This window comes from Trifolium pratense, linkage group LG2 (assembly GCF_020283565.1).
Source record: "Trifolium pratense cultivar HEN17-A07 linkage group LG2, ARS_RC_1.1, whole genome shotgun sequence".
Taxonomy (NCBI): domain Eukaryota; kingdom Viridiplantae; phylum Streptophyta; class Magnoliopsida; order Fabales; family Fabaceae; genus Trifolium; species Trifolium pratense.
The window spans coordinates 42,625,938-42,746,780 of record NC_060060.1 but is presented as its reverse complement, the minus strand read 5'-3'; the positions used below and the strand labels follow the sequence as shown (position 1 = coordinate 42,746,780).

Below are 120,843 nucleotides of genomic sequence, written 5' to 3'. Positions count from 1 at the left end.
TAATATGTGTCTCTGAGACACTAAATATTCATCTAAAATATTTTTAATTTTAGACCTTCAATTTTTTTAACTCTTAATTCGATTAATTCAACCAGTTGAACTACTTATCGCATTCTGCATTCTGATGATCACACATTTAAAATACTTATAGGTTCCAACTATGTGACTCTATATATAATCTAATGGTGTATAAAATTTAATAAAATCATTGTAATAATTTTTTATTTATGTTTACTTAAATAGGTTGGTTACTTTTTAAATGACATAAAATTTAATATTTTTAGTTAAATAGACTTCTAAAAAACAATAACATGATATCTATTTAAAAAAAAGTAAAATATGATAAGTATATTAAGTTATAGAGAGTTAGAGACGGTTCAATCTATTTTCACTTGTATTTATTTTTTTACTCAATTTTCACCTTCATTAAGTAACATATTAATATTTTTTAATATACAAATTTCAAATAAAATTAATTAGAAAATTTCACAAACTTTGTCTCTTAGCTTTAGGATTATATATGTCAATGAAAATGTCAATCCAAATATTCCTGTATTTGATGATATACATATTGAATCCAAGAACGTTGGTTCCGCTTAGATACCACTAATGAAAGATGGTATATCTTGTAGGTTGTCAATACCCAAATATGGAAGACAATATTACATGAAGACTTTGCATGTCCCAAATCGTGGGTCCATTTTTCTTTTTTTGCTTTAATTTATAAGATATATGCAATGACATATGTGGCCCAAATCTCTTTAGTCTTTCATTCAATTCTCTCCTTTACGAGTATATTTGGACTATTTAGGGCAAATAAATTCTATTAAATACCCACTTTTTATTCTTCCTCGTTGCCTCAAATCATTCCAAAGACCTACACTTAACGACGCATAAACGTAAACATATTTTTATTTTATTTTATTTTATAATAATCTTATAAAAAATAAGCCTAACCATGTTCTTAAATTCCTACAAAAAGGAAAAGTAGTACTAGTATATTTTGCATCATCACCAACACTATTCTCCGTTGGTAAGCAAAGAATAGATCATATAATTACACTATTCATGGACCAATGCTCGACTTTTTATAAGATTATTATACTAATATTTTTGCATACTAAATAATAAAAATTATCTTTTTTTTTTTTGGTAAAAAAGAGGGCTAAAGTCCAAAAAAATTAATAGTTTGTGTTTTTCTGGTATGAAAGAAGTCTCGCTCGAATTAATTTTATCACCAAAGTATTTGCAGTTACAACCCTATATCACTCAAAAAAAAAATCTACTTAATTATTAAGAGTTTCACATTGAGTAAATAGAAGTGTTTAATATGATAATATTTAACTATGAACCTCTCTCATCAAGTTATTAGACTAATTTTTTAGGTTTGACTCTCCTTATTTGTTTAAATTCTAACTTTATCACCCGCCTTCATCAACTCCAACTTTCTATCTAGATTACCCTCTCCATTACATAGTATAAGCAAAATTCTGAAATGGAAAATTCTGAAATGGATTAGATGCAGTTAAGTTTGGTACAGTTAGTGTGCAGTTAGATCTACTGTACCCTCCAATCAAGATCGGATGATTGGTGCAGTTTTTTTCTCTATTTAATATAAAATTATGAGAAAAAATCTAGACCCGTCTGATCTCAATCAGACGGTCACAAATTATTAACTGCATGACTGCATACTCCTCTGAATCCGTGTAATTCAAATCCATCAATAATATATAGACTAGATATATATCAATTATTCAATAACCTTAAAAAAGAATTTTGAAACAATTTTATGCAAAGAGAATATCATGTTATATATGGTAATGCAACAAAAAAAAAATTTCAACATCAGTATCCGGCCTATTAGATCGTTTAATCTAATTCGATTGTCAATTTTGACATCAAGTTGTTGAAGACACTTCTGATCACATTTTGGTGCTAATGCAACAATTTTATGTAAGGAGAATATCATGTTATGCTAATAAGATAACATTGATTCGAGCACAAAATATTGAAGTCAACTCATTACTCGTGTCTTTGAAAATTTCACAAAGGCAAATGGGGTTCTAATTAATTGACCACGCCCATTTTTGTGCTTTAATCTTACTTGTTTATTTCAACCATGCATGTTGCTTTTATATGCATTTATTTCATCTTCCACAATACTCCATCCGTCTCAAAATATAAGAACTAGTTTGATTAATACATATATGCCGACGCACAATTTTGATTATTAATATCTTTAATTCTTTATTAGTAAAAATTATAAAAACTTGATATTTTAAAAATATTCATTAAATAAGATCTTATATGTCAATATTTATATCTATATATTATTAAATAAATATAGTCAAAGCAAGATAAATGAATAGTATCATTTAGTCAAAATAATTCTTATAAAATGGAATGAAAAAAATATATTTCCATTGATTTGATTAGACTCATTATTTATTTTGTCCTTTTCCTACCACAATCACTGTTCTTACATCATTTGCTAAAATTATGACATTTTCAAATTCAAAGGTTGTTATAAACTCAGTTAAACCTTTGACTTCACCTAGTGTTTCAGTTTCAGGCCTCACACTGTACGTACCTATAGCTAGTTCATTTTTTATGTGAGTTAACTTATCATTGTTTGTACTATGACACAACACACAACATAATGTGTTAGAAAAAGCCTCAATATTCTCCATTTGGTATAGTGTTAGAAAGGCTCCAATATTCCCAAACAAGACACTAATTAGTGGAATACCTTTATTTTTTTTTTCTAGTATTTTCAATATTAGTATATGATTCCAATTGCAATATTGCGCCGTAATTAAATGTATTTATATGTCACTCAATCATATTAAAAATAGTTTTGATATTACTTGAGACCCAACAAACAATCATTAGGAAAACACAAAACCCAATTTCAATTGACAATTAAGAACAAAATCCCTTGATGAATTAGTCAAGTTATTGTGGTCAAATGGGGGATTTCAAAGTTCAAAGTTGCTAATTAACCAAAGCCAAAAGTTCATTTTGTTTTACTTTTGGAATATATATACTAGTAGTTCATTAATGGAGATGCATGAGTTTTGGAATGCTCGAGGAATTCAATTCAAAGATGTATGACTATGAACGCCGCATGAGACTAATGAAATATTTTCTATTAGGGTCTTGCTAACTTTAGGGCACATGTTAAAAATATAAAAGTAGAAACATTCACTTCAATTTTGTGTAATTAATAATTTGTAAAGTAAATGCTTTTATTATGATAAAATATTTTATTTTTTGAATCACTAACATGTATATTTAGGGCACATTTTAGCTTTTTCCTTTCTATTAATGGAATGAAACCCCCGCTCCTAATCCTAATGCAGACAATTAACAAAAGATTATTAACCCAAAAGAAATTTTAGCAAAAAGACAATACTTGATCCATATAAAATAATATAATGTGTATTTTTTTGTCGTGAATTTAAAAATTTTGATGCCAAATCAAACATAAGCAAAGTATATGTTTGGTTTCACGTTAGAATCTTCTAAAATCATTTTTAGTTTGTTAGGTGTAATTTGCCACAAATTTATTATGTTTGGTTCCCAACCTCAAATTTTATTCTAGTTCAAAATTGATCAATTCTACTTAAAAGCTAAGTGAATGTTCGGTTTCGCGCTTCAAAACAACGTCGAACTCAAAATTGGATCCCAATGTCTTAATTTTTTCATGAATTGGAGAAGCCAGCATTCCTAGCTTCTTGTAGCTAGGCACGCGAATGGCAAGAGCTTGGCGTGGTTCCAAATATGATTAAATTGTTTAGCTTCTGAGGTGACACATGTAACCAATTATGAAACTTAATGGGTTTGGATTTAGCGAAAATCCCGGTGTGAATACTCTAGGAAAAACAATAATAAACTCGATGTAGATTTAAATATAGGTTAAAAGTAATTGTGATCAAGACTATTCAAACATAGCTAATAAAAATCAAATTTTTTTAATGTAACTACATATAAATTATTTTACATACAATTCATTTTTAATAAAAATCAATTTATGAAATTAATTTAATCATATCAAAATTAATTTTTACTAACGCAAGACCAAACACACACTAAATCATCGGACAAAAAACTAGATCTATGAGTTAAAAGCATTGAATATAGTGATTGAAGTCCCAACACACAAATTTGGGTAAGTAGCCTTAATTTGTTTTCCAAAGACAGTGAGAGTAGGTAAAATAGTAAGTACCAAAAAGTCCTTGTAGTTGATTGGCAAAACACACCCTAAAATCTGTAACATGCATGCATCAATCTATGGAACCAATCATCACATTATTGCTCCCTAAAATGTGCAATAATACCAATTGAAGATGACAAATATTTACATATCCCAAAAGACAGTTTTTGAAGGGATTCATTCACATATATCCCAATTAGGACACAACAATTTTTTTCATTGCTTTTTTTCCAAAGTCATAACCATTATAGAACATGTATACTTGTGTTCTAAACATTCCTTATCCAATGAAAGAAGAAACAAAAATAAAGAAATATACATAAAGATATGTGTTAAAAAAATATTATATGTCTACAACAAGTATGAAGTAACCCTTTATCTTTTTTCCTTGTTTAAGTGCTTTTTGCTTTGATTGGAAGACAAAAACTGGAAGAAAAATACACCTATTGGATACCATTGTATAGTGTATAGTATAGTACTATACTGTATCTTTACTCACTTTGCTGACTATAGGGGCAGCCTTTGTTTACCTGACCTAAACGTTTTATGTTCAGAGATGTTAAAGTTAAACAAACCTGCCCGTTGCCCCCTTCATGTTTTGCCTTTGCCTTGTCTTGATCTGAGGTTGCCTTTTCTTTTCAATACTAATTTTACAAATTAATTAATTGAAAGGATTAAAAAATAAATAAATTTATCACATTAATTAATATCACAATTTAATTTAATTTTTCCTTTTTTCCTTTTTACTCATTGCCTAAAAAATAATTATTTGGGCTTGTGTCTGTATGGTCACAAATTCACAACTCTGCATTTTCAAGATCCTTTGTAAAGACGTCTGGGTGGATAGATGAGTCACGGTGTTGATGATAAACTAACTCTAACGTCAACTTTCAAACTAACCCCCAATTAAGACTTGAGACTAAATTAAAGAGTTTGTCACTTCTTAGATCTATATTAACGTTCCGACCTTAAATTCGCAACATCTTGTTTTTAAGATTTTGTCTTCATTAAATTTAGTAGAAAGTCTCACAGTTTGGTGGAAAGATGAATGTGACCTTATAAACCACCATTAAACTCTATTTCTAAGTAATCTTGGACTTTTGGTATAACAAAACAATTTCGATAATAAGTTATTTTTTTATTGTACATTATATATCGAAATAGCCACCTTATATTTAGTGCATATTTGTATTGACACGAGTTAAGTGAAATTACGATGATGCGACATAGTATAACAAAACAATTTTTATAATGGATTATTTTTTTCATTATCAAACATCAAAATAGCCACATATACAAGGCCGACCCAACACTGAACGAGGTCCAAAGCAAATTTCAAGTGAAGGTTGTGAAGCAAACAACAGTTGCTTAATTTTTGAAGAGTTGCAAAATTATTGTATCATTTTTATAATTTATTTTTTCAGAAGTTTTTATGTTTTTCTTCGAGCCTTTTTTTACCATAAACTAATGACTTACAAGGGGCCTATTTTTGTTTGTAAATTTTACTTTTAAAGCCCTTATTTAAGATACCTTACCCTTAAACCTGCTCTAACCATATATTTAGTGCATATTTAGATTAACATAAGTTTCATAAATTCACAATCCATCATAATTTTAACATACTAAGTTGCATTTTACTAGTAGATTTGGGGCTTTGGCTAACATGGAAGACTTCACTAAGTCTTCCATGGTGCACAAGTTTCGAATATTATTACAACGAATACGAATTTTATAAAATCTACCGTTGGATTGAAAGTTTATATCATATAGATCATCCATAAATTTTTTAAAAAAAATTAAAAATTATTTGACATGTTATTGAGACTCATCAAGATTAACGGTATTCAATTAAATCTATAAACCGTTAATTTTGATGTGTCAAAATAACATATCAAATGATTTTCGATTTCTTTAAAAAAAATTATGGACGATCTATATGATATAAACTTTCAATCCAACGATGAATTTTATAAAATCCGTATTCGTTATAATAGTATGAGCAACTTGTGCATGATGCACAATTTGGGCTACTTGCGCACATTAGAAGCAACCGTAGATTTGGACATAATTACAATATTAATGTCGTTGTGATTTCATAAATCTCACATTAGATTCCAAACATTGAGAAAGTATAATTACTCCAATAAATAAATCTCTCCCTAACTGCACTTTATTCTGTTGAAATTATACTTTGCTGTTCTTGCAAAGATCGAGGACCTATGTTTCAAACAGAGAGAGAAACACACACAAACTCTCTCTCTCTCTCTCAATGTACTTCACAATCTCACCTCACTTCAAACCATTATTATTAATTGACTTAAACACTTAAAAGGACTTCTCTTCCCTCACTTTCCTCTACTTCCTTCCATATTTACTCACTCACTTCAGACTCTCTCTCAAACCACACACACAACAAAAACAAACAAAAAACTTGACAACCTAAAACTGAGTTTTGTTCCTTCAATTACTAACTACTAAGTAGTATTTTTGGTAACTCTTAAGAAAAAAAAAACATACTTGAGGAACTGTATGAAGTAGAAGATTCACAATGAGTCATGGAAATACAAAGAAAAGCAAGGTTTTTTATTCTTACTTCTTCTCAAAGATTATTTTTTTTTCATATGGGAAATGAAATTCAACATTTTGACTATTTTTTTTTTTGTGTTTGGTACTTAATATGAAGCTCTCATGGTCAAAGAAAATGGTCAGAAAATTCTTCAATATCAAATGCAAAACTGAAGACACTACTCTCCAAAGAGATGGTTTTACTTCTAGAGGTTAATATCTTTTTATATCATTCTTTTGAAATTTCACTTTCTATGAACTAAATCAAGGTACCAAGATGTCTCAATTTTGGTTGATTTTGGTTGATTATGTTTCTTAGTACACTTATTTTCAGCTAAATGAAGTACAAACATAATTTAAACACTAACAATTGTTGTGATGAATTTTAATCTGATGCATTGAAACTTGTTTGTTTTGTTCTTCAGGAAGTGACTTAGAATACAGAAGTAGGAGTAGCTTGTCTGAGAGAGAAGCATGTACAATCAAAAAGAGCAGAACAGGTACACACTTTACCAATTGAAAATTCTTAGGCTGTGTTTGGGAAGTCACATAAGCTAGCTTATTGCTTATAGCTTATAAGCTAATTTGGTTAAAAATGCTGAAATTAATTAATACAAAATCTTTATAACCTTAATTGTAATGTACAGAGAAATTTAGCAGGAAATCGGATCAGGTCAGGCGAGCGCGAATGAACCTTGATGATCCTAGAATTATTGATGTCCACAACTATAGGTATGTTGGTTCTTTGATCTTAAAAAAATATTGTCTTTTTTATTTTTTGTGTTTAATTTCTCATGAGTGCTTCACTTTTTACCTATGAGCAGCATTTTTGTTGCTACATGGAATGTGGCTGGAAGATCGCCTCCGACTAATTTGAGCATAGATGATTGGCTTCAGGCCTCGCCGCCTGCTGATATTTATGTTCTTGGGTATGATTTGATTCTTGTTAACATATTTTCAAAGCAAACAAACATAAGGCCTGTTTGGATTGGATTATTTGAGCTTATCTACTGACATAAGTACTTGTAAGATTGTTTGGGAGAGCTTATGACCAACAACTTATAATTTGAAACAATTTAACTTTATTTTATCTTGCTATAGAAATACCTTATATATAAGCGCTTATATGTTAAGAACTTATGCTATAAGTGTTTAATTAAGTTGTTCCTCCAAACAAGGCATAGTGCTATTTGTACTAAGAACACATTTCTATCTTTGTATGGCAGATTTCAAGAGATAGTTCCCTTGAATGCTGGTAATATCTTAGGGGCAGAGGACAATGGCCCTGCCAAAAAATGGCTTGCTCTCATTGGAAATACTTTAAACAATCTTCCCGGTACTAGTGGAGGCAACGGATACTACACGCCTTCTCCTATTCCTCAGCCAGTGGTAGAATTGAATGCAGATTTTGAAGGATCGGCTAGGCAGAAGAATTCATCATTCTTCCATCGTCGATCCTTCCAAACAACTTCTAGCAGCTGGGGAATGGATAACGATCCTTCAACCGCGCAACCGCGACTAGACCGAAGATTCAGTGTCTGCGATCGGGTGATTTTTGGTAACAGGAAAAGTGACTTTGATCCTAGTTTTAGATGGGGTTATAGGCCTAGTGACTATTCAAGGGCAAGTGACGCTCGACCGAGCGACTATTATTCAAGGGCAAGTGACTACTCTCGACCGAGTGATTATTATTCCAGAGCAAGTGACTACTCTCGACCGAGTGACTATTCAAGATGGGGTTCATCTGATGATGACAATGGCCTCGGAGATTCTCCGAGTACAGTCTTGTTTTCACCAATGTCTTATGGAGGACCTGCTGCCTCCGGTGAAGATGGATACGGCATGCCAGGACGATCAAAGTACTCCCTTGTTGCAAGTAAACAAATGGTTGGAATTTTTCTTACCGTTTGGGTGAGAGGTGAATTGAAGGATCATGTTAAAAACATGAAAGTATCATGTGTTGGTAGAGGATTGATGGGTTATCTTGGAAATAAGGTAAATTTTAAATCAATCTCTTGGAATTTTTCGTTTTTAATTTTTTTCTTTGAAAAACATTGATGTCAAAGATTAACATTGGTTTAAGTTAGTTATTCTGCTTCTATTGTATTTGTAGGGATCCATCTCAATCAGCATGTCGCTGCATGAAACAAGCTTCTGCTTCATTTGTAGCCACTTAACATCAGGACAGAAAGAAGGTGATGAACTAAGAAGAAATTCTGATGTATTGGAGATTCTTAAAAAAACAAGGTTTCCGCGTGTTCATGGTTCGGACAACGAGAAATCTCCGGAGACAATCCTTGAGCATGAGTAAGAATTTACTTGCATACATTACTATGACTAATATCTTTAACATTTGCTAATATATCAAATTTGAATGAAACGTACTAATTTTGAATTCATTTTTTCAGTCGAATTATATGGCTTGGAGATTTAAATTATCGAATAGCCCTCAACTACCGTTCTGCTAAGGCACTTATTGAAATGCAAAATTGGAGAGCATTGTTAGAGAATGACCAGGTATACCTTTTAGCCTTATTATATAACCACTTGTGTTTTCCATTTTTACCTTTCAACTATATTCTTGTAAAACAAAAACGATTAGTATGAACGAGTACTTATGTTGATTAACATTATTACCAACAGTTGAGAATTGAACAAAAGAGAGGTCGAGCATTTGCGGGATGGAAAGAAGGGAAGATCTATTTCCCTCCAACATATAAGTATTCCACCAATTCAGATAGGTATGCTGGTGATGATATGCATCCAAAGGAGAAAAGGCGAACACCTGCTTGGTAAGATCATCGCTCACGTAATCATAAGTAATAGGAATTTAGCAGTAAACAATAAGCTACTTGTGTTGAAGTTTTGTAACTTCTTATTGCAATGTGAATATAGGTGTGACCGTATTTTGTGGCATGGAGAAGGCTTACATCAATTATCTTACGTACGCGGTGAATCACGGTTTTCAGACCACAGACCGGTTTATGGCATGTTTTGGGCTGAGGTTGAGTCAAAACATGGAAAATTGAAGAAAACTATGAGCTGTTCTCGTTCCAGAATCCAGGTCGAGGAACTTTTACCATACTCGCATGGATACACGGAGCTAAACTTTTTCTGAAGGAGGACTAGATGTGAGATATCTGCCTCCCTCCCTGTTCAAGTAAGCTCACTATACTTAGGTTTGATCCGTGCCTTTTTTTGTTAATAATATGACAGTTAAAAGAAAATTAACTGCGATAACGGACTTGAATTCTCTACATTGACTCCAACAGCGTCTTTGGCGTGGATTAATCTGACTTACCTATGCTGATATTGAATTATTGATTTACTAAACTTGAAATACGAGTAGTCCGATATCTATACAACGGTCCCTCTCTCCCAAACCGGTGTAGTGTAGTGAAGCTTTTTCTTATGATATTGTAGGCCATACCAAAAGTAGTACAAGGTTAAGAAGCTATAACTGAGTTTATATAAAGGCTAATCAATAATCAAATACAGATTTTGCCACAGTTTAAGAATGCTACAGTGATTATAATTTGCAAATTAGTGTCATTAAATGATTAGCATTCTGACATTAGTAAATCAAATTCAAAACATTAACTCACACAGTTCATGAACTTTACTTATTAAGTGATTATATATACTTTGAATTATAGAAAACTTATAATTACATACTATTCAGCAAGCGGGAGAGTACTTTTGAAGTTTGATGATAAAGACAAAGCATTTCCCAAATACCAAGAAAGGTAACATTTATTTTTTCCACTCTTTCATACTTTACTTACTACTACTAGTATTGCTTCTACTTTATGGTCACATTCACAATCTCTTTTATCTCTCTAATGTCTAATTTTCAACTTTAACTTTTCTCTTTTTCATTTTTCATCTCAGGTACTAATATGTAATTTTACTTAACAACACATGTCTTAGCCAACAAGAACACATGATCAGTAGATTCCATCAAACATCATCATCATCATGTTGTTATGTTAAGCTATAACTCATGCCAGCTTCATAATTTGATACCCAATTAACAAACACTCAACTTTAACTTGTCTCAATGCACTCTACCATATCCTCCATAATCATTATTAGGTACTATAATTAATATTAATATTAATATTCTTCTCTCATTAATGTTACATTCTAGTATTACTCCATCCGTGATAAAATATAAATAAAATTCACATTTTTACGTTTATTTCATAAGTAATGTATTTGGTCTATATAATTAATGTATCTGAGTTATATTTGTCTATAATATAGACCAGATACATTAATTATGTAGTGAATCTAAAAATGTGAATTTTGCTTATATTTTATCACCGAGGGACAACTATTTATTTACCTTAAACTACACTAGTGATATATGCACGCTGCACAAATACTCATGATCAATTTTTTTTTAATGTTGTGCAGGGAGAAGAAATTATTTTATTGATGATTCTTTAATTATTTTTGGAGAATATTAATGATGACTGAATGAAAGTGAAGCATTGTCAAAATCATCATTTGGAGGCGTGTACTAACTTTTTATTTTTTTGTTTCTAATGTTGAGAAAATGATAATTTTGATGTAGTATACTGATTGATGATACAGTGATGAAAAAAGAAAATGTACAAAAGAAAAAGAATGAAATTTATAGTTAATTAATGATAGAATATCAAAGCCTGAGTCTCTGTGTATGATTAGTGATTTTACTGATAAAGTTTGTTTTGTCATCATCAAGTAGCATGCTTTTCTTTTTAGTGCTTAGTTAATTAACAAACTAGTAGTAGTAGTAGTAGTACTAGAAAAGGCTCAAGATTGGTTCACATGTTTCAAAGCCATTTTGAGTTTCTCAACTGAAGAAGAATATCTTGGACTATGGTCACACTCCAGATGGAGGGAGTATTTTTTTACCCTATGGTTGTGTTCCTAGAGAAGGGGTTTTTCGTAATTCAAAGTTCGGCTGCGAGAGTAAGGAAAATATGGCAAAAAATTATTAGAATAAAACTTAGGTTTTCTTGAACAATTTGTCTTAGAAAAAATTATTAATCACTTTAGTTTAATATCTTGGTTGGAGATATTATTTTTATTATTGATTGATAAGAAAATGCACAGAAGCATACAATGATTCAGTTTTGGATTGATTATTCAAATTGTAGGTAAGTGAGCTCAGAACTAATGCAACATTTTAATGTCTTACATGGAAACTCCATTTTCTGGCTTCTAAAAATAACTTGAAACACACCTATTTGCGTTCCATAATGCTCGAAGGATTAATTTTTACAGTTGCACATAAAAATATTTAATTTAGGTCGAACAAAAAAACACGGCAACTTATTAATATTGTGATGCAATAAAACCAAGCCAAACCAAGCGTAGGTCAAAACATGTTATTAGAAAATTTCGGACTGGTCTATAGTTACTAGACCAACATGATTTTGAATAACACGACTTAATTTCCTAATAGCATGATCAAAACATGTTAGTCTATAGATTGATATTTTGGACTGGTCCAACCTTAAATATGAATCTATAGACCGACATGGTCTTGAATAACACGACTTAACTTGAGTTTCATTTATGTCGCTCATTTGAGAGACATCTTAACCATATATATAAAATAAAAAAGATGTTTAGTTGCAAACATACATAAATTTTCAAAACATACATAACCATAACTTGCAAAATCCTCTAATCAGTTCAACTATCTCAAATGAAACTGCAAAATCAACAAGAATAAAAAGTGACTTATAGTCACTACAAAGTACCTTTAATTTGTAATCATAGCACATGAACTTGCAAACTAGTGAATTTTGTCACAACTTTGTTTTATCACAAAAACAAAAACAAAACAAAAAAATCATGCCTTGAGTCCTGTCTTCTTAATACTGCCACTGCCACTTTCCTCTACAATAATATAATTGTCCAATATCATCTGCTTTTTTCGACATGCAGGTGTGCAAAATGCGGAAAACATACTGCAATAATAAAAGTATTGGTTGGTTCACACTAATGCAACATTCAAAGAAACCAAATTTTAAAATCTTGTCATTAGCTATATATTCTAACTGCAATCTAAATAAAGAAGTGTGATTACAATCTATAAATTTTAAATACTTATAAGATATCATAAATGCCATATTTTCTTAACAAGAACAAACTATTTCATTTATAATAATAATATAATTGATGCAAATTATAGAGGACTAGCATCTAATACTTACTTATTCTTAAATTTGCAATAAAGTTCTACCAATACAAAAAAAAAAAGCTTTCTTAAACCTTCATAAAAAAAAAGTACATATTATCACCTTTCAATATGTTTGTACATCTAATCTATTTATATAATATAATTCATATGATTAGCAAAATGATTCGTATACTTGTAAATAAATATACTAATCTTCTCATCGACTGGTAGATGTAGATCCCTAAAACGTTATTATCATGAAAATATATACTTGTAAATGTTGTATGACGTTTTTTTATATATAAAATAAATTTGTATGACGTTGAAAGATTGTTAAATTTCAACAAATATTGTACCCAAAAAAAATTCAAATAAATATGCTATATGTTAGGCGTATTTTAAACTTCGCATATTGAAATAGTTTTTAAGTAGGAAAATGTATAATGAAGCTATATGTCGAATATAAACAAGAGTCATAATGTTGCTTATATATATACGAGATCATAACGAGTGTTATATGTGTTTCGCTCATGCATGACAGATAGACATTGTAAATGTCTTAGAGTGCGTTTGATTCGCGTAAAACAGCAAGGACTGGACAGAACAGTACAGGACAGAACAAGATAATACAGGACAGGACAAACCTGTATCGGAAAGATATAAGACGATAATATTTTTATATTCAAAAATAAAATGGGTATTTTCGTATTTTTTATATTTGTATTGCGGACAAAAAGTTGTCCTGTGGTTTAGTGAGGGACAAAAAATCTTGTTTTTGTCCTGTCCCTTGCTATCTAATTTGTCCAGTCCCATAACAAATTTCAAATCAAACAGAGTACAACAAAAGTTATCATGTCCAGTCCCCTGTTTTTTAGCAAATCAAACGCACCCTTATACTCTCTCCTCGTTGTTAACTATAAGCAAAAGTTTATTTTTTTATATTCATTGAATGACTGATGTATTTGGTCGATATTATAGTACAAATACATTAGTTATTCAGTGAATCTGAAAAATTGACTTTTGCTTATAATTAAGGATAGAGTGAGTATGTATTAACGGTGCAGTTTATTGTCCATCTATCTTTTGTTCAATCATAAATATTAATTAAAAATTTGAGTCTCTGATTTTAATCTAGGACTAGGACCTATTTGGATAGACTACTTTTGAGCTTAGGTAATACAGGTTATGCAAATAAATAAGTTTTTAAATATTATTCATAAGTTTCTCACGTAGCTTATGAAAAAATAATTTATGAAGATGCAATTTTTATTAGTGAAAATTTATGAATTAAAATGTATCAATTCAAACTGGCTACTGACTCTGATCCCGTCAACAACAAAAAAATTCTAATTCTCGGTTACAGAATTTAAATTTGTTTGCTTTAATTAATATTCATCGCGTGTATATGTCTTTGATATAGACGTTTGCTTTTTTCTTTTTTGAGATGGATATGGGTAGAACTATCAAATGGGTTGGTCTGATTCAGTCCTATCTGACCCGCTGAGCTAGATTAAAAGATGGACCAATATGGCCCGGCCCATTAGATATTGGGCCACATTAATGAGTTTGGCCCGATCCAAATGGGCTATATGGTTTAAAGTGGATCCAAAGTCCAATGAGTTAGTCCGATCCAATTTGATTTCTGCATTGGCTATGATAAAAAGACCTAACGTATTTGAGCTATCTTTTTTGAGATCCGATCTATCCAATTTTATAGGCTAATGGGCCGACCCATCGATCTGGATGATTTTTCACAACTCTGGATATATGCATATTGTAAATTTGTGAAATATGAAAAGAAGAGAAATACATACCCATACATATACATGTCTCCCTGAATCTTAGTCTTGCACCAACTACATATTTGTAGGAATCCCCCTAGCAACATTGGTGATGTCCTTTTGATTGCAGCATTTGAGGCATGCACACCCAATGGTGCCCCAATGGTTGGATTTTGAACATTTGTTTTTTCATTGATGATATGATCACAAGCATTTGCACTTACAGATGAACCCTCTAGGCAAAAACGGCGTCGCTTATTAGGATTGGTATCCATTAGAGTTGAGGATTGAATTTGGATCACAAGGAATCCTTAGTGAAAGGTAGAGTTAGGATGTTTGTGATCGTAGCTATGTGTTTTTAGTACTCTAACACATAAAAACTCTTTTGACTCCAATTCTTTTTATATTTTCAACAAATATTATAATGGTTTATATCTATTAAAATATTATTTTTTAAGTTCAATATTGCTATGCATTTAATATATTCTAAGTAAATTCAAATGTTATTGTATTTAATTAAATTAAAAGAATATATTAGATTTAAAAAAATTGAAACTAATTTGTATCATAGTGCACTGGTCAAATAAAAAAAATTGAGAGAGTTAATTATATATTAAAGTCAAAGAATTAATTAAGTTATATTTATATCATAATGTTAGTTGATTCAACAATTTTAAAAATGAATCAATTGTTAGTTGGTTCAGTGATGATTGACGGTGAATTTGGTAGGAATGATCACAGTTCGATCCTCACAACTGCGATCGAGAGAGAGATGGAATCACTTGATACCAGAAGTGACGTCCGAATCAGATTAAACTAGTGGTAAAACAAAACAAAAATTAAAAATGATTTATGAAATCAATTACATTAAAAAAATGAGAATTTTTTATTAATGAGTAGCACTAATTACCATTTTACGATTGTCATTGAAGCGATTTAAATTCGCTATTTTGAAATTACAATCCTAAACTCTTACCATTCAACTCAAAAAAATATAATCTACTTTTTTTTTGACATAACTATTTTTTAAAAAAAAAATAATAATATCAGATTGATTCTATACATAAAAAACTATTTTACCTTTTATGGGAGGAATTATATATTTACTTTTTCTCAATAATTATATTAATGATTTCTTAATAATTACATTAAATGAAAATGACAATATATTTTTTTATTTCTTAAATGTGTATAGTTTTTTTTTTTACGAAACTTAAATGTGTATTTGTCTATATATTTTTTTTTTTTTACAAAGTTACGCTTTTGTGCATTGAACCTAATTTTTAAAAAAAAAAATATATATGGGAATGTTATAACTTATAACACACCCACAATTTTTTGTGAAGGTGTGCTTTAGCATTCTACAGAAAGTTGCTGCTCCTTTGTTTTTCTTTTTGAAAGACAATTAAGTTTGTAAATGAAATCATTTGACCAAGCACAAACAACACAACAAACTATGAATAGTTTTATAAGGCTAAGATTGAACACAGATTAAGCATCTCACACATCATTTCTAAAACTAATCCAACCAATTAAATTGACAATATGATTTGTCTACTTAGTGGTGGGTAATATACAAAATTAGATTAATAGCAGTTTAACAACAAAAAAAAAAAAGTAAAACTGTGGAACTAACAGTTGTGAATTTTTTCTTTTTTCTTCCAACGAAATTTGATTAATTGAGAGTAAGTAAAGCACAAAGAAACCCATGACAAGATATAATTTTTCTTCTTCATGTTTTAGAATGGCAGATGCATATCATCTAGAAGAAGAGGGAGACGTATTGGGGCAAAAAGAAATGAAGAAAATCAATAATTTTAAAATTACATTATTATCCCTCACTTTAACTTATTTTTAAAGAAAAATTGGGGAGTTTTTGGTCTAAAGTGACAAGGTGTAGAATGCTAAAGCACATCTTCACAAAAAGTGGTGGGTGTGTTATAACATTCCCCAATATATATATATATATATATATATATAATATTGCACCGTATAAGAAGTTTCCTCTTTTGTTCTCGGAGGGAACTTAAACTATTCTCTTTCTTCTCAGAGCCGCCACCCCCTCCCCCCTCAACCCTAGTTTTCTCTTTTGTTCATCCACAAAGGATGGGTTATTTTAGGATCAATTTTTTACCCAAATTCACCCCTCTGAATTGTTTTTTCTTTCCTTTTCATTCAAATAAGTGATTATCCGCACATATTTGCTTCTTCGATTTTTGTTTTTTAAGTTTGTCGTCGTCTTGTGCGGCGTTGTGTTTGGCGTCCTTGTGCGGTGTTTGTTGGTGGTTCATTTTAGTATGATATTTCGTTGATTCGAATTGGCATATCTACCTCAACTCATTATAGATCTGATGAAGACTTGGACGTCAACGTTGCAGATTCGGAAGTATGAAGATTTCGGTTTCTTTTATTTTGTCATATTTGTAGGCACGTTCATGATGGTGTTGTATGCTATTAACCTATGTGCTGCAAGATTGTTTGTAGATTTATCTTTTTCGGTTTTTAGCAATCTTGAATTTGTAATGATCGATGTACTTTCATTTTGAATGAATGAGTCCATATTTTTTAGTAAAAAAAAAAAAAAAAGTTCCCTCTTTTATTCCAAAAAATAAATAATATATGATTCAACTTAAATTAAGTAGGTTTTGACCAAAAAGTAAGTAGAGAAAATATCAAATAAAGAGAACATAAATTTGATTCAAGTAATTTAGCCTAATTACAAAAAAAAAATTATTTATTTTTTTTGTTTTAAAGATTTCTATTTTTTTATAATTTCTCTCTATTAGTCGCTAAGATTATATAGTAAAGTAAAATCAATTTTTTGAAAAACTTTTTAAAAATAAAAACAAAATACTTAAAATGATAATAAAAAAACACTTAAAACGAATAGTTTTTTTTTTAAATGATCAGTCAAGCAGAAGAATTCATCATTCTTCCATCGTCAATCCTTCCAAACAACTTCTAGCAGCTGGGAAATGGATAACGAAGACACTCAAGACAGGTTCACATGTTTCAAAGATATGTTTGAGTAAGAAAGATATCTTGGACTATGGTCAATTTAGTTTATGCCCTTTTCAATTATCTTCGGTCATAAATGTAAAATAATTTCAGGCAACAAAATTAATATATTTTATTCAAAATTTGGATTAGATATAACAATTTTTGTTGACCAAATTTTTTTCCGTATATTTAAGACCGGAGATATTATTATGGATTGCTAAGAAAAATGTAGCATTCGCATGATTCAATTTTTGGATTGATTATTTAGATTGTAAGATAAGTTAGCTCAAAACCACGGTAACATTGTCACGCCTATGTTGAAGTTCCATTTTCTAACGTCTAAACATCGTAGCAACTTCACATTGTGATGCGATTAAAGTTAAACCAAGTGAGGAGTGGATCTAAAGAGGCTATTAGAAAATTTTGGATTGATTTATGGCTGCCAATAGTGTCCAAGGCCCCATTGCAACATGAAGTTGTAAATCACGAGGGCTTAATGGTCCAACTGAAACATAAATTTTTCAAGGAAAAGAAATACGTAAAAAACATATATTGAAACGATTATTTAAAAAAATTATCTGGTAAATTAGTTCTCGAAATTGTAAAGGTCCTCATTAAATTTTATGAGTTGGTAAGTACGCCGCTGCATTTTGAAATATCTATGAAAATAGTTTCTCAACTAACCTTTATTGTTAACAAATGTGATGTTATATGTTAATTAAATTTGTCGTCACTCCACGTCAATTCCACATCAATAATTTTTGAGAATTTTCAATTGTATGTCTAATTTCACGAGACAAAAAAGTATAAGTTTTACTCTCTTTTTTTTCACCGTAAGACACTCTGGTACCCGAAGTTTAATTGGATATGTACATGTCACTCAATAATTCAATAACATGTCATACTTTTATATTTAATAGATACTACTATAAATTAACTTTACTCAGATATTCAATAACATTTGTTTAGATGTTATTGTGGCATAATTTAACAATTGTTTAAATATTTATATTTATTATTTTTTTTACTATATTTTTCATCTTCATATCGTGGCACGATGCAAAACATCACCATTTTTTGTGTGGCTATTATCATATTTTTTGATTGTAACACCCTGGTTTCTATTTAAAATTATTTTAGGAATATTTGATTTAATAGGTCGTGTCTGATTATGTGCTTATGTGTATTTTGGATTTGTCAAAAAAAAAAAAAATTTAGTGTTGGGTTTGGTTAATTTTGTTTATCCAAATATTGTAACTAATTATACCCAACCAAAATGTTCCGAAGATCAAGCAATACTTGGCCCAACTTTAGAAGTTGTTCAACAGGTAAATGATTTTGTGATATCTATGATCCCTTCTGAAGAAAAACAATATTTCGGTTGTGATACACCTTGCAAGTCTGATGAGGATTATGAAGTTCAAAGCGATTGGTTTACATCTGAGTTTTTAAATGATATTACATGTTCCGGGATACCCAATCATCGCTTAACTTTGAAAGTTGGCGTGCCTGTTATGTTGTTGCGCAATATTGATCAAGCTAACGGACTTTGCAATGGTACAAAACTGCAAGTTAGGGACTCGGGGAAAAACATTATAAAAGCTTCAATTATAGATGGAAAACATGCTCGTGAAATGGTATTTCTTCCAAGGATGGACTTAGTACCAACTGATTCTGGGCTTCCTTTCAAGTTTTCTCGCCGTCAATTTCTTATATGCTTATTTTTTGCTATGACAATTAATAAAAGCCAAGGACAATCAATGTCCAAGGTTGGATTGTACTTACCTCGGCGAGTCTTTACACATGGTCAACTTTATGTAGCTATTTCAAAAGTGACAACCAAAAGAGGCTTAAAGGTCCTTATATTAGACGAAGATGGGAAGCCTTCCAGCACCACTCTAAATGTGGTATATCCTGAGATCTTTGAATGTTTGTAGAATAATTGGCATATGCAGTTAACATAAGGTATTTGTTCTTATTATCTTCTTTAAAAAAGTTTGTTATAATTTGGATTATATTTATTATTTTACGTTAATATTCGTTATAGTTTATAACAAATATATGAGACCAATTTAATTTTTGGAAGTTTTATTATTATAACACCACTTACAATATTCTTGCAGGTTTATAATGCAATGAAGCAAAGATTTTTGAGCTCCCAGATGATGAACAATTGATCAAATTCTTATTGGAACATGTCATGTATCTAATTTGATAGGATTAAGTTTTGTGACAAGTAGGAAAAACCTCTTTTTGATGTCCCAAAATATAAGCAAAAAACAATTTTTTTAATACTAAAGTTACAAAATTACCCTTAGTCATAATTCACTATTGTTTAGTTTCCCAATAAACTTTTGGGTAGTTAGCTTCTTTCAACATGACTTTTTAGCTTTCATCATTCAAAAAGCTAATTTTTTCCATTAACAAGAAGTAATTATAACAAGGGTAATACGGGAAACTCAATTGTTTGTTTTGATAAAATTTAGAGTTTCTTAATAAGTGTGAAAACTTTTTTTTTGCTTATATTCCGGGACGGAGGGAGTATTAATTAGTATTTATGTGAATTTGACGCTAATCGAAGTCTCAAACATGTGTTGAATGAATCTTTTAATATGATGATATTATGTTAACAACCAATTGTGTAAGTGTTGTATTTAAGCGGATAATTCAATCGTCCTCGCCCGTGCGTTGCACGGGTTCCTAACTAGTTCAATAACATTTGCTTAGATGTTATTGTGGCATAATTTAACAATTGTTTAAATATTTATATTTTTTATTTTTAAATATATTTTTCATCTTCATATCGTGGCACGATGCAAAACACCACCATTTTTTGTGTGGCTATTGTCATTTTTTTTTATTGTAACACCCTGATTTCTATTTAAAATTATTTTAGGAATATTTGATTTAATAAGTCGTGTCTAATTATGTGCTTGTATTTTGGGTTTGTCAATTTTTTTTTGGTACTGGGTTTGTCAATTTAAATTCATTATGACATGTTATGTGTTTGTAAGTCTTAGATTTATTTCATTACAATGAATAATTCCTTTTTTTTACAATAATTCCACATTTTTTTTAACTTTACATTTTACTACCACTATAACAAATACAAGTTTTATAAAATATAATGTTTGAATTGAAAGTTTATATTACATATAGATCATCAAAAAATTAAAAAAATTGAAAATCATTTGATATGTTATTATTGAGACATATCAAAATTAATAATTTATAAATTTTTATTGAATATTATTAATCTTAACGATCTCAATAATATATTAAATAATTTTCAATTTTTTTATTAAAATTATGACAATAAATTTTATAAAATTTTTAGTCGTTATAATAATATTGATCCCCATAAAAGTCTTTGATGTTACGCAAAGCCCCACTTTAAAACTGATGATTATAAGCATGGTGGTACATCAGGAAATCCAAAAGAAATCCAAGGACAATTTCGGAATAAGACGTATCCACTATAAATTTGTGAACCCTAATTTTTTTCCGCTAACACTTTCACTCTCTCTCTCTCTGCGGCTAAGCATTCCGAATCCGAAAAAGTGACATCCTCCGCTTTCGCTTCTGCTAAGGTACTACCATCCTTCGATTATTCCCTCATTTCGTTCTAGCTTATTTTTCTTTGATTGCATGATTTCATCAAGTTTAAATGTTTGTGAAATTTTGACTTTGAATGAATTGAATGAATCGTTTGTATTTGTAATATTTGATTGGTGTTTTTTGAAATGTTGAAAATGATGATTACATTAGCGACTAGATTTGTATAATTGAACTTTGTTTGTTGTTGGATCTTAATTATTATTAATCTGTATAAATGATTAGAGCATAGTTTATTTGGTTAAGGATGATTATGAAATTGATGCTATTAGTATTAGCTATAGATGAGATATATCATATTATTCGTATGTGTTCAATTATTATTTTGTTAATTTTGTTAATTAACATGGTTTAGTTTTTAATTAATGTGAGATTTTGTTTGCTTATAGTTGTGAAGATGTTCACATCAAGGAAGAAAATCAGCAAAGATAAGGGTGCTGAACCAACTGAATTCGAGGAATCCGTTGGACAGGTTATATATCGAAACTATTGTTGATTCTGGTTAGTTTAAATTGTGCATAATATAAAATAATTGTTTTGTTTTAAATTTGTTGTTGTAGGCTTTGTTTGATCTAGAAAATACCAACAATGAGCTGAAAAGTGAGCTCAAAGATTTATACATAAATTCAGCAGTGTAAGGATGTTTTCTGTGTTGTTTATTTGAAGGAAGTTACATTTGTTTTCTCTTTTCTGATATATCTAATATTTTCAATGATCTACAGGCAAATCGATGTTTCTGCCAACCGTAAGGCTGTGCTTATCCAAGTCCCATACAGATTGAGGAAGGGTTTCCGCAAAATTCATGTTAGGCTTGTTAGGGAGCTCGAGAAGAAATTTAGCGGAAAGGTATACACACAGTCTTAACTCTTATGAACCTTTGTTTTATATAGAATCATCAGATTTTCAGTTTTTTTCTGGACAAATAATCTTTTAACATACTCTATCAATATTTGACAATTTCTTTTGTGCTTTTATTTGTCAACTACTTTGCAATTTGATCCTTTTTGAAAACTCTTGGAACTTTATATTCTTTTTCATCACTTGCAATCTTTTTCTTTTCTTGGTGCACAATCTCTTTGGTTTTTAATCAAGCTGCGGTGTAGTTAGTTTTATGATACCATAACATTAGCCTTGAATATAGTTTTATTCACGATTTTATGCTTGATGCTTCATTTTTTGGTATACTAATGGACATTTAACTTGTAGGACGTAATCGTGATTGCCACCAGGAGGATTGTTAGGCCACCAAAGAAAGGTTCTGCTGCTCAGCGCCCCCGCAGCCGTACACTTACTGCTGTGCATGAAGCAATTCTTGAGGATCTCGTGTTACCTGCTGAGATTGTTGGGAAGCGTACTCGTTACAGAGTTGATGGATCAAAGATCATGAAGGTAAACTATAGTAACAGCCAATTAACTTCCAAACATTACCCCCTGTTGGTTTAATCAACCAAAAATTGAATAGAAAAATACATGTTATATTGCAAAATAAATTCTCGTGGAATTTGTGTGTGGTATTATGTTTTTGTTATTAAGAAATCATTTTAATTGAATTCTTGTGGTCTTGATTTATATAGGTGTTTTTGGACCCAAAGGAGCGTAACAATACCGAATACAAGTTGGAGACGTTTACTGCAGTTTACAGGAAACTATCTGGAAAAGATGTTGTGTTTGAGTATCCAATTACTGAGGCTTAGGTTTCATTTTTCTCAGTTTTGAATTTTTTTTCATGAACTGCCTATGGTGAATGCTTCTGGTTAAGTTTTGTTCAAGAGTTCTGATTCTGAATTTTGTTGACTTGAAAAAAAACTTTGGTCTAGTTTATTAATGTAGCCTATGATACATTATTTATTATAGGATCCAAATGACTTATTTCTATACTTTATCTATCAAGTTTCTCGATCTAGAATTGAAGCAAAACCCAAAGAGTAAGGTTCTTCATACTCCCTCCCGTCCTTAATATAAGAGGAAAATTACTTTTTAGATACATTGAAAATCTAATGTATCTAGTCTATATTATAGGCCAAATACATTAGATTTTCAATAAATTTAAAAAGCAAACTTCTTCATATATTAAGGACCGGAGGGAAGTAATACACATCAATATGTTGGAATGTTGGGATAAATGATTTATTGAATGGCGATGGATAAGGTTCGAGTCAGTGTTTTTTTTACTGAATTGTTCAAGTAAATGGTGATAATATATGCATTTTGTTTGACTTGTGAACACAAATTACTTTAACAAGTTCTGTTAACAATACTTTTCAAATTTTATCAAAGCATGGACATAATTGTTTGTGCAAGTAGGGAGTGCTTAAAATAAATAAAAAAAGATTTATTTTAATTGCTTAGGATTAACAATGGAGAGAAAAATGTGAAAAGTACGAAGGAGAGAATCCTTTCCTGTGCAAGTAACTAGCTAAGTGTTTGTAAAGGGAATTGATTATCTCTATTGTACTTTTCACATTTTTCTCTCCATTGTTAATCCTAAGCCATTAAAATAGATCATTTTTATTTTTTATTTATTTTAGGCATGATATTATAGGGTCCGGATTTAACGGGATGAATTTTCATGGGAGACAATCCACCCCCGTTTGTAAAAGCTTATAAAACATTTTTATATATTTTTTTTTTATGGATTTTGATTTAAAGATTCAGTATTTTTTGGCGTTTTCAATCTCAACCTTCCCTGTGGTGCATGATAATGTCAATTTTTATAGTAGTGGTGGTGGTGTTTCTGTTTTTTAAACGTGAGAACCTGAGAGGGCAAACACAATGGACAACTTACAAAATCTATATAGTTTAAGGACACACGAGAGTTTAGGGAACAATTGTTTTTGTATACTTTTCCATATAGTTTATGAAAAAACTATGTAAAAATAGTTCGGTTTTATTCATTTGAGTTGATTCACCATCCAATCAAAAGGAGTTCTTTTCCACAAATCATACTATTCTCAAAACACCATCACAAATTCATCTTTTTCCAACATACTCCTCTCATTCTCCACGATGAGAAGGACAACATTAAGAGTAGTATGATTAATCGACGAGAGACGATGAAACTAACTATTCTCAAATTGATCTTAGAATTGAAGAGGAAAAGAAGGGAAAAAATGGAAGAAATACTAGATTGAATAAAAAATGGAACAAATAATTTTTCTTTAATATGTGTTATGTATAATAGATGAGGAAAATGTGTATTTAAAATAAGACGTGATTATAGTGTAATTTAATCATCTTTCAATAAATTGGAGTGTAGTTTGTTAAAATATTAGAAATAAAAAAATATCTTTGGAATAATACGAGAGTATCTTAAAGTAACGTATGTGTTTGGTTTAGTGATGATAAAAAATAAATCTTGTATTTGAAAGGTCTCAAGTTTAAGCTCCGCTATTACATTTGACCGAAGGTAAATGTAAAAACACAAGTGCTCTTTCAGCTTTCAAGACTTTTTTTTTTGGTTGATTCTCGTCACTTCTATATCTTAAACTTTAAACACCATCTCTCCACTCAAAATCTTTTCTACAATAAAAATTAAAAAGAGAGAGTATCTTAGATTATTTATAACTTAAAATTATATTGTTATGACTTGTTCTTCTATATTAAGGTCCAATTTGAATTAGCTTATTTTTTAGGTTATGCAAACAGCTTATGCAATTTTTATGTATTATTATTATAAGTTTGTCAAGGTAATACAATTTTCATTAGTATGAACTTGTAAAATAGTATAAAATTTAATTTATATTGCATAAATTATTTGCATAAGTTAAAAAATATCTAATCCAAACGGGTCATAAGTCAATGTTAAGTTCATCTAAAAAAATCAATATATATCCTCAACATAATTTTTTTTTTTTTTTTGATGATCAACATAATTTTTTTTTAACCGGTGACCATTTACTTTTATTTTTTTAAAGATCCTTATTATTGATTTTTGACAAAAAAAATAAAAATTAAAGAACTACTATTTAACAACTAAATTAATAAAATTTGTTATTTTATTTTAGGTTGGAGAAATAAACAAAAGGTTTTGGGTACCCTTTTTTCAACATAAACAAATTCAGTACTCATTCATTGATTCAACAAAAGAGAAGAAACCCTTAGATTGAGAAAGAAGAAAAGAAGTAATGGAGTGCGTTTTCGGATTAGTCGGTAATGGTTTTGCTATCGTTGTCGCTGATACATCTGCTGTTCATAGCATCCTCGTACACAAGTCCAATGAAGACAAGATCATGTTCCTCGATTCACACAAACTCATCGCTGCTAGTGGTGAACCCGGTGACAGGTTTCACTCTTTCATCATCTTCTTTGATTCGATTCGATTTCTATCTAACAAGTTTTGATTTTGATTCTGATTTGTTTTCACTTTCAGGGTTCAATTTACTGAATACATTCAAAAGAACGTTGCTTTGTATCAATTCCGTAATGGGATCCCTCTAACCACCGCTGCCGCTGCTAATTTTACTCGCGGCGAGCTCGCCACTGCTCTTCGCAAGGTTACCCATTTTTATTATTTTTTATAAAGTTTCCTTTTTGTTGACCTAATTTTTCATGGTTTGATTTGATTTAATCTAATGATATAAACTATAGTTTAATATCTGGTTTTAGTTAGTTTATGTGAATTGGGTTTTTTTTTTTGTACATAAAAAATGTGTATTGTTAGTTTAGATTATTCTTTAGTTGAAACTCTTTCTTCATTGCAAGATGATAGATAGATATATAAATAAGTAACCCAAAACTATGACTATTGTAATGGGCAGAAATATTCATACCTTGTTTTTTGTGTCTTGACAGTGGTGTAGTATAATTATGGTCTGTGAGATGAGATGAAGATGAAGACAGTTATTTTTTCTTTATTGGATAGGCAAAATTTAGTATATTAGTTGTTAATTAGTATTATTCTCCTTTTATCGTAGTTTGAACCGTAGTTTGAACCCTAGTCTTAACTCCTAGCTCAAACCAATTGAGCTACCCATACTTGTAAGCTTTTAACCGTAGTTTGAATCGTAGTCTTTTAACTCCTAGCTCAAACTAGTTGAGCTACCCATACTCGTAAGCTTTTAAAAGTAGTTTAACTCCAGGCTCAAACTATTTGAGATACCCAAACTTGTAAGTTGTAGCTACTACGTCTCTTGGTTTATGTTTGGCATACCCTCATCTAATCCCTCGATGAAACCATACATAAATATATCCAGCATTTTGGTTGAGGGAAGTTTGCTTTTCCTGTTCTGTTTAGGAATCTTAAAGGGCTTTCAGGATTATCATATCATTAGCTTTTTGACACTACTAATGTGAAGAATAAGGTGGTCTGTGTAAAAGGAAAAGGAAACATTTAGTAAAAGTTGATGCAGTGATAACATTCGTTGCTTTGGTCGATTGGATATAGAGATATACATATTTGGATTGGTTGTTGGTGAAGGGGAATTTTAGACTGCTGAGTGGATAATTGGAACTGCTGAGTTGGTGTTTTTGTTGTCACGGAATGTTAGTGGCAGATTGGGTAATAGCTATGTGTGCTACTGTTGCCATGGAGTGGTTGTTGAAATTATGCTATGTAGCAGTGGTGTCTGAACCCATTGGTAACATGTCTGCTTTGATATAAGTGTGAGAGCAGGAGTTGTTTTATCATAAGTGGTGATATCCTAATAATTTCTGCTCAATTGTCTCAATTTATATGCCATCACTCTAAGTTATACATTTATCATTTATGTAGTTTTACTTTTTTATAGGACTTTCTGTACTTCCTTTTGCTGCAATCTTTATTGTCGACAGAAGATTTTTTGCTGCAATCTTTCTTTTTTAAAGATTCTTTTCCAGTGATATACACATAAAAAACATATCCTCCCACCATTGGTGACTTAACACACTTACCTATCCTGACATTGATCTATAGAATTGTGGAAAAGAATTAAAAGCTTTTGTAAATTTAGTTATTGATATGCTTAAACTTATGTTGTTTTGCTAATAGTGATTTATGGATAATGAGTTTATTTACACGTGAATTTGGTTTTCTTCAGAACCCATACTCTGTGAACATCCTTCTTGCTGGTTATGACAAAGAGACAGGCCCATCACTATATTACATTGATTACATTGCAACACTTCACAAGCTTGAAAAAGGAGCTTTTGGATATGGTTCTTATTTTTCTCTATCAATGATGGACAGACACTTCCATAGTGGAATGTCCGTGGAAGAAGCAATTGATCTCGTTGATAAATGCATTTTGGAAATCAGATCAAGGTTGGTTGTGGCACCACCAAATTTTGTTATCAAAATTGTTGACAAGGATGGTGCAAGAGAGTACGCATGGCGTGAATCAGTCAAGGACACTCCTGCTTCAGCTTGAGTTAATCTTGTTCCTTATCTTGATCAAACTATTTTACTTTCGCCTGTGCTTTAATATTTCAACATTTTGTTTTCACTTTATCTTGGTGGTTTTGAGATATATTCGAAAACCGCGGTCTCTAATGGTCGAAAGTAAGACAATTTGTTGTTTGAATTAATATGTATGACTAGTTCTACTCATATTTATGACAATGCATGAGATAGGCTTAGATTTTAATATACCTCAAGCCGGTAATTTCAAAAATTGAAAGGGTTGAGTAGCACTTGAGGAAAGATCGAGTGAAAACGAGTTAAGCCATTTATGTTTTTGCAAATGTTTCTAATTATGTTTGTGCTAATCATGTGAACTACGATAGAATGTTTTTACAAATCAATTGTCCACTGCATAAAACCAGATATAGCAGTATTACTATTAGACAGAACTACCCTTCTAATGTTCTTGAGGTAACCAACATCTATGATGGATGTCATCTTAAGATTGACAGATTCATGAGGAAGAGAGGACTTGATAATGAGAGCCTCAGAGTAATATCCACACATGAATTGAACTCATCTATTTATCTGTAGTGTGTATTTGGAAACTTCGCTTTCCATGGTAGAAATGCATGGGCACCCATGTACTGTAGGTTCGTATTTTTCATAGTAGAATTGCATGGGACGCGATAAATTGCTTGCAGATGCTGTTTCGAACACACGCTTGAGCTTAAAACAATTTTCAGCAGGAACACTATGTAATACTAGTAAGCAGCTTTTGTTCAGATATATTTCAATTACTGTCTTCAAAATTATCACTAAATTCGTTTTTGTTCCCTAGTATTTATTTAAACTCAGTTCATTTCCAGCTTAAGGAACACTCAATAATGCCACCAAACAGATATTAAAAGCACTCAGTGGTTATATAGCTTCAACAATGAGTCATTTTCACCAAGTTTAGTCGTGGAAAATATTAGTATAATATAACATGTTTATGTGAGTTATCTCCATTTTAAAATGTCACACATTTTTTTTGTGATAATTCACTTGTATTTTTAATGAAAATTATTAAAAATTTTAACATTGCAAATCTAATGTAACATAGATGATTAATTCTTAACAAAATTTGGCTTTACAAGCCAAAAGGTGTATTATTTTTGGTGGTAAATAGAATGAATATAAGAGTAACGTTTTGGGAAAACATTCTCATGTTAGTAGGGGTGAGAATAAGTTGGAATGAGCTAGCCTTTGTAAGGTCTAAGTCTAGCCTTGTAAAATAAGATTAAGGTTTAGGCATGATATTGATATGCAATATGTAATAAGCTTATTTTTTAGGCACAATTCTAGCTTTTTAGCTTGTATAAAAATTATTTCATATGAACACATTTAAATAATCATATTTATATTTAAATAGATCAATAAAATTAAACCCCATTTCAATATTTAACATAATATTTTAGAATTTTTTAATTCTATATTAATAAAATCTTTAATCTAAAATACGCAGAAAAATTAACATTATTGAAAAAGTTAACGAATTATAATTTAAACAAAAGTATTAAATTTAATATAATAATAATAAATATTATTATTCACTAGTATTTTTTTTTTTTTTTGTATTCATCATATACTTTCGCTATATAATAGATCAACCCGAGACTATGCATGCAGATTTGAAGATATGCTTCCAAAGTTTATTTTTGTGCCCATTTTTTAAAAAATCTTTAGCCTTCTCTATTTTAAAAAAGTCTCGCGTGTCTTGGATCTAAATAAAACAAGTAATAGATACTTGTAGGTCGGTCTAACTTATTCTCACTCTTACATTTTAGGATTGCCTACTTCTACATTCACACATATTCTTAAAATGAAATTCGACCTTATATTTTAAAAAGTAGTATTATTTAAAAAACTAAGAATTAATTAACACATAAATATAAATATATGGTTTTTTTTTTTTGACAAAATATAAGTTGGACATGTCAAATAACATTTCTCTATTTTAAATTTATTTAAGAAAATAAAAATTTACAGAAAAATTTAGACAGTTTGATTTGGATCAAACGTCTAAAAGGAGGTTAAAAACCATTTATTTAAGATGACGAATGATTCGGACGAATTGGTTTATTTGTGTGCGAGAGAGAAAGAGTTCACTCTCCACTCACTCGTCACTTTGTTGGGGTTTTTGTTTTTCCTTACAAACAAACAATACTGTAAGCAAATTCCAAAACCCTCTTTTTTCTTTCTTCTAATTTTTTTATTTTCCTACACCTTATTCATGATTATAGCAAGTTCTGATTTCAATTGTTTGTTCATCATATCTCCGTTTAGGTTGTGTTTCTTCTCAGAAGAAAAAAAAGTGTTTTTTTTTTGGGGGTATTTATTTATTTATAGGTAAGGTGGATTATAATTTCTAAATGAAGAAATAACAATGAAACATTGAAGAACAAAATGTAGGATTGCAATTTGTGACATTATGTTTTATTTTAACAAGATTAAACTACTATCGTGTGTACCATGATTGTGTGATTTAGGTTACACCAAAACAAAGTTTTATGATTTAGGCCCTGTTTGTTTCAGATTTTTCAGCAAAAAAATCTATTTTTTTTTTTTAAAAAAAAATCACTTTTTTATTTTATTTTATTTTCGTTTCAGGTTTTTTCAAAAATCATTTTAGTAAAAAAAATCATTTTTTCCTTCGAAATGAAAAGCTATTTTTAATAGCTTTCTTCAAAATCTATTCTTTTGAAAATCATTTATGATTGTAAACGAACTGATAATAGCTTTAGATTTTCCTAGTTTGTTAATATATATCTCATTTTGGCTTGTTAAAAAAAAATAGCTTTAGATTTTCTTCAAAATCTCTACAAAAAAAATCTTAGTTTGTGTGTTTTTCCATTTATGTTTATTAATAGTGTTGTTATAGAGCATAATAGCAGAGCGGATTTAGGGTATTGTGCAATGCTAAATGCTTGTGCAATGTGCAGTATGATTTCTTATAGTGGCTGTAATGGTCGGTATTATGGATTTAGGGTTTTGCACGCGAAAAGGCCACAATGGTTTTAAGAGCCATGGCCTGAAGTTTTCCTGCTAGCTCCTTCTCGTGCAGGGAGCAGAAATAGAAGAAGAAATGCAAGAGAGGAGATGTGCAGCATTGGAATGTTAGGTTGCGGCAATAGGAAATCATAAGATGTTGTACACAGACGCCATTAGTTTTTAAGGTTTGGCATAATGGGCGTTTTTAAAAGTCCATTGATTGGCCTAAGACTCATTCATGGAGAATTGTTTCTCTCTTTGGGTCTTTCCATTAGTGACAAATTTTTCCTTAATTTTAAAAATATTTGAACAGCGGCCATCTCACTACACGCTATACCATTGTCTCAGTTTCATGTTTGGCTGCTCTGCGCCACGGTCTGGGATTACAACATAGGTCCTAGAGCACGATCCGCTCCTGCTATTGTTAGTTAGTTAGTAAAAGAAGAGAATTTGGATTCATTTCATGTATTTAATTTTTAATTTACTCTAAACGGGAGCCAACCATAATGGCTTTTTAACTTCTCTTCTCTTTCTCGTATGGTTTTTTGCCTTTGCTGAAAATGTTATTCTTTGCATATTTATTCGTCTGTGGGTGATATTTTCTGCAGAACTGAAACTTGGGAGGAGTACACTACATTTTCACAATGAGTACTGTTGGATACAGGTCAGATGAGGAATGCTCTGTCATAGGGGAAAAGGCTGAAATCGGATTTCTAGATTTTGAGGAAGAGAGATCTGTTTGCAGTTACGTTCCTGATGATGGGGCTCCGGTAATCGTATCTGTCCCGTTTGCATTTGTGAATGGGAAGCCTCAATCAGTATCTGTTGGAGAAACTGCTGTTGAATTAATAACCATTAATAATACTACTGATCAACCAGTGGACCTGTGGAGTGTTCATATTTTTGCCTCAAACCCTCCGGACTCTTTCACTCTTTCTCTCACTGAGCCTCCGCCGGAAAATTCAAATGCTGAGAGCTTTATAGAATCTTTTAGGGTGGAAGACAGGATGCTTCAGCCTGGCGAGATCTTAAAAATATGGTTGTCTTGCAAGACCAAAGACATGGGCATGTACTCATCTGTTGTGTATTTTGACGTGGGAGATGATAAAATTGAAAGGGTGGTTTTCCTCTTAGTTGAAGACAAGATCTCAAAATCTCTGATTTCCAACAGACCTTATTCAAAAGGAAGAAGGAAAGACAAATTTGTTGTAGATGCTTTTGTTCCTGGCGCACGCCCTGCAGGGAAGACAAATCGGAAATACGTAAATAGGCTCCCAAGATATGAAGTTCCCAAGGATATTAGACTCCTGCTCGAGGACAACCAGGTCCCTCAAGTCATTGAAGACGGTCTTACAAAAAGGAGTTATGGGTCTTATTTCAAAACACTAATAATTATGGAAGAGATACAATTAGAGGTAATATTTGTTTTTTTGTTGATGAAATAAACTAAAATAAGAGTACAAGCTTGGTATGTGTTTCTAATATTTGTTTGCTATTGACTTCTGCTTTCAGGATGATATGAGGACTTATGACATGGAATGTGTAACTATGCGACGGAGAGGAAATAATTTTTTGTCCATGGAGGTTCCCGGGCTTGCTGAGAGAAGGCCATCACTGGTGCATGGGGATCATATCTTTGCCAAGCTGGCTTCTGAACAGGACCAAAATTCTGCACCTATTTATCAGGTTTGGTTCTTATTTTGTCTGCATACTACCTCATGGCATTCCTCATTTGGTTAAATCAATTCTCCAGCTTTGTTGAACTGAAATTTGGTCCTCAAACCTAATCATCAGATGCATACTATAATTATTTACACGCTTGATCTCTATTTTCTGAAGTGTTACAAAAAGAGTTTGATCTGTATGGTAGTTAAAATTCTGATTTGAATTGTTAACTCCCACAATTTTATGATTATGCTTTCCCTCGGTGATTATAAATATATGCTACCCTATTTTGGTGGAATCGGGTAGAATCACCCACGTCAATTGTTGAATTTTATTATCTACGGTCTTTGAATTGATTCTGCGATTATGCATTGACACCAGGTGTCAAAGTTAATTTTGACACCAAATCTGGTCCATCAATTTTAACTAATCTAATGGTCCATGTTTACTCATTAAATATGCTCATGTGATCATTACTCTCTCTATAATTAATTACTCCTGTTTTTACTCTCCCGGTGCTGAAGAATAGGACTTTTCTTGATCCTTTTTGTAAAAAGTCCTCTCTTATTGTTACCAAAAACAAACAAAAAAAGTCCTTATTTATGTCAAAAAGAAAAAAAATCCTCTCTTATAAATTTATAATTTATAATAAGTGCAAAAACAGTATCTTTATTTTTTGTGTTTCAAAGTAGGCTGTTTTTCGTTGTAGCGAACGATCTTTATCTTCTTAAATTTTGCTTTAAGTGATTTAAGGTTTTCGTTGTCTTAATCTTAAGATTGGTGTTATGATTCTACAACTTACGATTGTACTTCCCCTTACCGATTTTGCGTAAAATCTTAATTTTAACTGTAGATATTAAGAAGAGTGTGTCCTTATCATGTATCGTAATCATTGACCATACAATGTGCCCTCACATTGGTGTTAATCTATTTAAGTTGATGACATTAGATATGGCTTATGGATTCTACCTTTGCATTGGTGATCCTAAGGCAGCTAATAGATATGATGGAACGAGCTCTTATGTGTACTTCCCATTTTAGTGGGTGCTTGTTTTAAACATCGAATAAAATTGGTTATGTTTGTTGACATTGCACTAGGCTAACCAAAGATCATATAATAAATTGGAGTTGGTGCTGGTTTTGAACCTCGAATAAAATTGGTTATGTTGGTTGATCTTGCACTAGGCTAACCAAAGATCATATAATAAATTGGTGGTTATTTCATATAATAAATTTGACATGTCTGTCTCTTTTCTTCTCTTTGAGAACCTCCTAGGAATTTGAGTTATGTTGGTTGACCTTGCACTAGCCTAACTGAAGATCATTTTTGTTTTTAACTCACCCATGTTAATATAATGTAGCTCTCGCATCTAAGTTCAACTTAATATGCTTTGGCTCTAACATTTTTATAATTTTCTAAACCATGTCTATTCATTTGGATATATTTCGCAATATCATTATCAGGTATTCTTTATATGCATATAAATATATGGTAAGTATACAAATGTAGAATCTAGGAAACACATTTTTTTATTATTAGTATTGTTAATAGTCCCACATTGGATGACATAAGCCTATAAATGAGTTTATATGTGGGAGGCATCCCTCACCTTACAAGCCGGTTTTGTAGGGTTGAGTACTTGAGTTAAGTTCAACCCAAAACTTAAGAGTATTTTTGAAGAAACTACCAATTATATTTACAGGTCTGTATGTGTGATTTTGAGTAGATGAATCCACCGCTGTGTATGACGTGCATTCTGCTATTCATTGATTTTGGGTATCTTTTATTTGTCATAAAAAAAATAAAATTACTTTCAATCAGTATAAAAATGTATTTACTGTCAGGATCCTGCCCTTTATGCAAAAACTAAAATGATATTTTTAAATTTCTGCAGGGATTTATTCACAGGGTTGAGGCTGATGAGGTCTATTTGAAGTTTGATCCTGAATTTCACCATTACCATAGAGATGAAGATCTCTACAATGTCCACTTCACGTACAATAGGCTCAATATGAGAAGGTTATATCAAGCCGTTGAGGCAGCAGAAAACTTAGGAACTGACTTTCTCTTTCCATCTTCATTCAGAAGAAGGTGCATTAAAACCACTAATCTGGTTCCCATATCTGGTTCTTTAAATGAGGAGCAAATGTCTTCAATCAAAATGATTTTGGGTTGCAAAGGGGCACCACCTTATGTGATTCATGGGCCTCCCGGTACGGGGAAGACTAAGACAATAGTGGAAGCAATCCTCCAGCTCTACCAACATCATAAGAATACTCGCATTCTTGTCTGCGCCCCCTCAAACAGTGCAGCAGACCACATACTGGAGAAACTCCTTGCTGAAAAGGATATTGAATTTCGTGAAAATGAAGTATTTAGGCTCAATGCCACAGCCAGGCCTTATGAGGATGTGAAACCTGAATTTCTCCGCTTCTGCTTCTTCGACGAGATGATATTTAAGTGTCCCCCGGTCAGTGCCCTCAAGCATTATAGGATTGTGGTATCCACATATATGAGTGCCTCTCTTCTTTTTGCAGAAGATGTTGCCCGTGGTCACTTCTCTCACATGTTCTTGGATGAGGCTGGCCAAGCTTCAGAACCTGAAACCATGATCCCTATAGCCCATCTCTGCAGAAGGGACACTGTTGTTGTTCTGGCTGGAGACCCATTGCAGTTGGGCCCAGTAATATTTTCCAAGAAAGCAGAAGAGTACCAATTCGGGGTTTCTTTCTTGGAACGATTGTTTAGATGTGAGTTATATGGCAGTGGAGATGCCAATTATATAACAAGACTTGTTAGAAACTACCGATGTCACCCTGAAATTCTCTACCTCCCTTCAAAGCTGTTCTATTATGGGGAATTGATGGCATGTAGAGATCCCACAACTTTCACGATCACTGCAGAATTTCTCCCTAATAAGGAGTTCCCTGTTCTTTTCTTTGGTATCCAAGGATGCGATGAAAGAGAAGGGAATAACCCATCATGGTTCAACCGAATCGAAGTAAGCAAGGTTGTAGAAACGGTAAGGAAGTTGATAGCTGGTGGCAAAATAGGAGAGGAGGATATTGGCATTATAACTCCATATAGGCAACAAGTGTTGAAAATAAAGCAGACACTTGAAAATCTAGATATGCCTGATGTCAAAGTTGGCAGTGTTGAGCAATTTCAGGGACAAGAAAAAGATGTTATCATTGTATCAACTGTTCGATCAACCATCAAACACAATGAGTTTGACAGAGTTCACTGTCTGGGCTTTTTGAGCAACCATAGAAGGTTTAATGTGGCTATAACCCGTGCTATATCATTGCTGGTTATAATTGGGAACCCCCATATTATATGCAAGGTACTGCCTTTTATTTAACAAACCATAACTTGATTTTATATTAATTATATTTCTGATTAACTTTATGCTGTGAAAAGAACATTTTGATATATCCTTTCATTGATTGCATTGTTCGTAAGTCAAAGCGTTCTACCTCTAAGGCGTTACCAGTTTAGTCAGTTTAGCTTTATAATTATGGTCAGAAAAGATGCAAAGAAATTTGATAATAATTAAAGACAGATTCAAATCATGATTGTTGGCTAGACCTTTTGTTCTGATAACCGTTGTTGTTTATGAAATCGTTCTTCATTGGTAATTTATGGCAGGATGATCATTGGAGCCAAATGTTGTGGCACTGTGTGGACAATTCATCCTATCAGGGTTGTGCTCTTCCAGAAAGGATAGAACGTTTTGAGGAGGACCTTGGAGAGGACTCTGGCTTTGGCTTCAATGAAGATAACACATGGCCCTCTAACAATGGAGAATTCGGCCAAGATTCCTCCCAGTCAGAGCTCCCTAAACCTGTCACTGATGAAGCTGGATGGTCTGATGGCTGGAATTCATACCCCTCTAACAACGTAGAATCTTGTCAAGATGGCTGGAACACATATTCTTCTAACAATGTAGAATCTGGCAAAGATGGCTGGAACACATACCCCTCTAACAATGTAGGATCTGGTCAAGATTCTTTCCAGTCAGAGCTCCCTATACCTTGCACCAATGAAGATGAATGGTCTGATGGCTGGAAGTAGTCCAACACATCATACTTGGGCTCTCGACATTCATGTTTATACTTTTTTTTTTGGCAATTAGTTTATGCTGACTTTAAAATCATGCGCGTTTTGAAATTGAGGCGGGAAAAAGACCTCTCCCGGTTTATATCCTTTATGCTGCTAAGTTTATTATGATGGTGAATAGAGAAAAAGAAAATAGAGGGAATTTTTATTTTTTAAATAGTTGATCTAATACAAACATTGAATCTTGAGGATTGATTAATTAGATGATGGTAAACTGGTAACTTGATTATTTGATGCCATCGACAAATTTTATGGTATATATCTAACTTATGGAATTATTGCAAGGGACAAACTGTTCATGCAACTTTTACTATGCAATTTGCATTATGAAAGGGTCCCCTACCCTACTCAAAGGGGGAAAAGTGTGTAGTGTAATCATCAATGTGATGATGACAGTAATGAAAACCAGTAACAAGAAATTCGGGGGACATAGTAATTCGGAGTTCTCCTTAACTATATATGTCGCGAACAAACCTCTCAGGAATTTTCACGAATGTTTGAAGTTAACTACCATCGTATTCCACAAGCTTAATTTGAAAGAAAAAAAACAGTATGAATCAGAATACTTGTTGTTTCATTTGAAGCACCGTTGGCACGCTTACTTTTAAGATTGGAATTGGCAAATTTGGTCACCTCAAAAACAGAACCACCGTCTGAACTACTAGCATGAAATATAAAATATAATCTAGTTTCAAATTGGATTCAATGAAAATCTTAGTACCATCACACGGTGTCAAAGTTCCATCAACATGATAGCATCTCCTCAAACTGTGCATCTCAAAATCTTCCACTGCAGGACACCGTGGTGACTGAGTTGATGCTTCGTGACGATGAGAATGGGCTGGATTTGATTATGAAGGGATTTTATATGCCATTCTTGGGACATAAGTAATTCGAAGTTCGGCAGCGTGTAAGTAAAATCAACCAAGAAATTGTTCCACTTAGAAATTTAACTCGGGTTCTCCCGAACTATATTTTTTTGTTTGTTTGTAGAATATGTAATTTTGTATCATTTTTTTTTTTTAAAAAGCAAATTTTATTAGAAAGCCTCAAACAAAGCATGAAATATGCCAAGCGAGGGAAATTGATACATAAGAGACAAAAGAAAAAACAAGGAGTTAGAAACAAGTCTCTTAAAACACCAAAATCTAAAGGGCACGCCAAATTAAAGAGGATACTATAGTCTAGAGTACATATGTCAATGGAGGGGAGATTAAGCCGATAATATTTTACCACTTTCTTCCTCATCATCTAAAATATTCTCCATTCTCATTCTCATTTCGTGCTTTGACGAGTATTTCCCCATCCCCATTCCCACAAGGGTCACCAATCTTAAAAAAAGTATCAAATTTCTATTATTTTGAATCAAACTACTTATTAAAAAATAATAATAAAGTTTAATCATAAAACAAATAAAAAAATCGAGACATTATTGTGAATTTTGTGAGAATAATAAATTTTATTTATAAACGAATTTATACACATATTGTATTTTTTTTTGAAGGAATGCACATATTGTATCTTGAATGCTTTGAATAATGGTACAGTATAAGTTAGCTTGGTTTGAGTCAAAACGAATAAAATGAAAAGGAGCCATAATTTATTCTAAAAATAATTTTTTTTAGCTTAATGAGCAGAAATGCGAAATTGCTAGTATCAGATATCGGATCGAGATTCGAACCTGGTCACTCTATTTCATCCATCAACAAAAAAAAAAAAAAAACAAAACACACGCACAGACAAACAAACAGTGTGCATCATCTTCTTAAACCCTAATATTTGAAACTCTCAGCTGCAGACAGAACCTCTTCTCAATGGCGTCCACCTCCAAGCTTCTCAAATGGCGTCCAACTCTCCACCAACCTATCTTCTCTTCCCGTCTCTCCACTTCCACTTCCATCGCCGCCGAACCTCTCTCCGAACCAGACCATTCCCCTCCCGATCCACCACCTCAACAACAATCCCAAACCTTCCAATCGCAATCATCATCATCATCATCGCAATCCTCCAATCCTGAACTCATAATCACCCGCATGCTCAATAACCGTGACTGGACAACTCGTCTTCAAAACTCCATCCGTTCAATTGCTCCAAAATTCGATTCCAATCTTGTTTACAATATTCTTCACGCCACCACAAACCCTGATCAAGCCCTAAATTTCTACCGATGGCTCGAAAGGGTGAATCTTTTTACACACGACACAAATACCACTCTTAAAATGATTCAAATTCTTACTCGTTACTCTAAACTTAATCATGCTCGTTGCATTTTACTTGATTTGCCCAAAAAGAATTTGCCTTATGATGAAGATATGTTTGTTGCTTTAATTGAAGGTTACGGTCGCGCTGGGATTGTTCAGGAAGCTGTTAAGATCTTTCAGAAATTGGATAGTAATAACAAAACTGTTAAATCTTATGATGCTTTGTTTAAGGTGATTTTGAGGCGAGGACGGTACATGATGGCGAAAAGGCTTTACAATGCTATGTTGAGAGAAGGTATTGAGCCGACTAGACATACTTATAATATTCTTCTTTGGGGTATGTTTTTGTCTTTGAGATTAGATACTGCTGTTAGATTTTATCAAGATATGAAAAGTAAGGGTATTGAGCCTGATGTTGTTACTTATAATACTTTGATTCATGGTTATTTTCGGTTTAAGAAAGTTGATGAGGCTGAGAGTTTGTTTGCGGAAATGAAAGAGAAGAATTTGATGCCTACTGTTATTAGTTATACTACTATGTTGAAAGGGTGTGTTGATGCGGGGAGGGTTGATAGGGCGGTTGAGGTTTTTGAGGAGATGAAGAATAGTGGGATTAAGCCGAATGCTGTTACGTATACTACTTTGTTGCCGGGGTTGTGTGATGCTGATAAATTGGTGGAGGCTAGTAATGTTTTGGGGGAGATGGTGGCGAGGTATATTGCTCCTAAGGATAATTCGGTATTCATGAAGCTGATGAACTGTCAGTGTGAAGCCGGTAATTTGGATGATGCGGTGAATGTGTTGAAGGCGATGATACGATTGAGTATTCCTACTGAGGCGGGTCATTATGGTCTGTTGATTGAAAATTTCTGTAAGGCTAATGTGTATGATAGGGCGGAGAAATTGTTGGATAAGTTAGTTGAGAAGGATATCATCTTGAGACCGGAGAATTCCTTTGAAATGGGTCCTAGTGCTTATAATCCGATGATTGAGTATCTGTGTGACAATGGGCGGACAGTGAAAGCGGAAACTTTTTTCCGGCAGTTGATGAAAAAGGGTGTCCTGGATTCAGTTGCTTTTAATAATTTGATCCGTGGGCACTCGAAAGAAGGCAACCCTGAATCTGCACTTGAGATTGCAACTATCATGAGTAGGAGAGGGGTTCCTAGTGATTCAGATTCCTATAGATTACTTATTGAAAGTTATTTGCGGAAAGGAGAACCCGCTGATGCTAAAATAGCTTTGGACCACATGCTTGAAGGTGGACATCAACCAGATTCGTCCCTTTATAGGTCAGTTATGGAGAGTTTGTTTGAAGATGGCAGGGTCCAAACTGCAAGCAGAGTAATGAAAAGTATGGTGGAGAAGGGGGTGATGGAGAATATGGACTTAGTTTCGAAGATATTGGAGGCGCTTTTCATCAGAGGTCATGTTGAAGAAGCTCTGGGAAGAATTGATTTGCTTATGCAGAATGGGTGCGAACCTGATTTTGACCATCTTCTATCTATTCTCTGTGAGAAAGAAAAGAGGATTGCCGCTCTAAGATTGCTAGATTTTGTTCTTGAGAAAGACATCATCATAGACTTTTCAAATTATGATAAGGTTTTAGATACTCTCTTAGCAGCAGGAAAGACCCTCAATGCATACTCTGTCTTATGTAAAATTCTGGCGAAAGGAGGTGCAACGGATTGGAGCAGCCGTGATTTGCTAATCAAGAGCCTTAATCAGGAAGGGAACACAAAGCAAGCAGATATCTTGTCGAGAATGATCAAAGAAAAAGTAGCAAGTCCTCCAAAGAAAGCAAGTAGAGCTACATAATTTGTTCTCTCTTCATTTACTTCTCGAGTTTTAAAGGTGAGACTTATTTATGGGTTTTAGTTGTAATAAGTTGTTATATGAGGAAGAGAAATCATGGATTGGCCTCTATTTATAATCAAAAGCGTTGATTCCTTCCAGCTGATCAGAGATTTGTTTTGACACATTCTTTTTTATATTTTATTTAGTTATTATGTTATTGTTAGTCTACTATCAAGGTCTCCAGCTGTGTAACTTGTTTTTTATATTCTCCTGGAATGACATGTCAATGAGAACTGTGAACTGAAATCACACATTTCTCAACTTTACAAGATTTGTGAATTATTTTGTTTCTATTTTTTTTTTGCTTTCCAAAATTCATATTTGAGCATGCTGAATATTGAAGGTGTTGAATCCATCCCACTTCCAAGAAATGGCACTATCCATAATCAACCATTCATGGGTAGATATCTCGATTTAGTTAGTTTATGTGAATTGGGATTTTTTTTGTACACAAAAAATGTGTATTATTAGTTTAGATTATTCTAAAGTTGAAACTCTTTCTTCATTGCAAGATGATATACAGATATATAAATAAGTAACCCAAAACTATGACTATTGTTATGGATAGAAATATTCATGCCTTGTTTTTATGTTTCTTGTTAGTGGTATAGTATAATTTTGGTCTAGGTGATGAGATGAAGTTGTAAGTTGCAGTTTTTTTTTTGGATTGGCAAATGTTAGTATGTTAGTTGTTAATAAGTATTATTCTCCTTCACTGTAGTTTGAACCCTAACTCCTAGCTCGAACCAGTTGAGCTACCCATACTCGTAAGCTTTTAACCGTAGTTTGAACCCTAGTCTTTTAACTCCTAGCTCAAACCATTTGAGCTACCCATATTTGTAAGTTGTAGCTACTACGTATCTTGGTTTATGTTTGGCTTACCACTCAACTAATCCCTCAATGAACCCGTACATATGTATCCAGCATTTTTGGTTGACGGAAGTTTGCTTCTCCTGTTCTGTTTAGGAATCTTAAAGGGTTTTCAGGATTATCATATCATTAGCTTTTTGACACTACAGATTAATGTGAAGGATAGGGGTGGTTTGTGGGAAAGGAAAAAACATTTAGTAAAAGTTGATGCAGTGATAAAATTTGTTGCTTTGAACGATTGGATATAGATATACATATTTAGATTGGTTGTTGGTGGAGGGGAATTTTAGACTGCTGAGTGGATAATTGGAATTTCTGAGGTTTTGTTTTTGTTGTCATGGAATGTTAGTTGCAGATTGGGTAATAGCTATGTGTGCTACCGTTGCCATGGAGTGGTTGTTGAAATTATTCTATGTAGCAGTGGTGTCTCAACCCATCGGTAAAGTGGGTTGATGTAAAGTATGCTAATTTTATTCATCAAATGGTAATATTTTCGGGTCATGCTTGAAATAAGTGAGAACCTGAGTTGTTTTATCATGAGTGGTGATATCCTAATAATTTCTGCTAAATTGTCTGAATTTATATGCCATCACTCTAAGTTATAAGACTTATGTAGCTTATTTTTTAATAGGACTTTCTGTACTTTCTCTATTGTCTATAGAAGATTTTTTTAAAGGAAATTACTTGTCAAATTCCAGTCATATATATCCTCCCGCCATGTGTGATTTGACACACTTACCAATCCTGACATTGATCTATAGAATTGTGGAAAAGAATCAAAAGCTTTTGTAAATTCAGTTATTGATATGCTTAAATTTATGTTGTTTTTTGCTGATATTCATTATTCGTGTTGACTACATTGCAACACTTCACAAGCTTGAAAAGGGAGCTTTTGGTTATGGTTCTTATTTTTCTCTATCAACGATGGACAGACACTTCCATAGTGGAATGTCCATGGAAGAAGCAATTGATCTTGTTGATAAGTGCATTTTGGAAATCAGATCAAGGTTGGTTGTGGCACCACCGAACTTCGTTATCAAAATTGTTGACAAGGATGGTGCAAGAGAGTATGCATGGCGTGAATGTCAAGGACACTCCTGCTTCAGCTTTAGTTAATCCTGTTCCTTATCTTGATCAAACTTCTTTACTTTCTCCTGTGCTTTGATATTTCAACGTTTTGTTTTCACTTTATCTTTAGTGGGTTTGAGATATATCTGAAAATCGTTGTCTCTAATGGTTGAAAGGCAATTTGTTGTTTGAATTAATATGTATGATGACTAGTTCTACTCATATTTATGACAATGCATGTGATAGGCTTAGATATTAATATACCCCAAGCCAGTAATTTCGAAAATTGAAAGGGTTGAGTAGTCAATAATGCTCGAGGAAAGGTCGAGTGAAGATGAAACAAGCCATTTATGTTTTTGCAAATATTTAGAATTATGTTTGTGCTGATTATGTGAACAACAATAGAATGTTTTCGCAAATCAATTGTCCACTGCATAATACCAGCTATAGCAGTATTAGTATTAGACAGAACGACCGTTCTAATGTTCTCGAGGTCATCAACACCGATGATGGATTTCTTCTTAAAAAATGAGAGCCTCAGAGTAATATTTTGTAGCGTGTATTTGGAAACTTCGCTTCCCATGGGTAAAAAATGCATGGTCACCGATGTACATGTTCTATAGGTTCGTATTTTTCACTGTAGAATTGCATGGGACTCGATAAAATGCTTGCAAATACAAGAACACTCATGCAAGGAAAGAAGATGAGTAAACTGTAAACATATTCTGTTCAGTTACATGATTACATCAATTCAAGAATTTCAGAAGCAAATCACCATCCACACAAACAACCTACTAGACCAAATCAAACATCCAAAAATAGTATGCAGTGCTTATATAGCTCCAACAATAAGTTATATTCACCATGTTTAGTAGTGGAAAATATTTGTAATAATCACCGTCTTGTCTTTAATAGATCAAGACACTGGTATAAAAAATGTAATGCTCTGATTTCATGGAAAATTGAGTAACAAACTTCAATGAAAGAGATATATTGACTCAAAGAGCAAGTTTTATAACTTACATGTATAAAAAAAAAGTTTTATAATTTACTCCAAATCTTGACCTTTCAATTAGTGGTTTAGATTGATTGATAATAATCGTTAGAGTGAGACTTATTTCTTTGCTGCATGGAAACAAAGATGACACCATTTATTTCTTTTTAATTGCATGACCCTTTCCTATTTTCTTACAAATGCATTTATTTTATTTTATTTCCTATTATTTTTTTCATAAACTTCGCATGTATTTACAAATAAAATTATTTGTTTTTTAATATTTTAATCCCTTTGTAACTTGTTATGAAATTTTTTATGCGTAAAAAAATAAACAAGGGAGAGAAAAATCCCTTGTTTTAAGCATTAATTAATGACGAGAATTAATTCATTCTAATTAGAGTATGTTTTGACAATTCATTTCCACTTTTTTAGTGTAGCAAAAAATAAGTTCCACCATAATAATTATTATAAAAAACACCTGATGCTGCTGAGCTTTTGTGTATTTGTGACTGGGTTTTGCTCTCTTGTCAAATAATCACCCTATAGTTGGTAGCAAATAAAATTACCTTATTCTTTTGGAAGACATACTGGTTTCGACAACATTGCAGCGAGACCTTTCTATCAAGTGTTACGGTAGTCATATCATCAACCAATGTAGCAGTAATATCAGAACACTTATCCATCACTGTGCTTTTTCTATTAGGTGTGTGATTTTCACCCTTATCATTCTCAACACATTTCTGTGATATCTCGTCGTGAGTAGTGGAAGTATACTCCGCTCTCACATTGGCATCTTCAGATGGCAGAATACAATCCTTAGAAACTGCATTACAATCTAAACTGATGTCAAAGTTGGCAGTGTTGAGCAATTTCAAGGACAAGAAAAAGATGTTATTATTGTATCAACTGCTCGATCAACAATCAAACACAATGAGATGTTATTATTGTTAATTGGAGCCAAATGTTGTGGCACTGTGTGGACAATTCATCCTATCTGGGTTGTGCTCTTCCAGAAAGGATAGAACGTTTTGAGGAGGACGTTGGAGAGAACTCTGGCTTTGGCTTCAATGAAGATAACACATGGCCCTCTAACAATGGAGAATTCGACCAAGATTCCTTCCAGTCAGAGCTCCCTAAACCTGTCACTGATGAAGCTGAGCTGATGGCCGGAACACATACCCCTCTAACAATGTAGAATCTGGTCAAGATTCTTTCCAGTCAGAGCTCCCTATACCTGTCACCAATGAAGATGAATGGTCTGATGGCTGGAAGTAGTCCAACACATCGTACTTGGGATCTCAACATTCATGTTTATACTCTTTTTTTAATAATTACTGACCTCTCCCGTTTTATATCCTCTATGCTGCTAAGTTTATTATGATGGTGAATAGAGAAAAAGAAAATAGGGGGAATTTTTATTTTTTAAATAATTGATCTAATACGAACATTGATTAATTAGATGATAAACTCGTAACTTGATTATTTGTTCTCGACAAGTTTTATGGTATTTATCTAACTTATGGAATTATTGCAAGGAACAAATGGTGCATGCAACTTTTACTATGCAATTTGCATTATGAAAAGGACCCCCTACCCTATTCAAAGGGGGAAAAGTCTGTAATGTAATGATCAAAGTGAGGCGAAATAGAAATTCAAGCTTTTAACTATACATGCCATGAATATACAAGATGATGACAGTAATGAAAACTAGTAACAAGAAATTTTTCTGAGCATTAAAAGTAGAGAGTGTTGAGGAGTGGAAGCCTAACAAAAAAGAATGCAAGTAATTGAGAGAGTAGCAAAAGCTTGTAGTATCCATCACCATTGAGTGTTGAAGTTGAGCCATTCAACATTGTCCCTGCTCCCTTGTCATTGCGGGGTACCGTTTTCCCTCCTGCACCGCCGGTCACTGTCCCTGTTTAAGCACATGCATTATGTCATCGTCAATTTTCATTTAATAATTAAAGGAAAGGATTTCTAAGGTATTAATCAACCTTGTTGTTCTTTGAATCAATAGTATTAATCATCATTTGATAAAAGAATATATAGAAAAATAGATGGACAATGATATACTAATAGAGAAAATATATAGAGAAAGTTTTTTATGTTTTTTTTTTTTTTTTTTTTTTGTATTTTTTGTGATGTGTGCAAATTTATCTAATGTGAATTACGAGAAAAATAGCTTTAATAGTAAAAGCCGTATGTTCATAACTTAATATATGCAATGATTTTTTCTTTTTAAACCCAATATCCTCAACTCGTAAAGAGTCATCTCATCTAAACGCTTGAGTTTAAATATGAAAGGACCGTTTAAACTACTAATTTAAAGCTTGTTGAACTAATTTTAAAGCTTGTTATCACTCTTATTATTTTTAAATAATAAATATATAGAAAACTAGCATAATTTGTCATATAATAAAATGACACTTATTATAAAATGATGCTTTTTAAAGCATATAAATTTACAATATGGTTCACTAATTGGCCTAAAAATAAGTATAGAAATTCTTCAATTTGTCACGTACCTATAGCTATAAGCTCCCTAACAACTGATTATGGTGATTAATTCTTGATTACGAAAATCTTGACCAAAACTGAAAATAAACAAAGCACCTGTTACCGAAGAATTGACTGGATTCCGAAGAATATCTGCGCTGCCGAGAGGAGGAAGAACCGATGAATCTGTAATAATGTGAATCAAACAAATTCAATTCAATTTCCAATTCAATTATCGAAAGACTTAAAGAAAAGAAGAATCAAGAATGAAGAACTTACCTGCGCAAAGTGAATTGAGAGAAGAGGTGGTTGGAGGAGGCGAGAGGCAGAGAGATGAGAGTGAGAGGAGTCTTGTAGAATTGAGAGGGAAACCGAGGATCTGATCATCACGGAGGAGATAACAGAAACAGAGAGAGTTAGGTGCGAACGACGATGAGAAAGCGTCGCAGCATTTGGTGGAAGCTGTCTCCGTGAGGTTGTTTGGAGGAGACGAAACGTAAGAAAGACACGGTGAGAATAGAATTAGCTGATCGGTGCATCCTCCTCTTGATGAAGGTGGTGGTGGTGGCGCCGCTGCTTCTGTAACGGCAAAGATACTGAAACTTAGCATGAGTTGGAAGAAGAAGATGGCGTTTTCCATGGCTAATGAAACGGTTATGAATTTGGCGGGAGAGAAACAAACTCACAGTGAATTCTCACAATTGCCCTTTTATGCAATCAGTGAATTTTTTTTTGACGAGAAACTTATCACGCTGGATTTGGGTTTTTGTTCTTTAATTAACTTGTAAAATTATAGGTGCGATGGTGGTGGTTCAAAACCAAGATTTTTTTTGTAAAATAAATGCTGAAAGTTGAGTTTTTTATCACATGAATCGATTCACATGTTCGGTGTGAATCGATTTACGGATACTCTCTGATCCTATGAATTGATCATACTACTTTTACTTGATAAAAACAGTGTTTTTTTTTTGAAGAAATAAAAACAGTGTTTTTAAAACACCCTTTTCAAGCCTAATTGATTATTAATAAGTCCTCATGACTTCTAAATATAATTTTAACCATCAAAACACTTGCAAGGGAATAAGAATCCAAGTAAAACAATTAATTATTTTTCAATGCACACACACATTATATAACAATAAAAATGTCTTTGGAATTGATAAATACACACCCCCAATGTTGGTCCAAACAACCTGAACAAAATCCCTCTGCAATAAAGCCAACATAATGCAACAACCTATTGATTTGCTACATTAAAATCTAGCAGTGTTTAAAAACAGCAAATCCAAATACAATGGCCACAACAGATGATAGGAGGCTGTAAGATGATGATCCAGCAGATGATGGAGTCAGATCAGAGCGGCCACTTCCTGGTGTTGCAGATGGGATATCAGGATTCGCTGACGGAGATAATGGAGTAGTTGTCTCAGGCTGTGGTGACTGAGAAGGTGTAACCGGTGAGGGGAGTATAGAAGAACCTGCTCAAAAAAAAAAAGGTGACATTAGTATCAAACTCGAAAAGCAGCTAGTACTCAACTATCAGTATGTATGCAAGACTCGACATTTTTGTGACTCAAAACATGGTTATAAATTGCTGTTCAAATTGCAATTTGCAACCGCAATTGCCAATAGATTATCGAGGCCTGATTACTGCATATTGACCGCAATTGCGGTTGCATAGAAGCTCTCTTCTTTCCTTTTTTTCCTTCACATTTTCAAAAATCGTGACAGAACTGAACTTCAACCATGACCATAACCACACTTTAGAATCTTGATTGTAAGTAAGAAGTACCTTGAGGACTAAGAGATGGAGCAGATGCAGGGGAAAGAGATGGCCCGAGAGACGCCGGTCCTGTCAATATAAATCAAAATCACTCAAGATTAGTAAAATCTAAAGAGTTTTATAACTTTTAGGCATATTAGAGTTTCGTGTCACGGTTTACCTGGGGCAGGAAGTGGTGAACCTGAGGCTGCAAAGAACAATACATGTTATGTTAGCCTCGTTGACAAATAGAATAGATTAAAAATAATATTATAAGAAACATTATAAAAGAAAATAAAGATTTGATGAAATGGTACTTTTGCATTGAAGTGGAACACCAGGCAAGTTACAAGCACGAGGAAGAGAGATAGCTAAGGTTCTGTTGATTGGTAATGTAAAAGGAACGTTGCCGGTGACAACGAGACAGAAACAATCTTTGCTTCCACTTGTGAGAGTCTTGATAGAACTGCAGCAATCAGCAGTGGGCGAGGTGCCATTGCTGCTGCTATTTGTGAGGAAACCCATGCAAGGGCTGATGGAACTGCTTATCATTGATATGTTACATGGCGTTGTGATTTGGGCGTAGGCCGGTGCAGCCATGATCATAGCCACGGCAAATAGCACAGCTAGGCGGCAAAGAGATGTGAAATGCTTCATGTATGTTTATGTTAAAAAGTTTTGGCTGTTTAGTGAGCTGGGAATTTGAATAGTGAAGAGGATTTGATGTGTTTAAGAGTACAGAAGAAAAATGAGTGTGAGTTTGATGGTTGGGAATGAGGAATGCATGGGAACATAATTTTATAGAGATACATAGTGGAGGGAGAATAATAGGTGGCTCCAAAGTTGGTTTAAAAGCACAACTACCTTAACTAACCTACCAGATATGAAGATTTTGAAGAATGTAATATTGGCATTTTGATAGACTTGTGACCCCTATAGACAGAGCTCCCATTTTAAGAGCAGTTTATGTTTCACAAGTGACATGAAAATAAAACATCCTACCTTGCTGTGTTGTCACACAACTATTGGCTTGTTTGATCATCAATCAGTTGGTAATTGTCAAGTCAAATTATTCTTTATTAGGTTGGTTGCTCTGGTGGATAACCAAATTCTTGGAGAGTAGCAATTCCCAATTGACTTCCTTTCAGACCCCTTCCCAGCTTTTTTAATTCATTAGGACTTGCCATTTACCAAGTTATCACATACAAATACAATACAACTTCAATTAGACTTTCCTTATACCCCAATTATAGGGTTCATTAATTTTATTTTAATAATAATAGTATAGAAGATGTTTAGAGCTTTGAAACAAAATTGCTTTTATCTCTACATTTCTATCTAACTAAAGTAGTACTAGTAATTTTTAGTGTAGGTTAAAAAACGGAGTTATATACAAATGTTTACTCTTTAAAAATCATTTCACATTAATCCGGAGTCTAAATATAATGCTTGATCAGATGTCACAACCCCTAAAATACCTAACGTGACGCGAGGACTTGGCCTAAAGGATGCTTTACTCTCTTGCTTTTTCATCTCAATCTAGCTGGAGTTGACCTTATAAGTAAATGCATGCATGTGAACGTTTATTAAAATTTCCTTGTGTATGCTGATCATCCTAAGAATTAAAATAAGTTTTGGACAGGAATTATCTGATAGAAGTTAGCAAAAATGTTGTGACAAAATTGTCTACCAATTACCATGCTTTGGGTTTCAAATTGTTTACCATACTAATCTTCCGCTAGTTAAAATATCGATCAGAAGAAAATGGCCAGTGCATTTCTTCAGTTTCCCTTCTTGTGTAAATGTTGCATATATTATATATTTCTCCCTTATGACACGTGGTTCTTTTTTTCTCAAGTCATATTTTCAAAGTCTTCTGCGTTGAACACAATAAAGCTATCATAAACAGATAATAGAGGTCACTCAGCCTCAGATGCCAAAAGTTGGTAACCTGTTTAACCGACTTGTCTTTGGAATTTTCCACTCGAGTTTATTAGTATTAGTATTATTAAATATTATAACTCAAGGTCCCCATAGTCCAGGTTTGAATACCTTATCATAAAGAGATTGCCACCAAATACCATATAGATCCTGTTAGATAGTAGGAGGAGTTGTTCAACCACATCAACTTACTATTGTCAGCTTCTTCCATCCTTGCCCTACAAAAAGCCTAGACCTCGTTCTTCCAAAACCATCATTGTCTTCAGAGTATACAAAGGTCTTTAACAAAAAAACAAGAATATACAAAGTTTTATAACACAGTTGCATAAAACAATTCAAATGGCACACAGAAAAATGAACATGGGTTTGGTTTTGGTTGTAATGGCAATGTTGTGTGCAGGAGCTGCTGCGCAGTCGAGTTGTACAAATGTGTTGGTCAGCCTGTCCCCTTGTCTTAACTATATCACAGGGAATTCCTCGACCCCGTCTTCAGGATGCTGCTCAAACCTTGCCAGTGTGGTGAGTTCACAACCAGCATGCCTGTGTCAGGTTCTCGGTGGGGGTGCATCATCACTGGGAATCAGCATTAATCAAACTCAGGCTCTTGCCTTGCCTGGTGCTTGCAAGGTGAAAACCCCACCCACCAGTCAGTGTAATACTAAGAATGGTAAGAGAATAAAATTTCTTTGAAATATGCATATCCAACCTAAAGTATGAATATCGAGCCTTGAGATATAGGACAACAAATAGAAACCATAAGAAAACCTATATACTCCCATTCCCTATTCTAAACTATATTTTTCTGCTAATTTACAATATATGTTTTTGTTAACAGCTGCTTCCCCAGCAGACTCACCAGCAGGAACAGAGGCAGAGTCTCCAAATTCAGCTCCATCAGGTACTAACACATTGGGGAAGTAATTTAGTTATACTACACAGCTTGATTATCCAATATGAACTTTGTCGATATTAACCATTTAAGTTGAAATTCACTTGCAGGAACCGGATCCAAATCCACTCCCTCGACCGGTGATGGATCATCCAGTGGAAATTCAATCAAGCTGTCAGTTCCTCTGTTACTTATATTGGCCGCAGCATATGCTTCAGTTTTCTGAACACACTGATTCTTCAATCAGTTGGCTTCCTATTTGAAATGCTATTTTTTTGCTTGTTATTACCGATTGTTGTTGTGTAATCATATATATTATCAAAGGTCCCTTGTGCTGAAGGGTACAGTCTATTCATTTTGTAACCTCTATTGGGTTACATGATTTGTATTACGAGAGGCTTTATTCTCTCTATCAATAAAACATGGATTGAAATTTTGTAGTGTGCCATCACGGTCTTCATTAACAAGGACATCACTGAATTCTAACCCCGGCAAGCAAAAATAAAACAAAAAAATTGGTGTCGTAGTGCAGTGCTTTACAGCACTATGAAAGACAATCACGAATCAATTGCCAAACTGTTCAATAATGTAACTGAGTTTATTTAACATATCAGAAATAATATCATGGATATTTTTCAACAATTTCAACAAAATAATGATTGATTATGCAATGGACTGGCTCAGAAACCACTAATCAAAAGGAAATATATGTCTAGTTTTCATTCTAATTTGAAGACTGGGACTCACAGGAAGCATGCTAGAATATATTGTGAAGTTTCTTCATTAAACAGTTATGGCTTACCTTAATGAATATCATGTGGGTAGCCAAAGCAAAGTAAAAAGTAAGTAACTAAATCTAAAGGTAATTTTCGGTCATCACCATGAAATTTGTCATGATTAATGAGTAAGGACATTTGACCTTTCATAAAACACAGGCTTCGGTTATGGAAACCCTATGCAGTCGCAATAGCAAGCTGAACCAATGAATAATTAGTGCATCTACTCAAGTAAAAAAGGGAGAGAGAAAAAAGTAGCGCATCAAAACTGCATAACAAAGAAACACAAAATGTACAGCCACATATGGATGGATATCTCCCAAACCATGTCTAATGAAGACAGGAAAAGATTAAATGACCGGGCATGAAAGCAACAGAGAAAAAAATAAAAACCAAATATTTTGAAGAACATTCTAAAACTCATTCAACAGAGTCTAGATTCTACATTTCCCAAAAAAAGAGTGTAGATTCTACAATTACTGATGAAAAACAAAAGTTCAAGTAATGTCAAATGTTGCATGAAAATTGGTCTTATAAGGACAAGAACTTTGGCAGTATAAATTTAGAGACACCTAACAACTCAAGAATCTCAAGAATTGGTTACAATTTAAAAGTTTCCATCCACTATATGGTGCAATAGCATTTTAATCTTTGGCGCATAAAAAGGATATCAGTGCCAGGACAACCTTAATTTTACAAATACTATCATTAAAAGTAGGAACTACTTATCTAATATCATCCGATAAAACATCACAAGACACCAAAAATTGTAATATTTGGATACAGGAACTCGAAATCGAAATTACGTACATTGATCTCTAAATATGCTACAAATCAAGAATGTGATCGTGAGCGTACAAATTCTTCTAGTCTGTCCCACACCTCCAATGCTGCAGCCCTGTCTTGATGCCGCTTGTTCTTACTAATCTGCAATCAAGTTAAAAAAGCGTGGTCAGAGTGGAGTGCAAGATAAAAGCTGAAAAAACAGGAAGACACCATAGCAGTAGTTTGAACAAGCAACCCACCGAGATAATCTTCACATTCCACTGTTTCACAGTCTTTGCTGACTCTATACTATCATCTTCAAAACGCATAAAAAATCCGGTAACTGCAACAATTTGAAAGTGGCAAATACATTACAATGATTAAAGAAAATTGTGACTTGAATTTCGAAAAACAATCGAAATAAAATGGAAAAATGACTAACTTTTATTGAAAATTTCGACATGGTCCTTAAAAGGCCAATCCTTGAACTGCCAGTCTTTCCCTAAGACAAAAACAGCGACAACACGGTCCCAATCCTCGGGCTTAAGTGCAGCGGGCTTATCCCTAACTTCATAAGCAGTAACAGCTCTATCCCTACTAAGCTTCTTCTGAACAGTAACACAATCAGGCCTAGCACCCTTCATCTGCTTAACCTTAACATCAGTAGGTATATAAACCCCATCTTCCAAAAACTCCTTAACATTATAGATAGTAATAAGTGTCTGAAAAGCACTAGGAACCAAAATAATAGGAACACCTTCCCCAATTTTGAGATGCATTTTAGGTTTAGGAGTTTGATCATATCCCATTTCATCACCAAAATCATCAGAACTACCCATCAATCGACTCTTTGCAACTAGACCATCTTTCCTCTGATGAGACTCCATCCTCTGACGCTCCTCTTCGCGCTTTGTAGCCGCGACAAGAACACTGTAGAAGTCACGATTCTTACACTCGAGTAGCGATTCACGATCCTTGAGAGGCTTCTCAGCTGCTCTAATCATGGCGATGAAATCCAACGGTGGCACTTGCACTTCCTCAACGATTTGATCTGAATTGGGAAGTTGAGAGGGTTGTTGTTGTTGGTTGAGAGAAGTAGGATCTTCGGAAGGGTCTTCGGGGAGATATTCTATGGAATCGGTGGTGGAGAGAATGCCTTGAAGGTAGTTAAGGATAGGTTTCCGATCGGGAAGAGTAACGGAGGGGATTCCGAGAGCTAAGGTGTTTTGGAAATACTCAGTGTGTTTGAGGTGGTGGTTTTTGATGTAATGAACTAGGGTTTCGAGTGTGTAGCGGTTACCTTTGGTGGAACGATAAGCGGTTTCGAGAGAGCAGGGGAAGGTGTATTCGTCGCCGAAACGGAAGTCGGTGTTGAGACGGACTATCTTGTCTAATTCGCCTCTCATCGTGAAATCACGAAGAAGAGTCAGTGGATCCATTCTCATTCTCATCGGATTCATACTGTCTTTGCACCGTGCGCCACCACACCACCGCCCAACTCAAAGTCTTGCTTCTTTTTATTATAAGTAAAAGTAATCTTTTGTTATTATTATTATTCTTATATGCTAACCTCACCAGGTATATATATATCATATCATCATGCCCCACATTCCATAATTTCTCATCTCTGATCCCCATTTTATCAAATATTGTATAAGTTGCCCTCTTTCCTTTCCTTTTTTTTCTTTTGTTCCCTTACCCTATTCAATAGCATTTTTTTTCATAGATCTATTAAATACAAAAAATTTATATATAGTATTGGTCGTATATTATTTTCTGTAAGAAAAAAACAAAGTATAATCTTTTGGCTTTGCCCCTTTTTTGTACAAAAAAAAAAGAAGCATAATCTTTTTTTGACAATATATCTAATAAGTACAGTGTTGGTTGACAAAAAAAACTACTCTATTAAGTAGTACTACATTCCTTAATCACTTTAGCTCATCTCTCATAAAATATGAAGCAAAAAGAAAATGAAATTAAAATTTGTGATATAATCCCAATTTAATTCAATTCTGATAACCACATTAACACACCTCTGGACTAAGCTCAACAGTATAAATATTTTTTTGTTTGCTAGCCACTTTTAAAACCAAAAGAAATTAGAAAATCAACATTCTTCATATATTGTTTTTGCAGAAATGCATCCACTAACTAAAATTTAAGTATCAAATAACTAGACTTTGGCACTCAAAGTAACCAAATTAAGAAGATCTATTAACACTAAAAACATTATACATTAATATGATTCAAATGAATACTTTGTTCATATGGCTAAAATTGCAATAGTCTTATACAAAAATCTACCATCGGAAGGGCTAACATTAGCACTGTATATTGCCCCCCCGGAACAAAAGAAAAAACAAAGAAATGAAAGAACACCAACATATATCTACATTTTACACATACTCAACAAGCAACACCAACATAGCAATGAAAGAATATCAACATATATCTACATTATTACACATACTCTACAAGCAGTAGAGTTTCACCATCATCCTCCTCCTCTTAGTGTTCTACTCCTCTGTTGAAGTTGAAGCATCAGTACTCTGGTCAGCACTCTGGTCAGCATTCCTAGCCTTTCCCATCAGAATATCAAGCTACACAAAGCAGTAATATCAAATAATCACTTACATGTTATTAGCAAATTGAACAATTAAGTGATAATCTATAGATCATAGGAAAATGAAAGATGTACAAACCTTAGCCTTTGGAATCACACGACCTTGTTTGTCTTCCTTAGCATCAATAGTGGATGCCATTATACCTGTGACAAACATACACATGAAAACCATTTTCAGCAAAGCAACTTAAGAACAAAAATCTTGCTTTTGGAAACCTTTACAAGATGATAAGTAATCTTACTTTTCTCAATTCCCCATCCATTGCGTTTCAAAATTTCAGCTATGATTATCACAGTTGGAATAGCTGAGATTTAATTCAAATGCAAAGTTAGAAAATCAAAAGAAAGAAAATCCTAAATTCAAGAAACTCAAATCACACTTAAAGAATGCACAATACATACAGTTTTGACATTTACTGTAAGAGAACGGATCAATGAAGTCATAGTATGTAATTTGATTTTCACATTCTCATCATGCATTAATAAATTGAATATTAATTCTTAATTTTCCACTTCTCACTAACATAATCAAGAACACCATGATTCCCACACTTACTGTTCGAAGTTGAAATTCATATACTACAGATTCAGAATCTATCTATAAATTAAGAAATTAAAAGGATTAAAGAAAATTAATCTCATTCATAGGTATGAAACTTGATTTTCATCATGCATTCATAATAAATTGATTTCTTATCCTAAAATTTCTACTTAATTATCAATTACATAATCAAGAACACCGCTAGAATCGAACTGAATCAGAATCTTCTATCTATAAATTAAGAAAGTAAAAGGATTAAAGAAAATTAATCTCATTCATAGGTATGAAACTTGATTTTCACATTTTCATCATGCATTCATAATAAATTTCTACTTAATTATCAATTACATAATCAAGCACACCGCTAGAACCGAATCAGAATCTTCTATCTATAAATTAAGAAAGTAAAAGGATTAAAGAAAATTATACCCATGCCTAGTGCACAGAGCTCAACATCATAGTCCATCTTCAAGTGTTTCTGCATCAGAAATTAAGAAACAGAAGATCAGTAACAAGAAATGAAGTAAAGCGATTGAATCAAAAACGAAAACCTAATTAGAGAAGAATTTATAATACCTTAGCGAGATTGAGGTAGAAGTAGAGAGGTTTCTTAGACCTGGAAACCTGAATACGAATCTTCTTCTCTTTCTCCAAGTCGCCGCCATTGATATTGGTGACGTTCTTCATCTCACCGGAGTTGGTTAGGATTACGATCGCTTCCATTGTTCTTCTTCGATTTCTCTGATTCTTTCTCTGAGTGTGAATTTTCGCGGTTTTCTGTTACTCTCTCAAAATTCAGAAGCTTCTCCGATAAGAATGAAATGGAAGCTATGGGGACGGTTATATAGTGACTGTTAACTAATCAACAAGTGACGCGTGTCCTTTCTGTGTAACCGTTTTTTGTTGGTTAAAACGGAATGGAATCTGTTGACTAATCAGCAAAAGACGCGTGTCACTTCTCAACCAGTTCATCACATATTATTTCATTTTTTTTTACAAATAGATTATTATTATTATTTTCTCAACATATTATTTTTTTTAAAAGAAAAACAGAATTTCATTATGATATTTTTAACTCTTAATTTAATTCCACTCCCCATCATAATTAAGCATATTTCTCGCAAAAATAGTGATGTCAACGAAGCTTTGGGCCACGGAGGAGAGAATCACGGGACCATTAGGAGTCCAATTGTCTAACTAGAAATTTGTACGCATACCATCTTTAATTTGTCAAACCACATGACGTTGGAAATCACTCCACAATCCCGTTAGTGTTTTGCACAGCAGAGAGTCACATAAGGCTTTGAATTACAAGCGATTATGCATGGTATCATTATTCCTACTTACAAAGAAGTACCTTACACCAAAGCTCATTTGGTTTATTAATAAGATTCCACAACATCTTCATGAGGAACGCCTTGTTCATACAATGGTCTCTTAGAACCCAATCCACTATTCGTCATTGGCCGACAATACACATTCCCATTAACCAAATGCGATTTCTTCCACGATCATATCTCCCCACAAGAAACCATGCTCAATTTTCTCAATATCATCGCAAATAGTTTTAGGAATCTTTGCATAGTGCATATGGTAATACATAATTTAACAACATTATCGTTTTCAAGTCCTTAGGAACTTACCATGTTTTAATTTGAGAGATAGTTTAAAAAAAATCTTACATTATTTAAAAAGTAAGGCTAAGAATAGTTTATAAATACTTAAAAAAAAAAATAGTGCCACAAAATTGTAACCAGAACAAATTGATCAACCCGTAATTCAACATGCATAACCTTAACAATCTTTTCAAATATATTAATCTAACTTATAGTAATGTAAAATAAGACTCTAATGCAAGCATAGAAATAGATATTCATACTAATGTTTTAATATAAGACTCTAATATAAAAATAACGAACAATGTTGCCTAGGACTTTCCATTACCAATCTTTTCCTTAATCTCCTTGTCTTCTGCAACTATCTCTGATGAATTCACAGCCTTCATCTCTGCCTCTTTCTCAGCTTTCATCTTTGCCTCTTCCTTAGAGGTTCTAAGTGCTTGAATCAACCTCTCCAATGATGCCTCAGCGTCTTCATTAGCTACCTTAGGCATCAAGTTTTCAGCAACATCAGCAGGTGTCACATTAGCCTCTTCCAACAAGCATCGAACCGTGTCGAACAAAGGATGAGATTCAATACTCAGATAATTTTTTGCCAACATTTTGAATCCATCAAAACCACAATAAGATAACTCAATATGCATGTCCATTCGTCCTCGACGAATCAAAGCTTGATCGAGTTTATCGACATAGTTAGTAGTGAATATAATCAACCTCTCACCAGTACTAGCAGACCAAATCCCATCAATAAAATTCAACAATCCAGAAAGTGTTACCTGACTCATTTTATTTTTGTTTTCAGCTTCACCTGATGCTTGATTCACATCCTTCTTATCCTCTTTATCTTTTTCATTTCCCGAATCTGTCTTCCTCTCACCGGTAAGATCAAGTGAGCAATCAATATCTTCGATGACAACAACCGACTTACTCGTGATTCCAATCAAAAGTTTCCTTAACTCAGCATTTGTTTTCACATTAGTTAACTCAATGTCATAAATATCATACTTCAAAAAATTAGCAATAGCAGCAACTAATGATGATTTTCCTGTTCCTGGAGGACCATATAGCAAATAGCCTCTTTTCCAAGGCTTACCAATCTTTGCATAATATTCTTTAGCTTTACTAAATGTAACAAGATCATCAACAATCTCTTTCTTCTTTTTTGAATTCATTGCAATTGTTTCAAAAGAAGATGGATGTTCAAAAATCACATGACTCCATTTACCTCCATTATCACCTGTGCAGTTTGTGTAAAGCTTTACCTGTCTCTTACTTAAACCAATGTTCTTACCTTCTTCCAAAACATGCTTAAGGTAAGATTTAGCAACGAAATCGCGATCTTTACGATGAAAAGTGAGAAGGTAATACCTTTTATCATCAGCTGCATAGAATGAAACACTATGGTTTGTTTTTGGGACATTCTTTTTTAGACACCAAACAACTTTAATCCCTTCAAACTCATCATGAAACTCTTGACTTTCATCCATCTTTAGAACTAAACACTTTTTCACATATTCACCTCGAAGTTTCTTTGCTTTGTTGGTTGATTTTGATGTTAAGTAGTTTTCAATGGATCTAAAAGCTTCATTGTTGGTTCTCATGTAATCACCAATGTACTCCATGAATCTAACCTCAACATAAGGGTAAAGAAAGTTTGCTAATTTTTGTGAGAATTTTTCTATGAGTGCATGAATTTGATTAGGACAATACTCTTGAATCATAGCCCATACAAACAATATGCTTGCAAGCTTTGAACCAATTAGACCCCAAATTTCACCCATTTTTGTGTTCTTTGTTTAAACTTTATTGGTTTTGTAAATACATATAAGCTGGGAACATTTGTTTCTGGTGAGTTTGTTACATATAAGGACAAAGCATAATTCATGAGATGTTGATAGTTGATCTTGAATGAGACTTGCATGCCATTTTAGAAACAACTTGGACTACTTTGACTACATGCAAAAATAGCATAGCTACACAAGCTAGTCACACAATACTACTCGTTTTGTATTGCGATGTGATGATCAAGGAATTTATAAATTAAGGGGTAGGTAAGTTATTTAATTAATTGTGGAAAATTTATTTAAAAATAAGGCCTTTGAATCCTCTATTATATGCACAAAGTATAAGAAATGAAAAAATATGATTAAAAATCACTTTTCAAATGTATATATAAATGTGAAATAATAAACTACAAAAATCGACGGGTAAACAAAATAATTTGAGAGATTAATTTTGTCGGCTAAACTTACGCATTGATGCTTCCAACCACTAAGCATATTTTGACTTTTATGAACAATGTGATTAAAATACCCTTTGGCCATTCTTCTAGCAGCCATGTTAGCCCCCAAGTAACAACCAAGACAGTTGACATGTGAGAAACCAGTATGTTGTAAAATCTTCTCAATGAGTTGATTGTCCGCATTTTTCGAGAAAAAAAATTTGTCTTTTAACTATTAATCTTTTGTCCGAACATTTGGTAGAAAAAGTCAAAACAATGCATAACACAATGAACTTGTTCAATAGAAGCTTATGCAAAAGGAAGAAAATCATCAGCAAAAGGAAGAAAATCATATACATGCGCAGTATAGAAGCACATGGAAAATGATCTTCAGATATAGTTAGGTACAAACATTATCTCAAATCTTTTAACTTTACTACTACATTTGTAGTCAATTTTAATTTTAGTAATTTTCTTTTGACCAGTGTTAAAGTTTCCCCTTCTCTTCGTTTTCCACCTTTTCTCAAGTGGCAAGCAAAAGAAAATTACTTTAAACACCCCCATCTCAAGATAATATACACAAGATTATATGCTGTACAAGTCCCTTTGACAACACCAATCCTACAAGCAATAAACTTCATCGTGTTATTCAAATAGAATTTACTAGTTTGGCCTTTTTTTTTGCACACGCTCATATCACAATACATATAGCGGGCATGCAAATTTCGGGATATTCCAATGAAGACTCGAAAACTATTGTGCACCTATCACCTGATGACAAAGAATTTACTTGGCCCTTTTTAGATGTGTTATGCTCGTTGATCGGAAAAATCAAAATACATCGAATCTTCGTTGAAATGTCCCCGAAATTTGCATGTTCACTTTATGTATCGTGATAGGAGTGCATCAATGGCATGTCTTGGTTTGGAAATATGGCATGTTTGGTCAGCAAGGATGGTAGGTAGAGAGTTAAAGGAAGCTTTGCAAGTGTTTTTAATACATTGCTAGAAAAGGGTGTTACTTTTGATTCACTAATGCACCAATCTTTCCTTGATATGAAACCATTTGCCATGAATGAGACATATGGGTCCTATTATTTACACTATCAATCAATTGTCTCTCCTTTTCATTTTTCCTAGATCATAATTAAAATGTGTTCTGTTTGAATCTTTTAGTTGAGAGAATTGGGGACATATTTAACTTTGGCACTAATATAAATTAATTTGGAATTCTCCTCGTGAATTTAATTCAGTTGGTTGAGATATCGTATTATATATACAGTTGGTTGGGTGGAATTTCTAACACTAGACTACTTGGAGAAAAAAATGGAATTAGACATATTTTAGAAGGGAAAAAATATGTTATACTAGTCCTAATTAATGGATTAATACACTTGAAATTTTGCTTCGAAAGGTTGATTAATAGGATGGGGGGAACATAAGGCATAGTTAGTGGAATGCCACGCCATATTTTCCAACACATTCACGTATATAAGGGGAAGAAAGGGCCCATGAAAATCAAACTTCATGGCCTAATCAAAATCAAAACAGTCCTCTCTGCCTCTTTCACATTCTCTCTCACTTTTCTCATAATCATCAACAACATAAACACACGTACGAAGTAGTTGAGGGGAATGTTGTCTGGTTCGAGACCATTATTCTTAAGCAATTAAAGACCCCACCAAAGGATGCAATAGAGTGATCTCGGACCAGGCTTCGTTCCTCTCAAACTCTAAGTTTATGTTAAGTAATAGGTAAGAGTTCCTTTCCTTTCTTAAAATTTGCTGCATATTAGTACTATAACTCCAATTGTTGAAACTTGTTTTTCATTTTGTACACAACTATTAGCTTAATTGTATGCTACTCTCCAAAGTTTATGATTGTGTCCTGCATTTAATTATTTGATTTATCTAATTTCATTGACCATGCATACAAGTTTTTGTAAGTAATTTTTCTGTTTTTCAACCAGCCAACAATATCTAACAACATCAAATTAATTTGGTTCATGTTAGGAGTATGAGCAATTTATGATTAAACAAGAGAGGCTAAGAAAGGAAGGGTGAGTGACTGTACAAATTGTCTTTGGAATTTGAACTTTTGTGTGTGTACCCTTTACCTGGTTCTTCACCAAATTTGTTGAAAAACAAAGTTATTGGTGTGAAAATATGACTTATAGTATATGGTTTATCTCTTTTTAATATTTGAAGTTAAACTTTTGCCAACTAGCTTTGCTTGTGGTGAGTTGCAAAGAATATAAAATTTGGAACTTTCCACTTTATTAGTTTGCATTTCCATGTAGAATTCAGATCCCCTAGTGTGATCCCACATTCACCGAAGCAGAATATCAGTAATTATTCGATTAAGATCATGCATTTTAAAATATTGCAAACATTGATTTTATAATACCGAAAATATCAAATTTAAATATGAATAGTCCAACCTTGATCGGATAGTCACTGGTATCCCGACTACATTAATGTATGATCGATCACATCAATAAATCTAAATTCTTGTTCTTGCATGAGAGTGGAGAAGAGGACTGCTTTTGAAGTATACCATATAAAATAACCAATGAAGATGAAGCTTTGAGTTTCTGGTTCTTTTCTGCTTTTGAATTAATGTGTCTTACTCTTTATAACTCATTAATCTTGCTTTATAATGCCGTGTGGGTCAGAGTATGCATGAAAAACACAGCATCATCATAGGTCCGTGTTAATTGGGAAAATTTCTCAACGTACCCACACACTTTCTCCCCCACTTTCCAAAAAATTCGGAAAGCGTTTTCTGAATTTTTTATAGTGTAAATTTTACACTAAAAAACAGCTCGAATTTGGATTACTTACATTAAAAATATCACATAGTTAGCCGCTGTTTTAAATCATGACCGTTGATCTTTAATTAGACGGTTGTAATTATGCAACACAAATTTCTATAATTTTTCACAATTTAATATCTCAACAACTCAGTTTTGATCGGACGATCCTAATCAACTACTGTGTGAAAACTATGTGATAATGGACCGCAGAAAATCAAGTATGTATCAATGCACCATGTGTGCCCTCTAATATTGAATGGATTTTTAATGAATTAAAACATATTTTTTTTATCAATTTTTTTGTTTTATTGATCTTTAGTACATAGTGTAGTACTAAATTCTTCAAAAGTTAAACTATTTTGGAAACGATAATTTAACATGAATAGTCATAGTTCTTATCCAATTCATACTCATTGATTAATGTCATCTTTAATTCACGAGTAGTAATATTTATGACTCTAAAGTTTAGTCACGTGGGAGGTGACTCTAAAGTCTTTGACGGTAACGTTATTGTATACTTTTGTCAAACGAGCAGGATAAAAAATAGGGTCATGTTAACATGTGCATTAACATGTTAAGATTCTAAATATAGAAAATTGCATTTAATGTTAGAAAAAAAATTTAACATGTGCTTCCTTAACATGTGCTTTTGGTGCACATGTTAACATTTTTCTAAAAAATATTTTCCTTGTGATTTTTTCCTTAATGACTTATGACACAATATATGATGTAGGGGTGATCGTATCTGAACCAATCCAAAAGTAAAACCGCAAATCGAACCAAACCAAACTGAAAACCGCAAAAACCGCATTTGGTTTGGATGTATTTGAATGGCTTTCTTACTGAACCGCAAACCGCAAAACCGCAAAAACCGCGGATAACCGCAAAAACCGCATTAAGTTACTATTATATATTTATATTCCAATATCGTAAAAGAAAATATATTTATATTCCAATATACATGCCCAATTACCAAGTCAGTCGACCAAATTAATCGAACTTCAAGTTGTTTTTATTTTTTGTACTGAAATTTTATTTTGGTGTTGTAATGTTATTTTAAATAAACAAATTTTATCGGTACCGTGATGTTATTTTGAAAATTCAATTTTTTTATATATTTAAAATTGTAAGTTACTATAATGTTATTTTGGATAAATAATTTTTGTTGGTACTACAATGTTATTTTGGAACTTCAATTTTTTATTTTTTTTTTATGCTTAAAATTGTTCGGTACAATCGTTATGTTTTAAACCGCACCAACCGAACCGATCCAAATCGCATTGGTTTAGTTTGGTTTGGATGACTTTTTAAAAATCAACCGAACCAAACCGAACCGCATGCATTTTTATCTCGCGGTTAGGATGACTTTTATGCTCAAAACCGAACCAAACCGCACCGCGATCACCCTATGATGTTTGTATGAAAATCTGACTTTGCCTTTTTAGGAAGTTTCTCTTCGACAAGCTTCTTTTTGGAATACAAATTTTACAGACATGTAGTATGTGATCAAACAATAGACCATTAAAATAATTATTAAAGCTGATACTAAAAAATACATTCATTCATTTCGTTAGCTCAATGTAATTTTTCTTCTTCTTTTACTATTAATATTTTGAAGAATATTTCACTATATTTGAATTCTCTAAAGTATCTTTTTTTGGGAACATGGTCAACCATAAATTATTATTTTCACTATTCTTCATCTACTGATGTAGAAAATTATCTAATTTTCCATTCTCATATGAGGCCAAAAAGTTTATTGGCAACAGATCGGCACGAAAGTGATTCATCATGCTCAAACATGAGGCGATCGTTCGTTAGGAACGGTTTATAGATCATCAAATTCCCACAAATGTTGGGGATTCCACCTCCAAGCTTTCTTTCTAGTTTTTAATTAATATATACAATAAAAAAAATTATAATGATGCATTTTCTTCTCGCAAATGGATTGAAAATTATTTAATACTACGTGTCATAACATGTCCTCTCTTCGGAATAAAATATCATCGAAAAATGTCAAATTTTGAACAAAATATATTTTATATTTTGGATCAATATTCATTTCTCACAACTAATTATGTCATTGTTGTTAATTAATTAAGAACAGAAATAAGATCATGTTTAGACTCTAATAATGACGTTGTCACACAAATAGTGTAATTTGGGATGGGATTTCCCGGTAGAGGGGTTAAAATAAAAGAGAGACATATTGTATATGTGATCACCAATACAATAAAGATAAAGTTGATGATATTTAAAGCCACTAGGTTTGGTCTAGTGGTGAGGGGTTTGGATATTACATTATAGGTTCTAGATTCGATGCCCAGTTCATTGTAAACCAAAAAAAAAAGTTGATGATATTTATGCTCGATAAAACACGCAATCATGTTAAACCAATTAAAAGTAATATTTTTTATTAAAAACCATTTATTATTTATTAAAAAATTATATACAAATTTGCTCTGTAAAAAAAAATGTACAAATTTATACAGGATACCTATATACTCATATAAAAAAAATAAAAAAATAAAAAGTTTGATTTGCAGAGATAAGAAAATCATGATTAAACTATTATTACTCCATTTTAGCCGATTAAACTACTCCTACATTACAGCTAATTGTAAGCACCAACCGTAACAGAAAATTAGTATATTTATCCGCTTTCTTCAACAACAAAACACTTCCATTTCGGATTAATTAGATAAGATTATAGACTTTATCCACCAAACTCAACAAATCTCAATAATTAATCAATCTAACTCCATCAACGGTCTACATTCCTGCACGTGTTCCGTATTTCAATCAAAAAGCAAAATCTATTATCTCGTTTTGTTTTTCCTTGTATGAATGATGGAAGGTCCAGAACTCCTTGTTCGGTGAAATAGCTTCCATCATCATCAAAAATTTCAATCTCAATTTCAATTTCAAGAAAATAGAAGAAGATAGAGAGATTAATTTTAATTTTATTATTTTTTTGTTAGATTTTAATTTGGGGGAAAATGGAGGATTATTTATTTGATGTTATGGAGTTTATGAAGAAACCCTCAATAACGGAAACATTCGTCGATATTTTACTATGTGCGGTTCCGATTTGGCTCGCCGTCATGATCGGTTTAGTAATCGGTTGGTCATGGCGGCCACGGTGGACCGGACTTCTATTCATCGGTCTTCGGAGCAAATTTCGGTTTCTTTGGACGGTTCCGCCGGGATTCGGTGCTCGCCGTCTCTGGTTAGCTTTCACCGCCTTATCGGCCTTCTCAATTTGCCGTAGTTATTGGTCCAATTTCAAGAACAAGGCTAAAGCACAAGATCCTTCTCAGTCTGTGAATTCCGATAACGGTGGTTCTGATTCTACCGACGCTACTAGGTAACTTCGATGTTATCGTATTTTGCTTTGAATTTTAGTTTTTAGGTTTTTTTATATTGAAATTTAGTTTATGTTTAATGGTTTCTACAATGTTGATTAATTTGAAAGGTTTATTATGTTGATCTCTGAGTAGATTCATTTAAGAGGTTATTATTATAGTTTATCATAAGTTATACTAACAAATATTGTGGATTGGACTATTGGAGTAGGAAAAATCAAAATGTTGGATCATACTGTATATGATTTAGGAAAATTTTAATAAGTGCCACCAGAGAGAGAGAGAAGAGAGAGAGAGAGGGAGAGGGAGGGAGGGAGATGAAAGAGATTGAGTTTCCTGGTGCTGACTAGTGTGGCTTTATGATTTGGTTTTTGTTGTCAGCTTCTAGAAGTGTAAAAAATGTTCTTTTCAATACAAAATTTTCTTTTTTGATTTTCTACATGTATGAATTGGTCGGGTGTATAATCTAATTTTGTTTGGTTGAGGATAGGGATATTTTAATTTTAGTGGCTAACCTGCACATTTCATTGTCTGTTAAACAACTACCTTTTAGAGTATGATTGTAGCGTTGATAGTATGGTAGTAACTTGTTGTGATTCATCTACTTAGGGCCCGTTTGGATTGGCGTATTTTTGAACTTATGCTAATAAATAAGTTTTTATGTATTATTCATAAGCTTGTCAAGGTAGTTTGTGGAAAAACAGCTTATGAAGATACAATTTTTGCTAGTGAAAACTTATGAATTAACATAAAAGCTTATTTATTTGCATAAGCTATTTTTCATAAGCTCAAAAATAAGCTAATCCAAACGGGCCCTTAGCACTTTATGCTCGTTGTGATTTAATTATGTTTAGGATTTTCTCCTATTTCGTATTTGTGTTTAATTTCCTTGAATATGACAATCAGCTTGTTTATACTGTATTTGTGAATTTCATAGATGCACACAAACATTAATTATCGAATTGATGTTCCTCTGTGAGTGCTTATTTTTAGTTCATGCCATCCTGGATGGCCTTTTGATATATATGATACTGTATTGCTAGCGGAAGAATGAAGTCTTGTATTCATTTTGGAACTTGGTTATACATTCATTAGGTTTGGTGATAAAGCTGACGAGAGAGAGAAGGATACAGTTACACAAGCTGATTTGGAACATCTTCTTCATCTTCTTGAAGGGAAAGATGGAGTGATGGACTGGCAAAGTTTTATGGAAAGGTCTACACCAAATATGCAATACAAAGCTTGGCGTTATGATTCTGAGGTAGATTCTGGTGTTCAATTTTCATCTCATGCGGATATTGTCTATAGTCTGCCAAAAAATATAAATGTCACAGTCACATATAAATAATTATTTTCGATAACCTTTCTATTTGAGGCACTTTTACTTCCTAGTTTAAGTTTGACTAAAATATATCAGCGGTGATGTTGGCTCTTTTAACAGACAGGTCCTACAGTTTACCGCAGTAAAACTGTATTTGAAGATGCAGATCCCGAGTTGGTGAGGGATTTCTTCTGGGATGATGATTTCCGTCCCAAATGGGATCCTATGCTCGCACACTGCAAAATTTTGGAGGAATGCCCCCTTAATGGGACATCGATTGTTCACTGGATTAAAAAGGTATTTAGACCAAATAAATAGTAACTTTTATGATTAGTGTACATTGACATGGTTCACTTACACTTTCTGTTTATAGTTCCCATTTTTCTGTAGTGATCGGGAATATATTATCGCTCGAAGGATTTGGCAGGCTGGAAATGCATACTATTGTGTGACAAAGGTATGGTTATGAGTTGTGACATGCTTCATTGCAATTTTGTGGTATTTTATCTCTTTTTTCCCCAATGGTTAGTCTCCATTCATATGTTACAAGGTTTCAATTTATCACTAGGAACAAGCATAAATTTTTCTTGTCTGGTATTTTAACTTATCATGCTAAGAATTTGTTAATACAAGCTTTCTATTAGTTGATACAATCCATTTCTTATATTTCTATTTGTAGCTAATCTTCATAAACCTATATATGTGTTGTAGGGGGTGCCCCATCCAAATTTGCCAAAACGTGATAAGCCCAGACGTGTAGATCTCTACTTTTCTAGTTGGGTAATCAAACCTGGTAAGAAATGGGCAAACTTCATTCTTATTTGGTTGTTAGCGCCAACTATTTAATAATGGTGTTTTAACTATCGAGTGTGCCAAATTGATGCAGTGGAATCTCGCAAAGGAGATGGTCAGTTGTCTGCATGCGAGGTCACCCTTTTGCATTATGAAGACATGGGGATTCCAAAAGACGTTGCAAAGTTAGGCGTCCGTCATGGAATGTGGGGTGCTGTCAAGAAATTGCACTCTGGTATGAGAGCATACCAGAATGCTAGGAAAACAGATGCTTCTTTGTCGAGATGTGCATTGATGGCAAGTAAAACAACCAGAATTTCTTCTAATGGAAACTTGCATTCGTTAGAGGCTGCCTCTTTGATGGAAGAGAGTGTGCAAGCCGTCAGAAATACCCCACAAATTGGTCACGGCCTGGACTGGAAATGGGTGGCCTTAGGCGGGACTGTTGCTGTGGTTTTGGGTATTCACAGTGGTGCAGTAGGGCGAGCATTGTTGTTGGGAGCAGGGCATAGATTCGCACGGAGATGAGTGATCTAGGATCTCATCAATGGAATGTTCCATTAATCACCATTCAGGATATTCATCATAAATGATATTTAGACCATATTTATCCCTATCTAATGTTAATTTTGCAGTTATTATTATCATTATTTTTTATATTAATTCCAACCTTATTTGATTCATCTCGCTTTTGTGCGTTTTAGAATGCAAAGCTCAAACTCCACGCCTCTTTTCGCAGAGTTGTAAATTCCTTATTTGTTGGTCTAATATAGTCCAGTTATTTGATGTCAATATTGTTTCTTCCGCGGCACCGTCTTGTTAGATACCTTCATATTGTGTTCATATGTCTCTGTTATGGATTGTTTAAAAAGAAAGAACATAAGATATGGTTCTAAATCAAAAGAATTTAGCCTCTTTTAAGGTGTAATAGCTTAGCCACAACTTGATCCGCCATCTACAGTTATTCTACATCCGACATTCAGCCAGCATCAACTACCACTATTGCCTTTCGAACATAATTAAATATAGATTAAATTTGTAATTAAATACAAATTTAATCATTATCATCCCAAAAAGGAAAGGATAGATTCAGAAGGAGGTGAGCTATATTAATGGACCACTTTGAGGAGGTCCACCAATAGATCCCTTGAAAATATATGCTTACATGCCCTTCACTTTCCTATAAGAAGTTATGAACTATGGGGACCTAAATAAAAATCTTATAATAGTATAAGTTCCTACAAATTAATTTAACCTAAAAGTGCAAGCGGATGACAATTATTTGTTATTAAGAATGGAGTGGGTTGCTTAACTAATTTGAACTAAAAATTAAAAGTGTTTGACTTTGAGGTTTGGAGATCAAATTTAGACAAAGAAAAAACCACTCGCGTGTTTTAATGTCCTACAAAGATCTTGAATTCAAATTCTAACGAAAAGAAGACTCACACACTTAATACACTTAGGGTCCGTTTGATCTGCAAAATATAAATACTGGACAGAACAGTACAGGACAGTACAAGACAGAACAGCACAAGACAAATGTTTAAGGTATTGAATAAACTTTGTGTTGTACGATGTTTGATGGACAAAAGGTTATTTTGGTATTTTAGACAACTTGTGCTGAGGACAAAAAGTTGTCCCGTGGTTCTGTGGGGGACAAGAATTTCAAGTTTTGTCCTGTTCCTTGGCAACCAGTTTGTCCAGTACCAGGAACAGTTTTAAAATCAAACACAGTACAGTTTTAAATATTACTCAGTTAAAATACTCCTTAAATTTTGCAAATAAACCGACACATTTGCAAATACTCCTTAAATTTCCAATAGATAATTCACTTAGAAACCTGACTTGCGGTTAAACATCAACTTTGTTGGCCTAAGAAATTTCCTCCTTTTGGTCCAGTAAGTCAGACCAAAAATGACAGAACACAAATAGGTAAATTGTTGCTTAATGTTATTGAATCACACAAATCACACACAATACAACTTGTTGTGCCAGACTCAGAGATAAATGACTCCTACAGAGAGAATATTATGAGATTCTCTACCCAAACTTACAACATAAACACAAGCAATTTTATACGCAGCACTACAACATATATTTTCAATAGGCTAACATGTAACGTTGATCATAGAAGTTATTATCAAAATGTACGAACGACTACTTTCAGCTAGGGGTGAGCAAAATATCCGGTCACGTGGATAAATTCATATCCAAATCCAAAACCACATTAAAATAACTGGTTATTTGCAAACAAACATTAACCGGTCTATCATAGAATGGTTAGCCATTCGTTTATATAAGTCCAGTTTTTATTTTGGATGTCCACGTCCATAACCATATCTTTTTTCTTTTTCAAAAAAAAAAAAAACCATATTCCATTGGATAATAAGAAACTACAGAAGAGAACCTTTTTTTTTAAAAAAAAAAAAACCATATTCCATTGGATAATAAGAAATTACAGAGGAGATATCACAACGATACTTCCGGTATCAATGGAGAACACGAAAATAGGTAAAAAAAATGACAAGAGTGCCGTCGAGGTCCGCGGCAATGAATTTGAAATCGCGGCGAAGACAACAATGTTATTCCGTCAAAATTGTCGTGGAGATTTGTTGTGTGGCGAGCGCACATCGAATGATGGGAGCGTATGTGTCCACTTAGCTTTATTGAGTTATACAAAACTTATTAAAAGAAATTCCGAAAATAGGTTGAAGAAAATAAACGTATATGCTGCAAAATAAGGTGAACACTCCGATACATATACACATAATATGTATACTCAAGAGTTCACCTTCATATAAATTACAGTTAAATTTCATATAATATTTATTACAAAAATAATCAACTTCTATTTGATTAATTTTTAGATTTGTTCTTGAATATATATAACTATTATCATAGAATCTTAAAATTTTAATTCCTAAAAAGTTTCCATATATTGTACCCAATATCGTAGCACACTCGACACATGTGGCCGGGTCTAAGTAAAATGATTACCATGTTGGTCGGTTCAAAAATGATAAACAATACTCCCTCAGATTCTATGGCTCTGATTGGCAAAAATAGTTTTTGGCCGATAGCTCATGGTTGATAGCTTCTAGCTGATTGAAGTGTTTGGTAAAATTAGCGGTTCAACTGACTGATAAATGTAAAATAACATAAAAGGATAACTTCAATTCAATAATTTTTTTTATTAAATTAATACTATTTAAGATATTTAGAATTTAATATTTTAAGTTTATTTTATTTTAATGGTACAATATCTTAAGTTTATTAATTCAATAAATATATCTTTCAAATATTATTATTAAACTAATTTTTATATGCTGAATTTTTTAAAAAAATATTATTTTTATTTCAGTTGATATGCTTTATGAAAAAATAACAACAAAATATATTCACAATATAGTTAATGGTTAATTATAGTAAGGTACATTGTTTCAAAAAAAATTATAGTAATGTACGTACCTATGAATTGATAAAAAAAATAATATGCTTTAGCCTTCATATTTGATAATAAGGCAACATTAAAACATAATATATATAGGAAAGTATATATATAGCAAGATTTTTCAATTTGCACAAATAGAATCACATGAGGTTTTAAGTGAATGGAAGATTTTTAATATAATGCGTCAATTAAATCTGATGGTTATTATTAATAGTTCTCATTTCTTATAATAGTTATCAGTTCTCACCAGATACACTCCCTATATATATATATATATATATATATATATATATATATATATATATATATATATGGGGGCTGCTAACTTAGACCCAGTTGGGTCTAAGTTAGCAAGGTGCACCTTTTCAGTTGGATCAAAATATCCATTCTTTTTAATTAATTAACCAAATTACCATCAATGAACGCGGATCCAGTGTCGCGCGCGTACCGCAGTACCATGGTTACAGGCCGTTGATTTCCATCAGACAGCCAAGATCTGATCTTATCAAGACTGTCTGATCAATCAGACAGCCCAGATCATCCGAATCCATCAGATTCCAGCGCGTGCACCACACTGGATTACACCCTGGAGAGAGAAGAATCTACTTTTTAAAAGCAGGACACGTGTCGCTGTCTGATTGGCTGGGCGTGATTTTTTTCCATTTAATACTTTGAACTCAATTATTTCGTTGTAAATTAATTTTTTATTTATTTTTTTTATACCAAAATTCATAATTTTTTTTTCTCTACAAATAGAGACTTGGTTCGTTTGATTTGGACACAGAAAAAAAAACCCAATTTTTCACTACCTTAATCTCATTTTTCACTACCTTACATCAACTCACTGAAACCATTCTACCAGCAAAATGGTTTCAGATTACAACTCTCTGAAACCATTGTACCAGATAAATGGTTTCAGAAGCAAACACAATTAATAAATTACTCACTGAAACCATTCTACCAGTAAAATAGTTTCAGAATACAACTATGTGCAACAATTCTACAAGCTAAATGGTTTCAGAAGCAAATAACTAATAATCAACTTACTGAAACCATTCTACCAGCAAAATGGTTTCAGATTACAACTCTCTGAAACCATTGTACCAGATAAATGGTTTCAGAAGCAAACACAATTAATAAATTACTCATTGAAACTATTCTACCAGTAAAATGGTTTCAGAATACAACTATGTGCAACCATCCTACCAATAAAATGGTTTCAGAAGCAAACATTAGTTTTTAATTACCGTTTTATCTCATTTAATTAACTAAAAATAGTTTTAGGTCTCCAAAAATTTCATAAAATATACCAAAAGTTCCAGAATATTATCTACTATTTTCCTGGTATAATGGTTTCAGTGAGTTGGTTGAGTGATGCGTGTTAAATTACAACACACAAGTAACGTATTTAGTAGACAAAAAATGAGATTAAGGTAGTGAAAAATTGCATTTTTTTTCGGTGTCCAAATCAAACGAACCAAGTCTCTATTTGTAGACAAAAAAAAATTATGAATTTTGGTATAAAAATAAAAAAATAAAAAATTAATTTACAACGAAATAATTGAGTTCAAAGTATTAAATGAACAAAAATCACGCCCAGCCAACCATTGTGTGACACGTGTCCTACTTTTAAAAAGCAAATTTTTCTCTCTCCAGGTTGTAATCCAGTATGGCGCAGGCGCTGGAATCTGATGGATCAGGATGATCTGGGCTGTCTGATTGATCAGACAGTCTTGATGAGATCAGATCTTGGCTGTCTGATGGAAATCAACGGTCTGTAACCATGGTCCTTCGGTACGCGCGCGACACTGGATCTGCGTCTACTAATGGGTATTTTGGTTAATTAATTAAAAAGAATGGGTATTTTGGTCCAATTGAAAAGGTGCACATTGCTAACTTAGACCTAACTAGGGTCTAAGTTAGAAAACCCCTATATATATATGGAGTGTATCAGGTGAGAACTGATAATTATGTGAGAAATGAGAACTATTAATAATAATCATCGGATTTAATAGACGCGTCATAAACACGTCAGATTAAAATCTTCTCATTCACTTAAAATCTCATGTGATTATATTTCTGAAGATTGAAAAAATCTACCTACATATAATCTTTCCTAATTTATTGCAATTCCTTCCAAAATTTACAAGAATAAATTTTTACCTCTCTCTTCAATTTTTAATACTAATATAACACTAAGTTTTTTTTCTTTAAACCAAAAGCATTATGGTTATTATATACTTCTAGTTCATTTATCATTAGCTGTGTTTGTGTGACAATAGGTTTTGTGACTTCTTTTGTATCTTCAGGCATGTGTATGCCTGTATCAATTTAATTTTCTTTTCCAGAAAAACAAAATCAAAAGCTTCAACAATATAATAACCGTAATGCCTCTAATCATTTCTTTATTTAATTTAATTTTTAAATAATTTTTAGTAAAATAATCAATTGTATAAATTAGGAAAGTTTATATATGAAGATTTTCTAATCTGCACAAATATAATCACATAAGATTTTAAGTGAGTAGGGAGATTTTAATCTGATGCGTCAATTAAATCTAATGGTTATTATTAATAGTTCTCGTTTCTCACAATAATTATCAGTTCTCACATGATACATTCCCTATATATAGGGATATATATATATGTGTGTGTGATTTTAAAAGAAGCAACGTTAAAACATGTATATACTTATTTTATTTTAAATTCTAATGATAACAAATTATAAAGGGTAAATGTGGATTTTAGTTAAAATAACAAGGGTAAAAGAGGAAGAAAAAATAAAAAGCTATAAACTCATAAGCTACTTAAAATAGCTTATGAAAAAAAAGTTAAAAGTCAGTAAAATAAGCTAAAAGTTCTTTCTGAAAAGAATGTTACCAAACAGGTCTTTTAGCTTATAAGTCATAAGACAAAAACTAAAAGTTAGCTTTTTTGGCTTGCCAAACAGAGCCTATATATAATGTTTTTTTTTTTACTTTTTATATTTATTATCTATAAACTATATTAGAGTCTAGATAATTTTTTAAGAAGAATGTTAACTTGTGCCCTTAAGGCACATGTTAAGAAAGCAAAAATAGAAATCATTAAATGCTAATTTGTGCATTTTGACTTTTTGAAGCATTAAATTTATTGTATAATTAAATGTTGAATTTCTATTTTGGTATATCTTAAGATGTGCCCTAGAAGACCCATTTTTTAAATCTCCATAGCATACATCATTATAATAATTTTCTCAATCTGAAACTGATGATTTGAATCACAGCAGCATCAATGTATCACAAATATAAGTAGTCAGTGGCAGAGAATGTATCCACGTGGCATAAGCTTAACCTCAATAAAGAAGACAAGGCAGCTTCACATTAACTGTCACAAGACAACACATGTGTCACACTGCAACTCTTCATGCAACTTGCAACCGCAATTCCTCACTTTCTCTTCTTTTCTTCTTTCTATCTTCCTTTTGTTTTGTGGATCAAACAAAACTTGTTGGTATGTTTCTTTCTACTATCACTTCTTCTTAATTATACTTTGCTTATTGGTTTCCTTACTTTCAGGTTTCTACCTCACTTTCATATTATTATTATATAATCACTTTATCTTATCCACTAATTTTATCTGTTAAATAATTAGATTGTGTTTTTTTGTAACTTCAAATGTCATACATGTTTTAATATAATATTAATGTGTAATTGTATTTAATTAGTAGTGGCGGTGGTAATAGTAATAGTAATAGTAGTATAAACTACTTAGCTATTAGGCTTTTGTATTAAAGCATATTTAGTTAAATGATCAATACTTAAGAGTTGAACTTTTGAATCCTTGCAGAGCTTCAATTCAATTCAACTTATTGTTTGGATGACCATGAAGAAGAAGCATGCATGTTAGAGATGAAATCCACTCATAAGTTTCATCTCTAACAATTTGAGTTTATGGTATGAAATGAATGATGCTTTTCAACTTCATTAGAATCTATGATGCTTTTGTTAAAGAATTTGGATGTCCTTGTCAATTAAATAAATGCTTTATGCTTCTTTATTTGGTTCACATGTAAGGACATGTTTGGATTCACATAAACACTTGTGAGACTGTTTGAGAAAACTTATGAAAATAACTTATGACATGTCCTTAAGTTGTTTTTCAGCTTATTTACATAAGTTCTCCAGGCTAGCTGCAAAAAAACTTATAGCTTATATATTTAACAATCTGTCTTTACTTTATCTAGTGTTATAGAAATAACTTGTATATAAACACTTATAAGATAAACACTTACGTCATGCATTTAATTAAGTTATTTATCCAAACATGGCCTAAATCTAATACATTTGAAATGTTGAATTAAGAATGTTGCATATAAGGAAGTTGGATTAATGGTTTGTTGAAACAATTTGACTTTAATGAGTAACAGATAATTCAGTCAAGTAATTTGGTGCTAGGCTTAATGTTACTGTTAATGAATTAGTGGCCTCAAACATTTACATTTGTTATATATATATCATGCGCTCAGAATTATTTTCATTTCAAGGCGCGACATAAAAGTTGATATCGATTCGGATAATATTTCAGGACCTTTTTGTGAAGAGCTTGTCCTTCTGAAGATGAGTGAAGAAGAAAACAATAAAGTAAAACAAAATAGTGATAGTGAACTTAATAAAAATAGTTCAGGTGCAGGTGCAAATGCAGCTTCTAGAGCTGACATGACATTAGCTACAACTGACCCTCTATCTGAAATTGTTTGGTCTCCAGAAAAAGGTCTAAGTCTTAAATGTGCTGATAAAAATAGTTCTCTTTTTCGCGATGTTGGACCAAGTTGCTCTATGGTTCTTTCTCTGCCGCAAAGTGTTACTTATTGCAACTCTATCACGGATAAACCTATTGACGATAATTTTCTAAAATCTATAGCTATTGCATGTGTCAAGCCCGATTATAAAGCCGATGAAGAAAATAGCAACGGTAAAGGTAACATCTTATGCAACCCTTACTGAAGGACAAAGAAACACATTAGTTGAATAGTTAATTGTTTATGATCTTGCTTGTATATCTTCCTACCAGTCACTTTTTTCTGGAATCATTTCCTCGATCCAACAGATATCTCCTCTGGCAGGATCTCGTGGTAACGAAGAGAAAGTAAAGACTGTTGAAAGAGCGCCTAATTTTCCCTATGATCAAGATTGGGAGAAGAATATTGGTGATCAAGCCAACATTGGAACCGATGAAATATCTAGAATAGAAGGAAACAAATTATCTGCTATTTCAGGTATGTGTTGTAATTAATGTAAGAAACCTCTGTAGCACAGACACTTCTGATGGAAGGCATGTCTGGTGTCCGACACCGGCACATGTGATTACGTTCAATTGATTCATTTTTTCAAAAAAATTCTGGTGTCGACGTGTCCGTGTCAGTGTTTGTCTGGTGTCCGTGTTTGTGTCAATGCTTTCATAGTAAGAAACATAGGTTTTTGTTATTTTAAATGCACATTCAAAAATATGATACATAACCTTCATGTTCAAAGAAGTTAGTTTATTGAATTTATTGTCTTCACTAAAGAATTTAAGTTCTTCCTTTTATACATGCCTTAAAAGTATCCTGCGTCCTGATTTCACAATCTGATAATTTATTACTTCAATCAGTTGAACCTAAACTTATCATCATGGAGCAAAATCCTTCACCAGGGAGACCTTCCAATGAAGGCATAGATTTTGGTATCGGAAAAAAGGCAGTTGGAATTGGAACAGATGATGATTTACATGTGTTTGAGCCTATAATTGAATATAAAGGCTCTGGTGCTGCAGGAACTAATTTAACATCTTCCAGTAGGAATCCCTTAGAAAAAACGGAATTTTGTGCCGAGAATGATTTAAGAAATGTTGACACTGAACCTGCTTGTGCTGCAACATGTGGAGTTACTGTTATTGAGACTAAAAGCAAATCTCGTGAGGACAATGAAATGACACTAGTTTGCAATAAGGTTCTTCCGGTTTTGCATTCTCCATGTAACAGTGGAATTCGCGTGGCGAAAAATAAAGGGAAGGAAAAGTCCTTATCAGACAGGGACGCAAATGTAAGATTATCAATGGATAGTGACAGCAATTCAAGTGTTGAAAGCTGTAACAGTGCTAGGTTTTTTTCCACAGGTAAGAAGCGGCGTAACTATCAACAACAGCAGTTGATAATTGGAAGTAAAAGAGCCAAAAACAGCGTTGAAGAAACTTCTGGTTCCAAATCCTATATTAAACATGAAAGCTCATTCAAAAACTGGATTTCAAGCATGGTGAAAGGGATCTCGCAATCAGTCCAACACGATTCAAACAGTTTATCTCTTAGAATTGCAAATCCAGGTCCTCTTAATGCATGGTCTGATGAGAAACTTGTTGCAAGCAAAACAAATCAAGTTCCTGAGCCGAAAAATACAGGATTCAAATCCATTTTTCGGTCCATGTATAGTCCAAGTTTGAAGGATGTAGGAACAAGAATGTTTCATCATGAAGGAGAAGGTGATGAGGATTTTGAGCCAAGTAATAGCACGGTACCTGGAATAAATGCTACTCCAATAACCTGTTATCCAGAGAACAATAGCCTTGCCGAACGGCATTTTCAATCAAATAGGTTTGTAGAATCTATAGGGAGATACGATGCTGGTCCGTCGCAGCCTAACATTGAACCTTTAAATTTTTTTAACAGTCAGGAAATCAGCAAAGTTAACCAAGTAGAGAATGAAAATTGTTCAAATTTGGACCTTAGTAAGGAAGAAATGGCATCAAATTCATCTTCAACAAGACAAAATACAAATAATACTGATAATGTAAATTCCAATGCACCATCTGAGAGAAAGGAAGCGGAGAATATCGGTCACAGAAGAGACAATCTAGGGAGTCTGTGGATATCTAGATTTGCACCGAAGTCAACTGCCCCCTTGTTCAACGACCTTTCGTCTTCCCCAGGAATCACAAACTCGGAGCAAAATGCTTCGATGTTTGCCAGGAGATCTGTTGCCAGTGATCATAGTATGCCGACGAACAAAGCAGAATGTACCTCACAAGTGAATATGTTTTGTTTGTTTTGCGGCACAAAAGGTCACCAACTCAGTGATTGCTCAGCTGTTGCAGAAAGTGAGCTAGAAGATCTTCAGAAGAATGTAAATTCATATGAAGGTCTAGAAAATTTTCCTTTTATGTGCATTAAATGTTTTCAGCTCAACCACTGGGCAATTTCATGTTCCAAACTTCCTAGTGGAAATAATTTTATCCCGAGCAATGAAGGGAGTGCGAGACAACAGACTGATGCGGCTGACCGTATTTTATCTGGCGGTACTATCCATGATAGAACCGATCACAAAACAGATCAGAATGTTAATTTGAAGCGGAAATCAAATGATATTGTAACCGTCGAGATAGAATGCAATGCATCATGCAAGAAATATTGTGGTTCTAGTTCAAAGGAAAACAAATTCAAAGACAAACCTATTATAACATCTCCATCCAGACATGTACCAGAAAGAATCTTCGATGCAGTGAAAAAGCTTCAATTGTCCCGCACCGACATCCTAAAGTATGTAATGCAAGCCAATAAAACAGGCACAATATCTCTTGATGACTTGTACTTAACAGAATGTTCTTCATATGATTGTTTCAGATGGATAACAGCGCATGGATCGATATCGCAACTTGATGGCTTTTTCTTGCGCCTGCGGTTTGGGAAGTGGGAAGAAGGGCCTGGAGGAACTGGATACCATGTGGCTTGTATAAGTGGTATAATTAAAGTCACGTCTTGGCATTTGAAAGTGAAATCATACATTTTATTTTTGAGATAACTTGTTTTTATTTTTAAACTTCTCTCATTCTGGTGTATGACAGAAACCGAGAGACATAGTTTAGAGCAGCATACTAGAAAATCTCTCTCAGTGAAAGTAGGGGGAATCAAGTGTATGGTAGAAAGTCATTATATATCTAATCAAGATTTTCTTGAGGTAATAATCATTTGTCGATGATTATTTATTGGATTTAATTTGTATATATACTGTCGGTGTAAAAAAATTATATGCACTTATCGATAATAATCAACTTTACACTGCATGCGCATGACAATTAATCTCTTACTTTTTAAGCTTTTCTGTAGTTCTCATTGTATATGTGCCTACTGTTATTGAAGCTATTAGTTTCAATGTCATTTTGACTCCATAAACTCTTGTGAAATTCAGGCTCTAACAAACTTTATCAAATGTGAAATTTTCATGTGGTTATGATGATAACGTCTGCTTCTTCTTTTTTTTTTTTTGGTTAAGTAGCCTAGTGGCTAGAGTCTCACACATAATGTGGAATCCGGGGTTCAAACCCCGGCCACTCCAATAATGTCTCTGGTAGCTACCATTTGAGCTACACTCATGTGACGATAATGTCTGCTTCTTTTTGTTGTTTTTGTTACTTTTTTATTTTGGTTCAGTTATTTTATACTAGTACTTTACAATCAACATGTAGGATCACATGTTTTGGCTATTAACTTCACCTAATGCTCTTCTCTCCTTTCTTTATGTGCAGGAAGAAATCAAAGAATGGTGGTCTAACACCTCAAAAGCAGGTGTTGAGATTCCATCTGAAGAAGATCTGATTGCAAATTTTAAAAAGAAACAACTGTTAGGCTTGTAGCCATTTATTAAGTATGTGTTTTGGAACGGCGTTTACAAAAAACTAAGCTTCCGGTGGTTTCTTGCCGTGATTTTCCTAAATGTGCCGCTGCTCCAGACATTCGTCAAGTGTTAATATATTCACCATCATAAGCAGTTTATACTCATACTTTGTTTCTTATTCATAAAAAGTTTGTATAGAAAAACAATACTGATTCGATTTAGAGGAATAATATATATACATTTTAACCCCTCCCCCTCAGTCACAATATCAATGAAAAAAGCTACAAATTGCAGCTTTGAAAGTGTTTAATATTATTCCAGATGCATATTTTCAGGTTTGATGCCACAAAATTACTCCATTGTTAAAAAATTATTTGATAATTTTTAACTACTAAGTTCATAATTAACAGTTAAATATATTTACTTTCCATCTGTATTTTTCACATGGATACAAACTATCAAATGTAATTCAGACACCACTTATGTAAGACGAGCCAAATCATGCTCCATCCAAGTTTTTCACAATCATGCATACACTTTTCTACATTCTCAACACCAAGAGACTATATTGAAGTTCATCTCTTATCTTATGATTAAAGCCTTGTTGATTCAAATACTCAATACAAAGTTATACTTTGACCTCTTGTTAGAGCCTACAGAGGTCATTAAACAAATAAAAAATCAAATACATCATGAATGGCATTTACTCACTCTAAAATGCCAAAGTAATATAATGTAGTACTGTAAAGAATACTAACTACATAAGAAGATATGAACTAGCATCATCAGATGCATACTTAACACGATAACAAATTCAAAAGAAAGAATAATACGTAGCCATAATTGATTGACTCTAAACAGATATCAATCCTACAACATAGATCAGCCATAGATCATCTTCAATCTCTAATTAGATTGTTCTTTTTTGGCTTGATTAAGGTACTCTTCCTTCTCATTAAGCCATAGATCAGCAAATTCGCAATTCTTCCAAGCCTCGAACCAAGGCCCTCCACGAGTATAATGAACGGCCTTAGGTAAAGTAGTTGAATCATTTTCAACAACCTTGTTATGGCCTTCAAGAAAATTCCAAACAAAAGGGACAGAACCAATATCATCATCCTCAAGCCATTGAAACCTATGAAGATAAGCACCAGTTTGTGTATTCACAGTATCAGGAGTAAGAACCTTGTTCTTAGGATGACCACAGTTATACAACACCATTGAAGACCAATTCTTTCTAGGGTACACAGTTTGAACAGCACCATCCATTTTTGTTGTCTCTTTTGGAGTATAATCATGTTGAACACACATAATAGCATACTTATCTTCAATTAAATCTACCAATTCCTTAATATCAGCTAAATAGAGAAAATCACAATCCACAAACATAGCCCAACCTTGATAATTTGCTAAATTAGGTGTTAAGAATCTTGAAAAAGAGAACTCAGTGCTCTCAAATTGGCCTCTCTCACGCCAGTAAAGACCACTTTTTCTCAGATCTGATTGCTTAATTGGTATGATCTCAACAGGAATTGAAGACCTTTTGATGATTGAATGGCGACATACCTGAAACGCAATGTCTTCGCGTGGATCATAACCTACAAAGATCTTGAATGGTTTCTTTGAATTCTCATTCTCAGCAGCAGCAGCTACTCCATTACCATTACTAGTTGGTAATGGAGATTCATTTTTACCATTGCTCAAACTCATCTCTGTCAAACAAACAACAAACAAATCAATGATTAATCTATGCAAAAAAAAAAAAAAATCAAATCATACACATCCATTTGATCATAGACAAAAAACAATGAAAAAATGAAATCTTTTTTTCACTTTTCAAAATGACCCAAATCACCCAATTGCTCAAACTAATCTCTGTCATAAGAACAAATCACTGATTAATCTATGCAAAGACATCAAATCAAACACACCCATTTGATCATGGACCAAAAAAACAGAAAAAACGTGATCTTTTACACTTTTCAAAAAGACCCATTTGTTGTATTAATTTCACAACATTACCTTACATGAAATCAAACGCACCGATTTGATCATAGACAAAAAAACAATGAAAAACTGCAATCTTTTTCACTTTTCAAATTGACCCAGTTGTTGCAATAATGTGATACTGATAATTGATTAATTTCAAACAAACAACACAAATCAATGATTAGTCTATGCAAAGAAATCAAATCAAGCACACCCATTTGATCATAGACAAGAAACAAAGTAAAAATGTAATCTTTTTCACATTTCAAAATGACCCATTAGTTGTGATAATTGATTAGATTTCAAAGCATTGCCTAACATGAAACAAACTATAAGAAAACATAAATTAAGAATGTAAACCCAATTGAGAAATGAAGAGAAAGAATTACCAGAAAGAAAGAAAAGGGGTTATTGAATTGGAGAAGGAAGGAACAAGTGTGTTGGACTTGTTTAGGAAAAAAAGAAGATTTTGAAGAGAAAAAGAGAGAGAGAGGATTGAGCGGTGAAGCACATGCACACCGACAGTAGGAGGTTATATAATGTTCACACAAATAATAATATCAAAAAGAGTAAATCTAGCAATTTTGATGCTAAAGAATCATAGACGCGTATATTGTAATTAGCTGGATTATATATAGCACACTATATTCAATCCTCTCCAATGGTTTATTCACCAATCAGCTATCTCAATCCATTGTTTCACTTTTAAATCTACATATTTATATATTTATTACATGATTTTGATTAACTTTTGTTATTTTTGGCATACATGGGAATAGGGAGAAAATCTCTCATTTTGAGATTCTTTTGTGGAGATGGAGAGATATATGGAGAAATGATTTTTTTTTCATCCTCTCGTTCATAGGAGAAGGGAGTCCTAGTAGTCCAGAGTTCGGGGCGAGTTCTGATATTAAGTGGTTCCAGTTTCCTCTTAAATGCAGTTGCGAGGATCGAACTGTGGTCCTCTCTACCAAGTTCAGCGTCAATCACCACTGAACCAACTAACATTTGGTCAGAAATGATGTCTTGAGTATGAGTTTTTTTGTAAGATGAATTGTTTTGTAAAATTTAAGTTGGATTTTTCGTGGGAATAATTTCTAGTTAAATTTTATTTATTGTGTAGTCGAACTTTGGGTTATCGAGTCCCCTTTCGTGAGAATCAGATGATTAATATTGAAAAAGATATATGTGTATTTGAACACCTAAAAATCATAAATGGATCTCATGTAAAATATGATCTCTCACTCACTCCATCTAACTTTCCGCGTGTATTTCTATCTATTTGTAAATTGTGAACATCTACCCTTCAACCTAAATTTTATTGTTTTGGGTGTGTTTCTTATCTCAAAGATCTTCTTTATCTTAGATCGAAACGTCAACCCTTTCGACATGAATTTTATTGTCTTAAATTCACACACCCTAAGTATGGAGAAATGAGGTATCCTATATTCAAAAGTACACCTCATACATACATATTAACGTCTACATAAGTAGAAGAGTCGGAATTCGAATTTCGGTCACAATTTTTAAATCAAATAATTTTAAGATTTTTATCGATTGAACTAGAATTTGTGTAACATAATCGTATCTATTTTATTTAGATTTTTAAATACATGTCCTCTTGGGGAAATTAGATTGGATTTAGTATATGTTCGCTTTTCTTTTTAGCCAAAAGAAACACCAAAATCAAATAGGAGATGCTTCACAATAGATTCTGGATATTTCATTTATGATGATTTCTCTTTTCACTTTCCAGATTTTTTTTTTCACTTGGAAAACTTTGAGAAACGTTTTTCAAAGTTATTTTTAGTGTAAATTAAATTCAATTAAAATTTACACCGAAAAAGACTTCAATAAATGTTTTTCAAAGTTTTTTAAGTGAGAAAAGAAATTTAGGGACGGGGAGACGAGAAAATTTCTTCATTTATGAAAACAATATTGGGCTCAACAGTTGCTAACATAGCCAAGTAATGGACCATCCATCGAACAATACGACCCCAGAAGGTTCGCAATAGATGCAGGGGGTTCATTTAGCAAAACAGTCAAACAATATATCAAATAAATAAGATAGAAGCGAAAGCAACTTGATTTATGTTGTTGAATTGGCATTCTTTCTATTAGTAAAAAGTTAAACTAATTCTTGTAAACAATGTTACAATATTTTCATCAAATTGCTTCTTATAACTCATCTTTGTTCCTCATTTGAAGGATGAGCATTAGGTTAACACTAATGAAAATCCTAGCTTATTTGACTTCATTATAACGGTGACTCGAAAATTTATTGAACAAACAAGAATCCTAGCTTTGTGCTGATTGAGGTTTAAGACTAAGAAATGTATATCAAGTGTGTTTAGAAATTCAGGTAATGAGACATAGTAATATCGAAGGTACTGAAAAATGAAAAAGTAAGATCATACAACTTGATTAATAATTTAATGTTATATACACCACCACACATAGAAGTGGAGTTAATAATTCACGTAGAGTATTGTTTTCTTATTGGTATATCAAGTCATAAGAATCCTCACCGTGGTCTAATTAGTCACAATAGTAACAATATAAGTCAATGTGTTCATACTTCAAATGAACTTCGACCATAGTTTGATCTTCTTCTTCGGGAGTTTTTGTTATTTTTAGCGGTTTTGTTTGAATCACACTCCAACAAATCTCCCATGGCTCCGTATTTGTTTTCATATATTCTCATACATGAATATCGAGGTTGAATTATGAACTTGCACCCATAACAGAACAATTTACAATGGAAAATGTGCAAGTGACTTTGCACCTACCATACCCAAGATCGTAATGTGCTCCTAGAAACCCGTACCACCTTTCAAACCCTTAAATATATCACAATCACAATAATACTAAAATTGAAATAAGAAAGTGTTGTTATGGACTTTACCGTGACCCTCTTACATGGTGTCAGAAATCTGACATCTTCAATTTCATCATATACGAACATGTACTTTCCTTTCTCTTTTTTCCTATGGGTTGGACTCGTAATTTCCTTCGACTCACGAATTTTCCAACAAAGCATAACTTAATCTCTTCAACTCCCTTCCACTCTATTCCCTTCTTCCACTTCTATGCGGTAAGAAAATAGTTAGGTGTAGGGTCTGCTTCTATCTTAAAGAAAAAAGGTGCTTCTCCCTTGACGATTTTTTGGCTTGATAATTGAGATTTAGTGGTAGTATCCATAAAACTTGGTTGTAAGCAAGTGGTTAATAACATTTCCAACAACAATAATTTTACACCGTCAACCAATATCAATCATGTTTTTTGCCATATCACTCCACTTCATCCCACTTTCTTGATATGACATGACAAAATGATAATTGCTTATTGGACGACCTTTATACCGTCAGTGCATATTCATTAAACTAAAAAAAATCAATTAAACTATTTATTTTACAATTTTTTGGGTCAAAACTATTTATTCATGCAATAAATTAAGATAAAGAGTAGTTGTGTAATTTTGGCAAAAATTAAAGATATAGAAAAAACGTGAGGCTGGGACGCTTTCTATTAAAAATTTAAAATGTACCCACGCTATCTTCACGCGCTCACTGTGAACACAACGCGTCCCACTTCATTTTACACGTGCGGCCTCTCCCCTACCTTGTCTTGTTTATTTTCTTCATCACAAAGTTTCTCTAAATAATACTCCCAATATTTTATAAGAAATTCATTTTTTAGATACATTAATATTGATGTATCTAGATTATATTAATGATTTTTTTTATATTAACAATCGGATGGAGTACTACTAATTCAACTGATTAACAAGTTTTTAAAAGAGTTTCTATGAGCTTAACTCATTAAAGAGTCCCCATGAGCTTAACTCAATTAGTAAGGAACATCACATTTTATATACAAGGATTGAAGTTTGAACTTCCGACACTCCACTTATCTACCTTAAGGGTGAAGTTTCTAGCCACTCAACTGCCTGACTAGAAATAAAAAAAAAAGTTTTAAAAAGATACATATTCGGTAGAATTTGAGTTTAATTATTTGGAGGAATATTTTTATCATACTCTACTTATTTTGTAGCCTATTTATTCGGACACCCCACTTTTTTACTTCAAAGGTGAAATTTTTGGTTACTAGATTACCTGACAAAATAAAATTAAAATGACTTGTAATTTATGATATTGGAGTATTAATTAATAAATAATAAAAAATATCTATCAAAAAATATCTATCATGATCCACAAATTATAATTCAATCGACAACAAAATGTCAAAATTATTTGATCGATCTTCATAACCGTGATTTAAACCTCAACTACTCTAAATATGTGAGAGTTTATAATGAATATGTCATTTCGTCTCCTACGAACAAATATCTATTATGATTTTTATAAAATTATAAAGTGGTCTTTGGTTTTATAATAATAATAATAATAATAATAATAATATAAATCAATTTTTATTGAGTAACACACAGAAATTTTAGAGAGATGAACAATAATAATAATAATAATAATATAGCCAGCAGGGTTAGATGTATTTGGATTCTCATGAAATGTTTTTTATATTTTAAAAAAACACTTTCTCAGGATTTTATTTTTATGTTTATTATTATTTTTATAAAATTATTTTAGAAAAAGAACAAGTTTCATAAAATTTTCGCAGTAATTTAATATTTTTTTATTACCGTGTAATTAATAATTAATTAATTAAGAGATTAGATTGTTGAATAAGATCGTGTTAATGTTAATTCGCACATATATATAACAAGTGCATGCTCTTATTTTTTCTCATCTCATTTCTGAAGAACCCTTTCGATTTTTTGAATCTTCATTTTTCTGGTTCATCGCAGAAACTCGAATTCAACGATACATATTTCTTCGACTACAAATCACATCCACTTTGCTGAAGGTAATGCCACCGGAATTTTTTCCGTGTTTAGAGACTTGATAATTTTTCTCAGTTAGGGTTTTTGATTTCGTTAATTCAATTTTCATTTTTTGAAATCAATTTGTTTATTATTTTTGTTTAATTGAAACTGTTTTTTGTTGTGTTGATGAGAATTGAGATGAATACATTGGAATATTAGGTTTTTGTTTTGTTGATGATAATTGAGTTAATTCACTGTGTTTATAGGTTAGGGTTTGATTTAGTTCAATTAGCATTTGTGAAATTGCTATTGCTGTTAGATTTTGATTAGAGAAGTATTTCATTTTTTTTTGCATAGTTCTTTTGATGAAAATGTTGGTATGATAGATACTTGTAAAAAAAAAATATGTTGGTATGATAATTGATAATATGGTTTGGTTTTGTTGTCTGTATGATTTCAGTATAGAGGAGTTTTTCCAGACGCTAGGATATTGAGAAGGAGTAGCATGCTGAGATAATAGGGTAATTCACTATATGTTGCTTACTGCTTTCCACTTTTTTATTTTGTTGTTGTTATGAGGCTGTTAAATAATAGCGACATTTGATTCACATTATTGTTTATTTTTCCCGTGACTGTGAAACGATGGGTTGGGAAGATTAAATATGACGAAACTTTTTCCGCGAAATTGCCAGAATTGTTTATTTTTTAGCATTGATTGTTTATTTTTTTAGAATTGTTTATTTGTTGTTTATTTTTCCCGCGAAATTGCTAGAATCATAGGGTTAGAAGATTGGAGACATTCTCAGTGTCATGTTTAGACAAAGTTATAAGTGCACTTGGATTAGTGTATTACGTAGGCGTAAGGCTATTGAGAATTAGGATTCCACCCTCAAGGAGGCATTTTAAGAAAAATGCAAGTCATTAGCTCAAGAGAGTGGTCTTTTCTCTGTTAGGTACGACTAATAAGCCTCCTAACGAACTGGCCATCTAAAGTCTATAAGCCTAAACAATAACCTAATTTGATAAAGCAATAGGGGCAAGACACTCTCACTTTATATATAGTTCAGTAGTATATTCAAACACAGTCGTTAAGAGCGCCAGCTAGATGGTGAGATCTCCCGCGTTTTTCTCACTCCGCCATGCTGGAGACAGGGGCGAAGCTACTCATGGGCTGGGGAGGGCCATTTCCTGCCCAAAGTCCCAATTTTTTATTTTAATTTTTTTATAGGTATACATACATACATTTAGTTAAATGTTATATTAAATATAATATATATGTTACTCTTTGCATTTATACCACCAGGGGCGGGCCTGTGTAAGGCTTGGTGTGGCTATAGCCACACCAGCCCAGTCCAATTAAAAAAAAAAAAATACAGAAAATTACTCTTATACCCTCAGTCAAAGTCATCACCACACAAACTTCTCTTTCTTCTTTCACGACAAAGACTCATGACCGCACCGTCCGCACGCTGAACGCTTCATCGACCACCACCACCGACGAACCGCACACTTAACGCACCACCACCACCACCGGCGGACCGCGTACGCACGACCACCACCACGACGAACTGCCTCGACAGAATCAGATCCGGTAAGAAAGTCTATCACAAGAAAGAAATTATAACAACATTTCACAATATAAGAAACTGATTTTTGAATAATCTTATGGATTTGATATGGAAAGTGAGTGTTGAATTTGAATTTGAGTTTGGGTTGGAACTTTGAAGGATTTCCATAAGTGGGGAAATATTTAATTAAACCCTAAAAGATGAGAATTTGAGAGTTATGAAATGAAATAGGGAAGAAGGGTACTAGAGAAAGGATGAAGAATATGTTGTAGTGTATAGCAGCAAAAATGAACATTGGTTATTGTCTTATTGAACGTGGAATCTTGTTATGTTTTTGTGTGCTTTTGTTTCCTTTGCCTTGTCCCTTTGTGGCACTTTAAGTGCTTCTTGTTGTGTCTGTACAGCAGTACTATCATATGTGAAGAGTGTATTGAGTAACAAGATGGCCGATCAATGGTTAAATGATCGTCTAGTAACTTATATAGAAAGAGATGTTCTTAGAACCATTGATAATGATGTAATTTTAGCTCATTTTCAACAAATGGCGGATAGGCTATTTTCTTTGTAAATTTAGTTGCGACAACTATTTTTAGTGTACCTTTTTATTAAATGTAATATAATTTAGTTCTTTGAGCAAAAATGTTAGCCCCACCGGTAATTGAAGTCTGGGTCTGCCCCTGTATACAACACTTGTGTGTTGCGGTCACGCAGTAAAGAAGATTTGCTCCATTGATAAGCACGCGAGTTCGATCCTCGCCTCTACTATTTTAGCCTTTAACCCTTATTATTAACGAAAAATACTATAATATTATTGCAAAATGCCAGATTCGAACCCTGGTTTTGTAAGCAAAATTGAAATGGACAAACCAATACACCACCGATTATACATGATACATTAAGGTGGGAAAATTAATATGTATATTAAAAACATGGTCCCCCATAGAAACAGTTCTAGCTTGGAGTGGTACGAAAATCGTTGGAGAGACCGGCACGGGGAATACGCAGAGGAAGATTGTAGAATTGCGGGAGCAGCGCTTTCTTTCGTGCTGTTTCACACATTTTCAACCTAATTTCACACATTTTGACCTGATTGAACTGTTTTTTGACCCAAAACACACAACCCAGCTTCACACTTTTTTGACTCAGAAGTGGACCCGTTTTTCATCCAAAGAGGGACTAGTCTCAAAAAAAGAAAAAAGAAATAAAAGGAGGGATACGCTGGACGTACCCTCTTTTTGGGACTCGGTGAGTTTTAATGAGAAATTAATTACTTCCTAACTCGGGAACTTCTCATCTATGCAACTCTCATCTTGGCAATTATTATTCCGTGTAGGGAATTAATAAAAAAATGCTATAATTTATGTTTAGGTCAAACTCTCATCTTTATGATTAAATCAATAAAAAATAATTTTTTTAGGATAATTATGTTAAGATTATTTTTCTTATTTGTTTCTATAATTTTGTCTATTTGGTGGGATCGTACGTTCTACGCTCTTTGGTGGGATCCCGAGTTTGACAACCATGTATTCAAATACATTCATTTTTTGAGACAGACCTTTGAATGTTCTTAGAGAAAGTGTTACAACATACCAGAGTAAGTCCATGGCTTGCACGGGGTCCACACATTATAGGAAAAAGATGAATACTAGTCACTGAACTGCAAAGATATGTTTAACAAACATAATAAATTTAGATGCAGCTTTTGTGATGACGGTACATTATTATTTTGATTAATCCTATGCCATAACATGGTGAAACTTTGACATTGAAGGAATTCTAAAGAATTATCGAAAATGAGTCTAATTATTAATCTTTCTTTTTCAACTCGTGCTTTGTTTTGATTAGGTATCACCTGAATCTGGAAAGAAGTTTGTCAGATATTACGTGATTCAGAACAGTGATATGAGGCTTGAATCAGGGACTTGTAATGTGTGCTCAGCTCCTTGTTCATCTTGCATGCATCTTAACCATGCTCTCACAGGGTCAAAGGCTGAAGAGTTTTCTGATGAAAACTGTCGCTCAGGGGAGGCCAATGGTCAGAATTCTATGAATGAGGGTAATGTACACTCTCTTAATAGCAGAGCTTGTGAAAACTTGCAGCATGCTGTCAGTGAAACAAGTAATATGCTCTGTGTTAATTCAAGTCACGATTCTCTATCCGAAAATGCTGAGAGTAAGCAGATCTTGTTGAATAAGACTCAGGATCCCAACCATTTAGAAGGTCATGATGAGAACACATCCTGTATTAGTAGAGCATCTGATGCTAATTTAGTGAATGATAGCCATCTAAGGAACGCAGACAGAATAAATATACCTCGAAATGGTAAATCTCTCTCGGATAGTCGAAGCTCTATTGAGAATTGCAGTTCATCATTAACCAAAGAGAGTACACCTGTTGTTATTTCTGGTGACAAATGTGCTGCCAATAAGGATACCCTTATTGAAGGCACTTCCAATGCTTCACTAAAAGTATGTCCAAAGTCACAAGCAGATCCTGATAATGATGTACATGATGCTAAAGTTGAAGACTGTAAATATCCGGTCCCTGATGGACATCATGAGAAAGCTGAAGAACTGGTGAAATCACCTGGGAAGCAGGAATCTCAATCTGAAACTGAAAGTGATGAATCAGATGTTGTGGAACATGATGTGAGTATCTTTCCTTTACTTTTTGTTGATTTTCTTCAGTTGAAGCTTAACTTGATTGAAATGAAAATGGGAGGAGTGGAATGTAACGGCATCTGTGGAGTTGCTTAACCTCAATTCTATTTCTAATTGTGGTGATTGAAAAATAGGTGAAGGTGTGTGACATCTGTGGAGATGCTGGTCGTGAGGATCTACTTGCCATATGTTGTAGGTGCACTGATGGTGCAGAGCACACGTATGCAGAAACTTTCACCATATTTCTTATACCTATCATATTGCTAATTTCTTTCAGTAAAATGAGTTTTACCATTATTGTTTCTTTTAATCAGCTACTGCATGCGAGAAATGCTTGAAAAACTCCCTGAAGGGGATTGGTTCTGTGAAGAATGCCAAGATGCAGTGGAAGCTGAAAAGAAGAGGCTGGGTAAGAGTGAAGTTCATACATTTTAAATCATTTATAACTCCTGATGCATATGGTTTTTCTGATAATGAATTTGCATGTCCTGATGTTGAGGGTAGCATTAGCATTCAAGCACACATATCTATATGTATGGCTGTAATTATATACTTACATATTTTTAGTACTGAATTTGTGTTGTTCAGATGTTGAAGAAAAAAAAATCGTCAAAACTACTTCGACGTCACAAGTTTCTGGCAAAAGACTTCGTGACAACATTGAAGTGGCTCCTCCAGCGGCAAAAAGGCAAGCTCTTGAATTAAGCAAAGGATCACCAAAGGTGTCAAGCCCCAAGAGATTGGTGCCACTGTCACGAGAATCTTCATTTAAGAGCTCAGATAAATTAAAAGGGAAGTCCGGTCTTCTGATGCCTCCTCGTAACCACTCTGGTGGTGATGACACACAGACTACTCGATCTTCTTCCCTTGGCCCCCGGGGTCAAATTTCAAAAAGTATGTGTTTATCTTTCATCTTTTGTGCTTTGCTGAAATTTTCTTGTCATTAGATCTTGAGACCTTTCAAGTAGCTGGGTGCATGGGTTCCATGACAATATTGTATCATGTCTCCCTAGCTTTCATTTTTTTCAAGCACAATTTTTTGTTCTTATGAATAGGTATGTTGTTGAAGTCTAATTCATCCAACAACTTAAGTTCCAAGCCGAGAGTCAAAATTGTCGATGAAGTTTTTCCACCAAGACCAAAGGGTAATGAACAAACTTCTAAGAATATGGAGATACCTGGTCGGATGACAAGCAGATCGACATTATTCAAATCCTCTAGTTTGGGCCGATCAAGTGCAATTGAATCAAAAGTCAAAATGATTTCACCTAAATCTGCAACTACTCACGACTTGAAAGGGTTTCGACATTTCAAAGAATCAGGTGTTTTTGACCGAAAATATTTGTCTAGGAATGACCGGCCTGTGGCTAGTTCTGTTGTTTCCACACCTAAGGGTGACCAGAAGCTTACACCTCGGGCTGAAACCATTATTAAATCGTCATCTGTTAATAATCGTGAGGTGAAGGTTAACCAGGATGGAAAATTAAGTGCGTCATTAAAATCAATGAACAATATAAGCCGTAAAAATTTGGAGCCTCAAGGCAGTTCAGGTATGATCTCCATTAGAAGCATATTTTTTTCATCTTTTTTTTTTTTTTTTGGGGGGGGGGGGGGGGGGTATCAAATAGCTGCTCTCCATATTTTCATAATAAAGCCATAATATATGTGTTTCAGTTTCAGCTAGGGCGTCTCTCAGTCGGGAATTTTGTGCTTGAAACTTATCTTTTCTGCAAATAATTTTATCTCTCCGTTCTGTTTGTCTTTGAATTTTACAGAGAGAACATCAGCCAATAATGATGAAGCTCTACAGGATGCGCTGCCTCGATCACGAGAGACAGGAAATCAGGGTGAGAAATCCAGAGAGAGTCTTAGTAATCGTGCAAGGCCAGTTGTTCCCACTGCATCAAAAAGTCCATTCTGTCAAAAATGTGAGGAATTTGGCCATTCTTTAGAATATTGCACAGCTAGTTCTCTACCAGAATCTGGTGCAGAAATATTCGCCACATTCTCAAATATCTCAAAAGAGGAAACACATAAAGACATTGGATTGAAAGCTGCAATCCAGGCTGCTTTACTTAAAAGGCCTGTAATTTACAGGAAGAAAGAAGTATCCAGTCAAACTGATGAAATTTCTACATCAGGCACAGAATTGAATTGCGAAGTGACTGCACAAGACCCAGTCTTGGTTTCTAACACACTTAAGAATAGTATTACTACTGAAGAAACTAATGAACAACAAAAAGTCCTTGAGAATTCTACATCTGCCAGCGATTTGAAGCAACTTAACTCTTGTTCAATTGGTCTTTGTTCCCAACAAGGAAAGTCGGATTTAGTCGGTCTTAATGCTCAAAAACCTTTAGTGAGAGACTTGTCTACAAATGCTGTGGAAATCTCAAGTGTTCTATCGAAGATGTTGGCCTTTCCTGAATTTGATTACATCTGGCAGTATGAAACATGATTAACTAATTTATCTTTAGTTCAGGATTTCCCTTGTATTACTTTTCATATTTTGCAATGAAGTGTGTTTGACATGAGCTTTTTTGTTTGCATGCAGGGGTGTCTTTGAAGTGCATAGAAATGGAAAGCCTCCAGAATTATGTACTGGAGTTCAGGCACATTTATCCTCTTCTGCATCTCCTAAGGTACTTGAGGTAGTGACCAAGTTTAGTTCTGAAGTTCCCCTCAATGAAGTTTCTCGCTTGAGCACATGGCCATCACAGTTTCATCGTGGTGGTGCTAGAGTAGATAATATTGCTCTTTACTTCTTTGCCAGAGATGTTGAGAGGCAAGTATATAAATATCATTCTTATATTGACAGCAGGCCCTTAGATGCAAATATTTCTTGTAATAATTTAATTTCTTTTTATGTTCTGATACAGCTATGAGAGACACTACAGGGGTCTATTGGATCACATGATTAGAAATGATTTAGCACTTAAAGGAGTTTTTGATGGTGTTGAACTTCTCATTTTCCCATCCAATCAGCTTCCGGAAAATTCACAGCGTAAGGAATCATTCTATACTTTTGCCAAACAAACCAATATTTAAGGAACTTCTGAATAGGCGCTTTTCGGTTTTGGGCATGCGATGAAGTTTATGCCTAGATCAGTGTTAATGGATTTGTCAAAATTTAGTTCATTTACAATTTTGATGTCTTGTGGAAAGAAGGTTTGAGATTTCACTCTTACAAAGACTGTAATGCCTGTGTTAGTAAAATGTCCAGGGGAATGAGTGAAGGACAATTTGAGATTCCACTCCCACTAAGAATGCCATCTGTCTATCTAAGTTCACCCGACAGTGTATATGTTAGGATATAGAATGAATAATTTATATTAGAGTAGTAGTTAAATCTGTTAGTAGTTGTTAGTTTGTTATTTGGATTAGTTAGTGTTAGAAGTCCCACATTGGCTAGAGATATGACAAAGATAGCCTTTATAAGTGTAGTGCAAACCTCAACTCTCAAGCTAGCTTTTGTGGTTGAGTATATGCCTCTAAAATTCTGAGATGGTATCAGAGCCTATCCTAGATCTATTGTTGGGCTTTCCGCATCGTCCACACTTCAGGCACATTGGGCCCGAGCGTGAGGGGGTGTGTTGGAAATTCCACCTTCATTGCGGTCCGCCCCCATCTGCCTAATTGCGGCATTTGAGTTGCCTTCATTGCAGCCTCCAACACCTTCATTGTGTTGGGTGTGAAGGGGTGGATTTAGTCCCACATTGCTAAGAGATATGGCCTGTGTAGTGTTTATAAGCAAGTGGCAGTCCTCACCTTACAAGCCGGTTTTGTAAGGTTGAGTTAGGCCCAATATAAAATCTGAGATGGTATCAGAGCCTATCCTAGATCCATTTGTTGTTTGTTGTGGAGACCTCCCATATTGGGGCCACCCGTTGTTGTTGATCCCACGTTCCAGCTTGTTCAGTTCTGGACGTGAGGGGGTGTGTTAGAAGTCCCACATTGGCTAGAGATATGACAAAGATAGCCTTAGAGAGTCTGTCTATGAATAGGAGAACACCAAGGTTAGAGAGTGTCTTTGAATATTGTAATTTTCAATAGAGTATTCTCTATTGTGAAGTGGAAACCCTTTCTTAATAAAATTGTTATTTCTAATCAAGTTCATGGGTTCCTAACAGCATACATAGCTTGGTTGGTAATCCCCAATAATCTTTATTCATGATTATAGTTTTTACATTGCTTCAGAAGATGTCATACTTCTGAGTAAGACTGATGTAAGTCATTCGGGTTGCAAAGAACAAGAGAATGTTCTATGGTGAATTTGGACCTTGTAAAAAAAATCAATAATTTGACCATGGTTCTCCTTTTAATCATTAGTGGGTTTTAGATCGCTTATTAGCTTCCTTTTTTGCGGGGGGGTGGGGTGTATGTTGACAGTTTACATGACTGAAATTTTAAAACGCATATCTATGTAACCACTTTTTGAACAAGAAAATAAATTATTTTAATTCATTTACTTCTACATGTGTTTAGACTGTTGACTATCCTATATTTTGGCAGGCTGGAATATGCTGCTTTTCTTATGGGGTGTATTTAGGGGGCAGAGGACCAATCATTCAGGTTCTGCAAAAAAGATATGTACTCCAAGTTTGAATGCACTGCCAGTTGAGGTGAATTCTTCAACTGCTGTTGTGACTTTGTCTGAACGTTGTTTGTCGAAGGGCATCGGTGAAAAATCAATTAATTCCGACAAAGCATGCAACCAATTATGTCAACAAACGAAATCCACTGGTTCGCCCCTGGTATGATGTTTTTCCTTAAATGCATGATTTAATATACCAAAGTTTGTTTTTACTTGATAAATATCTGCGTAGATTTACTTGTGGTGTCAACACTTTATCTGTTCAAAATTGTTACCTGATCATGACCCTTTCCTTAAGTTAGAAATGATATTCTGATTCCCTAGATATATTGTGGATATTGATTAGTACATATTTTTTTAGACTTTGATGGGCCAAAAATGAAACTTTTCACTGCTTAGTTTTATGGTCCGAAATAAATGCAGCCTTGGCATTATTACACGTCAATATTCCCATGTTAGCAATTCTTGGTCTCTATACCATGGGGAAAATAAACAGGGTTGTTGAGTACATATGTAGCAATGAAAGGAGAGTTAAGACCAATTTGATAATTTCTTTGTGGAGGGATCAATTAGTTAAAAGCACGTGTCATCCCGTAGGTTAATACCCTTATACGTGTCCATCATATTATTTCTTGTTAGCTATGCTGCAAAGTGCAAACTGTAGCTGTCTTTGTGAAGAGTAGGCATTATCTCTGCTGTACATTATCTCTTGGTATCTTGAATGATGTTTTGGCTTTATGCAGAAAGCTAGTGTACTAGAGGGTGAACAGTACAGAGAGTCTAAACCTCTTGAAGAAATGGGAGCAGGTGCAAGTAACAAGATGGTGGAAGCAAATACTGATTCTACTATTTCTGACATGCAAGAGAATACCTTCTGTTTGGAGATTCCTTCTGTTAGCAATCAAGAAACAGATGCTGCCTACAATATTAGTAAGAATGAAATTTTGAAGAGAGTGGATAGAGTGAACTGTGATGAAGATCAGCAAAGGACTAAGAGGAAACAGAAAGAAGACCGTCATTATCTTGATTTGGAGAAAACTATTGACAATCACGAACCACATGCTGCAAGCTATATTGGTATGTATAAAACTTCAGAGAGAATGAACATTGATCAAGATCAGCAAAGGCATCAGAGGAAACAGAGAGATGGTAACTATATTGACTTGGAGGCAACTGTTGAAATTCAAGAACCAGCTGCTGCAATCAATATAACTAAGGATAACCTTCCAGAGAAAATGGAAGATGATAAAGATCGGCAATGGCTTAAGAGGAAAGGCAAAGAAGATTATCACTATATTGACTTGGAGGCACCTCTTCTGGAAGACTTGGAGGCACCTTTTCTGGAAGACTTGTCCGCAGAAGGGGTCGAGTACCAGCTACCCAATGATAAAGAAGTTCCTCATGTTGACTTATCAGTAGTTGGTTGTCAGAAAATGCCTTGGAATGAGGTAAATGGAAAATTAGAAGATGGAGAAAGTTCCAGAAAGAAGCTTAGGACAAGTATTGGCGGGATTTATGGACATTACAGTTCTGGAGGTAGAGACTCCTTTAATGACAGTTTGACATCTCTTGGAAATGATCTTGCTTCTCGTTCTTCAGTTGAGGACAAAGGATGTGAAGAAGCTTCCGATGAAAAAATCATCTGCGAGGACTTGGGAAAGAAGATGGAAAGAACGTTCTTTCCTGTTGATTCTCAGAATATCAATGGCCCACAATTGGGGCTAAATGCCATGCCATTGAAAGGGATTCTTGAGCGTGTGGATGTGATTCCAAATCTAAATCTTGCTTTAGGGGATGAAACAGAACTGCTGTCACCCCCTCCTCCTCCTCCTCCGGCTGCTCCGAAGGGTATGCTGCCTCCTTTCCTAGTTGGGGCAGTAGACAAGAAAGATAACCGTTCAGATAGTTTGGCAGATGGGCTAGAGGATGATGCTTCCGCTGCCGCTGCATCTCTTTCCCTTTCTCTATCGTTTCCATCTTCAAGCAAGGAACACACAAAAGATTCTTCAACGGCAGAGCTTTTGCCTGATGGGCAACGTGTGAATCCATCGTTTCTCCTCTTCGGGAGATACACAGACAAATAAATCTGCTGCTATATATTTCTTATCTGTCGTGTAAATTAATCTTGTTCAGCATAGCCCGTGGTGTATGATAGATAATCTTCCAGCGCCCATGCAAAGGAGCCATCGTCCAAACAACAGAGTCAATAAGTTTTTCTTTTCTTTTTTAAACTATCTCAAATACATGTTTTTATATTACCTTTTTGTTGTTATAATATAGTTACGGCTGTTTTGTAAATAGAGAGAATTCAAGCCGGCATAATTTATGAATGCTACTAGGAACTTGCGGATGAATATTTTTATGGCAGGGTTTCCTCTGTTCCTGACTCCTTTTTTATGTGTGGCAGTGGTACACCTGGTTAAGAACTTAATTAAACAAGTTTGCTATCTAGAATTGTATTACTAAATTAAACTCTTGTTAGAATAGCTTAGTTGAGGTACATGATTTTGGTGCTTGGTTGTACCTTTCAATGAATGATTATGACAGACACAGATCGGGATGGCTGCAGCTGCTGCCTTTTCCTCCAATGTGTTTCGCGGTGTATGGGAAACACATTAAAGCAGAGTGTGCCAACTGCATTGCGTGTTGAGTTTTTCGTGTTTTGAGATACATAGAAGTGAAAGATGTATTAACATGCAACTTAGTGTATATGTGGAGGCCTTTGTTCATGTGACGCAGGAGATCCATGTGGCCTTCCCATTGCTTCAATATTCTTCTCAGTTGCTTGTCAATTGATTCTCTCCATTTTCTCCCTCTCTTTTTTAGTGTTATACAAATCTTTTTTTTTTATTATTTATTTATTTAAACCCATCTCATTATTCCCTTTTTACCCGAGTGCTCAAATTTCATCATCCAAAGTTTGTTCTTTGTTGTTATTTTCCCCATTATCAAAAAGTAAAAAGTTTGCTCCTTAAAATAGAAAAGGATTGTCTTCAATTTTTACCTTCCATATTTCTCAAGTAGAAATCACGGTGGCATTTAGCATGGACAAGTGCTAAATTTGTGCACCATGGACAAATTCACCTTTTACCATTAGATTAAATAGGAACACCGATTTTATTATAGACTGTCCACCCTTAAATCCAACTTTTTTTCTTTTCTCTCTATTGCCCAAATCAAGGAATGTCATTGGAAACAATCTATTCCCCCTTGAAATCAATATCATCTCCAAGTTTAGCTTTTGAATTGATCTCTAAGTCTCAATCCCGTTCAAACAATTTAAAATATAAACTGTATTGTTTTATCGAAGTATTTATACTTTTTACTACTATGTGTTTTCTAGTTTAAAAATGTGTTTGGTTCTACGGTGAACATAATTGATTTTGACAGAATTGATTTTGATAGAATTGAGTTTGACATAATTGATTTATGTTTGATATATTCATACAAAAGTGAGTTGAACAAAAAATTTGAGTCTAAAAATCAATTCTAGAATCAGAAGCTACGATTTCTAGTTTCGAGTAGAATTCATTTTGGAAGCAAAATCAATTCTACTTTTGAGAAACTAAACAAGCCAGAATCAATTCTACATGTCTATAATCAATTTTGGCTACTCAAAACATACAAATGAATTTCACCATGTCTCCTATAAATTTAGTAATATCAATATAAATTCAATAAATTTACATGTTAGAACACAATTTGAGATAGAGTCTAGTGCAATAGACTATACTCCTAAATATGTGGAACCAACACTCAAAAAATCAAAAGTTTTTTTTTGGAAGATAAGCGAAATAATAAGACATTAAAAACTCACACACGCAAAATCAAGGTACATGAATTCGAACCAAGATTATTGCATAATTTCTTTTTATCAGGTGGACAAAATTAAATTAAAAATTATATATTGATATTTTTCAAAATTTGATACATCATAAATAAGATTATTTTTTAGAACCTTCCAGAAAAAAAATACATAATTTTTATCCCTCGTAATAAAAACATAATAATAATGGAGAAGCACATGATGGTGCTTATGTTCGTCCAGCTCAGCCTTGGAAGGAAGTGTTTAGATGAGTTGCTTATTATACAAATGCAATGCAAAAGCAAATAATGCAAAAACATCAGACTATTTCGAGTGTTAATCTAACATGGCAGTACCCTATGCATGGATGGGTGTGCAGTGTGCAGTGTGCTTAAATACAGATGGAGCAAGTAAGGGTAATCAAGTAGCAGGCTGTGGTGGGCTCATACGAGGATGTCAGGGTAACTGGTTGGGCGGATTTTCAAAGAATTTAGGATGGTGTAGTGCGTATGAAGCAGAATTATGGGGGGTGATGGAAGGTTTGAAATTGGCTTGGGATCGTGGGTTTAAGAAAGTTGAGTTGAGAGTTGACTCAAATGTTGTTGCTTACACTTTGAATAACGGAGGAAAGGGAAGTGTGGTGGGTTGGAGAGCAGTCCAACAAATCCGTCGGTTACTCGAGTTAGAGTGGGAGATCAAGGTGTGTCATTGCTACCGTGAAGCAAATAAGTGTGCAGATGCGCTGGCTAATCTTGGTTGTCAGCATGAGACTAATTTGATGATTTATGAGCATTGTCCGACTCAACTAAGTTCTTTATTGTTAGCTGATGTTATGGGGATAACAACTCCTAGACTTATTGCAGTTTAATTCTTTTCTTGGCTCCGGCCATCTCTTTTATTAAAAAAAAAAAAAAAAAACTTCCACAAAAATAGTATTTTGCAGAGTAAGACATCAGCATCGTAATACTCACCCGATCGATAACTCCACTCTCTCTCTCTCTCTCTCTCTCTCTTCAAACTCACTCTCCCATATGGCCATGGCGACTTCTTTCGCGCCATTATCGATTTCAGGTTCGCTTTTTTCTTCCTAACAATTAACAATATTGCAACAACATGCCGCGCGCGTATATCATCGGATAATTTTCAACTTCTTCATCTCACTCCTCCTTATACTCCATTTCTTTATTGTTAGGGTTTTTCAATTCAATTTTTAACATTTTCATTTCTTCAATTATTCTTCTTATATACGATCAATTTCCATCAACCAACTAATTCAGACTGTAATAGTTTAGATTTGCAAGTAACCATTGGAATTCTTGAATTATATGATTTGATTATAAGATTATTACCATTATTATGGAACTTGATTTGATTTGATTTTTCAGTAGGTGGATCTAATCTGAAATCACCTGAGCAGTTTTTAACAAAGCGTAATTCATCTCTGCTTTGTGTTGGACCTAAGCTTGCTGCTGTTCAAAGGAAATCAAACCTTGTCAGCCGGAGGAGCCTCACTTCACTGGTTCGTGCAGAATACCGGTATGGTATTCCATCTATGGCTTATAGTTACAAACTCACAAAAATAATTTGAAGTTTGCCATGTTTGATAAAGACTTTAGCTTATGTTTGGTTCCGCGTTTGGAGTAGCTAGAATTGGTTTTTGACGTGTTTAGATGCTCTCGAGTAGAATTGATTTTGCCACCTGAATTGATTTTAACTTGAAGCTATAATTTGTAGCTTTTGAGTTTTGAGTCTAAATGTGACTTTTACACTGAAATTTATTGTTCAACTTATTTTTAGATAAATGTATCGAAATATAAATCACTTTACAGTTTACAATCAACTCACTAAGTGCATGTTTCAGGAATCTCTATTTATTTGTGGTGTGTGCACGAGTCAATAATTCTTTTTAACCTTATATAGTTCTAGCTTATCTTTGATGTTAAATAACCATACAAGTATTTTCCCACTAGCTTTCTTTGATGCTAAAGAAATCATAGAATAGTCTTCCATACCAGTTGCTATGTTTGAATTTGTCAATGAAAAACCGGAAATGAAGAAAGAATGGTGATGTTTTCAATGTTTTCTTTCCTCTGTCTGTCGCACTTGAATGTTTTGTTTTCACCATTTTTACTTAAAAAAATCTAAATGTGCACTTTCTCTCGATGTATAGTTAATATGATTTTTAAAACAAAATGTGAATGGACGGTTGAAACCTCGTTCTTGTAATTATGAATAGTTATAGTTACTGATTCGTTTCATGATTTTTTTAGAATAGTTTTGTGTTTATTGTCTTTTGAATGTGAGCAATGGTTGGAGCATTGAATTTGCACTTCGCTTGATCTTATTGGTTGCTTATTTTGGAAGATTATGTCAATTATTCTTTCAGTTAAGTAATAACTGTATCCTTTTCGCAGCGAAAGCAGAGGAGGTGGAGGAGCGGATTTGGTTGCTGGCTTTATTCTGGGTGGGGCTATTTTTGGAACTCTAGCGTATGTGTTTGCTCCCCAGGTGATTTCTTCTTACTTCAATTTTATTTATGGAGTCTAGCAAGTTTAACTGGAAACTATTTATGATAAATAAGTTTGATTGTGCTATCCAAATAGAAAGAGAAAGGAAGACAGAGTACCCTTGTGATAAATGACCACTCGTTTTGTGGGAAAAAATTAAAGAGTAGATGCAGTTGCAATAAGACTGAGTTAACAACAGACTCTTGTTTATCAACTACAGCGCAGTTTGGATTTGTTTCTAGTTGATACAAAACTTATCAATTAAAATAAGGCTTAACTATACATTTGGTCCCTTACGTTTATTTTAGGTTTCAATTTGGTCCCTTACGTTTAAAAAGTATCGATTTAGTCCCTTACGTTTTCACCGTTTCCTTTGGTTAGTCCTTTCCGTTAAATTTTCGGTTAACTCCGTTTAAAGTTCTCTACTTCTCTATCTTCTCCAAATTATAGCCATTTGATCAATCTAATGGTAGACAAAAATTAAAAGACAAATCTGCACCGCCGCCACATCAAGCTTAACACCGCCGGACCGCCACGACACCACTGGTACTCCGCCATCAGAGATGAGTTCTTATCTTCTACCTAAAAATCTATTCTCTTCTAAGCTTCAGAAGTGTTTTTCAAATTCATGGAAACAACAACCCAAAAAACCCTTTCACAAACTACTCATTTCTTATGATTCACCACCATAACCAACAACTCCTTTCAACAATTCAAGAGCAAATCAAGAGTAATCAATGATTAATTTTTAATTTTTCGATTTGATAGAAAACTTATTTTTTAGATCTGCAATTTTTCTAAGACTGAGTTAATGATTTTCAAAATTAACAAGGGGATTCTTCTTATTTTTTGATTGCAAATGAAACCCAAAAAAGAACCGTCGTTTTGCATTATGTAACGAGAAACATGGGTTGGGTAACATTTGAGTTGATTAAGACCCTTTTTGCGGTCACAATTGTAGAAGATGAAGTTCTGGAAAAAAGAAAGTGGAAAATAATTTAGTGTGGATAGTCTATGATAATCATGCCCAGTCCTTTTTTTATCAACGGTGGATGATGGAGTTGACAAGGGACAGATTTGAAACATTAGCCACGTGGCATTTTTAAATAGAGTTAACTGAAAATTTAACGGAAATGACTAACTAAAGAAAACGGTGAAAACGTAAGGGACCAAATTGATACGTTTTAAACGTAAGGGACCAAATTGAAATCTAAAATAAACGTAAGGGACCAAATATGTAGTTAAACCTTAAAATAATTATTTGATTCCTAACTTTAAAAAGTAGCCTATATAAGCAAGTTTATAGGTGCTAATGGAAGAGTTAGATGAGAGCTTTTAAAAAGTTGAGATGCATAAACTTATTTCAACTCATATGGAAAGCCATTATATTATTTGTAATACTCATTGTTGTAAGATTATAATTATTTGAACTTGTTGTTGTGAGATCTCTTCATCACTGTAGTTTTATTACCTAGTGCAACATTTGTTTAATGCTTCGAGAGCTAAATTATTAGCTTTTCAAAGGATAGGAAAAGAATTGAGGAACTTTCTCTTTTATTTGCAATATCTAATATGTTAGCAGTCAGCTGCCATGGTGATGGTGGAATATCAAGCTTACGGCAGCGGTTGCTCACTGCTCAACCAAAACACAGTTGTGATTATTTAATTTTATTGACAAGTAGAATAATGTCTATAAAAGTATACTACTAACTTTTCCATCTTTGGACCCTGTCTTAGCAAAACCTTGAAGGGCTAGAAATTATTGTCATATTAATATGGCCTAGTTTTGTCTCAACAAAGAGTGATATTTGCATTATCTATCTGATTGTTGTATTGCTTTTAGTTCGTTTACTATTTACTCACAAAAGATATCAGTGTTTCCATTGTGAAGGCTTGTAGCATGTTATGGTGTTGACTTTAACTTGCCATGCAGATCAGAAGATCTCTGCTAGATGAAAATGAATATGGGTTTCGGAAGGCCAGACGACCAATATATTATGATGAAGGGCTAGAGGTAATTGGGCTTCTCTTAGCTTTTGATTAGATATTTCTTTGTAAGTGGAATATGTCGGGTTTGTTTTGATTATGTTACGTTGTTCCTGAAAACAGGGGACCAGGCAGACCTTGAACGAAAAGATAGGCCAACTAAACTCTGCCATTGATAATATATCTTCACGTCTGAGAGGTAACAATAATGTGCCTGCTGCTGGCCCTATCAGTGATCCTGAAGTTGAAGCTACCAAGTGAAGCACTTCTAGTTTGATACCATTGTCAACAATACTTCGAAGTAGCGGATAAACATTCAAAATTGGGTAGTATATGTTATTTGAAGGTTTGAATGGTAAAAATGTATTGGTGCTGGATTGATATATGGTTAAAACTGTGAAACTATTAACCTTTTTCCTTCTTTGTTTTCTACAATGGAAGATTTTGTTTCTGTGGACAGTGGAAGATACAGTTTGGATTATGGAGCAATATAAATATCAAACTAGCTGTAGGCTGTAGCCTGTTTCTTATTTGATGACTGTGGTACCCTCTTTGTTTTTTGGATTTAGCTTATCCGTATAAGAAGCCACAGACCTCTATTGAATAGTTTTAATTTACTGTTAAATTTCTTAAATTTTTATAATTTATTGATTAGCTTTAAACTTTGTTTAACTTTAACGGTTGGTTTTTAAATAAATAAAAACTAGGCTGAAAGCTACTAATGTTTGTTACAAATACATTTGGCATAAGTATGACAAAATTAAAAAGATTTTGTAGGACTAGGAAGTAAGAGTAGAATATTAAAAGGGAAAATTTTGAGATTTTTTAAATGGAATGCACTTGCAAAACCCAAACTGTTTATTGAAATCGCACGAAATCTCAAGTTTATAGCAATGGTGCAGATGGAAAGGGTGCATGGAAAATGAGAAATGAATGTTTCTTCAAGAATATTAAATCATTCCCCTATCACAAGTTCTGATATAAACTCATCTTTATATCAGGAAAAGAGGTTTCCATTGCAAACTATGTGCATGGTTAACACTGCTTTAAGGGGGTACATAAAGTGCAACATCATACCTATCACTAATTCATAATTGTTATTATGCTCAATGCATAAGTTCACGTTGAAGCTTACGCCGCCACCAGCGAGCCTCCTCTTCAGCCACCATCCTAGGAGGTCGAGAATTGCTCCTCCGCCGACCATCGAAATCACTTCGATGGTGAGGCTGATATAAATGTGGTGATGTTTCTCAGCTATGGTCTTCGAAGGTTCTGAACCAAGTGGTGGTGGTGAATCTTGGGATAAATGAGCTGTTGTTGTGGTGGTGAATTAATTTCATACGCATAACATAAATAATACCAAACTTACCTCCACCTAGCCAGAGAACAATTGGCTTTGAAGCTAGATTCGATAATACTTCTACAAAATAATAAAACAACTTTCTCTTCTGGACATCACCGATAGAGATATATCCAGAGTACTGATGAAACCTAACTTTCTCTTCGTGGCATTTTCTGTTTCTTCTATCAATGTATGCATTTCCTCCCTAGAACGTGCCTTTGTGTTAATGGTCATTTCGAAGGTTGTCGGATTGAGTAAACTCGCGAGTTCGTAGAATCGACTCGTAGACTCGTATGAGTCTATGAAAAATTGAAAATGACTTTTACACGCGCGCGCACACTCAAACACATACAAACATGTAAATTACTCATAAAATACAAACTAGTTAACAAAAAAATTCTATAATAAAATAAAAAAACATAACAACATATATATATATATATATATAGGTACTGGTTTATTCTTAATTGAAAACTGCATATGTGTCAATTTTTTTTTTTGAAAACTGCATAAAGTAAAATAGCATGAAACATATATGTTAATGACTTCAAATATCTAAAGCTCCAATGAAATCGTCAATAAAGGAGGAGACTCATCGGACATCGTTGCTGAAGGAGAAAATTAGGAAAGTTAGAATTCTTTGATGTTTTTAATTTTAAACATATCGCTATGAGCAATAGAAAATAGGTCTACTATATTTACAGAAAATATAAATTCTTGTTTTAAGACATTTTAGGTTAAAAATAAATAGAATATTATTTTGTTTTGAAACATATCCAATTTAAAAATAAATAGAGTTTTGCCTTATTTAAAAACATATCAATTTATTAGTTATTAGTAAAAAAAATCAATTTAAAAAGAAAATTACTTTTTGAAAAAAGAATATACTCGTATTTAGGTTAATAACAAACAGAATCTCATTTTTAGTCAAAAAAAAAAAATCTCATAAATTAACCTCAAAATAACATATTTTAAAGTATTAGAAAATCTTAGGTGAAAGCAACTAGGTTTGGTCTAGTGGTAAGGGGTTTGAGTATGTTATATATCATAAGTTCGATTCTCACTCATTATAAATAAAAAATAAAAGAAAATCTTAGATGAAGTCAGGTTGAGTTAGATTCGACTTCACCTAACACATTCCGATTAAATTTAATCTCAAAGACCGAAATGTATACACACACCTTTTTTGTGACTAAATTACACATATCCTTTTAAAAATAGACAATTTTATAAATTTAAAAGGGAAGTATTCCTATATAAAGTATAAATAAACCATTAGAAATAGAGACATTACTAATACCTTTTTTTTATAATAATTTTCTAATAAATTAAATATTAAATTAAATTAAATGGGATACACTCCACTGATCCACCCAACAATCAGACACTTGGCCACACCATTTTTCTATTATTACATATTCCATTCATTCAATTAAATTAAATTAAAACTAAAATAAATTAATATATGCTGACTAATCTATCTATACCTCCACATGTCCACATCTTAACCTTTGAAGTGTCGATCATGAAAACAGACACTGTTGCCAACTTGCCAACCTTAACCTAACCTATGTCTGTGCTCAAATTTTTTCCTAGCCACAAAAATGTTAAACCAAATAAATTTGAACATCACTATACTTAAACTGCATTGTCTGCATTAATTAATTAATTATACGTAATTTTCAATTACAATTATTTTGAGTCACAACCTACAACCTAAACAATTACATAATAAACAAACAAAAACTAGAGTTAACACACAGGTCAACAATTCCACTATGAGTGAGGTTTGGTTGTTGACTTTTTGAATAATAAGACCAAATCAATAATAAATAAAAATAATATCCCATTTCGTATCTTATTTGGATATATATTTGCTAAGATAGACAGTTATGATAAGTCTACAAATTATTATAATTATCTACCTCGATAAATATTAAATCCAAAATATGTTAAAAAAAAAAAAAATGCTAACATATTTTCCCCTAGATTTTTTATTTTTTTTATTTTCTCCTAAAATAACTAAGATATATAGTAGCATATATATTGAAAGTTCTTTTTCTTTTTCCTCAAAAGCAAAACTTGGTTGTCATCATAAGAGAATCATCACGCCTGAGCAAATTACATCAAACAAGAATCATGGTTAGTATTACTACAAACTATAAACAATAAATGCAAACCCCTTAACATATACCATACACATGAAGAAGTCTTTTTTTCTTCTTGATTTGTTAATTTTGCAATTATATTATTTTTTGATATTTTTGAATTGGTTAACTATATGGAATTAGGTGAATGGAGGAGGTGCTGTTAGGGTGAGAAATTTGAATGAAGAAGAAATCAAGTGGCCACCATGGTTGCAACCACTTCTCCAAACTAGCTTCTTTGTTCAATGCAAAGTGCATGCAGATTCCAACAAAAGTGAATGCAATATGTATTGTTTGGATTGTATCAATGGAGCCCTTTGCTCTGCATGTTTGGCTTCTCATAAAGGACATAATGCTATTCAGGTAAAATTAAAAATAAAAACTTTTAACTATAGTTCTAGTTATTTTTGAGGAACTCGGTCTGAAATATGTAGCACTGACTTCAGATTAAAGGTTACATGTGTGATTATATTCGATCACTTTTATTTTTCAAATTATTAGCAGTATTACTATGTCCGATGTCTGATATTTGTGTCGGTGTTTCATTGTCTACGACTCCGTTTGATCCAATTTGGTGAGGATTTAAAATAGAAAAGGTTAAAAGCTTGAGGATTTTGATAGTTGTAATCTGATTATGTGACCTTAATGCATTGTTACTTTGTTGGGAAAGGATACATCCACTAATGGATCCTAAAAATATTTGTCTTTTGTGTTGGTTTCATCGATCACACGTGTGCCATTGAATTGAATGCTCAATTTGCAATTTCAAAGTCAACTATAGATGGCCAATTAAAATAATTTGGTTGTTGAATTTTCTTCCTTGAAAGAATTTATTATTGTGCAAAATTTTTTTTTGGGTACCATTATTGTGCAATTTATATGCCCATAATTTCACCATGATGTTAGAATTGTGATAGATTATACTTCCATGAGTGGACGGTGGAATTGACCCCATCATATTAGTCAATTTTAGGCCGGCTGAGTTTTCAAAAAAAAAAAATTGGCATTTTATTTTAGCAAGACTTTATAATGTAAGTACTAGTTTATAGTACACCGTGATGTTTAGTCAAGAAAAAAACGACTATGATGACTTTTTTTATAAAAAATATCATAAAATTTAAATTGTGTCTAACTCATTCCTTACAAAATTGATTTTTAAAAAGCAAGAGATGTCTACCATCTATAAAGTCATTTTCCGACCACGTTTGATATAATGTGGGACTAGTAACTAAATTTTCTTTTAATTTAATTTTTTTTTTTCTTGTTTGATAGATAAGAAGGTCTTCATATCATGATGTGATAAGGGTATCTGAGATACAGAAATGTTTGGACATAACAGGGGTTCAAACATATGTTATAAATAGCGCAAAGATTGTGTTCTTGAATGAAAGACCTCAACCTAGGCCTGGCAAAGGAGTCACCAATACTTGCGATGTATGTGAAAGAAGCCTTCTTGATTCCTTCTCCTACTGTTCCCTTGGTTGTAAGGTATCTATAATTAACCCAACTCCCCATCAAGTTATCATTGATTTTACACTCTGGAGTGCTGACCTACTTTTGATCGAAGTGTCTCTAGTGTCTTATATGTGTTGGTGTCGACGTGTTAATGCCAGTGTCGTATCTAGTGTATGTGTTAGTGATTCATAATAGGTTTTACACTTTAGTTTTATTGGTATACTTTTCTTGGGTTTATTAAGTTGTTGCTTCATCTAATCTAGGATACATTTATATTAGGCAGCATTCATATAAAAATTATGCAAACATTTAGGGTGTACCCTTTTTCTTTCCCTTGAAAGTAAAACATTGTGAGTTAATACACATATTAGTCTTTAAAATGTTAATCATCTGTCAAAATAGTTCATTTTTGTAAATTGGCTAATACATTATAAAATTATAAAATGTCATTTAATTAGTCTTTGTCTTGCGGTTAACTTCTGTTGTCAGAGACTATGACATGACATGTTAAGTGATTAGTGAACATGTCACAATGTACGTTATGAAATTTATGCCAATTGGTTAGTAACGAGTGATCAACATGGAAATGTCGCACATATTCAATATAGAAGTGTCATGTCATAATCTTTAATAGTAAAAGTTAAAAGTATAATATTTTGACTCATGCTTTCAAAGTTATTGTATTTGGCAATTCAAAAATTCAGACTATTTTAGCTGATGTTTAAAATTTCAAAGATTAATTTGTCTATTCACTCTTGTTGTTAATCATATTTCATGATATATTACGTAATATTTACATGATAGATATATAATTGAATGTCTGTGTATATAGTTTTTGGTGTGTGAATACAAATTAAACCATAATAAGAAAATTACATCTTCAATATTTCAAATTTTGATTTTGTATGTATTTATTGAATCAGATAGTTGGAACCTCCAAGAAATTCCAGAAGAAAAAAAACTTAGGTGAGAGAGATGGATCAGATGGTGAAGAGAGAGATGGATCAGATGGTGAAGAATCAAGCAGTAATGGAAATGACAGAAACATAAACAAAATCCAAAGCTTCACACCATCAACACCACCACCTTACAGAATAGCTAAGAGGAGGAAGGGGATTCCACATAGAGCTCCAATGGGAGGACACCTTATTATATAGAATACTTATACTAATTAGTACATGTTTATATTCGAGACGAGTTTGACAAAATTACAGTGAATCACTGTAATTTTTACTTCGAAAATTCAACACTGGGATTTTGTCAAACTCGCCATCATACCTAATTTACACTTTAACTAATGTTATTCATCGTATAGGCTATAGGTTATAGCTGCATTGTGAGTTTTCTTTTATATGTAACCAAAAAACCACTGATGCAATAATAATATTAATGCCTATGCCACTTCTAACTTCTAAAGTGGTCATTAATGTGGCATCTTAGATATACTTGGCTTTATTGTATTTTACAAAGTTACTTGATAAAGCAACTATGCTAAGAAAGAGACTATGTTTCTCAGTTGTTGGTTCCTAGACTACTCTCAATTGAGTATATTTAAGTTTGGCTTATGCTTTAAAAGATAAATAAAAAATAAGGTCTTACTAACAAGTACCCTAAAGACATTGGTTAAGGTATTCATAAGAAGAAATTGTGTCTTGAAAATAAAAAATGTTACTTTTGTTGATGTAATAATTATACAGTTTTTTTTTTTTTGACACACAATTATACAGCTTTTTTAAACAAACGAACTTGCTTAACCAAAGTCTTGGGATATTCATTACTATCATTCTTCATAAAACAATATCTTCCAATGATCACTAATATGTTTTTCATATCAGTAGTTTATGTCTTACTTTATTAGTTTATCCAACTTAGTGAAGACTCATTTCAGTACAACCAAATCCAAATATCACATTGTGGAATCAAACAAAGTAGAAATCAAAAGGAAAAATCATTCAAAAACTGTTGCATATGAAGCACACATGAATATCTTACCTCTAAAATAATGTTAGGCTAGAAACCAAAACTGCTCATTATTTGAGTACAATCTTTTCTGTGTCTCCTCATGATTCGATGGATTAAATACTAACCTTACACTTCATGTCAAAAGATTCAAATTATATGAATGGTAAGGTGTGATATTAGATTCCACAATAAAAGTTGAGGATGTCTACTATGCAATATGGCCAGCTAAGGTAAGGATCTTGACATGCTTCTTCTGCCTCAACTCATGAGGAACTGGTCCGAAAACTCTGGTCCCAATAGGCTGCCCTTGTTTGTCAACAAGCACAACAGCATTGTCATCAAACTTGACCTCACTGCCATCACACCTCCCCTTTGGCATTGCTGCACGAACAACTACGGCAAATACAGTCGCTCCCTTCTTCACTTTTCCATTAGGATGTGCTTCTTTCACCGATGCTTTTATCATGTCACCTAATCTTGCTCCTCTCTTTCCTGACAACGCGTGTATGCACATCACCTTTTTAGCCCCGGAATTGTCCACAACCTTCAGAACAGTCCTCATCTGTATGAAGGTCCTTTGTTGCTGCAAAAAGGCAGGCATTTTTTTTCTTCAGAAAGGAATCATACCAGTTGTGTGTGCAAGAACAAAGAACAGTTTTGTGACTATTTTAAGAACACATATCTATGCGCTGAATGGAAAAATTAATGTTGTTTTCTACGATCTTGGTTTAAGTTTACCAATACCGTGTTTGGCAAGCATAAGAAAATAATGGCAAGGAAATTATAATAATTGAAATATGATCGTGTAACTGATTCCTATACTTACCTGAGAAAAATAATTGCTGCATGTCATCTCATGCGACATGGTAAATAGACCAGGGGAACTGTTGTTTAATCCACCAAACAGAGAACGGCCCACTAGTTCGGTTTTTCAACACATGAAACAGAGAACTAATAAGTTAATAAAAATGTTAATAAACTGATAAGAATATCATATTATCAACAAAAAAATTGTAAACTCGTGTTTGACTTGTAAGTAGGGGGAGGGGAGTATCAGTGGCACGAGTGCAGACTCGATATAGACCAAGATAGAGTTATGCAGCTTGATATATGAAATTTCAGAGTGGTTGCAAATTGTAGTGGTTAAAGTGTTAAAACAGAACAATTTATTGCAAAAGCAACAGTTTGCCAATGCTCCATGTTTTAGGGAGCAAAATCATCATGTAATAATGAAGCTACAGCATTGCTGTAGTAAACGAACAATTTGGACATCACCACCAAAAAGTTATTAAGACAACTTTTGAAAGAGTATAAGCATCTGCATCATGGGCTGTATCTAGAAATTTTGGAAAGACAAAATTATGAGATTTAAAGTACAATAAATTATCAATCCTCTTGTCTTTTCCCTCTAATATATTGAGCTGCAAAATCATTTATTGAAGTTATGATTAAATAAATTTAATTAGTAATTAGTGAAAATATAATCAATAAGAAATGTTGAGACTGTAAACTTGAGACCTTCAATTTGTCAACTTTAAATCATACAATGAATACAATTATCCAAGAGATATAATTCAAAGAGAACAGGGCTAGCAGACATGGAGTACATTGTAAAAAAGAAAAAGAAGCAGGGATGTAGAATACAATTGGACATAATGCATAACAATGTCAAGGTAGTTCAGTTCAATGAAAGAGCGTCCCATGCTTCTAACCTAGAAGAAATTTAGCTTAAGGCTGGCTACATCTGATCGTGTTCCCATCCCAATCTTTGTCTTGACGCTTTGTTTACGAAAGTAGCCGGGGTCTAGGTTGGATTTTGTCAGTGAAAGTCCCTCAAACTCAATCACAACATGTCGTGACCGGTTAGGCTGGCTTGGTGGATTTTGTCAGAAAAGAAAGTAGGTTTCGGGGGTGGGTTCATTGATTAGTACACCTCCGGTGCTGATAAGGTCGGGACCGTGGTCATCCGTCCTAGGTCAGTGAAAGCAAAAATTCGAAAGAAAACTTGGAGATGACAGAAATATGCACTTTTGCATGGGTAGTAACTAAGGAAATTGAATGTTAAACATTCACCTAAAAGGAGATAGCACCGGAGACTGCATTATCTATGATACCTGTGTACTTATATACGGCTTAACGGCTACAGTACCTTTACCAGGCACATCATTACAAGTTCTCATTTTGCAAACATGGGGATATAGTGAACATATTATGGTAATTTTTCTCAAAAATTTGCTATAAAATACATTTTGATGCAGCTTAGTTTCCAAAGCAATGAATCAATATTACTCAAGTACAAGCCAGTTTTTTTTTTTTTTTGAAAAGGCAAGGGAAAGTTTTATTAATCAAGCAACCCTCAAGTATTAGGTGTACTAAGAGGGAGAAAAACAAGGAACAAGTCATACACCAGTACAACCAAAAAGGCACACACCAGTACAATGAAGGTTTAATGACACCATTACAAGACAATTTTCAAAAAGCTCTAATACCCCACAACTACAATCCAACAGTTTGTTCCCCCTAAGACCTCCTATACAATCAAAATTATGCAGTAGAATAAAACTATTAACATCTAGTTAGTGCTATAATATCCAGTCCTGTTATTGAGAGGATCCAACAATAAGCACTTTCCTCAAGTACAAGCCAGTGAATGCAAATCTCAATATTTTGGTACTAAACGAATTGCGCTTTGTTACTAAAAGTAACATATTAGTTAATTCTTTGAACATGAAAGGCAAAGGTCATATTCTTAAAGAAAAACAGGACTGAATTCAATGGCCTAAAATCAGATCCTGTGCTCTAGGCCTGGAATGTCTCATAGCATATACTACTTTAATAATATTGGAACTTGGGCAAGCATCAAATTCACTAATAATAATTGTGATACTGACATCAAGTGCAACCAAATTTGTGATTGCATCATAGATTCAACCTTTCAGAATCCCTACAAGATTTGGGACTCTATAACCACAGAGATCACCAGAAACACCAAAATTGAAATAATTTTTCTACTTTTCAACATGCAAAAGAAAATTCTACAAATAACTTGTAGACAATGAGTGAAAATTCACAGAACATTACAATAAATCAGTGCAGTAAGACATGAATCTAATAAATATACAGTGAAAGTCATATCAAGAGCTTGAAAGAGGTAAAATTAGCGAGTCTTGTAAGAAAATGGGACTTTAAAGTTCCATTCAGCTACAAAATTTAATGTAATATCTCAGATTTTGGTCAAATAATTTTTTTTTCCTTAGGTTGTAAAAATGAAACACAAGAAGCAGCTAGCATAAATCAACATACCACGAGAACATCTGGAAGCAAAGCTTGCAGCCATCTTCAAAAGTTGCAATAGGCGCTGAGCGACGGCGACGATGGTGGCTACCTACCGGGAGCGACGATGAAGATAAATAGGCGCTGTGTACTTTTTTTTGTGTTCTATTCTGTTCTGTTCTAATATTGAAAAGAGAATGTCAATTGTACCCCTTATGCACCATGGGCCATGCCCTATATATAATATAACATTCATTCATAAAAGAAAGCCCAAACAATTAACCCATCACCCACTTACCGGCCCCTCCCTCTTCATCGTCGCCGGCGCCGCCCACCCTGCCACCATCGTTGCTCCTCAATCATCTAACAGGTACTTTTGCTTCCAATTCCAAACCCTAAACCTCTTCATTTCACCCTTATTTTTCTGGTTTTATGATTATTAGAGTTTTCATACATACATACTTGTAGGATAAATAAATAATGGATTTTAGAGATGGAGCTCACAACTTGTATCATATTATTGTTGCTGTAAGTCTTCAATTTTTATCATCCTTTTAACTCTATCTATCTTCACCATTTAGGTTTCTCACTTGTTTTTGGATATAAATAAATTGGAGATACTCTCATGTATGTTCTGTAACTAACTCTCATGCTCAATACTTATTCAATATAACTTTGTTCTAATTCATTCATTTTCAAATTTCAATGTATAATATTGTTGCTTTATGTTTTGTCAACAACAACTTCCTGTGTTGGGCTCTAATCAACTTCCTGTCAACTTTAATTGGGCCATCCGTTAGTGGACGGTGTGATTGATGTCTCTCAGATTAGTTGGTCTTTGGGCCGGATACTGAATCTTCAAAAAAAATAAATGGTTAGTCTATGACTCTATGCAACCAAACACATACTTTCCCACTCAATCTAAAATTTAAAAGTTAATTCATTCTGGGTTTTACGGCTTTGTCCTAGTTTATCGACTAGTTTCTAGCATATAGGAGCTTCTTAGTTAAAGTAAATTTACGGACTTTTTCATAACGGACATGTTCTAATAAGCTTATAGACATTGATAGAGAAGTCAAATGATAGAGCTTATGAAAAACTTGAGATTTGAGATGTAAGAACTAGTTTCAACTTATACAAGAAGCTGTTGTTTAAAAGACTCGTATTTATTGCAAGATTCTTTTAATATTTCTTTTTTCTTAAGTGCTTCTTGAAGAGTTTATCCAAATAAACTTTTGTACAGATTGGATATTTTGGGCTTCAACTAGTATGGTACTTTATGCAAATCATTGTCAGTGCATGGTATCACATATCAATCGTGGGTAATATGTTTGAAAGCTATTTCATCTCTTATGAAGTATTGAACAAATACAAGTCTCTTCATATAGGAAAGCTTCGGTACCTTGCCGTTGTCATAGAGAGTGAGGAGGCTCATCAGATGTCAAAAGTTATTAATCTTTTGCGGTGGCTGGACTCGGTTGGTGTAAAAAATGTATGCCTCTATGACATGAATGGTATGAAAGGTTTGGATAATCAGTGATTGTAAGCTTTCTTTTATTAATTGAGCCGTAAGATAATGATTTTTTGAACTCTACATTCTAGGAGTGTTGAAAAAGTCAAAGGACACCATATTTCAAATAATGAAGAATGCAAAATCCATAGAGGTAATATATATATTTTTTGTTCTCAGCAGATTGCTTCTTTCGTATTATAATTGATAAATTTCTGTTTTGGTTTAAGATATTATTACTAAAGACTAATGTTCTTTTGACTAGGCAGTACATCTCATTTGTTTTCCATATTAATCACATAGTTTGGGTTAATTGAACCTTTGCCTCATTTCATTTTACTGATTCTTATTTCCTGCACTTGTATTTAAACAACCGTTTATTTAGACAACATGATGTGTCCCATATCAAGTTAATTGGTTTCACACCTGAAATTTGTTGAGTACATTCGGTACCATTTTTAGTTGCCCTTTTGTCTTCAGAAGTTAGTAACTGATGGAACCTGCCCATAGTATTTGTGGATATGTCATCTAAAAAATTATTGATACGGAGATGAAATACATGTTTCTGTTGATATATTGTATAAGTTCATGTCTCTCAATTTTTTATTAGGCTTATTGCATGGGTAAGATGTTGGTAACATACTCATGATACATAAGCACCTTTTTTCTTTCTTTTTCTTCACCTAATCATAAGAAATTGTTCCTCACACACTACTAAAAGTGAGAGATACCTTATCTTTCTCGTCTATACAAGTGGAGGGAGAAATATCATTATTGCCTTATGCTCCATTTCCATTTTCCTATGCATCCATCTGATTCATTCATATAAAATATGTACTAAATGGCTAATTCAGTGGTAATTTCAATTATTTATTCGTTTGATCTGATCTAGCTTTAACTCAGTGCAGGAAGTTAATGAAGACGTGACACACCATGCACCAGATCACATGACCCTAGAATTTGTTTCCTATGTGGATGGGAAGGAAGCAGTGGCCAAAGCAGCTAACTTGATTTTTGTTGAGAATTTTAAGCGACATGACATAGGTGGAGAACTTGATCATCAAATATTGTTAGAGTCTCACCTGAATCAGGCACTTCAAATTGTTGGTTTGTTTGCATCCTAATTCTACTATTAATTTAATCTAATTTAATTTAAACTGTAAAGTGTTCATTTCCTTGTGCAGAGTATAATATTATCTGGCTAATGATGATCTCGTTTTACTCTCAGGTTGCAAAGGCCCTGAACCTGACCTTTTACTCGTTTACGGACCTGTGAGGAGCCATCTTGGTTTTCCTCCATGGAGAATTCGGTATACAGAGATCGTGTAAGTTGTTTCTAGGATATTATTATTTTTATTGTTGTCGCCATTGTTATCATCATTGGGACAATAAAAGTTAAATTGTTTGTTCTGAATAAAGTGCGATAATGGTGATGCATATAGGCTAAAAGAAGCAGTAACTATATTACATGGGCATTTTGTTCTGCATTAGGCTTATGAATTAGTCTGTTGATAATCTGAAATAGAAATCCATGTAAGTGAAAGTAGTTTGCAATTATTGAATGGTCAATTGGTCGGTTAATATAATTGGATCTGATTTAGTTTCTCTCCCTGTTTGTTATATTTTCTTTCTTGGGTAGTAAACCTGTAGCAAACCTTAAAAACGAACTCCCATGCATTGGATAAGTTATATGTGATGTTAGTTTAAGAAGTTCTTTTTTGAAGAATAGTTTAAGAAGTTCTCTTTTGTATGCAGCTTCATTTTTCGGTCTTTTAGTTGAATAGATTCTGAGTAATGCTTCTTGCAGACATATGGGATCTTTGAACTTCATGAGATACGGTTCCTTGATAAAAGCCATTTACAACTTCACAAAAGTGCGCCATAATTATGGTAAGTTTTCTCAATATCTGTCATGGTTTGACCCCCAATAATTGCTACATTTTTTAGAGTAATTTTAATCATAAATTGCATTTTGCTTCTTGCATCTCCATGTTCACTTGTTATATCTTATACCAGATTCTCCAAAAGCTAGCTCACAGCCTTCAACTAGAAATAAATAACACAAACCTATAATAGTATATATTATGTTGACAGACCATTCTTTAGTCCTTACCAGTTACCATTATGTATGATGCCTTTGAACTATAAGCAGAATTTGTATAAAGTATGTTATAGTATTCTATTTGATTGCAAAAAAATTAAATTATTTTTTCGGGATCGCTAACAGGTACATAGGGAAGGAAATCAATTAGAAGTAAACCGACTGTGCAAGCACAAAGCATAGGCGTGAAGAATAGAAAAAATACCTAGCTAAACATCATTATGGAGGAAGCGTTTCACGATAGTAGTGTGTAAATGTGTCCTGATAGAAATAGAATTACAAGTAATGATTTAGTTATACACTCACTAAAAGGTTTTTAAAAATATTAAGTTATCTTTACCCTCACTAGTCACCAAATATTAATTTTGCTCTTGCTTTATTTTGCTGAAAAAACCCATGTAACACTACAATGGCATTGTAGACTGTTATGAGTATGAGGTGCCCAGCTTCTTGTGTGAAGCATCTAGTTTCTGATATGAAGTTTTTCCTTTGGTCCCTATGAGATATAAAGTTTGATCGCCTATAAATTTCAAAGTACATGCACAATATTTCCAATATTCAGAACAAAAATAGGTCAATGATATAAAACTTTATATATGTTGATTTGTGGAAAAGAGTATATAAGTTGAATATCTCAGGTTCAATGTAGATTTTTTATTTTTTTGGGTGAATATGTAGATTGTTTTCTCTACAGCTTACCATTCTTATGCATTTGCCTTGGTAACACTATATGCTGTGTTGTGTTTTGTAACACTGTATTTTATCCTGCAAAAAACTCAAGGGTTATTTGTGTTTAAAATAAATAAATAATGAAGTAACAGACTCCGAATTGTAATGATACACTACATAGTAGCAAACTACGTTTTTTCAAATTTTTCAAATTTTACGCCCCCGTTGAGTTTGGACTTTAAGTAACTGTATTTTTTCCAGAGTTTTGCCTCCTTTAATACTTGTTGGTTATCTTGCGAAAGAGATATTTTTGAAATTTCATGGGGCGCACAAAAAGAAACACTCAATTTCTAGGAAAGTGGATCCACTTGGGTCGGTCTGGTGGTATTGACTTGAGATCTGGGAGTGTGTTCCTCCTTTAGGTCTCAGGTTCGATTCTTTCTGGTGTCAATTTGGGTGGACTAATTTAATTTCTTAAAAAAAAAAATCTAGAAAAGTGCAATTGTTGCAATTCATTATCGACTATTTGATTTCTTATATGTTAATAAAGCTAGTACAAGGAGAAAAAGAAAAAGATATGACTGAAAAATTGTTTGAAAAATATTGACATTACAACTGCAATTGCATTTGCTATAATGTAATAACTAATAACGACTGCGGGCCATATTTTAAAATCATGTCAGTGACTGAGGATCACATAACAAAAAAAATGGACATTGATTATAAAGTGTTGTATTTTTTATTTTTTGTTTTATGTAAGATTTTTCTTTCAGAAATAATCACTTTCATGTAATATATAAGATCGAAATTCGAACCTTGATACACATACTTCCTCACCTTAAAAAGTAAAATTCTAGTCGTTAAGCTAATTTTACTCATAGTTTATAGTATAGAGTAAATAATATTTTTACTCTTTTAATTAACAAAAAGTATAACAAAACACAGTATCATAATATCTCAAATTGTTAAAATAATAATTTTTTATTTTTTTCATTTTATATTTTGTTCCGAGATTCAAATCTATAAAATTAATGGTATTCCGTATAATTTACTCCTATTTATTTTATCCTGTCAAAATAATATCTTTTTTTATCTTTTTTTCTTATTTTTATAGATAATATATTGTTTTTCATCTTATCTTAAAACAATGAGTTACCAAAAAAATATTCGTGGGGATAAAAAATAGCACTCTGGTCCTGTCACTTTCAGAATCCCAAAAAGAGAAAACAATGGAAACAGAAGGCGACAAATTGGATTGGTCTGTGCTGTTTTCTTTCACCCATTTCTTTTTAATTATATCCAACATTAATAGTACTATGAATATGCTACTACTTCATCTTTGAATTTGTGATCAAGTGTTTACTTCTGAATTTTTTTGGATAGCACAATCATCTCTTTAATTTTTCTTCACACCTATTAAATGAGTCACGTATAGAGTTTGAGAATAGACTAGGTCGAGTTAGGTTTTGTCAAGTCTGAATTTAAAATGTCAAAAAATTAGACCTGTATAGATGAGGAAGTAGAATCATGTAAGTCGATTTGACCTATTTCCAACTCTAAACCGTCGAGTCCATAGATATGTTGCACGTCGTGTCCATTCACTTTACCTCCCTCCCACATGGATCAATTGATCAAAACTTTTATAAAAAAAATAATGAATTCATCAACTAGAAGCTTTTCAAACTCAAAAACCCATCAATATGCATCCACTCTTCATCATTTCTTCGGGTCCAAGAGATTTAAAGTGGAAGAAAATGAAGAGATGATGAATATTAATGTGTTTTATGGGTTTAAAGAAACATCTAGACAATGAGTTTATTTATTTTTAGATAAAAGTTTGTTGACATTTTAAGGGAAGTAAATTTATTTATCAAATTGGTCGCCGCACAGGTGACGTGGATTAACACATCAACATTTATAATGTTACACGTCCGTGTATTCAACTTTAGATAATTTAACGGAGAAACTCATTTGATAGATGTGAACCTATTTGCGAGACGATTTAACTATTTCAAAAAAATTAGAGATAAAGATGGCTGAAATTGCACCTACAATCAAATCCTAAGATAACATTAATGTCACAGCCATAAGACAAAGGAAGGTTTGTTGGTTGCTAGTCAGTTTCCCACCATACAAAGGTGAAGGAAGGATCCAATGGCAAATCACATACTTTGGAATATACAAATTTTGTTTATTACGCAATTTACGTAAACCACCTGCTGGTGGTTCCCATTAACATCATATACCCCATCACCGTTACTTAATTAATCATAATACAGTAAACATTATTAGGAAATTAGTTCAACCGTCACTACATTTGATATATATAAAAAAAAAAAACTAAAAAAGGTTTGTGTATAAGTTGGCATACCACAACTCTGTCTCCCAATATCAAAGTATCCAGCCACTGGTTTGCTTGGATTATTATAATAAAGTTGTCTTTCAGCCAGATTGCAAGATTGTTGTAGATAATACGAGGGAGTATCAATCACTCATAGTATAGTTCAATTACACAACATTGTTGAATCTTATTTTATCACTATATATAACGACTTCATAGTTATTTTTGTTTAACGTCAACTAAACAGTAGCGCTCATGATTTGCACGAGCAATGGTTTCATATTAGTACCAGAGACAATTACAAAGAGCTTACAAGAGAGAAGTAGATCACCAAAACAATATTGACAAGATTGTATACTCCAATGATAAAAATAAAAGAAAAATCCTTGAATTTGACCATGTAGTTTACAATTAAGCATTATGTCATGTACTTGTACAAATAAAATAATACATGATATGATGCAATGAATTGTTAATTAGATAGCATGGCCTACCTAGCTTAATTTGTAAGGCGTGCCGTGGTGTACATAATATGTTCTGTAAATTTTGGTGCAACATGCTAATCTATAGTCTACACCATGTACTTGTAAAAAAAAAAAGGACCTTGGT

At 33.2% G+C, this 120,843-nt stretch overlaps 20 protein-coding genes across 41 annotated transcripts; 13 read left to right on the top strand and 7 right to left on the bottom strand.

Annotated features, from left to right (window-relative positions):
• The first annotated feature begins 6,382 nt into the window (after positions 1–6,382).
• On the top strand, positions 6,383–11,455 carry LOC123908202 (type IV inositol polyphosphate 5-phosphatase 7-like). Of its 2 annotated transcripts, none has more exons than XM_045958760.1 (13): positions 6,383–6,794; positions 6,900–6,993; positions 7,207–7,281; positions 7,429–7,513; positions 7,606–7,710; positions 8,008–8,776; positions 8,895–9,088; positions 9,190–9,298; positions 9,425–9,573; positions 9,677–9,941; positions 10,464–10,527; positions 10,673–10,876; positions 11,201–11,455. In XM_045958760.1, exons 1-10 carry the CDS (start codon positions 6,765–6,767, stop codon positions 9,897–9,899), a joined length of 1,833 nt encoding a protein of 610 aa, XP_045814716.1. In that variant the 5' UTR covers positions 6,383–6,764; the 3' UTR covers positions 9,900–9,941; positions 10,464–10,527; positions 10,673–10,876; positions 11,201–11,455. The 2 variants fall into 2 exon arrangements, with proteins under 2 accessions (XP_045814716.1, XP_045814717.1); XM_045958761.1 differs by having other exon boundaries at positions 6,433–6,794; positions 10,438–10,527.
• Positions 11,456–19,089: 7,634 nt separating this feature from the next.
• On the top strand, positions 19,090–19,677 carry LOC123904736 (ATP-dependent DNA helicase PIF1-like). Its single transcript, XM_045954362.1, has one exon. It carries the CDS (start codon positions 19,090–19,092, stop codon positions 19,675–19,677), a length of 588 nt encoding a protein of 195 aa, XP_045810318.1.
• A 1,494-nt stretch (positions 19,678–21,171) lies between these two features.
• On the top strand, positions 21,172–23,232 carry LOC123911016 (40S ribosomal protein S7-1-like). 2 transcript variants are annotated; one of them, XM_045962326.1, is made up of 6 exons: positions 21,172–21,330; positions 21,745–21,827; positions 21,916–21,989; positions 22,078–22,201; positions 22,562–22,744; positions 22,930–23,232. In XM_045962326.1, the coding sequence occupies exons 2-6, from the start codon at positions 21,753–21,755 to the stop codon at positions 23,047–23,049; spliced, it is 576 nt and encodes a 191-aa protein (XP_045818282.1). In that variant the 5' UTR covers positions 21,172–21,330; positions 21,745–21,752; the 3' UTR covers positions 23,050–23,232. The 2 variants fall into 2 exon arrangements, with proteins under 2 accessions (XP_045818282.1, XP_045818284.1); XM_045962328.1 differs by having other exon boundaries at positions 21,265–21,330; positions 21,738–21,827.
• A 2,115-nt stretch (positions 23,233–25,347) lies between these two features.
• Positions 25,348–27,917, top strand: LOC123910308 (proteasome subunit beta type-2-B). The gene is made up of 3 exons (XM_045961406.1): positions 25,348–25,637; positions 25,725–25,848; positions 27,370–27,917. Exons 1-3 carry the CDS (start codon positions 25,480–25,482, stop codon positions 27,697–27,699), a joined length of 612 nt encoding a protein of 203 aa, XP_045817362.1. The 5' UTR covers positions 25,348–25,479; the 3' UTR covers positions 27,700–27,917.
• A 1,721-nt stretch (positions 27,918–29,638) lies between these two features.
• Positions 29,639–36,781, top strand: LOC123906024 (probable RNA helicase SDE3). Its single transcript, XM_045955853.1, has 5 exons — positions 29,639–29,881; positions 31,313–32,119; positions 32,217–32,390; positions 34,265–35,713; positions 36,019–36,781. Exons 2-5 carry the CDS (start codon positions 31,349–31,351, stop codon positions 36,442–36,444), a joined length of 2,820 nt encoding a protein of 939 aa, XP_045811809.1. The 5' UTR covers positions 29,639–29,881; positions 31,313–31,348; the 3' UTR covers positions 36,445–36,781.
• A 1,296-nt stretch (positions 36,782–38,077) lies between these two features.
• Positions 38,078–40,816, top strand: LOC123906025 (pentatricopeptide repeat-containing protein At2g37230). The gene has a single exon (XM_045955854.1). The coding sequence runs from the start codon at positions 38,304–38,306 to the stop codon at positions 40,506–40,508; it is 2,205 nt and encodes a 734-aa protein (XP_045811810.1). The 5' UTR covers positions 38,078–38,303; the 3' UTR covers positions 40,509–40,816.
• Positions 40,817–45,095: 4,279 nt separating this feature from the next.
• LOC123910096 (non-specific lipid transfer protein GPI-anchored 25) lies at positions 45,096–46,802 on the bottom strand. Its single transcript, XM_045961143.1, has 3 exons — positions 46,258–46,802; positions 46,096–46,164; positions 45,096–45,397 (listed from the first exon to the last, which is right to left on the bottom strand). Exons 1-3 carry the CDS (start codon positions 46,616–46,618, stop codon positions 45,216–45,218), a joined length of 612 nt encoding a protein of 203 aa, XP_045817099.1. The 5' UTR covers positions 46,619–46,802; the 3' UTR covers positions 45,096–45,215.
• Positions 46,803–47,059: 257 nt separating this feature from the next.
• On the bottom strand, positions 47,060–48,653 carry LOC123908256 (non-specific lipid transfer protein GPI-anchored 20). The gene is made up of 4 exons (XM_045958835.1): positions 48,058–48,653; positions 47,922–47,948; positions 47,771–47,830; positions 47,060–47,456 (listed from the first exon to the last, which is right to left on the bottom strand). Exons 1-4 carry the CDS (start codon positions 48,395–48,397, stop codon positions 47,239–47,241), a joined length of 645 nt encoding a protein of 214 aa, XP_045814791.1. The 5' UTR covers positions 48,398–48,653; the 3' UTR covers positions 47,060–47,238.
• Positions 48,654–49,926: 1,273 nt separating this feature from the next.
• On the top strand, positions 49,927–51,018 carry LOC123908257 (non-specific lipid transfer protein GPI-anchored 5). Its single transcript, XM_045958836.1, has 3 exons — positions 49,927–50,348; positions 50,517–50,579; positions 50,681–51,018. Exons 1-3 carry the CDS (start codon positions 50,021–50,023, stop codon positions 50,794–50,796), a joined length of 507 nt encoding a protein of 168 aa, XP_045814792.1. The 5' UTR covers positions 49,927–50,020; the 3' UTR covers positions 50,797–51,018.
• Positions 51,019–51,729: 711 nt separating this feature from the next.
• LOC123908255 (protein CDC73 homolog) lies at positions 51,730–53,670 on the bottom strand. The gene is made up of 3 exons (XM_045958834.1): positions 52,554–53,670; positions 52,372–52,454; positions 51,730–52,273 (listed from the first exon to the last, which is right to left on the bottom strand). Exons 1-3 carry the CDS (start codon positions 53,569–53,571, stop codon positions 52,181–52,183), a joined length of 1,194 nt encoding a protein of 397 aa, XP_045814790.1. The 5' UTR covers positions 53,572–53,670; the 3' UTR covers positions 51,730–52,180.
• Positions 53,671–54,305: 635 nt separating this feature from the next.
• LOC123908258 (uncharacterized protein At2g34160-like) lies at positions 54,306–56,073 on the bottom strand. Its single transcript, XM_045958838.1, has 5 exons — positions 55,852–56,073; positions 55,705–55,753; positions 54,977–55,039; positions 54,814–54,878; positions 54,306–54,711 (listed from the first exon to the last, which is right to left on the bottom strand). Exons 1-5 carry the CDS (start codon positions 55,996–55,998, stop codon positions 54,628–54,630), a joined length of 408 nt encoding a protein of 135 aa, XP_045814794.1. The 5' UTR covers positions 55,999–56,073; the 3' UTR covers positions 54,306–54,627.
• A 1,129-nt stretch (positions 56,074–57,202) lies between these two features.
• LOC123904735 (AAA-ATPase At3g28580-like) lies at positions 57,203–58,767 on the bottom strand. Its single transcript, XM_045954361.1, has one exon. The coding sequence runs from the start codon at positions 58,673–58,675 to the stop codon at positions 57,203–57,205; it is 1,473 nt and encodes a 490-aa protein (XP_045810317.1). The 5' UTR covers positions 58,676–58,767.
• A 5,756-nt stretch (positions 58,768–64,523) lies between these two features.
• On the top strand, positions 64,524–68,090 carry LOC123907938. The gene is made up of 6 exons (XM_045958416.1): positions 64,524–65,296; positions 66,390–66,555; positions 66,736–66,912; positions 66,989–67,072; positions 67,327–67,408; positions 67,502–68,090. Exons 1-6 carry the CDS (start codon positions 64,929–64,931, stop codon positions 67,933–67,935), a joined length of 1,311 nt encoding a protein of 436 aa, XP_045814372.1. The 5' UTR covers positions 64,524–64,928; the 3' UTR covers positions 67,936–68,090.
• A 6,023-nt stretch (positions 68,091–74,113) lies between these two features.
• LOC123907935 lies at positions 74,114–79,778 on the top strand. 12 transcript variants are annotated; one of them, XM_045958406.1, is made up of 8 exons: positions 74,114–74,349; positions 74,686–74,792; positions 75,424–75,816; positions 75,962–76,114; positions 76,489–78,406; positions 78,491–78,606; positions 78,712–78,824; positions 79,393–79,778. In XM_045958406.1, the coding sequence occupies exons 3-8, from the start codon at positions 75,456–75,458 to the stop codon at positions 79,498–79,500; spliced, it is 2,769 nt and encodes a 922-aa protein (XP_045814362.1). In that variant the 5' UTR covers positions 74,114–74,349; positions 74,686–74,792; positions 75,424–75,455; the 3' UTR covers positions 79,501–79,778. The 12 variants fall into 12 exon arrangements, with proteins under 12 accessions (XP_045814362.1, XP_045814368.1, XP_045814367.1 ...); XM_045958412.1 differs by having other exon boundaries at positions 74,119–74,349; positions 75,946–76,114; XM_045958411.1 differs by having other exon boundaries at positions 74,217–74,349; positions 75,760–75,816; positions 75,946–76,114.
• A 271-nt stretch (positions 79,779–80,049) lies between these two features.
• Positions 80,050–82,166, bottom strand: LOC123907937 (protein CDI). The gene is made up of 2 exons (XM_045958415.1): positions 81,860–82,166; positions 80,050–81,193 (listed from the first exon to the last, which is right to left on the bottom strand). The coding sequence occupies exon 2, from the start codon at positions 81,189–81,191 to the stop codon at positions 80,388–80,390; it is 804 nt and encodes a 267-aa protein (XP_045814371.1). The 5' UTR covers positions 81,192–81,193; positions 81,860–82,166; the 3' UTR covers positions 80,050–80,387.
• A 3,872-nt stretch (positions 82,167–86,038) lies between these two features.
• Positions 86,039–97,583, top strand: LOC123907934. Of its 2 annotated transcripts, XM_045958399.1 has the most exons (12): positions 86,039–86,354; positions 86,774–86,834; positions 89,727–90,530; positions 90,677–90,762; positions 90,857–90,951; positions 91,131–91,436; positions 91,598–92,092; positions 92,318–92,987; positions 93,097–93,327; positions 93,422–93,546; positions 95,055–95,296; positions 95,880–97,583. In XM_045958399.1, the coding sequence occupies exons 3-12, from the start codon at positions 89,784–89,786 to the stop codon at positions 97,218–97,220; spliced, it is 4,338 nt and encodes a 1,445-aa protein (XP_045814355.1). In that variant the 5' UTR covers positions 86,039–86,354; positions 86,774–86,834; positions 89,727–89,783; the 3' UTR covers positions 97,221–97,583. The 2 variants fall into 2 exon arrangements, with proteins under 2 accessions (XP_045814355.1, XP_045814356.1); XM_045958400.1 differs by lacking the exon at positions 86,774–86,834 and having other exon boundaries at positions 86,119–86,354.
• Positions 97,584–99,870: 2,287 nt separating this feature from the next.
• On the top strand, positions 99,871–103,967 carry LOC123910076. Of its 2 annotated transcripts, none has more exons than XM_045961115.1 (5): positions 99,871–100,012; positions 100,327–100,477; positions 101,356–101,449; positions 103,382–103,462; positions 103,558–103,967. In XM_045961115.1, exons 1-5 carry the CDS (start codon positions 99,973–99,975, stop codon positions 103,693–103,695), a joined length of 504 nt encoding a protein of 167 aa, XP_045817071.1. In that variant the 5' UTR covers positions 99,871–99,972; the 3' UTR covers positions 103,696–103,967. The 2 variants fall into 2 exon arrangements, with proteins under 2 accessions (XP_045817071.1, XP_045817073.1); XM_045961117.1 differs by having other exon boundaries at positions 99,888–100,012; positions 100,330–100,477.
• Positions 103,968–106,533: 2,566 nt separating this feature from the next.
• Positions 106,534–109,982, top strand: LOC123908509 (protein RGF1 INDUCIBLE TRANSCRIPTION FACTOR 1-like). The gene is made up of 4 exons (XM_045959164.1): positions 106,534–106,918; positions 107,068–107,286; positions 108,196–108,411; positions 109,302–109,982. Exons 1-4 carry the CDS (start codon positions 106,916–106,918, stop codon positions 109,533–109,535), a joined length of 672 nt encoding a protein of 223 aa, XP_045815120.1. The 5' UTR covers positions 106,534–106,915; the 3' UTR covers positions 109,536–109,982.
• Positions 109,983–110,307: 325 nt separating this feature from the next.
• On the bottom strand, positions 110,308–113,782 carry LOC123908339 (50S ribosomal protein HLP, mitochondrial). 2 transcript variants are annotated; one of them, XM_045958964.1, is made up of 3 exons: positions 113,644–113,782; positions 111,167–111,258; positions 110,308–110,923 (listed from the first exon to the last, which is right to left on the bottom strand). In XM_045958964.1, the coding sequence occupies exons 1-3, from the start codon at positions 113,675–113,677 to the stop codon at positions 110,549–110,551; spliced, it is 501 nt and encodes a 166-aa protein (XP_045814920.1). In that variant the 5' UTR covers positions 113,678–113,782; the 3' UTR covers positions 110,308–110,548. The 2 variants fall into 2 exon arrangements, with proteins under 2 accessions (XP_045814920.1, XP_045814921.1); XM_045958965.1 differs by having other exon boundaries at positions 111,167–111,291; positions 113,644–113,772.
• A 64-nt stretch (positions 113,783–113,846) lies between these two features.
• On the top strand, positions 113,847–117,881 carry LOC123908337 (dehydrodolichyl diphosphate synthase complex subunit NUS1-like). Of its 6 annotated transcripts, XM_045958957.1 has the most exons (9): positions 113,965–113,983; positions 114,082–114,141; positions 114,414–114,487; positions 114,857–115,127; positions 115,216–115,277; positions 116,032–116,230; positions 116,352–116,448; positions 116,931–117,013; positions 117,351–117,881. In XM_045958957.1, the coding sequence occupies exons 3-9, from the start codon at positions 114,485–114,487 to the stop codon at positions 117,356–117,358; spliced, it is 723 nt and encodes a 240-aa protein (XP_045814913.1). In that variant the 5' UTR covers positions 113,965–113,983; positions 114,082–114,141; positions 114,414–114,484; the 3' UTR covers positions 117,359–117,881. The 6 variants fall into 6 exon arrangements, with proteins under 6 accessions (XP_045814912.1, XP_045814915.1, XP_045814916.1 ...); XM_045958956.1 differs by lacking the exon at positions 114,414–114,487 and having other exon boundaries at positions 113,847–113,983; XM_045958958.1 differs by lacking the exons at positions 113,965–113,983; positions 114,082–114,141 and adding an exon at positions 114,222–114,240.
• Positions 117,882–120,843: the final 2,962 nt, after the last annotated feature.

Bases quoted from the DNA above. Each gene is read 5' to 3' on its own strand.
- LOC123911016 (XM_045962326.1), top strand. From the start codon at position 21,753: ATGTTCACATCAAGGAAGAAAATCAGCAAAGATAAGGGTGCTGAACCA. The intron at 21,828-21,915 runs GTTATATATCGA...TTGTTGTTGTAG, and splicing joins TCGAGGAATCCGTTGGACAG to GCTTTGTTTGATCTAGAAAA. The intron at 22,202-22,561 runs GTATACACACAG...TTTAACTTGTAG, and splicing joins AGAAGAAATTTAGCGGAAAG to GACGTAATCGTGATTGCCAC.
- LOC123907937 (XM_045958415.1), bottom strand. From the start codon at position 81,191: ATGAGTTTGAGCAATGGTAAAAATGAATCTCCATTACCAACTAGTAAT.
- LOC123910096 (XM_045961143.1), bottom strand. From the start codon at position 46,618: ATGGAAAACGCCATCTTCTTCTTCCAACTCATGCTAAGTTTCAGTATC. The intron at 46,165-46,257 runs GTAAGTTCTTCA...ACATTATTACAG, and splicing joins TCTCAATTCACTTTGCGCAG to ATTCATCGGTTCTTCCTCCT. The intron at 45,398-46,095 runs GTGCTTTGTTTA...GTGCTTAAACAG, and splicing joins AGTCAATTCTTCGGTAACAG to GGACAGTGACCGGCGGTGCA.
- LOC123908256 (XM_045958835.1), bottom strand. From the start codon at position 48,397: ATGAAGCATTTCACATCTCTTTGCCGCCTAGCTGTGCTATTTGCCGTG. The intron at 47,831-47,921 runs GTAAACCGTGAC...TTATATTGACAG, and splicing joins TTCACCACTTCCTGCCCCAG to GACCGGCGTCTCTCGGGCCA. The intron at 47,457-47,770 runs GTACTTCTTACT...TTTTTTGAGCAG, and splicing joins TCCATCTCTTAGTCCTCAAG to GTTCTTCTATACTCCCCTCA.
- LOC123908257 (XM_045958836.1), top strand. From the start codon at position 50,021: ATGGCACACAGAAAAATGAACATGGGTTTGGTTTTGGTTGTAATGGCA. The intron at 50,349-50,516 runs GTAAGAGAATAA...TTTTGTTAACAG, and splicing joins TCAGTGTAATACTAAGAATG to CTGCTTCCCCAGCAGACTCA. The intron at 50,580-50,680 runs GTACTAACACAT...ATTCACTTGCAG, and splicing joins TCCAAATTCAGCTCCATCAG to GAACCGGATCCAAATCCACT.
- LOC123908255 (XM_045958834.1), bottom strand. From the start codon at position 53,571: ATGAATCCGATGAGAATGAGAATGGATCCACTGACTCTTCTTCGTGAT. The intron at 52,455-52,553 runs GTTAGTCATTTT...AAATTGTTGCAG, and splicing joins TGTCGAAATTTTCAATAAAA to TTACCGGATTTTTTATGCGT. The intron at 52,274-52,371 runs GTGGGTTGCTTG...ACTTGATTGCAG, and splicing joins GGAATGTGAAGATTATCTCG to ATTAGTAAGAACAAGCGGCA.
- LOC123908202 (XM_045958760.1), top strand. From the start codon at position 6,765: ATGAGTCATGGAAATACAAAGAAAAGCAAG. The intron at 7,282-7,428 runs GTACACACTTTA...TGTAATGTACAG, and splicing joins AATCAAAAAGAGCAGAACAG to AGAAATTTAGCAGGAAATCG. The intron at 9,299-9,424 runs GTATACCTTTTA...TATTACCAACAG, and splicing joins CATTGTTAGAGAATGACCAG to TTGAGAATTGAACAAAAGAG.
- LOC123908258 (XM_045958838.1), bottom strand. From the start codon at position 55,998: ATGGAAGCGATCGTAATCCTAACCAACTCCGGTGAGATGAAGAACGTC. The intron at 55,040-55,704 runs GTATAATTTTCT...ATTAAATCTCAG, and splicing joins GCTCTGTGCACTAGGCATGG to CTATTCCAACTGTGATAATC. The intron at 54,879-54,976 runs GTAAGATTACTT...TGTTTGTCACAG, and splicing joins TGGATGGGGAATTGAGAAAA to GTATAATGGCATCCACTATT.
- LOC123904735 (XM_045954361.1), bottom strand. From the start codon at position 58,675: ATGGGTGAAATTTGGGGTCTAATTGGTTCAAAGCTTGCAAGCATATTG.
- LOC123908339 (XM_045958964.1), bottom strand. From the start codon at position 113,677: ATGGCTGCAAGCTTTGCTTCCAGATGTTCTCGTG. The intron at 111,259-113,643 runs GTATGTTGATTT...AAACCGAACTAG, and splicing joins TGCTTCCAGATGTTCTCGTG to TGGGCCGTTCTCTGTTTGGT. The intron at 110,924-111,166 runs GTAAGTATAGGA...GCCTTTTTGCAG, and splicing joins GCAGCAATTATTTTTCTCAG to CAACAAAGGACCTTCATACA.
- LOC123907934 (XM_045958399.1), top strand. From the start codon at position 89,784: ATGAGGCTTGAATCAGGGACTTGTAATGTGTGCTCAGCTCCTTGTTCA. The intron at 93,328-93,421 runs GCAAGTATATAA...GTTCTGATACAG, and splicing joins TTTGCCAGAGATGTTGAGAG to CTATGAGAGACACTACAGGG. The intron at 95,297-95,879 runs GTATGATGTTTT...GGCTTTATGCAG, and splicing joins AATCCACTGGTTCGCCCCTG to AAAGCTAGTGTACTAGAGGG.
- LOC123908337 (XM_045958956.1), top strand. From the start codon at position 114,094: ATGGATTTTAGAGATGGAGCTCACAACTTGTATCATATTATTGTTGCT. The intron at 114,142-114,856 runs GTAAGTCTTCAA...ACTTTTGTACAG, and splicing joins TGTATCATATTATTGTTGCT to ATTGGATATTTTGGGCTTCA. The intron at 115,278-116,031 runs GTAATATATATA...AACTCAGTGCAG, and splicing joins AGAATGCAAAATCCATAGAG to GAAGTTAATGAAGACGTGAC.
- LOC123907938 (XM_045958416.1), top strand. From the start codon at position 64,929: ATGGAGGATTATTTATTTGATGTTATGGAGTTTATGAAGAAACCCTCA. The intron at 66,556-66,735 runs GTAGATTCTGGT...CTCTTTTAACAG, and splicing joins CTTGGCGTTATGATTCTGAG to ACAGGTCCTACAGTTTACCG. The intron at 67,073-67,326 runs GTATGGTTATGA...TATGTGTTGTAG, and splicing joins CATACTATTGTGTGACAAAG to GGGGTGCCCCATCCAAATTT.
- LOC123908509 (XM_045959164.1), top strand. The intron at 107,287-108,195 runs GTAAAATTAAAA...CTTGTTTGATAG, and splicing joins AAGGACATAATGCTATTCAG to ATAAGAAGGTCTTCATATCA. The intron at 108,412-109,301 runs GTATCTATAATT...TTATTGAATCAG, and splicing joins ACTGTTCCCTTGGTTGTAAG to ATAGTTGGAACCTCCAAGAA.
- LOC123910308 (XM_045961406.1), top strand. From the start codon at position 25,480: ATGGAGTGCGTTTTCGGATTAGTCGGTAATGGTTTTGCTATCGTTGTC. The intron at 25,638-25,724 runs GTTTCACTCTTT...TTTCACTTTCAG, and splicing joins AGTGGTGAACCCGGTGACAG to GGTTCAATTTACTGAATACA. The intron at 25,849-27,369 runs GTTACCCATTTT...GGTTTTCTTCAG, and splicing joins TCGCCACTGCTCTTCGCAAG to AACCCATACTCTGTGAACAT.
- LOC123906025 (XM_045955854.1), top strand. From the start codon at position 38,304: ATGGCGTCCACCTCCAAGCTTCTCAAATGGCGTCCAACTCTCCACCAA.
- LOC123904736 (XM_045954362.1), top strand. From the start codon at position 19,090: ATGATCCCTTCTGAAGAAAAACAATATTTCGGTTGTGATACACCTTGC.
- LOC123910076 (XM_045961115.1), top strand. From the start codon at position 99,973: ATGGCCATGGCGACTTCTTTCGCGCCATTATCGATTTCAG. The intron at 100,478-101,355 runs GTATGGTATTCC...TCCTTTTCGCAG, and splicing joins CTGGTTCGTGCAGAATACCG to CGAAAGCAGAGGAGGTGGAG. The intron at 101,450-103,381 runs GTGATTTCTTCT...CTTGCCATGCAG, and splicing joins CGTATGTGTTTGCTCCCCAG to ATCAGAAGATCTCTGCTAGA.
- LOC123907935 (XM_045958403.1), top strand. From the start codon at position 75,456: ATGAGTGAAGAAGAAAACAATAAAGTAAAACAAAATAGTGATAGTGAA. The intron at 75,817-75,961 runs GTAACATCTTAT...CTCCTCTGGCAG, and splicing joins AGAAAATAGCAACGGTAAAG to GATCTCGTGGTAACGAAGAG. The intron at 76,115-76,488 runs GTATGTGTTGTA...TACTTCAATCAG, and splicing joins CAAATTATCTGCTATTTCAG to TTGAACCTAAACTTATCATC.
- LOC123906024 (XM_045955853.1), top strand. From the start codon at position 31,349: ATGAGTACTGTTGGATACAGGTCAGATGAGGAATGCTCTGTCATAGGG. The intron at 32,391-34,264 runs GTTTGGTTCTTA...AAATTTCTGCAG, and splicing joins ATTCTGCACCTATTTATCAG to GGATTTATTCACAGGGTTGA. The intron at 35,714-36,018 runs GTACTGCCTTTT...AATTTATGGCAG, and splicing joins ACCCCCATATTATATGCAAG to GATGATCATTGGAGCCAAAT.